Source organism: Copadichromis virginalis, linkage group LG12 (genome assembly GCF_057382275.1).
Source record: "Copadichromis virginalis isolate Kocher_CV1m ecotype Utaka linkage group LG12, C_Virginalis_male_GT1.1, whole genome shotgun sequence".
Taxonomy (NCBI): Eukaryota; Metazoa; Chordata; class Actinopteri; order Cichliformes; family Cichlidae; genus Copadichromis; species Copadichromis virginalis.
Window position 1 is genome coordinate 24,122,274 of NC_140629.1, and position 144,179 is coordinate 24,266,452.

Here is a 144,179-nt window from a genome sequence, read left to right on the forward strand (position 1 = left end):
CCATTTGCACACTGTACAAATGAATATTAAAGTACAGAACAAGAAAAAGAGGAATAAGGTGTAAATCTAGAATCCATCATGCATTCCTCTGATAACAGCACATATTATTGATTGTTAAGAAAAAAGAAGTTGCGAGCTTGGCTGACCGCTACTGCGTGTTATTTAACATGTATCCTAATTTACTTTTCACTTTTGGAAAATATAGACCAAGCAACGCCACAGAAATCCCAATCACGTAAAGTGTAACGTAAACACCGCTAACAGAGACATGGGTAAACTATTAAAGCTCCTCCTAGCGCTTAAACTTCTCTCTCTTCCATCACATTGTGGCTCAGGAACAGCTACGCAGTGAGATAAGCCTTAAAAAACGCTCCACAAAAATAAGTCGATATGACGTGAATCTGACTGTAAACACCCCGAGAGAAACGACAAAAAACGCTCTGTCAAACTTCCCAAGGTGAATACAAACTGACTGAAAAAGATCTCCGACTCGCGTCTGCTTCGAGTTTACTCACCTTAGGATGCTTTCTGGCTTTCTTTTTGTCGACTGAAAGGAAAAGTTGCAGCCCACGATACTCAGGGTAGATACGCGAGTCACTCTGTTTCCAAGTGTAGCTTTTCTTTCTCTCGCGCTTTTCCCTCGCTCTCTTTACACTTAAACACACACACACTGGTCTCACACACGACTGTGTTTCTGCAAAGGTCCCTCAGCTGCAGGAGGGTCATTAATGCCACAAGAGAAGGAGTGCATTAGCAGGAGAAAGGTGAGTGAAGACTCGCACTGAATGGGTTCCTTAAAACCACTCCAAAGGGCTAGTTGTTTAAGGAACACCTAAACACAAATGAACTCCAGTCTAATTACAAAGAAAAACACATCCAGGCTTTGTCGCACAACACAGTGTTTTTGTTGTTTTGCTTAGATTTTCCCTTAAGAACGTTTTAAATTTGGTGGACTTTAAAACGAGTCTTATGTGAAAAGACTATCAAATAGGCCTATATGCTAAGGATTATACATCATGCTACAATAACAAGTAAACATTAGCTCAGCAATGCTGAATCAAATAAGTAAGCTATGAGCTAACTCCTTAAACTATGTTACCATGTGACATCAACTATACTGGATAATTTTTCTGCCTGACTCATGCCCCATCAATTGAGACAGCGTGTAAGGGTCAGTGCTGGGTTTGTTAATGTGTCTTATATACACTCAATAAAAATCCCCCAACAGTTATCTCATTTTCGTTGTTTTCTACAATAACAGTAAAATCAGTTTGATTGTGCAAAGATTGGTTTGTATTAAAAATGCTGGTTGTATAGAGGACATGGGAATAATGTGTGGTGATGTGCCCTACATACCACCGTTTACTACCTCATTTTCACCTTTATTTCTCTGTCTGCCCATTTTAACATTTGTCAGCAGTGCAGATGTGTTAAAAATCCTCTTGACAGTGGCTATGACTTCTCTACAATTGTGTTAAAATAGTTTAATTTGGTTAGATATCATTACACTATAAAAAAAATAGCTGACATATTTGTTTGGGGCATTTAAAAGCACATAATTTATTTAAAAAACCAGATCAACTTTAAGAGTTCCAACAACAGTTTTCTACTTGAGAATTTAGAGACTGAACACTTAAATCATGCCCATTAGCCCCTTACAGTAAAAAAACAAGATTTATAATTATAAGAAGTGAGTGAAAGAGTGGGTTGTCATTTGTAATAGCATTGGGAAAAAACTAAATAGGCTGGATGTATCCTGCACCAATAAGTAAGTAAATGTCCTCATGTTAAAGGTGTGTAGACAGTCAAAAAACAAGAAACTACCCTCCATCCATCCAATCCCCGCACCAGTTTCTAAAATAACAACATTCTCTACTTAATGTCATCTCAAACATATTTTCCTCTTCTAACAAAATTTTAAAAAATGTACTTTCTAAACAGAGCTAAACATAAGGAGAAGTGTATGAAACAGATTTTAAAGCAAATATATTTTCTTTCTAAATCATGGCAGAAAATAAATAAAAATGGGAACAGGATTCATGAAACTATGTGAAATGTCAAGAAAGATATGTTGGTCCACATAGCAAGGAAGAAACAGGGACTTCTATATACATTCACCAGACACTTAAATATTCACTTAAATTTTTAACTGCTTGTTAATGCAAATGTTTCATCATACATTAAGATGCTAGAAATAGTCAAGGTAACTTGCTGAAGATCAGAATGGGGATGAAAGTTGATTTAAGTGACTTGAGAGCATCTCTGAACTTGCAACATGTCAAACCTTGAAGCAGATGGGCAACAGCCCAGTATGGATGTGCAGTCGACAAATCTGCAACTGTCGGATGTTGTCATGTCAATATGGACCGAAATCTCAGATTTATGTTTCCAGCAACTTGTTGAATCAATGCAATGAAGAATTAAGGCAGTTCTAAAGGCAAAAGGGGTCCAACCCTGTACTAGCAAACTAGCAAGAGGAAACTAATAAAAGCTGGTGAAAGTATCTATGAAAAACATTTGATCGTTTTTGGTGTTCAGGTTTGCTCAAGTGCCTTAATGTCGTAGCCAGCTTCACTCAACAAATAGAAAATGAAATCAAATTTCCTTAAATTACAACATTCAAATAACTGATTAAATCAAAGGCAGCAGCTTTAATTACAACTCAGACATTCACAGATGAACTGTATAAAGTAACTAACACAAGCATAAGCATATCCTGCAGTATTTTAATGCATATACTGGGAATTTTTTTTATAATAGTTGCTTGTGAAACTGTAATGCAAAAAACAAAATAAAACGAAGTGTAACACAGGACGTTCTACAGTTTCATCTTTAAGTCTTTATAGGTTTTAGCCAGATTAATAAAATTGATTACAACTACACAAACACTAACAAATATCATAACTAACAATAAAAACTTGCCAGCATCCTTGAATACTTAAAATTATCAAACATTTCTGGTGGTGTCTAAAGATAATGAGCACTGTGCAAGCTTAATAATAAAAACAGAAAGTGTGATGATCTCACCACTCAAGACAAAAATCAGAAGAACAAAGTAAATGATAAAGTCACAGTCCTATGTGTGAGGAATTAAAAATGGCATTATGGTACATAAAATGTATCAGTTGGCAGTAAAACCTTGCTATTTGGGGATGATTGACAACATAACATTTAGTTTACAAAGATCAGTTATATTTGGTTGAAATGTGGTCAAAACTAAGATCCTTAAGCTTTATTGCTTTTTGTGCTAAGAGATAGCACCACTACAATAATGACTACTACTGTCATCATAAAAGGTGTCCCCAACCCTCCGTGAGACAACATGTGGCCAAGTGAATAGTTTAGGCTTCATATCTTCAGTGTGTGAGCATGCTTCTTGCAAAGAGGTTTGTCCTTTTTGGAGAAGAAGGTCTGGCCTTCCAGTGTGGTACAGCACACCTGTAAAAAGCCCAGCACACATGAATAATAAGAGGTTATATAACAAAAGTTAGCCAGCCTACACTAATATTCACAATGGATGTAAGTCAGTGTTTCATCTAAAATAAGCACTGCTGTCATATTATTGTGAAAAAATGACTTACGGTGAGCTTATGAGATTGCTACAAGTAAGCTGTTCTGCAAAAACCTCCATTATAAAGGATGGATAAAAATGAACATTGTTGTAGTACATTAACAATAACAAGAAAGAATGACAGAAAGGACTAAATAGGGCCAGTAGCAGAAAGTACCACTATGACCTCAAACTGCTTCCTAATTTTTTTTGTGTCCAAGTTAAATAGATAAAAGTTTCTTGATGGCTCAAAGTTGGAAATGGGAATATGAGTAAATGTGACAGTAGGTCATATGTGTTAGTCTGCTGATGCACGCAGTTTACTGTGATTCATGCCTAAGGCCTTCACTTACAGCACATACAAAGCAGGTATCATGCCAGGTGTAACCAAGGGCTTCCAGGAATTTGTCTCCAGCCTCGATGGGAAACTCACAGCCATGACAGCCAGTCCCAAACAAGCTGTAAAAGTCTGTTTAGTGACAAAGAGAAAAGTCATGTCACTATGGTATAAACAAAGGCTTTAAAGTCATAATGGCAAGACCCAAGCAAACTTTAGTACTCAACAAAGAGAGCTTGCAACTATTTGGGGTACAACAGGTTCACCCACACTCCAAATACACACATGTTAGGTAAACTGGTGATTCTGACTTCAATTCAATTCAGTTTTATTTATATAGCGCCAAATCACAACAACAGTCACCTCAAGGCGCTTTATATTGTAAGGTAGACCATGCAATAATACATACAGAGAAAAACCCAACAATCATATGACCCCCTATGAGCAAGCACTTTGGTGACAGTGGGAAGGAAAAACTCCCTTTTAACAGGAGGAAACCTCCAGCAGAACCAGGCTCAGGGAGGGGCGGCCATCTGGTTAATGTATAGGTGTTAATGTTTGCATGAATTGTTTGTTGTGTCTCTGTGTTTGACCTGCAATAGACTGAAAACCTGTCCAGGGTGTACTCTGGCTCTCACCCCGCGACAGCTGAAACTGGATATAAAACACATTGCGAGTGAGCAGCAATTCAACTGAAGCCCACTTTTATCTTTGATCTATTTACATACTGCTGGATTTTTTTTCTCTTTTATTCTAGCACAAAAACATTGTATACCGCTACAGGGAATTCCCACAAAACCTACATTTGGAGATGTAAAGTCTTTAGTGTGCAATGACAAGCACACTGGTAACAGGCAAACATGTCCTACATCAGGAAAATGCTGATATTCAGTACATTTAACACTCACTCATCACACACTGCTTACGAGTGATCCACTGGTGAATCAGCAGGTGTTTTTGTTTCCGATCCTGTTGTTATTGGTGACAATGAACATCAACACTTGACACTAATTTTAGGGGTGAAATAATTATGATCAATCCATCCATGCTTTAGTTATAACTAGCAGCTACAGCCTGCTGGGCTGAGTGAGCATCACCCAAGGTCACCAACGGTAACCACTGTACCACCATTTTTCTTTTCTTTTTTATATTTTATATTATTTTTGTGTTGTTAGTAAAACCTGAGAAGTGTTATAAATGTAGCTTACCATTGACCATACACTACCTACATGTTTTATAAAATATAGTTTAGATTTTTTCTTATTTCTTTTATTCGTTATAACAGATGCTTTGAGCTTGATTATACCATGTACAATGAGTACAGTGGCAATTACAGGAAGTACATCTGGATATTTTATCAACCCCATTATAACTCACCCGGTTCACAGTATGGTTCTCCATCCTCCAGGTGGAAGGTGTTGTTTCTGATTGGTTGCTGACAGTAAGCACACAGAAAGCAGTAGACATGCCAAGTCTGCTTGAGGGCATTTATCACCTCCTAAGGGAAAATGTAAACAATGTGGCTAGTAAGAGGCATAATATAGTTTTAGGTGCATTAGTGTATATAATAGCAACTGGAAAGCTATATCCACTTTAACAGGAAATGGAGGTGCAGCATCTTATGAAGGGATGTTATCATATTACATTGCTGCTTATGAAATTTTATGCATAGGTCACAAATTTTTACACAAATCTTTGTACAACTTTTACCAGAGTAGGTCATTTTATTTTTTCTTGAATATCACCGTTTTTTTTCTCCCCTTGGTCTCCATGACCTACACTGATTTCTTTCCCACCCTTAAACTGTGAGAGCAAGATAAGATAAAGAATCGATGGAAAGTTGGCGAGCTGAACTAAAATGAAGGATTATGAGCGAGGGAGTGAGAAAACAGGTTAATAAGAAACCATAAGCTGTTTGAAGATGTGTGAGAAATAGAGGGTTGAAAGGGATTTAGGCCACAGGGGTTAGAACACGTGAGGGATGAATGTCATAGTAGCAAGGAGAGCAGAAATTTCAGCGTCCTGACACTCTGGGTTCAGGCTACACCTACAGCCTCAAGGCCTCTAAGCCTAATTCTCCTAACACCCAAACGTCGACTGCATTCCTGAGTGTTACTGGTGGTCACCAACGATATCCCTCTGCACATTCAGGCTTCCTGCTCTGGTCTTTTATGTATTTAAAAACTGTCTTTGATGTTGTTCCATCTGTAAGCTTTTCTGCTAGTAGGGAAATAGGGAAATAATTACATTCCTGTTTTAAATGAATACTTCTGTTAGAAATATTAATCTAAACTCTAGACAAAGTGAGTGTAGTAGCTGCGACTCGGGAGGTAGAACAGGTCATTTACTAATCAAAGGGTCAAGTGGTTTGATCTCCGGCTCCTCCATTCCGCATGCCTAAGTGTCCTTGGGAAAAATACTAGACCTATTGTCTGAGTATCAGCACAAGTGCATAGAATAAAACTTATGAATAGCCGAATGTAACTTGTAGAATAAAAAGTGCTATGGAGTAGTACTAAATATATACACCAGTGCATTTGATCATAAATAGATTTCATAATAAAGGAACCTCATGTCCCAACGAGCGGGAGGTTTACATTACACACAGTATCTACAGTAAATATCTGCATGAATATAGATTTCATGTTTTAGAGCTACTAACCATGTTTATACAGTGTTGGATGACAATTTCGTTACTGCAGACAGTAAACATTCTTTTGTCTTAGCAAAAAAATATATACATAAGAAAGTAACATAAAAACATATTTGAACAAAATGAAGATGAAATGTGTGACAAGCTTCCATGAAATGGATCAGGTGAGTGTTCTCTCCAAATATACACATCAAGACCAATGGACTCATTACTAACTTTATCTTAATGATTACAATAGTGTGCAAAAAACCCAACCCACGCATCATGTCTTTATGTTAGCTTAACAGGACCCAAACCTTGCAGTTATTTCAAATCTAAATACATAATAGTTCTCCAGGCTTTCTGAAAGTCTCTCAAAGGTTTCTGTTGAACATTGGCTGCTTTTTCACTTATTTTCAGCCCAGTCCTCAGATGTTACCATTTTCAGGGCAATGTTTCTGTCTATATTTGTGTCTTTTGTTTGTTGCTTGAACAACTTAACACCAAACAATGACTCCTTCAAACATACAAATGCCACCAAACTCTAGGAATGAGCCACAGGTATGTACATAATACATAATTTGCTTTGTAGTTGACTCTATGAAATATGATAATACAGTTTAACCGACACAAAATAAAAATTTTGTACCAACAAGGTGGTTCCTAAAATGTCTGGTTTATCTTGTATACCTTAATCTTTGACTTGACATATCTCAGTATGATGTGCAGTTTATCCTTAAAAAACAGAGGAAACTGGACAATGTGGAGAAAAAGAAAAAGTGGAGGCTCAGTCACAGTTGAGGCAGCATTTTACCCAGTAATGTTGGGCGGATTGGAAGATAATCTTATAAAAGGAGCTAACATCTAAAGCAGAGCCTTACAAGAAAAGCTGCCTAAAGAGATTTCAGACTGCGCTGAAGAATAAAGCTGGTCATACCAAATATTGATGTTCAAACCTATTGGAACTAAACTGTTGCGTCTTTACTGCTCCCTTCTTTTTTAAACTCACCCCTAGTATCTTAGACTGGCAGCGGCTGCATGTTGGAGCAAAGAAGTCTTCATAGCAGTGTTCACAGTAGACCGATCCCCGTTCTTCAACAAAGCCTATATCTGCCAGGGATGTTCGGCAGTGTGCACAGTTAAATTCTTCCTTATGCCATGATTTCCCCATTGCTACCAAAAAAGGTCCTCTGGGGAAAAAACACACACAAAAAACCCGCTGAAAAAATGTACAAAAAGTAAACCAATACTCAATTCAGCTTAATATTCTGATATACTCGTCATTTTACTTCCTTTTTTTATACTTTGATAGTTTTAGATGAATAGATGAATGTGCTATTTAATAAGAATTATTAGAATATTTGATGACTTCCAGTATAGTAATGCATTTACTAAAGTTGACTGCCTTTTTTGATCAATAATTACCCTAAAATAACTGAAAACATCTAAGCAATTAAAGGATAGTTAAAACTGACGATTGAATTTCTGTTGATCAACAAACTGATTTTCTGGTATTCAGTTCAAATCACAAAAAAATGCTGCAAAAATGAGAAACACATTAAAACATTTGAGAACTGCAGCTATTGCGCCTGCTTCCCTACTTTTGCTCCTTGGCTGTGTCCACTCTGATGATTAGTTAAAGTGGGAAGACAACAGAGGCTAATTTACTCCACACAATAGCTGGGCTTATCTGAGCTTATCGTGACAGTGGCCCTGGCTGGCAGTCATTAGCATGAGAGCAACCTTATCCTAATGATATGTTAGGTGGTACAATCTGGGAGATAACATGAGTCAGGGCAGTAAGCTACCGGACAAGAAGTGAGGTCGACAGGAGAAGAATTTCAGGAAATTATTCCTCAGTGATCTGCTCTTTTGTGCCATTCTGGCTGGACCTTAACAGCTTTTAATAACTTTTTATAGTTCAAATGCAAGTTTTCAGGCACTTTGTACAGCTGGAAAATCCAATTCATTTTCTTAATTACCTCATAAAAGCCATTCTGGCAGTTATGCTAGTTATGCTCCATTAATAAAATCTTACTCCTCTTCCAAGACATAACATCTTGATCTGATCTCTAAGTATAAGCAAAATATTTATCTAAGCACAGAAACATGTCCTAAACACACTTCTATGAGAAGTCATTGATTACATTCCCAGTTCTTAATATTAAACATAACTGAAACTGACAAACTGACACAACAGAGGGCAGATGTGGTGTAACTGCATGAGTTTTTAATGAGATTGTCTGCGTATAACATTATTCTGCTCTTTTATCAGCGGCAGGTGCAACTTAATTCTCCTATCCGTTATCCACGCCGCAATCAAATGTCGTTCTACAGTTTCATACACAGATTGTTTACTCGAGATGGTTTCAGGTTAATTATTTTAAGAGCCTAGCTGTGGTGCTGAATAATTAAGGAGCAGACATATTTCCATTCTCCTTTTTAATTTGAGTATAATTTGATGTGGGTGCAGCCAAGCTGAGATCAATTCTCTTTTGACTGTCCTTGTGCAAGAAGTATAAAGGCACGGCATGATGGAACCGAACACCTTTCTCTCACAGTTTTCATTATAAATGGCCATGACTGCCCCCTCCATACCTGATGACACTACAGACCACTACTAAGATAGTTGATATTACAAGGATTATGCGATTCAGTGTGTCAATGTGTGGCTTTTATTTAAACTGTGAAGCATTTTGTCTATTATTATTATTAGTAGTAGTAGTAGTATATTAGAGCACGACTGATATAGGCATTTTAAGACAGATACCAATACTTGTCATTGAAAATGTTGATATTTTTTTCTTTCAGAGACATGAAACATAAGCACATTTACCTAACATTTGTTATGTGTCTATTTATGAGTCCTTACTAAGATATCACAATACAGTTTAAAAATAATCTTGTTTTAGTGTCACAGCAACCCAAGGCTTACTAGTTGACAGCAAGCCCACTCAGCTGGTTGGTGTGTTTGTGCCATTATTGGCTGATTTAAAAATCTAATATTCTGAAATATTGACTGCAATATACTTTTCTTTCAAAAACACAAACCATAAATATAACATTCGTTATGTGTAGTTATTTATTTACTTCTTCACATCCTGCAAAACGCTATTCGGATCAGCAGTTTGGACACTAGTGGACGTCATAAATGCTGATACTGCTAAATCGCTAAATATCAGTCCAGCCAAGCTCAAACAGATACATTTGTTAGGTTCCATACTGTGACTGGACAAAGTGAATGCCAATATTTTCAAATACATATCAAACATAACTTTACATATCTTGTGTAACTAGAGACCTACACTTTCTTATAAAATCAATGGTTTTTAGCTGATTTGATATTTTGACACAAGTATACTATTAAAAACAGATCTGAATGCTCGATTAAAAACAAAATGTCCAAATTACACGGGATGTTATAAAGCCTTTAAGGGGCTCTCTGAGGTGCCTGGTTAAAACAGGAAGAAAAACTGATCTATAAAAATACATTTTTTAAGTCTGATTTTAAGCTGATAGTTGATATCTAATATCAGCCATGTTGTTTGCCCCTCACCTGATCACCATGTTGCAGTGGGCACACATTGGCGTACGAGTGCCAGCAGGAATATGTTCTGCCATCTGTACCAGGGTGTCCTCATCTTTAGGGTGGGGCTGAGGAACAGGTCGGGCCGGAGCAGGACCCCGTGGGACACTGGCACTGCCGTTACCCTTCATACCAAAAGATGGGGTAATCAAACCAGTCTGTGGACCTACAGAAGGTGGAAGAAAAATAAAAGGATGTACCACCATACTTATAGTTATAGAATATTCACAACATACTTCATACCGTGTACATTATAACATACCATAATAGACCCATTTCTGTAATATACTCACATATCTATATTATTGCTAATATATATTGTAATATATCTATATCACTAAAGCACTTCTGGATGGATGCAAACTGCATTTCGTTGCCCTGTACCTGTGCATGTGCAATGACAATAAAGTTGAATTCTATTCTATTCTATTCTATTCACTCACATTCTCCCAAAAGACCACTCACATTCTCACAGAGAGTGTTTGTATTTGTGTAACTATGTTTTCTTGCCACATTTGCTAGCCATTTGACCTCTACCCTCTATGACTATACACCCAGCAGGTGTCATGGTCATGCATGCAGCTGGCTGTCTGCTGTTGTCATAGCCAGGGATTTACCACATCAATCTTCAGCTGCACACTGAATTTTTCAGCTTGGAACACATTCCTATGTTGCATGTGTATTCATGCATATGACCAAACACACATAGACACATAAAGACCACCAAGACATACCCTCTACTAAAAACCCAGACACCTGACTAAACACATAGCCCATTCTTTGATCTCCACACTATGGAAAGGGTAGTGTTTTTGTGTGCTGGTGAAAGAAAGACTACATATGGCGATCGGCTTTACCATTGCATGCCATGTTTAAAGCTGTCATTAACTTTTAATAATGGTGTATGTGTAAGTTCATAGAAACAAACAAACAGTGGGCTTATGTTAAATGTGTTAACCTACAAAGCTAAAAGTTAGATATGAAAGCTTCCTCGATAGAATGCTGAGCGATCAAAAGGGCTCAAACAGTTTAGGGGAGGGTGGGCAGGTAAGCAGAGGATGCAGGCGACTGCATCATGTGTTTTCAAATTTTAACAGTGACAGCATTGTTTTACAAGGCCTGGTTTCTTTCACTGCAGCTCAGAAGTCAAAATGGGCCAGTGGCCAAATGCTGCTGGGAGTGCTGCTGGGAGTGCTATATGGCCAGCAGTATATTTTCATGATCCTGGGTTGTTGGGAAAATGACTGCATTTACAATTTTGGGGGCAGTTACATCAGATTGAGAAGCGGAGAGGACTTGTGTCAGATCAGAAGCTGCAGCCTGAAGAGTGGTTTGTGTTCAATGAGATTTGATAAGGTTTGTTTACAAACAAATAGATTAGCATATAAAAAAAAAGCTATGTGAATGTAGATAATAACCAATAATATATAAAACAGACATTCACTTTCAGAATGTATTAATGGAGTGCTGATTGATATGGACATTATGCTGCAGCTCAGTGCCTCGCTTTTAAAGCTTTCCATCACTCCCGGCAGGTCTCTTCAATAAATATTATCTTTCTGACAGAGTAGAAATGCTACACATGTGACTAAGCAAGGCACCACATGCAGCACGGGCCTTCTCTCCTTCTTAATGGTGTTCCACAGAGCAATAACAGCTGAAAAGGAAAAGAAAGTCTGCACTGACCTATTTCACAACATATGTCATGCTTTAACCATGGAAAATAAGTCTCTTTACCCTTTCTAACTGGCTGTAACAACATTTTATCCAACAGTCGTAAATCAGTTTCACACCAAGCCAGAATTGGGAACCTAACATTTTGGGGGTTTTTTGTATGTGAGGATAAATAACACCTTTTTTTTAACTGTGGGGGTGATATATGAATCAATCAAAATGCACACTTAAAAGAAGATTTAGCTTAATTCATAAATGCAAGTTTATTTTTAGAAGTCTGTGGAGGGAAGTCTACATTCTGGGTATGCTAAGAAAACAGCTTAGTTTCATTACACTTAGCTAGTTAATTCAGTGAGAAAATATAACTCGACAGAAACAACTCACACACATTCACACAATATATCCCTGTTTGAATTTGGCAGTGAGTTCATGCAGCCTTGGCAAGATGAGCAAAATTTAGCAAGATTTACGTACACAATATCATGTATATACTGTATGTGTTAATAGTTTAAGTCAGTAAACAAGAGCCTGCTGTGTCTTGGTCCAAGTGCATACATTGTATTCTTTTTAAAGGATGTAAAACTGATTTTAAGAAATTGTGACTGTGATTGTGATTGAGTGGAAAGTTAGGATTAGCTGCTATCATATGAATGCAAGCAAGAACACACACAGTGTTTACCATAGGTTGTTGCAGGTCCTTTGATCATAGTCTTAACAACTGCAGACTCATGGCTGTTGAGTTCGGGTTCCACATATTCCTCACTGTGCAGGACAACACAACAGAAACACAACATTAAAATCGCTTAATGAGATTTGTAATCAAATGTATGACTTAATGCTAGAATCCACTGTCCCCGATAAAGCTCAAACAATATATTGGCCAATTTCAGCCATTCATAACAGCTGATAGTAAAGAGGTGACAGGAGAAACACCTTTGCAAAATTTGTCCACAAGACAGCACTCTTTAACTTCTCTGTTGGCAACACGTTTGGAATACCACAAACTAAACAACCAGTTCATCCAAGCAGAGTGTGGCAGAGTGGAAATCAGTTATCCAAAGTTGTTTGCTTAGCTTTTGCAAATATGAAAGATTAAAATTCATATATGTAATTTTTTAACTAAAATGAGAAATATCGGTATCGTTATCAGTCTTAGAAATCCTTGATCAGGCTCTAGTCCCTACATATCAGATGTTCAGAAAACACATTGCCAAAATTACCTATGCCCAAATACAGATGTCAGTTTTTTAGTGAGCTCACCCCAAAAATAAAAAGCTGAATGTCATGAAATTTGTGCTATAAGTAGAGCATGGGCAAAGGATGAACTCATTAAATTTTGGTGTAGATCCAGCTAACCAGGCCTTCTACTGGTTTCTATTTTCATCCGTCTCACTCATCACTCAGGGTGATGGCTCATACGGCAGTAATGGTAGCAGATTCTGTTTACATATGTGCAGTATAGTATATATCTTAGTTATTATTTTATTATCTTTGCAAAATACCTTTCATAACTCATTTTAATCATATCCCACTAAGGAGGCAAGAAGGAAAACAGGGAAAAAAACACCAATTTTCTTAAGTTCTTCTCAAAATAGATACACTCCAGACTACCTACCTGCTGACAGATGGAGAGATGGTATGGTACCAACCAAAACACAGAATGCAACTATAGCCAAAACAGTGCAGTATGCACCTTCACTGTACACGTGCTCCTTGTGAATCCAGTACACACTAAAAGTTACCCATGTGCCACATTCATAGGAGAACACAGCCCAGGCTGCAGGAATGATGACAGAAAGGAGACAAGTAGGACTGAACAGCAGTAATATTACAGCACACCTAATCAAAGGTGATGCCAGAGGAAGAATTTCAGTGATTGAAGACACTTAACAGACTACAGCTGAGTAAAAAACATAATAATAAGATAATGTATTATAAAAAAGAGCTCATTTCACATCAACTGTGGATTGATGCCAGACTACATGAATTAAAGACCATATAGTGCCGAATGTGAACACATAAATTACACTATATTCACTGATTAATTTCTATATTATTCTAGCAAATGTACACAAAGGTGCATGTTACCACTGTTGCTTTTCTTCTATAATGGGTCAATAGTGGTTTCTTAATGGGTCTGGAAACTTCTTTGCAGTCATATAAAATCTAAGCCAACTAAAACTGCATTACTATGGATTCATTGGTCGATTCTCATGGTCTCCCAAGAAATACAACTACATTTTAAACGCAGGTCAAAGGATAAGTAACTTTACGAGATTCTGTACTAAGATTTAATGGTTATTGCGTCAAATGAAGCCCAACCACTAATTCATGTGATGAAATCATGGGTCATAGGATTTGAGGCACTTTACAGCTCATCACACAAGATGGATAAATTGACCTGAGCACATTATATGATTTCATATGGTTCTTCTTCCATATCTGATGAAGATGACTGTAGCACAGGGTGATGCATTTTATCTTTAAAGGAATCCAAATATATCTGACACTGATTTGAGTATTCAAGGTTTCAAAAGTAAAAATGTAAGGCTCCTATTTTCTGAGGGTAATAACTTCAGTTCATCTCTCATGAGTTAAATGTTTTGATGTAATGCAGACCTGTAGGCAACACCTTCTTCTGTCTTCACCCTTGAGGTAAAGGAAATTTTCTTTTCTTTTTTAAATAGTTGTCTCTAGTTGTCTGTCAACTCTTTGAAGCATTCCTTCAAATCACATGCCATTTTAATTACACAAATGACAAATAAACTATAAAAACAAGACAGGAAATCAACTTTGAAAAACCTTTAATGTTTTTACCTGATTTTGGCCAGCTATGAAATATTTTTGCCAGTTTGCATGTACCAGAGATTTGTCCAATTATCATGGTGGAAAAGCACAAAATATCTCCGTCCTTTAATTAAATGTAACCCCAAGGTCTCAAACTTTCCTCTGCAAAATGAATAACCTCTCTATAACATCAAGCGTGTGTGTGTGTGTGTGTGTGTGTGTGTGTGTGTGTGTGTGTGTGTGTGTGTGTGTGTGTGTGTGTGTGTGTGTGTTTAAGTATGCGCATACTCTTGAGCACCAACTGAGTAACCTGGGTGGGCCAACAATCTCTCCCCAGACATATTACAACCATAATGCATAGTTGCAGTTGATGCCAACAGTTGGATCACTGCTGTCTTCCCCTTGTGCCTGGCAGTTAGAGGACTCATGGGAGACACATGTTATGGCAACTGCAGTCATAGTTACGATAAGTTGTGCCTGTATGTTTTGTATGAACAAGAACTAGAGAATGAAAGAGAGGAAAGTACAGTGAGAATCAAAGAGACAGAAACTAGTGAAAGGATTGTGTAGCTTATTTAGAGCCATTCAAAGCATTACATTATATATACAGATTGGGGATTTACCATAGCACTATTCAAACTTTCTAAATGAGTGCTTAACATAACTCTGGAATACAGTAGGTGTATTCTAGAAGGGCCTCCTCTTCAATGACACTCCTCGTGAGAAAAAAATAAAACAAATAAAAGTAATAATTACAGCTTAAAAATGGTATAACTGAAACAGAAGTTAAATGGCTGTCAAAAATGACAATCGACCTGTTACGTTTACAACAAACATGCTTCATTTGCTGTTGTAAAACTGTAAAAATGTACAATATGGAAATGTGAGTATTAAATTTGTTTCTTAAATATATCTTAAATACATTGTGTCTCAACCTGAAATGGGAATAATCATAGAGGCAACTGTGAGGCTTCTCTCCAGATCTTCTAAAACATCCTACGTGACACCAATGCTCTCCTATTTACACTGGCTCCCTATAAAATTTAGGGTTTAGTTTAAGCGTTTGGTGATCACTTTTAGAGCATTTCATGGTCAGATGGCTCCCTGTATTAATGAAAATTCACATGTAAACACTGCGTGTCTGAAATCAACTGATGAATGCTTGCTTGTGGCATGTGCAGTGCTTTTGAGGTCTAGCTCCCAACTTGTGGTACTCGCTCTTAACTGATACTGTTAGGATGAAGCTTAACACACACCTGTAGAGGATTGCTTTTATTTAGATGTGTCCATTTGTAGCATTTTTATTGTTGTATTGTAAAGCACTTTGTCACTTTTGGCTTACTTAGTTACTGATTCATATATACATATATATACATACTGACAAAATCTACACACACAGTCTCCAATGTGTGATAAATACATCCAGTGGACTGTTGTGTTAGCATTGATTCCAGCCAATCAGCCTGCAGCCAGCACAGTCCTAATCTAAGTATTCTCTGTAAGAAAGAGACTGCAGGGCTACATACAATCTTTCTTCATTCTCATTATCAGCTTACCTTTTTGTATATCATATGTCTGACAGTAGGAGCCATGGCTATTCACACTAACTTCTTACATCTATAGGCAGAGACAAAACTGAAAGTATCCTGAAACTATCCATTGCAGACAAAGTGCTGACAGTGCCAACTAGCTGGATTTGTACTGCCATTTTTACTAAAGCAGGGGAACAAGTACACTAGAAAGCATCTTTGTGATCGGGTCACAGCAGCCACAATAGCAATGAGTTCTCAAACCACTCCTATCTTGGAACATATCATTTGCTGATGAACTGAATAATTATACCATACCTCATATAGGTAGTTTCCAACACCTTATTAATAAAAGAGAAATTTAGGACATCTGTAAAGTTCCTTCGAGCATCTTGTGCACATTTGTGCACTGTCTATTTTTCAGAAATAGATTTTTTTAAAACTACCAAAGTCCTAAAAACAGTTTTTGTAGTAGTTCCTTCTACAGTAGGTAGCAGTACAGTTAAAAAGCGTATTTCCCTGTGTTGCCATGATAACAATATTCACAGTCTTTCTCTCTGCATAGCAACAGAAACAAAAAGCATCAGCAGGCATCAGCTTATCAAGCAAGCAAGCAAGAAAAAAAAATTTCAGGAAAGACCTTTTCCTCATCATGCTATTAGGCTAATAAACTACGATTAAAGACCACAGTGCCATCTATTTAAATTATCTTGGCCAACAAGCTAACAACATTTATTCATATTAGCTACAGTAATTTGCTAACAACAGGTGACAAATAGAGCAGGAAATAAGATGCTCCCCAGCGTTTCATTCATTAGAAGCTCATTAATATTCTCTACCAATCAGTCCAATTACATGTAACTTTATTGTATTTTGTAAGACTGTGATTAGTTTTATGGAGAGCTCTGCTGTTTGTTTCTGATTCGGCAGTAGCCACTTAGATTGCTGACCATCTGGACATACTTGGCCACATATGAACCTTGTCAATTGTCAGGGATAATTAAAGAAGCTCGGGCTTTTCATTCTATCATCTGATCTATTTTGTATTATACTCTTTATATACATTGATAAATATGTATTTATTTATGCCTTGTCAGTGGTCCTAATCTGTTTCACCGCTGCTGCTCCTGTGGTTGTCTTATCTGAAGTTTATTTTCTACCTAATAATGACATTTCTTGTTTGATGCTATTAAGAGATAATGAAAAAAATAGAGAAGATTTTACATATGTAAGGTAACCCCTTGTGTACTGTAGTGCCAACAAGAGTTTGTATTATGTATCGCATAAATGTGTTGGTTTAATTTAAATACTGAACAAATGGTCCATTTACATAGCTGACTGCTGTCCAGGAGCACTCTCCACCACGCAACAGATGGTCTATAATTTAGCGCTGTTATATTCTTTGGATCAAATTTGATTTTCACGCACTGTTTCAACCATGCGCTTCTATTCACACTCACGCAGTGACAGAGACGTCCATCCATCGTAGGCACCCACTCAAGCTCCCTCGTGCAAATGCACACGCACCGTTCGTGCTTCACGGTTTTACTGTGTGCAGTTGTGTCCACCAACCAATGACTGATCTCTGTGAGATGCTGCCAAGCTATTTCATAGTGACCACAGAATGTCATAGTTGGTATGAACTGTCGCTGCACAGACATATGGACCATGTCCTTTGGCGCGGGCATGCTTTGAATAAACATGGCTTGTTCACTGTTGACAGCAGCTATTGAACCACATGGTCGGTGAATCCGAGGCCTTGTTTATGCTGTGAGTTGAAAATAACGAAACTATTTGTTATACTGGTGAAATGGTGTTATAATGAGCAATGCAATAACTAATAAAATGCAACCCATCCAAAAAACATCTTCCATACAGATGTACAGCTTTATATATGTATTTATTTACATGCTATTGTTGCAAAGTTGCAAGCATAATAAACATGTTGTAAGAGCATTCGCTCAAAGTTTTACTTACAGTCTGTTATGTCTACCTTTTGTTCTATACCAGGTCCAACTCACGGACACGATAGCTTTTCTTCCTCAAGCATTTTGCAGTGAAACTAACATAAGAGCTGAGCAGGACATTAAATAAAGTACTGAGATGCTGCCTTCTCACAAGATACTTTGTTCTGCCCTGGTTGAAACAGGAAAGGCAAAGGACCAAAGAAAACAGAAAGAGACAAAAAACAAAGAGTGGAGCAAAGGAACAAATGAGAAGTTTCCATCATATAAATACATTGTAGTGCCCCTGTGTTGAGATGGAAGCAAGGTCAGACTGAGTTGAAGCAGTAGAGTTAAACAGTAGCAGGAATATTACTGTGCGCTTACTGGACAGCATTTTCTGAGTCAGTGCTTCCCTCTGGTGGCAACACAGGAAAAATGTTGGTCCAGATCCCAAAAAAAGTCCAGAGCTTACAGTCGATTTTTAGTATTTTATACACACACACACACACACACACACACACACACACACACACACACACACACACACACACAGAGAGAGAGAGAGAGAGAGAGAGAGAGAAATGTAAAATTCCTTAATGTGTGCAACAAAGCAATGAGCAGGTGAAAGAGTCTTAAGTAGCAGGAGTATGAATAAAAACAGAGTTTTGAGAAAGGTGTTATTTGGCTCTTGTGCACTGGCAGATAAGAGATAGCAGAAAATAATGTGTTTGGGTTCAAGAGCTTTGGCATGCTCTAAATTACATGAAGTCAAGAGAACTGCAAAAAAAATTAACATAATGCGGTTATATGGATTTGTATTACTGTGTTTATGTGTGTGAAATTATTGTGAGGACAGAAAATTGACATGCCACCATGCTTGTGGGGACCAACATTCACTTATGGGGACAAAATACCAGGGAAGCTATGGAAAGCATTATGTCAATTAGATGTCTTCACTAAAACATGAAAACAAGTGTGTGTGTGTGTGTGTGTGTGTGTGTGTGTGTGTGTGTGTGTGTGTGTGTGTGTGTGTGTGTGTGTGTGCGCGTGCAAGTTGTTTTCACTATTAAAAGTGGAAAGTTCTACATGAGCTTCCTGCCTCCCCACCACAAACAGATTCAATAAGACAGCTAGAACAGGAAAGAGCAACAGAATTCAGAATGGTGAGAACAAACAAAAAGACACCAGAAACAGAGAAACAGGAAACAAGAAAAAAACTCAACAAATTTATTAGCCTATTAGCTACAATGTAGAATTTTTAAACAACCTTCAAGCACAGAAAATAAATAGCAGACTTCAGCATTCTTCAAAATTGTGCTTTTCTACACAGGAAAAAAACTGATTACACTCAGAACTTGCACTAAGTAAACATAGGGATGAAATATGTTAAGGCACTGGAGGAATATGTCACATACAAAGGTCTTAAAATAGTATTTATAAAGTCACTTTGTACAACCTCATTCCTGGCCTGCTTCTTACTTGCTTGTACCTTAAAGAGAACAAATTTTTAAACCAGACTGGACTGTTTATTTTATACCAGCAGCATGACATGCACGGTTAAGTCTTAATTTGTTGGACAAAGACAGTTTTTCCTCTCTAAAACAACAATTGTGATTTTTAAATCAAACAATCAAGATGAAGATTGAGGTTGAGACTTTCAGCTTTAATTTGAGGGATTTACAAAATTATTTGAATGAAACGTTTAGTTAGTAGGATTACATAAACCCCTGTTTCCACCAACCAATTTCTCTGCCTTGAGAAATTCTTTGGTTGCTTTTGCAGTATTCTTTGGGTCATTATCCATTTGCACTGTGAAGCACCATCTGATCAGTTTTGCAGCATTTGTCTGAATCTGAGCAGAGTATAGCCATGTACACTTAACAATTCATCCTGCTACTTCTATCAGCACTCACAATAAAACATAGTGGACTGGTTTTACTGGCAGCCATACCTACCCATACCATACCATTGCATCCACCAATTCAATTCTTTGAATCTAATGAATATTTTGTCATGAACTAACACAGAAACAGGTTTCATAAGTCAGTCAACTGCCCAAATTCATTAGAGTCACTGAAAATGGAGCACTGTGTATAAGAAAACGTGTATTTCAGTTAAGTCAACACTTTTGTTAACCCTCTGATTTAAAACTTAATATCTGCACTTTGATTATATCCAGACTATTTGATTTTAAAATGCATTTTGGTGATGTGCAGTGACAAAAACCACAAAAACTTGCCTCTGCCTTTGTCCAGCAAATTCTGGACCTGACTGTAAGGTATTGGTTCATACTGTACATACATGCACTACAAGTTGAAATGTATTTTTTTCTGTTTATGAAATCATTCAGCAGACACAATAGATGTAAACAAGCTACTGACTCTTAAAGAAGTGTCCTCTGTAACATACATTTATGCAAAAAGTGACATACCTAATACAGTCTACACATACTCATCCAGACCTTATCCAGATTTATCCAGAAGTGATTTTTCAGCGATTTTTTTTTTGTCTTTTATGTCTTAAAGTGAATGTAAACTAAAAGATTCATAAAGACTGTCTTTACAATTTTCAGTATGCAAACTCAGGATGCTTTCCTTGTCTCATAACCATGTGTTGCCTTTATCACAGCTAAAAGAGTATCGAGGGACAGCTGTATACACTTAATATGTTGAGATTGCTTGTATACACCTGTGTGCAGTATTTTAGTATTCATATTGGAAGTTCTGGATTTCTCAACTTTTATCTCTGCAACAATGGAAGATGACACCACACATTACCGCAAATGGGCTTAACTAAAATTGTATATACTCCTCCTCCAGGATTCTAGGTGTGCACTTACTGTAATTCATCCATCTATAACTACAGGGTTGGAATCAGTGGAGTGGGCTAAGCACATAAGCAACACGCAATAAACAGTCTAAAAGGGTCCAGCACATTGCAAACTGTAAAGGACAAGCCCACACACACACACTCAAACGCACACACTGACACACATACAGACACAATAAAACTCCCAATGTTCACGAGCATGCTCTCACTCCAGCATTATTTCCTTTACTTATTTTAATCTCACTGATCCACAATCATATATTCCTTCAGCACCTTAGCGATACATTTTGTACACAGTGAGACAGCCAATCACACACACAGGCACACAGACACATACACAAAGTCTACTGGACATTGAGGGTGCGAGCAGACACTCCGTGGTGCCAGTCTCTCAGCTCGTTGTACTTGGGGCCAATCACCAACCGAGTGGTCTTGTTCACTCTGCCATCCAGCACAAGTAAGAAGAAGAAAGAAGAAGAAGCAGAAAAGGACACCAGAAGAGACATAAAAGAATGATTTAGGAAGAATAGGAATGTTGCCCTACAATCTCCATTAAGATGTGGTAAAAGCAATTGTATAATTGATATGGGAAGTACTGATCTTTACCATGTCCACTGAATCATGGCCATTAGTATGAATTGAATGGATGAAACCACACAGCTACATTCACATTCAAAATTATCTGTATGTTAGCATGAGTGATGTCAGACACGCAGTAACTCCACAAACCACCAAGAGCAATAGACAACCAATGGACAACCAACGGCGAGAATAAGGCCACAATGCAGTCATGGTTGCAGCACATCATGCAGCACAGCAAACCCGTCACATCCACAAACGACAATGACTAATAGAAAAAAACAAACCAAAACACTCATTTACACCTTAACTGGTAAATACACAGAGCAAGACTCTTAACTGCTGACATGCTCCAAAACAGCCTTGAGTAGCATTAGAGAAGAATGTAATGAGAATGGCTTTCTGAGCTTTCGGAGCTCAGAAAGCCATTCAGAATTGTGAAGTGCAGTACTCAGAGGTCTGGCTTTTGACTTAATGAATAAAATGTGATCCTTCCTCTGCTGTCTAGACAGGAAGAACCCACACAGCATCAGTGTGATTGCCAGAACTGTGCCACAAAGATTCAGAGTGAGAATCCCTGTTTGCTCCATAAAAGTGACTTTTATGTTATCGACATCCAGCTAACTCCACACAATCAATGACAATAAAAAGTCAAATTTGAGCATTTTCATTGCCATGCACTTACTTTGTCTTCTTGGCTGTGTCAGCTTCTTCATTTTGAACTGCAAGGGCAATAACATTAGACAAAGCATCACAATTATTAAGTTTGGTCAACAGTTTATATGCACTAATATTACTAATATTACTACTATACTGTAGTCAGGAGCATACCATTCTCAGTGCCAGTGATCTGAGCCAGAATCCTGAAAGATCTGGATTGGGTGGTGCCAGTACGTGGGCGCCAGTCCTCGGTGTCCTCCATTATGCGCTTTCTGCTGGCATCAGCGTGACTGGGAACATGGTAAAAATGGATGTCTGTATCCACAACATGTTTCCTAGGTACTCTGAGATAGGATAGGAAACAAGAGGATGCATGGGATCAGTAGATATACCTCCCATATAACTAAAGTAACAGAGATGGTGATTAATAACAGTGAGCTGGACACCACAACGTGTTATGATGTAAAAGCATGTTCGATTTTTTAGATTTTTAAGAGATTACCTAGATGACTTTAAATTAATATACAACGCACATTTTGAGGTTATTATACAAAATAATGAACAATCAAACTGTTAGATAATTAGAGGTATGTGAAATGAAAGTGTGCCACACTGTAAATATGTAAATGGACGCTAATTAGGCAAGGGCGAAGAGATCACACCGCAATCTGTTAAATGAATTTGGTGGCAAAGACACCAATAAAATACCTTGGTGGCAGGGGTTTTCTTTTAAACAAACAAGACAGAATAGAAATGAAAATAAACAAAATAAACGCACTATAATATAAAATATCTGTGCTGAGAATGAATGGATTTGTGAAAAGACTTACTTCAAAATACTTTGAGGTCCACTATAGTGGAAGTAAAGAAAGAAGACAGAGACAGAAATTGATTTACTCGTGATGAAAACTTTTATGGAAATCTTAGTGACTGGAGTGGAAAATAAAAAAAAAAGAAAAAAAAAAAAGATTCATAGACCACATCTACCAGTGCACGTACAACACAAAGCCAACAGAAGGAATTAACCAAAACAGGCTGGGTCTCTTTTCAGCCACATGGTGGTGTCACTGAACCGCATACAAAACAGTAGAGCAACACTTAATTTAAAACAGTTTGAAAAGTTGTGGTTTTATTCAAATCAAAGTGAGGAACATGCATATTTGAAACATAAAACTCATGAAGACTAAATTACTTTTGATCTTTACGTGTCTGTATGAACAGTACATGCATGCACAGCCACAACACACACACACACACACGCACACAGACACACACACATGGAAACAACGATTTTTTTCAGGCTCTGCTGTCAATAAATCACCTATAAATCCACTTCCACTAACAAACTCACCTAGCACATTCAATACAGACTGATTTATGAGTCTCTCAACACACTCTTGTTAAAGCAGCAGCTATGTGGGTGTGGCAGTGTTGACAGCTATGTGTTAGCCTGGTCACACACTTCCAGTACTGGGAGCATTTCATATTATATTCCCTGTGTGTGTGAGAGAATGTGTTTTGGATGCCACTCTGTCAGAATCAATAGTAGAGATTCATACTTCAGGGAAAATATAGTGTTGCCCCAGGAAAGTGCACCATAGTAAGTCTGATTTTAATTAGCTAAAGCATGTAGACCGCAGTGCTGCAGTTCTTGATTAATGTAAACCTGAAATTAGCCAAACCGAACAATAAACCATTTTTATTAGTAATCTTGGTAAAATACTATAAAAATGTCTTACTACTTACACATGGCTTTAATAATAAATAAGGAAAACGATTTATACTGTAAGATCTTAAATAAAATGTAAACAGTGAACTATTACAACATTTTCACATTGCATTATTAAAATGTAATGATAATAATGATGATATATTGTTATAATAATAATGAATAAAAATAATAAATAAAATGTAAATTAAAAACAGAATGCAATAATTAAAAAATCCGCAGGTGAACCGCTGAATACAGAAAGAAACAATAAAAAAAGATATATCTCGTAGATATCTCGTTGATACTGATATCTTGTTGTTTTGTATATGCAGTATTTTGCAGACTTTTAAGTTTTCTATGTCATGTCTAAGCATTTTCAAGATGTAATAAGTGTAAAATGATACACAAAATGCAAAAAGCCTTTTATAATAAATACACAATGATTGAAGGAAATTTGGGGTCTGGGAAACCTGTGCACTATTAATGCATGGCAATATACAGTTACACAGGTTTTTAGGCAACATATGCTGCAATTCATTCGTCTTTTAAAGAGAAGACCTTGCTTATTTCTGCAAGACAGCGCCAAACCACACTGTTTATGTTCTAACATGGTTCAATACTAATGGAATAAGGGTGCTAAATGTCTAAGCCTGTCAATAACTCTACACTTTTGGTGCATTATGAAAAAAAAGTGAAGGCTATGACTTCTGTCCTTTTCAACTTTTGTGTTGTCATTAATAAATAAATAAAGTGCATTCTTTTCTTCATTAGGTTTGGTACATTGCCAGAATGTTTTTTGGAAATTAGATTGCAGGTAAGTAAACCCACATGGAAAAGATCTATATAAATCTAATAAAGTTTGTATCTGTCTTGTGTGAAACTTGTATGAAAAGCATACAAGTGAAAACAGATATAATATACTTACTGAAACAATATATGAAAGTGGCCACTTTCATGAGTAAATGCAACTGATTCACTATATGAAGTAGGCCACATCTGATGCAAGTCTTTTATATGTTTTTTCTATTTCTTTTCCATATGGGAATGCATGCACAGAGAAGTCTGAACAGGTAACAAAGAAAAGTGGCCAGTTAATCATGTGACATGCTTTAGAGACTAACTTTGTCACTTGACGAGATGCTGCCGTCTGGAAAGCAGAGAAAAAAGGATTGAAAGGGACTGACAGTGACACACACACATGTAAGATATATATACATATATATATATATATATATATCTTACAGTAATATACACTGAAAGATATAATTCATAAATCCCCTGTGAAACAAACCGCACAAATTATTTGCAACATGCAGCATGCAAACAAGCAAGATGCAAAGCTGTATACATGCATGTAGTGCCAGGCTGTATGCATATCGGCAACAGTAGAAAATAAATAGAATAGATACACCTGCTATTAAGCATACATGGAAATATAGATCAAATCATAGTTTGGTCTGTGTAATTATGTAGACATAACGGTGACTATGTTTTCAATGTGTATATAATTTCTACACATTTCATATACAGCTGTGAAAGTAAATCTTTTAGATGGATTGTGAATGATTAAAATGATGTAATATGTGAATCTATTAGTGAAAACAGGAGCAAAGGAGTAACTTCAGTAACTAAAGTTAAAAAGAATGTTGAGATATGTTTGCTAATGAGATTAGCTATCGATAAAAAACTACAATTCTAAAGAAATATCAATTTCAAGATTTAATAAAGTAGTTTAATTACCTGAGGTGGTATTAAATGTTAACTCTGATACATGAGATAGGCCATGTATGTGACTAAAATGCATCACTAGTCTCTAGTGTGTACGTGCGCACGTCTGCACGGTGTAAGATTATATTGTGCAGATCACTAGTGACTGCTGAGTCTTACAGAAAGAGAGACCACTGACTAGTTTCAAAAGCGCTCAGAGAGAAAATGTAATTGGAACGAACTGATAAATTATGAGTCAGAGAAGGAGCGGTCCACTTGGCACCTCCTATTTTCAAAACTATTTAATTAAAAAAATGAACAAGTTAAGGACACTAAAAATTGCCAGTGTAGGCATTTGCACATGTTTAAATTTATATGATTCCAGACTGAACACTTTACGGACTAATTCTTTCTTAAAATAAGAGCAAAGAGAATACCAAACTACTAAAGTTACCAATGGAGGATATATATTTAGACAGAATACTAACAGCATCATAGCTTAGTTATACTCACTATGGCTCTAGAAAGGTTGAAAGACGAGTTGAGACAGAAAAGGAGGAAGAGTATATGATGGCAGATACTGTATGTTGGTGAAGACAGTTCCATGCAGCTATGATGTGAAAGATGGTGATTGATTTAAAAGAGAAATAGAGTTTTAAAAAATATGACAGAGAACACGAACATGATGAGAATAGTTATTGACTCCATCTTTCTCGTCATCCTTCCAATACGCTTATAAAGGTCAACAGTGGAGAGGTTCTCCTTAGTGATTCGTGATAAAATGAAGACCTATGAGCGCGATGTGCTCACAAGCACAAAAAATAGAAGTGAGACTGCACCTGCATTTAAACAAGTTAAAATGAGGTGATATCCTCCCACAGCAAGCGTCATGGCATGTTTTATTTACTATTTTAAGAAAACTCTGGAAGCTATTTACTATGTTTAAGAAAGCACGCCTAACTGTTTGTCTTTTCTTATTTTCACTGAATTTCAGAATTGAAATGATCCTGATCAGGGGGAATTGATTTTCATGTTTCTTTGGTCTGGCACCTAGAAAATTTTCCCAGATGTTTGCAAACTTGCGCTTTCTTTTAGGAATGTTGGCAAAGGATAACTGAAATATATATTTGGATATTATGTGCTGTAAGAAGTAATGCATTGGACTTAAAGTTAACTATAACCTTGTAAACATGTCCTAGAGAAACACCACGGGTTACTACAGGTTACTGCATAAATTGGTATTTCAACTGGTGTTTGAATTTGAACCTGGTAATCATCCAGCAGGCACGGTAGTAAAAATGTGCAATAATACCCATAAGGAGAGCAAACAGACGGTCTCAGTGTATAAAACTGAGGAATGTGAAAGAGCCGAGAACGGTTAATTGTTTGAACCAGTTTACAAAGCCACCACTCACCCATTAAACTGCAGTGGTAAGGCTCCACCCTGACTCTCCAACAGGCCCCGCCTCTGCCCCATGGCCACCTCACACGCATTCTCAGTGGAGTACAGGTTGATTGGTGTGTTATACACCGAAGGCTGAGGCGGGACGAGGACAGGGGGGGAGGAGGAGGCAGAGGATGGATAAGAGACAGGAGGTGGAGAAAGAGAAGGAGGACGAGGACTAGTATGGAAGGATGCAGGTGTAAAGGCAGAGGACGGAGAGGGGATGGAAGTGGCAAAAGGGGACCGTAAAGGAGGGTGTTCACTCTCTGATTTGCAGTCCCCGTAAGGTCTGGGGGCCTTGTTGTTGGACACAGCAGAGTGGCTGAATGAATAATCATGAGGATGGGGTGGAAGAGGAGGATGGGCAATGGCTACCGGTTTTATGATGTCTGATCTGTTGCCCTACCGATACGAGAGAAAAGCATGCAAATACAAACACAGATAAATCACATCAAATCACACACTATGCTGATGTTTCCCAGGTTACATATTCATGTCTATATGTTTGTCTAGTATAAGTAGTTCAGTTAACACAGTTTAAAATAAACTTCAATCATAATTTCTTTATTTTAAAAAAACTAGGGAAACACCAGTATACCTGACTGTAATTCATGGTAACCATAAAACATAGCAAATGAATCAAGACAAAAGTGGTGGTCATGCAACAAAACAACTTCTAACCGCTAAAAAGAAGTCACTAGAGAACAAGGAACCCCAGGTGACAGCTTTTTAATTACTTTACTTTTACTTACTTTTACTTTAATGAATTCATTTGTTTATTTTACTCTTTTCTGGAAAAAGGAGTTTTGGCCACATGTTTCACTTTGCACATGACTACACAGACAAACACAAATATGCAGCTACTCTAAATCCAATTATTCACCTGGGATGCCTTGCTTTAATTAATGAGTGATTAGTATTTGCACTTTGAGCTGAGTTTCATATTTTTACAGTACCTTTGGTGCAACAGGAGGAGGTTTAGAAACACTGGGGGCCCTGAAAGGAAGAAAGAAAAAGGGAAAGGAAAACTTTATGAGTTATGATGGCACACCACTCTTTTTTTTATTTATTTTTTTATTTTATTATTTCCTTTCAAACATTGTGACTTTAAGCCAGCACCATGCGGCTAAAATTACACCAGCTCTTCCACACTGTTTGCTAATGTTTATAGAAATATTAAAAGTGCTAATACCATACTGTCATTTTTTAGGTTTTGCTGAGGTTTATTTAAAAAAACCCCCAAAAAAACAAGCGGTTACAGTGAATTACAACTAAACCCTTGAGCTTTCAGCATAGAAACCAAGACTGAGAAACGTTTCTGTCATCATTTATGAGAGCACCAAAAGAGGCCTGGTGTGTGTCTATGCATGAAACAAATAAATTCTAGTTACTGGAGCTGAAAATTGTGGCTTCTTTCAATCTGTCTAAACTAAAGGCAGCTGTTTTTAGTTCATAAAGACCTCTATTAATCTGATACAGTTGGTGTTTGATACTCTTGATGTCACTTTAAGCTCTGATCTCCCCTAAAGGTCATCTGAGGAGCATGTCTGGAACTCCCTACACTCTTAACTTTGCCCAGAAGTAATTCTGGCTTAGCACTTCATAGCAATACTAATTTTACTGAGATCCTTTTTCATCTGTTGACAATATTCTTTGCTGACTTGTGTGGTTTAAAATGACATCAATGCAACAGCACCTAATTAATGCAAATAAGTGAATCAAATCAGCAACAGTAAACACTCGAGATCAACTTTTGTGACACTACCAACAAACAGGTACACATGGAACAAATGACAAACGGTTGTGCAGTGCTACACGGCTTGATTGAGGATGTAAAAAAGGGGGGTCATATGTAAGTTAACATAAATTAAAGGTTAAGCAAACTGCACAGTAACTGCAGACATGTAAATATCAGCTGCTTTGCATTCCTTTCAGAGCAATCCTTCATGAAACTTCCTCAGGGAGGTTCATGTCCTTCATCTCTGTAAATCTGAACCGGCACCCTTGTAGTAGCTAGAATCTCATCAGTCTCCAGACACAGATACGGACTTGGCTTTTTCTCTTTTTCTCTTGTTCCACACTAGTTTTGTTTTGCCAGAACTGAGATAATCACAAATCATATTTGCAGCAGGGACAGTTTATGGGCAAATGTTGTGTTGAACAGTTACACAACAGATTTTATCGTGGCTGTAACTTTCGTAGATTTTGAACACAGGAATTTATGCAGATCCCACACTCAAACAACACATTTTTACTTTTAGGAAAAGGAAATAAGAGAAAATAACTGGCCTAAGCAAAGTATCTGTAACAGGCTTTTCGGCACTCCAGGCTGTATTTTGACCCCAGGAACCTTTACTGATAAAATTCTTTGTGCATAGACATCCTGATTGTGGTTATTGCACTTATCTATCACAATAGGTTGATTGTAGTGTCAATTACATTCCTGTTTGCAACAATTCAGCTCATCTTTCCTTTTTGTGTGTCAGTAAGTCACCTGTATCCTCTCATCTCCTGACGGTTTGGGTTCGTTTCCATGGACACACTAAACCATAAACAGTCCAGCATATCCCCACGGCTAATCTGGGGACAGCCATGATCTCATGAGCACAACCAATACCATGGAAATATGTGTGGCACATCGGGGTAGTAAGGGGAACACTGGGTTAGTCAGAAAGGTATTTCAAATCTGATACCGTCATCTCTGTGAGCCACTGCCTTGATTACACCGCACCTATAACTGGAAAACACTAGCATGGAAATGGTTACAGTCACATGTTAGGAGGAAAAGATGGCTGTTAGAAAGTGAATATAAACAGCAGTCTAATTTAACTCACAGAGGTTCAGATCTGTCCTCACAGTCAAATTGAATTTTAGGTTTCAAACAAGAAACCTACAGTTTTAATAAGATGTGTCCTCTGACTTGGCTCAACCTTGGCAGAACTCATGAGAGCATCAAGGTTAATCTTCCTGAAACTTAAGTAGCTGTTAATAACAACTCAGAACTGGAGAAAGTGTGTGTAAAAATGTCCTTGCACTTGGTAAAAGTTACACACACAATCAGCAGTCACTAAATAAACAAATAACAGTTTTATTTTTCTTTAATTTTGATAAATTGCCACAACATAACAGCGATATGATGGGTTATAAGAGAAGATGTAAAACCTTAATGTTTCTTCATAAGTGAAAAGTGAGGCTCCTAAATTGAACTGCTGCTATAGACACTGATAGTGTGACAGCGACAAACATAGCAGTTCATCTGTCCTGGACACCAAATTGGAAACACTGTGTGTGCATCCGTGTGTTCTTTGTCTTAATGTAGCGATCCATTTAGGGGTTAAGTTCACAGCAGCTGCTATAAAATCGGTTTCTGCTCCCTGCCTGATGCATTTTTTATCTGTCCATGTTTCGTGTTAACTGTCAGGCTCTACATGCCTGTCTCTGCTTTGCTCTGTTTAATGTTCATGGACATTTTATTACATAACAGTGTGATTGCTAAGGATAAAAAGAATATAATATAAACTGTGTTTTTCTTTGTATGCTGGTAATCAGTAGTTGAGCTTGTATCAAATTGTCTACATTTTCATCATTAGATTTTTCACTGTTTGCGGAGGATAATGTAAAAATTAGATTCTGTGGTTTGGGTGGGTGTTGGTGCAGCATCATGTTAATATTAAATTTAATCTTGTGTGTTATTTCACTAATTACATAGCTCCAATGTGTATCTTTTAATTTGTTTTATAGCAGACTTGATAGATTAATTGACCTCATCATGAAGAGCAGGTATCTCTTTTTCGTCTCCTCTCAAATCACCCACATCATACAATCGCGGCTGTTCCATGTTCTCAGTTGTGCATTTGTTTCTAATCTCTTTGGTCTATTCTTGCTCAAATGACATCATTGAGTGATGTTTCCAGGGCTGTGCCCTGACATGCCATCAACTTCACCGGCAAGGAACTAACACTACTGAATCAGTAGGAGATTGTTGCCCGTATGTGTGTCTGTGTGTGCGAGTTAGGAGCCGTTAGCAGGCAAAATACGTGTAGATTATACTACACAAGCACAATATACACAGAGATGCACAAATACCCACATTCACGTGTAAGAATTTTAAAATTCTTTAAGTAAGTGTTTTGCCATATGGATGACACAATCGCTAGAGGTGGCGAAACAACAAAGATCCAGTTGTTCACAAAAACGTCACATGCACACGCAGAGAGGGTGGGGTGACAGGACAGGTTGGTCCTGGAAATGTTGCTGGGAAAATGCAATAACACAGACCACAAGGGCCAGTTTATACACTCCATGGGACATGCTCCTTCAAATAAGCGTTCATGAATGCAAACACACACATGGAGGCACAAAGTGCGTCTGTCCAAGTTTATTTTTAGATTTAGTACACCCTAGCATTTCTTTCTTTCTTTCTTTTTTTTGCTCACATGTTTTTAACAACCATGAACACTGATTTGCATACAATTTGTCTTTTTTGGGCAACTCTTTTGCAGGATAGAAATATTTGGGATTACACAACTGGAATCAAAACACTTTGAACCAAGTAGATCCAAAGATAAAAATATGACAACATTCTATTGAATTATTGAAATTGATTAATTGACTCCTAGTCCATAACACAGCTAAAATAGTAGAGTGAGGAAAGAATACACATTTTATCAAGTGTCAAAATGATACTAGGAAAAACTTTGATAAATTTTTCACACTATATAGGAACTTATTCAGCTAGTCTGAGAGGACACATCCTTTTTTACTGTGAAGATTTAAGGGTTTTAGAAGCTCCTTAATTTACATACAAACATAACTGTGCCTTTTTTAGGCAGTACTTTACAAAGCAACAACAAAAAAACATTTCCTCTTAGCGCTTCCCAGTTTTTTCTTCTTCTTTATTATTTCAGCTCTCACCATTTGTATCTGTCTCTGTTCTAATCATCTTGCCTTTCTTTCTAACTTGCCTTCCTGCCTTTCATGTAGATTCTTTTTCCTCTGGACCCCTAGAGTGAGGTCACCCTTTTTAAACAAAAGAGATAATGACTTAGAGAATAAACAAAGACATCTAAAATGTATGCAGTCGTCATTCCCGAAGGTGGGACACATACTCTTAGCCTTTGTGTATTTATTTCTTGTTCTGTACCTTATTAGGAAAAAAGGGAGATGAAGAGGATGGTTTGGTTTCAATCTTTTCCCAGTTCTACCTTAAACTGGAGCAGACAGACACACGTGTGCAGGAGAAAATGCCGGGGAACCACTAAAAATAGAGCGATTGGCAGGATTATTGCCACATGTGGTTCACCATTTGGGTGTTTGATAATCAATTTCTGTGTGCAGTGATTAGAGAGGACTTGGTCAGTGTTGTTATGATGTGATCAAATCCAACAACATCTGCATTTGCTACTATTTCCATACCAATACTATTTACTAGAAATGGTCCTTAAATAGATCTGGAAGCTGACTCTGACTGTCATTATCGGCCCTCACGTTAGGCAAGGCCATATGAGAAACATCTCCTAATGTAGCATTACAAGGCTGTGCGTGTGTGTGTGTGTGTGTGTGTGTGTGTGTGTGCGCGCGCATGTGCATGTGACAGAACTCTACTCATGTCCATTTATCTTGGTATGAGTGTGTTTTCCTCCACATTTCTTATCCTCTCCATCCCACCATTATCTCTACACTGGCCTCAGCAGGCCTTTCAAATACATATGACATCACATGAGGCCCTAAAAGGAGCTTTGAAAGTGACCAGACCAAAAAAGCCACAGCAGTATCTTCAGTCAGTCAAATAAACTTAGTCTGAAACAAATAAAGACATACAAGTAGTATTCTCACAGCTGCATTTTAGGTGTTCGTCAGTTATTCTCGTATCAAGAAAGATCAACATTATGCAGCTCACGATAAATGGGAGGTGTTTTTTAAAAATCTTTTCTACATTGTTTTAGTTCTGTCCTCTTCCATAAATGCACATGCCAACACAAATACCCGGGGTACAAACTGACCATGGTTTTCATGGATGCAAGCTCTTAAGATACAACAATAATCTAGGCCTGCTTATCTGATGGGCCACAAAAGCTTGCATGTAACGCTGACACAACCTACTGCTAATGCAGCTAGATTACATTCAGTTTAATACTTCTTAGTATACAGTTGATTTTAAAATCGCTACATTTAGGTAAATACACATTGCATTTTATAGATCTTGCAGATCTTCCTCAGTAATCTTTCTGTCTGTAGTTTACTTCTAGAAACTTGGGGTTAATAGTGGGAAAGTAATAAAGAGGCAACACAAGCCTGAACATATCACAACTGTATTTACTCTGGTGACATGGCAACAAATATTTTTTTATAGTAATTCACTTTCTAACAAAAACACAGCAGTTGACTGGTACCCTAAGGAGTCTTAAAGCAAATCATGAGAGGAAACAGACCCATTAAGTTAAACCCCATCAGCGCAGGAGAAAGGAGGTAGTGTTAGAGTCTGCTGGTCAACAGTACTAAAGGCAGTACCTCTATAACCATAATGTGTATTTCTCCACAGTAAGTGGGAAAAAATTGTGTGATAAAAACTGTGAATAAAAATCCAAAACATGAGTCACAAAACCTAGAGTCTACTGCCAATACACATAGTTTATAGAGTCAGTATATTAAGTACATTAAACAGTAAATCAATGAAAAACCATTTAAAATCTCATGCTCTATTATAAACTACTGCTGAAGCACAGATGAAATAATTTAGGGTAATAAAACAGATGCAGTCGTTTACAGTATTTAATTTTTTTTTAGATGTTTTCCAATTTTATGAAACACTAAAGTCTTGTAATATATATCTTTTAGAGGCAGAGGGCAGATGGTTTGTTTTTACATGAAACTTTAATGCAACTGCTGAGTGGTTGTTTAACGGCACAGAGTTGATCTGAATGCTTGCATTGTTTCTAGACTAGCAAGGCAGTAAATAGCAGAGCTAGAATCCTGAGTTGTCTTTTTAAATCTAATTTAAACTTTTACAGCCTTCTTTCACAGGAGACTGACCGAGAAGTAAAACTTTGGATCGTGGTTTGAGGAAGGCATCCATCTCAGTCAAGTCGAGCAGCCGCCTCTACTTTTTTTGATATACTGAAAAAAAGTAAATTGGGTGGTTGTTACATTTAAAAAAAAGTCGACCGTGTAATTTGAACACAAAAATGTAATGTTGCTATCTTGAACGTAATTAAATCATGTAGGATCTGTACGAAATTTAACAACTTAATTTGTTCTTGTTGAGATGACCTGATACAATCTAGTAAGAGTGGTTAGTGTCTTTAAGACTGATCACAAGATCACACGAGATTTTAAACCACAGGAAAATCACTGGAGGCAGACAACTTCACCCACACCCTGTGCATGCTAGCACTATTTATTGTGGTTTAACCTGTCAAGGACAAAAACATAAAGAAGATTCTGCATCAAGCCTTGAAATCATAACTTTCCTACTTTTGATAAGCCAGGATTGGTGGCGTGGTGGTTAGTGCTGTAAGAAGGTTCTGGGTTCAAATCCAGAGTCTGATGCAAATGGATGTTTGTCTCTATGTGACAGACTGGTGAGCTATCCAGGGTGTACCCTGCCTTGTAACCTATCACTCCAGGGTTATAACCCTGCAACCAGGCTAAAGATAGGAGGATGGTAGTTGCTGTAGATCCATTAAATTTTTATGGTAACCAGACTCTAGACTTTGTTAAACATTATGTAATATGAAGACAACATGTAGTATTTAAGTGACGAAGTAGTACTGGGGTAAAAGTTATTGAATAGTGTTGACATAAAATGATAAAATTGTAAAGGATTGAAATATTCCAAGAGCTCAACTTACTTCATCTAAACATGTTTCAATCGCGTTTTCTGAACACAAAATGCACAGGTTTGTTGAATATGAATAAGTTGTGTTGATTTAACTCGTTTGTTTAAGTTTCTGCCAAAGCAAAACATTTGTGTGCAACCAATGTCCACTATTGAATTAAGTAAATCCAACATGGCCTTTTTTTCAGTGTAGGGGGTCATGTAATTGTTGGCGCTTTGTAAATAAAATAAAATTAAACTGAACTAAAACTTCTCATTACAGCTATCTGTGGTTGCAAGAGCATTACACCAGCCAACTTTGACCTTCTGTCTTTGTGTTACACAGACAACTGTTCGGCAGCAGAGATTAAGGGTCACCAGGATCTATTCATGTCTGTCATCAGGACCCATCAACAAGGTAACACACAGATGGCAGATGGCAGTAGTATCCAATTGTTTGAATGTTATAAATAAATTAATAAATGAACAATTAAAAAATAAATAAAGTTAGATTATAGAATTTTGAAATATTAAGCCTTTTTTTGCAAGACCGTATTAAGGCCTTAAATACTCTTGCGCTGCTGGAGTCTGATAGCTATGCAAAAGATGGGGGAAGGTTGTGCTGTTTTTTTAATATATAGTCATGTGGATGCTAACCTGCAAGGAGAGAAGACTACTGATGCTTACTTTATCTACACTTGAAATGTCTGCTTACTTTTAAGCAAGGTCATTAATCTATATTTAAATTTCTGTTTAATTCACTAGAGCATTAGTTGGAGGAACATCCATAACTGTAGCATGTATGTATATACAATAATAAGCACCCTCCCTTCCCAGAGAATAAGTTGACTGTTATTTATTTACACGGGGCGACCGTGGCTCAGGGGTTTGGGAATCGCATCTGTAACCGGAAGGTCGCCGGTTCGATCCCCGGGCTCTCTGTCCTGGTCGTTGTGTCCTTGGGCTAGACACTTTACCCTACTTGCCTACTGGTGTTGGCCAGAGGGGCCGATAGCGCGATATGGCAGCCTCACTTCTGTCAGTCTGCCCCAGGGCAGCTGTGGCTACAACTGTAGCTGCCTCCACCAGTGTATGAATGTGAGAGTGAATGAATAGTGGTATTGTAAAGCGCTTTGGGTGCCTTGAAGAGCGCTATATAAATCCAATCCATTATATATATATTTTTTTTTTTTGTGTGTCCCGTTTGGATCTTTAGCCATCAGAATTGTTGTCTTAAGGCCAAGAAAGATGCCAAGCGGATTTATTTTACCAAGTGGATCATCATGGCCTTGCCATATTGGTCCATTTGATTGACCTTTATTATAATTATGAATTTATTTTATTTTCAGTTGCTACAAACGGGACAGACATGACTGGAGGATAGGACAGGGAGAAAGAATGAAAGAAAGAGAGGGAGAGAGAGAAAACCAAAGGGGAGAAGAGACGGTGAGAAGGGGGGGAAGAAAGAAAAAAAAAGAAAAACAAACAAAACACCTGGGTCACCTGTATGGAGAAAAAAAAACAGAAGAGAAAGCAAACAACAAAGAGCAACATAATAAAAAAAACAGCACCATCACAATAAACTAGCTAGCAGTAGATAACAGTAGAAACGATATTGTGCAGCACGCAAGATAGACAGCGCACAATGTGCTTTGAGGCAGCAGCCAAGAAAGCTGTAGTCCGCGTCTGTGAATACCCGTGTGTACACCTGTGTGCATACCTGTGTGGATCAGCATGCTTGTATTCCAAAGGTTTCTCCATGTAACGATCTGCTAGGGAGTGTGGGGAGCCATAGCCCCGTCCACCAGGGTATGAAGCAGGTATGGAGGAGATCCAGGCCCCAGATATCCAGAGGCCCCAGAGTTCAAGGACACGAGGAAGACCACCAAAGGGGGGGAACCGTGCCACCCTCCTGGGAAGAGCTGAGTAGAGCCCCAAAGGAGAGGTCACCTCGCAGCTACAGAGCAGAGGCCAGAGGGGGTTGCAGTGGCGTGCCCGCGGGCTCTGCCGGCAGCCAGCGGTGCCAGAGAGGACCGAGCTTCAGGCCCAGAGGCCAGAGGCCTGAGGGCATCCCACCCCCCGGAAGGAGCCCAGCCGGGCCACAAGCACCCGGCCCCGCTAATTGGCCACCAGGAGTGAGCCGGTACATACATGATCGCCCAGCCCCAGACGACAAGGACCACCAACACACCAACGTCTGAGGGGATCAGCCACTGGCAGAGAGTGTGGTGAGGGGAGATAGGCCTCCGTACTTTAGAGGGCCTGAGATGTACCCAGAGAGGTTGAGTCTAAGACCCAACCTGACATATAGACACAGACGAACAGGCACACGCGGACACAGACGTGCATTCCCACCCCATATGCACAACCAAATACTCGGCACTCACCCAACATGTAGACAGACACAAATAGACACTGCACAGACAGTCACACTCCCCAAACATACTCTATATCCCAGGTCCAGGTACCCCCGCCATCAGAGGGGCAAGACGCACCTAGACCCAGGAGATGTAACCCTTCTCTCTGGGGTGGAGGCAAGCGGACCACCTCCTTATCTGCTGTTGACTGTTATTTCTAAAATCAGGCAATGACAACACCTGGTGACACATCGGTCAGCTGAACTTTCTTGAGGCAAATACTGCACACAGCTTCGCCTCTAGTAGCTGGATCAGTTATCATCTGAGTCCCGAAATAGTCCTGTAAAATTGTTCGCACAACTCGCAGTCACCATCTTTTCAGCACCCCCCTTTTCCATCTTCTTCTAACTATAAATGTCATCATAGTATCACTTTAATAGAAAGATGAGCACCTGTATTTATGATGGTAGAAATACTTTTCTAAATGCTGGAATTATGGTAATGTAATACTGTAATACTAACAGGTAGGGCTGGGCTATATCATACCGTTCATGATGATACCGGTGTAATGTTGGGCAACGATAGGAAAATGAAATATCGCGATAGAATATGGGTAAAACGCGCATGCGCAGAGCCTTTGTTTACATACGCACATGGCGGCGACGCAGAATGAGAAGAGTGAAAGTGGATCGTTAAATGAAACGGATGAACCAGAATTGGTTTGTATAAATGCTGCAACTTCAGTGGTGTGGAACTGGTTTAGCTTTCATCTGTCAGATACACAACAAAGCACTATTTTTGGTAGAGCATGCTAGCGGGCCGTCGTTATTACCGTGTTGTTTGGAAAATACGGCACACTTAAAATCAATCCTTTGATTTTTGATTTTTTTTTTTTAAGTGAAAATACATTGATGGTTTTTTTTTTTGCACTAATAAAGTTGTGGTGTTGTAAAGTATTTTGTCTATTTTTTTTTTTTTTTTTTTTTTTTTTAAATAAATAGGACAGGGGGAATGAATGAGAGAAAGAGGGGGAGAGAAAGAAGGAAAACCAAAGGGGAGAAGAGACGGTGAGAAGGGGGGGGAAGAGAGAGAAAAAAAAAAAAGAACTCCTGGGTCACCTGTATGGAGAAAAAAAAACAAACAAACAAAAAAAAACAAACAGAGGAGACAGCAAACAACAAAGAGCAACATAATAATAGAGAAAACAAAGCACCATCACAATAAACTAGCTAGTCATAGATATCAATATTTACTAAATAATAAACGATATTGTGCAGCACGCAAGATAGACAGCGCACAGTGTGCTTTGAGGTAGCAGCCAAGAAAGCTTTAGTCCGCGTCTGTGAATACCCATGTGTGCATACCTGTGTGGATCAGCATGCTTGCATTCCAAGGGTTTCTCCATGTAATGATCTGCTAGGGAGTGTGGGGGGGCCACAGCCCCGTCCTCCAGGGTGTGAAGCGGGTATGGAGGAGATCAAAACTCCAGACATCCAGAGGCCCCCAGAACACAAGAGACCATGGAAGACCAACAGAGGGGCAGCCGCGCCACTGTTCCAGTAAGAGCTGAGGAGAGTCCCAGATGAGAGCTCGCCCAGCAGCCGCGGAGCAGAAGTCAGGGGGAGTTGCAGTGACGCGCCCGTGAGCTCCGCCGGCCCCCAGCTGTGCCTGAGTGACCGAGCCCCAGGCCGAGAGGCCGGGGGCACCCCACCTCCAAAGGGGCCCGAGCGAGCCCCAGGCCCCAGGCCCCGACAAGCGGCCGCCAAGGAGTGAGCCGGTGTGTACCCGGACGCCCACCCCCAGACACAAAGAACCACCAACACACCGACACCTGAGGGAGTCCGCCACCGGCAGGGGAAGTGGTGGTGGGTGGAGATAGGCCTCCAAACCTTGGAGGGCCTGAGGTGTCCCCAGAGAGGTGGCGTCTGATACCCAACCTGACATATAGACACAGACATACAGGCACACACAGATACAAACATCCATTCCCACCCTCATGCTCTCATATGCACTTACTCCACACTCAACCAACGTGGAGACAGACATAAAGAGACGCTGTACACACAATCACACTCCCCAAGCGTACTCTACAAACCGGGTCTAGGTACCCTTGCCCCTGGAGGGGGGAATTGCACCCAGACCCAGGTGGTGTTACCCTTTTCCCTGCGGTGGGGAGAGGCAGACCACCCCGACTCCGCAGCAGCAGGGAGGCCCCACACCCCAGACCGCAGTCGGACGGCCAACTCCTCCTACTAGCCCTCCCGCTCCAGCAGGCCGCAGAGAATGGGGGTGGGAGAAGACTCCAAACCTCCCTCCACCCGCTCATTGTAGTGTTAATGCATATGTGTTCTAAGGTGCAATTAAAACCCAGGAGGGCATGGAGCTACCTGCCAAGGAGCAGCAGGTAAGCGCATAGTCCCTCCTGCTAGCCCTCAATGACTAAGTGTATTTAAAATTGAGAGGTGGGCAACGACGTCAGGTGTGAGGTGTACACCCTGATGGTAATTTGGACTCCGTGATTGTGCCCACCCCCAAGATCCTATATGTATGTGTAATGAGAGTGTGAATAATGTGAATGTCTAAGTTGTGGGATAAAATTGAGGCAGAGGCAGCCAGAAGGGGACGGGGGGGCACTCCCACCCTCCGCGACCCGCCAGGGAAGGGGGGCCCAGGCCCATCAGACCGGGGCCCAGTGCAGTAGCGCCCTCCGGCTCCACAGAGCCCTGGACAGTCCACCCAACCCCACCACAGAGAAAACTGCACCCACCCCACCATCCACACATCTTCCAGACTACATAAGACGGTAAACGCCCAGGCTGAGATCTTCCTCCACCTCTCCTGTATCTCCCCCTCCTGCAGAGAGTTCCTGAAGAGAAGAAAGCTCCTGCAAGATGTGACCATCCCCCCCACCAGTTGAAGAGCCCCCCAGGCGGCTCGACGCACCGGCGGCACCCTGCTCCAGGGCCGGGCCCCCATGCACCCACCCGCCCACAACCCCGGCAACACACCAACCAGGACCCAAGAACCCGAGGCCCGGCCCGGGCCCCGGCCCAGAGACGGAGCGCCCCCAGAACCTCACGCCCATCCCGGACCCACCCAGGGGCAGCCAGGTTGCCAGGTCAGTAACCCACGTCCGTCAGCACAGACCCTCCCCTAGCCCCGCTGCACGCAGCCGCGAGGAAACAGTCACCTGAGAGCCAACAGAGCCCCCAACCGGACGTGACCGCTACCCCGGTTGAGCCCCCCAAGGAAGATGCCTCCGGGGAACCCCCCGACGCCCTAAGCCTGTCCCTACCCCCTCACCAATCACAACAGTGAAGGCGGGACCAAACTATGACCCCCCACCCCCACTAGGTGATGGAGCTGATAAAAGGGGCCCAGAGCAATTGATCTAATGTGGTGGCAGAGGCTGTATCAAGACTAATGTAATCTAATAGATAATTTCTATATTGGTTAGAATTAAGATTATTTTTATTTTTCCAGTTCATGAGGACTGTTTTCTTGGCTATGCATAGGGCAGTGAAGATCATATGGGCTATATTCTTTTCTGAAGTGACATTATCTAAGCTGCCCAGTAGACACACTAAGGGGGAAGTTGGAATGTTACATTTCAGACACTTTGATAAGTCTTCACATATCTCGCGCCAAAACTTTTGCACTGGTGGACAGAACCAAAGAGCGTGGATGTAATTGTCTGGTGTATTGCCTTGACAGTGTGAGCAGTTGTTGGAAGATGTAAAGCCCATCTTGAACATCCGATGACCTGTATAGTGCACTCTATGAAGTATTTTGTATTGTATTAATTGCAGACTGGGATTTTTAATTAATTTAAAAGTTTTTAAGCAAATCTGAGACCAGAAGTTTTGGTCTAGGTTGACTGATAAATCTGCTTCCCACTTTGCAGTAGGAAGGGATATTGATTCATCTAATTTAGAAAGTGTTCTGTATATTTTAGATAATAATTTGGGGGATTTAAGAGTAAGAAAATGTGCCGCACTTAGTGGTGTTTGTAATTCAACTTGACTGAGGTTAAATTTCTTTTTTACTATGGATTTAATTTGTTGATATTCTAAAAACCTTGTCTTGTTGATCCCATATTGTTCAACTAGTCTGTCAAATGGAATAAATTCTGTTCCCTCTAATATATGTTCTAAGTATTTAATTCCTTTACAACTCCATTCTGGGAAATTAATCATATTATTGTTTTGTAATATGTCAGGGTTATTCCAGATAGGTGTACGTTTGCATGGGATTAATGAAGACTCCGTTATTTTTAGAAACTCCCACCATGCTGTTAGAGAAAAGCTGATGTTGATACTTTTAAAGCATTCATGTCTTTTGATGTTTGAGCTAATAAATGGTAGGTCTGAAATCTCTAGATCCTTGCATAGTGCCTGTTCAACATCTAGCCAGGGCTCAACTAAGAAGGTATGTTTTAACCATTCTGAGATGAACTGAAGCCTGTTGGCTAAGAAGTATTGGTGAAAATTAGGCAGATCTAATCCTCCTCTATCCTTGGTTCTTTGTAGCGTTTTTAAGCTGATACGCGGGGGTTTATCTTTCCAAAGGAATTTGGAAATATATGAATCCAGAGATCTGAACCAATCTTGTGATGGTTTGTTAGGGATCATCAAAAATAAGTAATTTATTTTTGGCAAGATCATCATTTTTATAGTGGCGACCCTTCCCATGAGTGATATGGGTAAAGATTTCCATCTAGTCAGATCGCCTTCTACTTTCTTTAGAAGTGGGATGTGGTTTAGTTTAGTTAAGTCTGAAAGCTTAGGAGAGACATTAATACCTAAATATTTAATATTTCCGGATTGCAGTGGGGCAGAGGAAGAATTATGGAAGGAGCAGTTAATGGGGAGAACTGTAGATTTTGGCCAGTTAATTGAATAATCTGAAACTCTTGAAAACCAGTTTATTAAAGTAATTACCTCAGAGAGGTTGGTTTGTGTGTTTTGCAGAAAAAGCAACACATCATCCGCATAGAGACTGATTTTATGTTCTATGTTCTTACATTTTATGCCCTTAATTGTTGTAGCCTGTCTAAATGCTGCTGCTAGAGGTTCGATAAAAATTGCAAAAAGTGAAGGGGAGAGTGGGCATCCCTGTCTGGTGCCCCTCAGGAGACAGAAGCTGGAGGATGTCTGGTCATTTGTTCTGATACGAGCCGTTGGGGAATTGTATAATATTCTTATCCAGTTTATGAAAGAGTTTCCAAAACCAAATTTGTGTAAAGTTGCGAATAAAAATTTCCAATTAACTCTGTCAAATGCTTTTTCTGCATCTAGAGATAATATTATGGCTTCGATGTTTTTATCGTATGAGTAGTCTATTAAATTAAGTAATCTACGAGTGTTTGTTGAGGAGTGCCGACCTTTTATGAAACCAGTTTGGTCAGGATGAATTAAGAGGGGGGTCATTTTCTCTAATCTCTTTGAGAGAGCTTTGCAGATTATTTTAAGGTCTACATTTAAAAGAGAAATTGGACGATAGCTTGAGGGAAATAAAGGGTCTTTGCCTGGTTTTAGCAGGAGACTAATGTTGGCAGAATTCATATTTGGTGGTAGTCTGCCCTTTTCCTCGATTTCCTGCAACATGCTGTGGAATACTGGTGCCAAAATTGTCCAGAATTCTTTGTAGAATTCTGCAGGGAAGCCGTCTGGACCTGGAGCCTTATTATTGGGCATACTTATCAGGGCTTCCTGGAGTTCACTTGGCGTCAGTGGCGAATCCAGTTCCATTGCTTGACTGTCTAATAATTTTGGAAGAGTTACGTTGTCAAGAAACAGATCAATTTCATTTTTAGATGGGTTTATTTGTGGTGAGTATAAAGTTTCATAGAAATCCCTAAAAATGTTGTTTATTCTTCCAGGATCATATATTGTGTTCCCCGATAAATCTTTAGCAGCACATATAGTTATTTTTTCTTTATTTATTTTTAGCTGGTTAGCTAGAAATCGACCTGATTTGTTACTGTGTTCAAAATTCTGCAAGCGAAGTCTTTGTATAAGGAATTGTGTTTTTTTATTAATAGTTTCATTTAATTCTAGTTTTGTTTTGCATATTTTGTTCAATGTTTCCTGATCTTGGTGGGACGCGTAGGCTTCTTCTAGTAATTTGATGTTTTTTTCTAATTCCTGAATATTTTTGTTTTCTTCTTTCTTTTTGTGTGATGAGAAAAAAAAAATGACAAAGGATGAACTGAAGCTCTGCCATCACGTAATGTCGCATACTGCTGTTTCTGATGTCATTTAAAAAAAAAAAAAAAAAAAAAAAAAAAAAAAGTATTTTGTCTAGTGTCAATTATATCATCAGTTATATCGTTATCGCAGATAACGATATAACTGATGTGATAAATATTTTTGGTCATATTGCCCTGCTCTACTAACAGGTCTATTTAACATTTATCATTGTGTCTATGTAGCTGACAGTCTTAATAAGAACCACACAAAGCAAAAAGCAGTGAGAGACTTTAGACCAGTATCCAAAGGAAACATGAGTTTATTCAAATCAAACTGTCAAATCTACTTATAGAGTAAAAGTGCACCCTGAGCTGTCTTTGCATTATACATCACACCCAGTCAAAGATTGATTTGATTGGGTGTGATGTGATTTCATAATAGACAGAAGAAGAATGTATTGTTTCAAGTAGGGGTTCTGTTCAGAAGTACTTGAGTACTTTTTTTCTTCATAAGAGAGATCAATGTTACAGGGCTCAAGCTGTATGAGGACACACGATTCTATGGGATCTAAAACAGGTTGAACTGATGCTGCATTCTTTAGCAATGTAGTCTTGCAAGACCTATCCAGTACTGAACTATAGTCTCAATGTATTTATAACATGTACTAGTCCATCAACTCCAAGTGCTTTCATCAGAAGAATAAACAGCGCAACAGTGATAGGCAGGCTGCAAAAGTGCCAACAACAAACTGTTAATGTCAGCAAGACAGGGAAAAAGTCGATGTTTTTGTCTTTTGATTTTAGTGCTTTGCAGTTCCCAGTTTCTTTTCTTCTGTTTGGCAGCTCACAAGTATTTTTAAGGCAGCAACATCAGGAATAATACATAAAATAGAAGAAAGAAAGACAGGCTAAAGAGACAGGGCTCAGGCTATGAACATTATTCAGAACTGTCTGCTCATCAAAATGATCCACAGCTGGACCAGGAAGTGTTTTCCATATTCCACATCTGGCCTTAGGTCTGTTGAAAGGGTTATGGATATCAATGTGCATCAAAATCACTTTGAAACATTAATTCACAGAGATTCAGGAATTACTAGATTGGTTCTAGTTTCCTTGAATTGTTTCCGTCTTGTTTTGGATACTCTGTATCTGTTTACCTGGCCTGGTTCTTGCTTTTTCTCTCTTTGGCTCTTTACCTAAAATACACAAACTCTTCCATTGTTCTCGGAGTGATGTAAGGTCAATGCCTCAAAATCATGCAGGGCTATAGTAGTATGCCTCATTTCTTTATATTTGCCTTCCAAGGAGCCAGACTTTCTTGTAATTTTTTAAAGTCCTAACATTGGCTATTTTTTCACTCATTTATAGTCCAGCTCTTGTACCTGACCATTATCAGACGAATGGCTTCTGGTAAGCCACTTAACACTTATCTATGACTCATTTAAACACAAAAAGGCACCTATCTCAAAGGATGAGCCGGTGTCGTGACTACTCAACATATCAGACAATTTAACGACGAAACATGTTCCAATAATATATAATTTGTTCCCATTTCTTTAGTTGAATCTAGGGAAAATGCCAGCAATGTCTTTAAGAAATAGGAAAAAATCCAGCAAAGACCTGACACAAGACCTGAAAGATACATCTGGCCCTTTGGTTGATCCCTGTACTATTTGCCGAGGATAATCAGAAATGGTCTCAGTGGAAGGGTGGCTGTCAAGGAGCCATTCCTAAGTAAGGGAAACAGGGAAAAAGGCTGGGTTCTGCCAAACAACACAAGAACTGCACTGTAAATCAGTGGCAGCAGGTCTTACAGAGTGAAGAATCGAAATTGTCATTAATCAGAAAGAGGCCAGAAAACAGTTACAACAGTGAGTGTCTGCACCAATCTATAAAACACGGTGGAGGCTGTGTCATTTAGGTCGCATTTAGGTTTAGGTCGCATTTCAGCAAGAGGTCTTGGAGATCTGGTTAAAATTGAGGGAATTATGAATACAGAAATGTATCATCAGACTTTGATGCACATCTGGAGAGCGTCTTATACGAATTGGTGTCATTTTTCAGCATGACAATGATCCCAAACACAATACACAGTGCAAATCAAGAATTTGTCTCGACAGAACCCGGAACTTAACATTATTGAGGCACTGTGGGATCATGTTCACAGAACAAAAGGCAGCTTTGAATGTCCTTCAAGAAGTCTGGAGAACTATTCCTGAAGAATACTTACAGAAATGACAAGAAAGCTCGCCTAAGAGAGCTCATGCTGTGTTGAAGAATAAATGTGGTCATACCAAATACTGACTTTGAAGCTCATTAGAACTTTTACCTTATATACTGTATTACCATATGTGTCTGTTATAAATCACTGCTGTTATTTCCCATTTTCCTAGGAAAATATGATGAAATGAAGGGTGGTTCAAGATTTTTGCACAGTACTGTCCATGACAGTGAATCTAATATGATCCTGGCTCTCACTGAACAAATACCTGAGTCTCTTTCAGCTTCTTTCCACTATAAAATCGGATCAATTTCAACACATGTGCCTAAACACTTAGTAGAATTTTTGAGCATACTTTATCTGATCATGTAATAAAATGAGCATAAACATACAGAATACATAATGAGAATTTTGCCTGAAAATGAATTTATATTGCCTAGTCTAGACTGAAAACAGTACCTAGACCTAAAGCTTAATGTGAGAACTGAAGGAAAACATAACAAATCATGTCTGGGAAAAGTGTGTATTATGTTACAAAACATGTTAATTGCAATTTATTATAGAGTCATTTGTAACTATAATTACAAGTTTATTTTATTTGGAACAAAGCTGCCGATTGTACCGTTTATGTTCTCATGGTGTCTTGCAGCCTGAGATGCACTTATAGTAATTACTCAGCACATACAATATGTAGCTTCTTATTTTTCTCTTTCTGTCAGTCCAGATGATTTTTCACACTGTTCCAGCTGCCTGCCTGGGTATTATTCAACAGTGCTGGCTCGCCTAAGGATGAGTGCTCTTGGCTTACACTAAGATATTTTTGGCAAATAGCAAAGAATAGTAAAAAAAAAAGATGAAAAAAGAGACAGAGTGAAAAAAAAGCAGAGACAGATGAGCATAACGCAGTGTTCTTGGCTTGAGAATATCTAGGGGCTAGATTCACAGACCCCTAATATTTTGGGGGGGATTTTTTTTTGGCAAAAATAAGAGGATATAAAAAAAAAGACGTACAGAGACAGGTGCATGAAGCTGGTATTAGGATATGAACAGTGAATACGACAAGCCAAGGATGACGGCCATCAGCTTTAGCTGATCTTTGGCAAATAGTACAGACCGTGAAAGACAGAGACAGGTGAGCCTAGTTTAGCACTCGTAGCTTTGGCAAATGATCAAAGGCATATAAGTGGCAATGGCAGCTGCACAGAGAGAATCTATTAGTACACAGGGTTTGTAAAGAGCTGTGAATTTCTGTAGCTACGGTGCAAGTCTTATAAGTTCTAACACACGGTAATGTGCCATATTTTCACTGTTTTCAGTAGACCTCCAATTTATTTTTTCCTATACATTTTTACTAAACTCTCCCTCTTATTTATATTTGCATTTGAGTTTAAATTGGTGCAACATATAGAATACCTAGCTCTACGTTCATGAATTAGGCTGTTAGGTGTTCATGTCTACCATCACCAGAAGCTGCTTAGCATCACCCAACAACCACCGTCCATTGGATTATTTGCACTCTCTCGCCCACATTTCTTGTTATGTCTTCACTATGTGCTTGATTTCAATTTCATTTCCATCTGACTTAAAAAGCTAGAACTTGGATTAATTGTTTCAGTCTTCTGACTTCAAACTGAGAGTTTATATATTCACATGTTTTTAATCTGTTCAATATGAAACTTCGATGATGCCTTATTTTCCTGACATTGGCACACAAACACATCATCCGTGCCCCCTTTTTTTGGCTCCAAAACATCTTAGCAATCCAAATGTCAGCATTGCTGCATTAACCGCCGTATTTTTTGTACCTCCCACCCAATGACAGCTGGGATAGGCTCCAGCACTCCTGTGACACTGAACTGGTTAAGTGGTTAAGAAAATGTATGGATGGAATTTCTAAAACCATGCAATGTTTTTGTAAACAAGGAATCTGATTTTGTCTTTGGGTTTCAAACACAGAGTCATTCAAACATGTTGTTCTTGTTACGTGGCGGTTCGTTCCAAGTAAGTATGCCATCCATACTGGGTTTCAAGTGTAAGCTAAAAACAGGCAGTGCATCATTATATTAAAGTATCAGTGTTGCCCACAAACAGGTAACTGACACGTACTCCCCCAATTATGTAACTCATGCTCTCTCATGTTTCTCATATTTCTTAGATTTAAGATTACATTGAGATATATAAGTGGTCTGTTGGGAAATGTATTTCTGTTCATTTTAAAGCAATTAAAACTAATCAATTTCACTCCTAGAAGTCACAATTAACTTCTCTTCACACATCACTGTTCTCTGTGCACATGTGCTTGCTTGTGTTTTCTGGACAGACACGTGGCCGTGCACAAGCATCGGCATATCTGGTACAACGCAGGGATTGTGTCTCTGCTTTTCGGAGAACACAACATAAACAAAATGAAAACGTATACCCCATCTCTACGTAAACTTCCCTCACACAACCCCTTCCCTGAGCACAGGCCAAACTTCCAGGCTCAAAATAAATCAGGCAGCTGCTTGAGTTTTATTTTATGTGAGCTCTGTGCATGTATGTGTGCTCGAGTGTGTGTGACTCTGTCTGCAGGGTTTCTGTGCATGGAAGGAGTAGACAATTAGGTGTGCAGACCACTGCTGTTCTCTGTCAATGGAGAATGAGTGTGAATTTATTATAGGGTGTTCAGGTGAGCTAAACATCCCCTTCTGACTTATGTGCATGCTTGTGCATTGTGGGGGAAGGGGTCAGTCCCACTGTAGTAAAACATCAACAGCACATCTGCAGCAATATCTTGAGACATACACGAAATCTCATATCTGATTTTGTTTATCTATCCCTTATTAAGGTCTTTTTGTGTGGCCTCCTACATTCATGCATAAGAGCTTTTAGAAAAGTTATGTCATGACCCCACCACTATTTAGAAACTCTGCAACAAAGAAAAGGCTTGTCAAACACTGCAATTATCCTGTTTGAGGCGCTTTCAACAGTTGGAGATCTCCATGCTGATTAAAGAAGAAAACGAAATTAACTTAGCACAACACAAAAGCTGCTTTAAATCCTGTCTTCTTTGCATGATCTAAATAATGCAATCATTTGCTGCGTGTTCCTGTGTTGGTGTAGGTACATCAGGTCAACTGTGTTTCATTTTCTCCCCCCTAACAATCTCATCGGGGCCTTGACACTGTGCCATTACTAGAGAAAAACACTCAAACACACACATGAACGTGGGTCCATTAAATAGTCAAATGGGCTTCGAAAGGACTTTACTGTGGGGAATAAACCATTTAGCCAGACACTGGCAGTCGAAGTGCATAACAGTGAAATACAAAGGTGGTTTTGTTGAGGCACGGGGTAATTGGTTGAAATGAAGAGTTTAATCCTTTGGTGTTCCTTTGCAGAAAATAATGATATCGCTAAAGAGGTGAATTTAAGTGCTGAAACGTATTACACTTCACCAGTGGGACCCCTTTAGGACAAAGCCATCACGCAAGAAGGAAATGTCCTTCTGCCTTAGTCATTTCTAAAACAACAAAGTATAACTACATTGTCTTACCTTTTCCTTCCACCCTGCATTCAAACCTCTAGTTCAGAACTACTGTTCATTCTTTAAACCTTCCTCAACTTACTCTACTTTATCCTATCCACATATCTTCCCTCTTTAATGCCTTTCTCTGGCACCTATCCCTGCTTTTAAAGAAGGACTCATGAATGAAGCTGCCACAAATTAGTCAGCTGAGAGAAAAATAAGCTACACCTATTGTAAGTGCTTAAGTCACTTTGAATGCAAAAGCTACGTTACACAACCACATATGGCTTCTATCATTTGTAATTCTAAATGTTTAGAAATATTAGTAAATGTTTCCGCTTTGGACTGATGGTCAAACACAACAAGGAGTTTAAAGATGTCAGTTAGGATTCGGCGAAGTTGTGTTGCGTCCACAACCAATAGACTCCGTGATTAATCGAGAAACTATTTTACAGATTGCAACCCTGCAAATTGAAAGGAGTGTACCAAAACCTAACCAACCATTTCTCTGAAAGTCTATTTGCATTCATGCGTGGTATGTGTGTGAGTGTGCTATGCACACATGTGCGCCACATGTCTTCCCCACAATAAAACAGCCCATTTAGCAAACAAGATATTGGGTGTTTTTATTGGTCTCATCAACTGGGATTCAGTTTGACGTTGAAGATATGAACGGAAAAAACGATTCATTGAAAAAAAAGAAAAGAAAAGACAAAACAAACTCCCAGAAACTTGGCTGCATTTTTTTCCACAGCTGTGCGTATCAAATCCTAGTATAGTTTTATAGAGATATATGAATCTAAACAAGGAGTAGTGACGTTTCAACATTCTCGCCTGGTGACATTATTGCAAGGTGAATTATGTCTTAAGTTGCAAGCAAAGATCTCAGGTAAACAGTGATGACGAATCTGTCTCCATCTCTGTTTAAGTGTTGTGTTTTCTCATTTTCAGCCTTTTCTCTTTCTTTTCAGTGTCTCTACCAAGCTTTCTCAGCAGGAGTGCAACAAAAACACTGGTTCTGTTTAACAAAAGGCCATCAAGGCCCCAAAGCTCGAGAACCAAAAGTGTGTTTTGAAAGCTATTATTCATATAACAATACAAAGTGCATTCCTAGACCAGAAAAACAAATCAGGCAAAGACTGAAGCTTTAAACAAACAAACACTAGATTTATACTCACTTTTGTCAGCATTCACTAACTCAGGGAAATTTATTTTTTCAGTCTGTCATGAAAATATAAAAGGATAAACAAAATCCTTCTTAAGGATTGGATTAAAGATTTAAGTGATGCTTAAAAGTCTGCAGAACTGATCACCCACCTTGTGATAAGGTAGCAGACCCACAGCAACGTAACTGAATTCAAACTGAGGGAGATATGCACAGCTGCAGTTGAATATAATCCGGCTCCTTGTGCAGAGATGAAAACCACAAAGTATGACTTAATTTACATTTACAATAAAACATCAAACTTCAGTACGTCAAGACTTGACAAAAGTACTAGTAGTTAATCCCTTACTTAAGAACTTAGCAGTAGTCAGTTTCTTTCTACAAAGTACAAAGTCACTACGTTATAAAATATTTAGCAAGAAAAACTGATCAAAAAGTGCCGATAATACTAATCTTTCACCTGTTGCTCATTCTAAAGATTTTGTTTTTACTTTATGCACAGGGTTATTCATTTGAACTTTTCCAGCTGGCTCAACTTTTTCTTGCTCTGATCAGTTTAAAGTGATTGATCTGAGCTGGGATAGACGGAACAGCAAGAAATTTCCACTGATGTTGTTTTGGCACCTGCTGCTTGCCATTTTGGCAATGCTTGCTTCACTGTAATGTTTTCCCCCCAAGAAATAAAGAAACTCTCACAGACAACTAAATGAATGTTCGTGTGTGATGATTTCCCTGGTAACCATGGTATTTGCATTCATGCATTTACAGTTAATAAATCCCAGTTCTGTTCCAGCTTTTTACTGGATGAAGAGGTCAGTCAGTGCCAGGATAATTTGGCTCTTTATATTTGCCATCCTTAAAAAAAAATTTGTAGCCTGGACATATTTAGCTTCATGTCAATTTAACAGCCTTGTAGAGACAACTTTACTTTTACAGCTTTTCTTTTCTTGTTCTTCACACATCTGCTGTCCATCTCTTCTCCACATCCACCTCTTTATTTGGAAAACGAATAACAACCAGTCTCCCATTCAAAATACACACATACAGACACCACATGCATTGTTGTATCGCCGCACTGCTCTCATTCCTTTTGCTCTTTGACCCAGTGACAAAGCCAATCAAAATGTGTGGTCAAACAGGAAGAAAAGGAAGGACGAATGGGCGATAACCTATAAACGCTAACAGAAACAAGGGACTAGACTGGTTCTTTCCATTATTCATGCAAACCCATTAAAGATGGACCACATGTTGACCCAGGGATGAAACATTTTGAACACAGACTACGTCAATCAAAGTGCCAGTTAATGTCAGCCATCAAACACAGAGAAACCCAGACACTCTGATTTTATTTCTCATTGTAAACGGTGTTTGGAGAAGGGACACAAATTGCTGTCAATCTCAAATAAACTGTCCCCAAAGATGTCCTCTAATCGCGCAGCTTTCATAATAAAATACGGCCACATGTTTTTTACCACTGATAAAATGAATGATACTCGATATCATCCAGCTGTGTGGTAGTTAATAGCTGAATGGTGTGTTTTAACATGCTCTCTAACAACAACAACTTGTGGTCCCATAAAAATGTCATATGCTGGAAGATCTCTTAACCTCGGGTGCAGTAACTTCTTGATTGCTTGCTGCTATGAGCGTTGGTTATACAAAACCAGTCTGACAGTATCCTGACTAATCTGTATGTAACTGTCAGGGAAATCAGTCAGTGAGAAACCTATCGTGGTGTTTTATCAGTTTGCTGAGAGATTGGAGGATATATTCTAAACAAATTTTAAGGCAAGGATAGAATGACAGCTACCACTTCCTGCAAAATGATTTTGGTTTCAGCTTCAGTGGCTTCCATATCGTTGTCAGCAAAACTTTGCGACTTGCCCCAGGCCATCCATCTTAGCCAAGTGTTATTCTAAGACCTGTTTCTCTCATCATAAAATAGAACTAGATCGTGAATATCTGTTGCTCACACTGACACACATGCACACTCACTAGCCCACACTCTGTCCTTGAGAAGCGGAAAGTCTTATAATATTAATGTGTGTGCTCTCCACCACTCAACCAAAAGTAAACATCTATGGTCTGTCGTCATTTGGACACAAATTAGAGGCTCACATAAAGTGAGGGGTGAAAAAAAGGAAAATGACCAAGAGAGGACAGAATGTAAAATCTGAATTGAGTGAGAGGGAGAGATGCAGAGGCACAAATAAACATGCAAACAAACAAACAAAAACAGATGAGCATTTCTCTCTTCATCCTTAATCCGAAAGTACAAGTGTAAAAGCCCTGAATATCTTACTGGGCTTAAATAAAAACACACATATGCCTACAAGTGCCGCCAAAAAACAGACAATTTGAACCACATGAGATCCACTATGATCTAGACGCACTGATACACACACACTACAACAGAAATTCTTGAGATAATTCAGCTCCGATGTACAGGATTCCACCAGACAGTGAGGAGTAAGCCTTGGGGGAAGAGGTGATGGGCCACATGTTGATGCTCTCCATGTGATTTTAGCTCTCCCGCTTCCCTTCAGGGGACAAGCGATCAGGCAGAACTAATGGCGTTGCTGTGTGTTAGAGGTAAGATTATCTCCTACGACAACAGTGAAAATCTGCCTGGATGCAGGATGTCTGGGGTTGAAAGGGGAAGCATGAACCTTAAATCTGATGCACAACTGGGTTGTTTGGGACTAACTGAAAGGGAGTGCACGGATCCTGTGTTGTCATGGTGATAAATGTATACCCACTCAGGTTCACGCATTAAATCATTTCAAGGTGATGTGGCTAGGGTTTGGCTTAACAACTTCAGACACACAGAGCGTGAGGTCATGGCTTACTTCTGCAGAGTGAGGCTGAGGTTGCCAGTGCAGCTCTTGATTTTGTTCTGGGCCTCCAGGTGGTTCATGCCGTCCGTGGAGATGCCATCAATGGAAAGAACCATGTCTCCAACAGCAATACCACCTTTCGCTGCCTTTCCGCCATCCGTCAGCTGCAGAAACACAAAAACCACAAACAGCATGAATTGCTGGAAATATCGGGATTACTGAGCTGGCCGGTGGGTCAAGGTGATGTCGGATGTCCACATTCAGCCTGTGTTTATCAGAGGATTTATGGATCTCTTCTATTGCATGAGTATTTAGAGAAAAATAATGAAAGACCTAGGTTCTGCACCACATGATGGAGGGTCTACTTTAGGCTCACTGATGTGTTTTTAATAGCAGGAGCCTGCAGGATTAAATTACTTTTGTGTGTTCTTTATTGTGTGCTGTCTTAATGGCCTTGCAGCTTGTTAGAGAAAAGAGTTCAAAGGTTCTCAACCACAGTGTATCTGAGAAAAAGAAAGAATGAACATGGCTGTTTATCATTTAAAGATATTTATTCTTATTCATTTTTTAATGCCTGCTCTATACATTACAGTAGCTATGCGAGTTGGGAACATGCCACGAATTGATAATGCAAGAAGGTATTTACAGCTTAGAGCAAACAGAATCAGTGTAACACAAAGGTTTGTGGTATGATATTGTGATATCTGCCTCTTTGAGCAAAAAAGAAGCTAAATTTTACACTTTCTTAAGCACTACTGTGCAATAAAGATGAAGTAAAGTGAATTTAGTGTCAGTAAAAAGCAATAACGCAATTATCCCCCATGCAAAATGTTGTTAAAAAGGTGACAAACAGATAATGGGACGCTCCGTGGTGTAGACACATACCTTTTTTATGGGCTTTGAGGAAACAGTAATTATTAGCCAGACATTTCTCACTTTACACGCATCATAAAATTTACATACACGTTTCTTGTCTCCATGTTTCAGTGTATTCCTTCATCTTCAAGCTAAACCTTAAATATGTAAACAGTCTTTAATCACTCCGCTCTGGAGGAAGTTGGTTAATTTGAAACAGATTCAAGCAAAAAAACCAAAAAACCAACGATCTGGTACTGAATACCGGTTCTGCTGTTCAAATGGGCTTCAACATACACAGGTGCATATTTTGTAAACAAGCTAAGCATTTAGCATGCGAGTAAATGAGCTTAACGCCACATGAAAATATAATCAGATCATTTGGTTGAGCGTCTAATTATACATTCTTGATTTTTCATGGACTGCGCACAGAGCTGCCTGTTCCTTTCTGATACATTTCAAATTATGTGTTATGTGCTGTTATGTAAGAGAGTGTACATACTTTACTAGGAGGGACAGATTAACTTAAATGTGCTTTTACACACTCGTGGAAAATGAACAATCTAATATTTTTATTAGCAGTGAAATATTGAAATAATTTTTTCTATCTTTTCTGACCAAAACATTTTCTAAAAACGACCTTCTGAGCATGAAGGTACTTAAAAATATTCAATTCACAATCTACATAAAAATATTGATGAAATGTTTATTTCTAAGCAACTAAATTAAGCGACTAGCTTTTTGTAAGTTCTGTTGTTAATTATATGGGACTGAATAGTGTTAGCAACGCCTTGCAGATGTAGTTCTGTCTATTCTTGGTCACACAGAGGCTCTAAGTGTGTCCAAAGTGGAGTGAGGTCATTTGTTTCTTTTGACACCACACAGACCACTTCCCTAACAGCACACACAAAAAAGCATACTTTTGTAGAAGATTCTTAAAAACAAATGCGTCTCCTGCTCCCTGACTATAGATCACTTCAAGTATAGAAAGACAGTCAAGGATGGGACAGTGTAATATGGGGTTAACTGTGTTTCCTTTGCCTTTATCTTTGTCTCTCGCTCTCTCACAGACACACAAGCACACACAAATACAGACAGACACAAGCAGGGCTAATAAAAGAGGCTCTGCACCCAGATTAGCGTTAAGGCTCTGCGGCCCCAACCTTTTATAGTCATATTAGCTCAACACACGCAACATCACTCAGCACCGCTCACTAGCACAGAGGGCAGGAAGAAGAGCATAATGAGAGATTGACATAACGTTGATTAAACTGGTATGGATGGCGAGGAAGGGAGAAAAGAGAAGGAAAAGAAGAAAATGCCACCGAGTAGATATTATGCTGCATGTTTTGACCCATTTCCAGGGGTGTATTCCAGCTAACCACTCTGGCACTGTTATGGCCCAAATGCTCACCACAAAATGTGCTATTATATGTTTTCCCCAATTAGTGCTAAGGTCCTCCCCCCCTACCCACATAAATTCCCTCTCCACATACAGACACAAAACACGGCTCTGTTTCTTTCAGAGTAAAAGTAACCTGTTTCCATACAACCGCCTTGAATTGATTTTAAAGCTACTCCATAAACAGTAAAGATTTTTGTGAAGATTATTTATTTTGCTTGTATGAATTTATCGTGTATGTCTTAAATCCACATGTCTGAAGCAATTATTCGTACTGGTAAGAAATCCTTTTGCAAAGGCAAACATTTGTTCGAAATTAATACGAAGAAAATCTTTCAGAGCTCAAAGTCGTCTCAATGTTTATATCAAAGAAAGTGAAACGCATCCAAGAAAATCAGACACAGAAATCCAAATAATCTATCTATGCAACAAGTCAAGTACTTGGAGACTGCCAGGTTATTTGATTTATGGCTCTGTTGCTTTGGTCATGACAGAAAACAGCAGCTGTAACACTTCAGATCTAACACAAATATGACACACACATGCATTACACCAATGTCAAACGCAAACGGAACAATACTTCAGTTGACAGGGAATGCTGAAAACTTGAAATGTGTTTTCTATAATCTTTTCTATGAGAAACCAGTACAAAAGCCTTATCCACCATAAAAACTGCAAAACAGCTGGCAACAGCAGTGCCAGTGACTTTTCTTTTCTGTTTGGCCCAAAGATTGAGCCACTGATGTCAGCGGCTATGGGAGAGGCTGTTACAGAACTGTAAAAGTTCTCTAACACTTACCTGTATTTTATATTATTTCTAAACATATTTGCTTTTTAACTCCATGTCTACATATTTAGGGTGGTGTGGAAACCCTCGTAGTTCAAGTGGCAAAACGAATTTGCCTTTAAGTGGGGTTTTTTTCTTCAACAAATCAACAGACACTATTGTGCAAAAGTCACCCCTCATTACTTGTTGCTTCCAAGGAGCCAGACTTTCTTGTATTTTTAAAAAAAAATTGGTCTTGAGCAATAGTTCTCCAGACTTATTTAAGGTCTTAAGGTTTTTCTTTGGACGTTGGCTAATTTTTTCACTCAATTTCAGCCCTACCTTGTTCCTGCTTTTCAGAGGGTTTTTTTTCTTTAGCTTTGTTAGATTTAACACTGACCTATGAATCATTCAAGCATTCAGGGACCAACTCAAGGAATGAACCAGTCTTGTGTCTACTCATAATAGACAACTTAGGAAACAACCACTTTTAAATGATATCTTCAGGAAATTTGTTAATCGCAGCCTGTTTTAAAAACACACAATTTGTTGGAATTTCTTTATTTGAATCTATGGAAAAATGTCAAGACAACACAGACAGATATAAAACAACTATTAGCACAAAACTTCAAACTTCCATGTGTTTCTTGGCATGGTGTGCAGTCTGTCCTTAAAAAAACTGAAGAAACTGTGGTGGTGGACAAGTGGAGAACAAAAGAATTGACAGGTCTAAAAACAGCCATCTACAAGAGATAAAGAGTACCGTATTATTCAGACTGTAAGGCGCGCCGGATTGAAAGATTTGAGAATTTGAGAAAATTAAAGGATTTTAAGTGCGCCCTATAGTCAGAGAAATACGGTGTGTGAAAAAAATATGGAAAATGCAGCAATGACCTGACAGGACCTGAGAGATGTGTCTGCATGAAACCATCATCAGTGAAAACACACAATGGAACACTGTCAGTGATGGATCAAGGTGACTGTTGTCTTGGTTTGGCACTATATAAATACAACCCAGAGCCCAACCTGAACAATAATGAAGCAGTGTGGGGTCATCTTGATAGAGAAAGTAACAAAAGGCAGCCAATAGTTATTTGAATGTCCTTCAATAACACTGGAAAACTATGAGTAAAATCAGAAGAGCCTTTAGCTTCCAGGCCACCTTCTGTGGAAGCAGCTGCCAATTCAGGACACAGACACACTCTCTACTTTCAAGATTAGGCTTAAAACTTTCCTTTTTGATAAAGCATATAGCTAGGGCTGGATCAGGTGGCCTACACTGCTGGGATCCTCTCATAATGAGTGTTTGCTTCTTCACTCATCTTTTTTCACTCATGTATTCATACATCACTTTACATTTAATTAGTTATTATTCATTTCTGGCTCCCTTCCACAGTGTACCTTTGTCCTGTCTTCTTCTCCTCACCCCCAACCAGTCACAGCAGTTAGCAGCCCCTCCTTGAGCCTGGTTCTGCCAGAGGTTTCTTCCTTTTAAAAGGGAGCTTTTCCTTCCCACTGTCGCTAAAGTGCTTATTTGTAGGGCTCATCTGACTGTTGGGTTTTCTCTGTTAAACATTGTTATTTTTGAACATGATTCAATAAGCTGCTGTTGTTATTTTCCTAGCAAAATATAAAGAAATGAGAAGCAGCTCAAGACTTTGCACTCTGTGTGTGAAATCCAGCTGCCTTACTAAATATTCATGCAAAAGTAAAGGGGTCAGTACTTGTGTCATCACTGTTCCAAAACAATGAGAAACACACATGCCGTGTCTAAAAGCCATCTCCTACGAACTTGCTCTTATGCTTCCAGCGATGTCAGGTTTCAACACATATGCTGTCTGATTTAAGTTCTTAAAAAAATCTGGTTTCAACACATAGCAATAAGAGCTTACTGGAGTGCCGCAACATTGTCTGCTTTGAGCACACACTGAACATTTTGAGTGCTTTGAACAATGCCTGCTTTCAGCACAAGTAGTGACAAAGATGACAGGCAGATGGTTCGCATCGCACTCTCTGAGAGCTTGAGACACAAATACTCTGTAACTCGAACATACACAAAGCTGCTTCCATATGGAAGCCTTCAGTACTGACCTATTTTCCTTCAATTTTGCTGTTTCAGTACTGGAACTTATGTTATCTTTTAGTAATGTCATGACAAGAAATTACCCTTCATTCTATATATTGTTTTACTGAAGGGTTTTTAAAAATTATTTATTTTATTGATGTCCACTTATTTATAATCAATATTTATTACCATATGTTGAGACAGTATGTTTGGTTTTTTTAATATATTTTTGTGCATAAAGTCCACTTAGCAGCAAGTTTGGCATATCCTCCAACAAAAGTATAAGGGCAACAAGAGTTTGATGAGTTGTATTACCACATCAACAAGATCTTTTCCTTTACACTGCCTGTTTATATCAGACTTCTGCATGAAAACAAAAAGAGTCAATGCTTAATATTCACTCGACTCACTGCTATTACTTAGCAGCACAGCTTAAAATCCCAGTTTTTCTATTATTTTACAGCCAGTTATTTTCTATTAAATGCCACTGTACCAACATTTGCAGAAATCTACTTAGGCACTACTACCAAGGTATTTCCAATTCTCCAATTTTCTCAATAAATGCTAACATTCAGCTACTGTTTGCTCTTTCTTTCGTTAATTGTTTTAATTCACTTGGAACAGGATATCCTCAGCTTATGGCACCCAGTCAAATCATAAACTTGCATGTGTTGCATTGCTAATAATGTTTCCTGCTGGATTTTTTCCTAAAATTAAATATATAAAAATTATTTGATTAATGTATTTGTTACACTGCAGTGAATGAGGACTGGAAAAATTGTACCCTTCGAAAAATATGAATCTAACAACACAGAAAACAGGAAAGATAATAATGAAAACGTTTGTTAAGCACAAGAAAAGTGAAGAGCAGTCAGAGTCAGAGTAATAGCAACAGATATCTCCATGAGAGATTCACATAAACAGAAACAGAGAGAGGTTTAAACAAAGAAAGAGGAAGATTAATAAAGTGCAAGGTCAGCCATCATGTCAGCCTACTTGTATGGCCCAATCAGTAACACGTAGTAAACTGTGAGGGAATGTTTCATTCGCAGTTTATGGCCCTGAATAAAGTAAATCATGCAGGTTTGTCAGCAGGATCTTGAAATTTTATGAAAAGGAATCTGGTATTCATCTGACAAAATCCACTGGTCTTCGTCAGCTGTTACGAGTATTAGATTCGACTTGATTTGGCTTCAGACTGGTGCTGGCAAACTCACTCACTGGGGTTAGAAGTCGAGTCACTGAAAATTGCAACGGATAAAAGAATCTAAAGCCACAACATCACTGAAGTATAGAAATATACACGTTACTACACATAAACATCAACATAACCCCCTGAAAATGAATTAAGTATGAATATTTCACACAAATATTAGACTATAAAATTGCAAGTAGAAGTAGAATAGACAAGGTTATATCAGATTGAGTTCCCACAGAACTGTAGTGCAGTCACACTGGCAAAACCCACAAAACACATTATACATAAAAAAAATATCAAGCTTTGGACATTAGGTCTGTCGTGCTTGCAATTAAGCAGCGTCCCTAGTTAGCACAAGCTGACTGATGTGGGTTCATGAGTATTATTAAAATTCAGCTGTGCTCTTTTGATTTGGTTGCGTACAGAAAAGTGGAAGCCAAGTTATTAATCTGTTATAGGTTTTTATCATAATTACAACTGTAGCATGACTTTGCTCGTAAAAGAATGCAAAAGTTGGTTTGCTTTACATTGGTGCTTTAGTGCCATCTGTAGATCCCCAAAATTTGTAATGGCCCAGTGGCTCTAAGAGTTCAGAGAGACTGGAACTGAAGAAAAGCAAATAGAAAAATGTGTGTTTGACCTCTCAGGCCCACCGTACCAATTATTCACATGAAGAAAATACCAGCTATGTTGATGCAGCATCAACATAGTTTAATAGATCAATCCAACATATGACAGATCAACAGCTTCAAATGATATATCTTTTTAAGTAAACTGGGTGAAAAAATTAGTAGAAGTAGACGAGTAAGGATAAAAAAAAAACTGTACACACCAGGAAAACCCAGACAGTGGGACACAATATTCTTCCTGGAAAGCATTAAATATGTCATATTTATCAGTTTCATTGTAAATATTAGGGGACATTTACATGGAATGAAGTGAGGATTTATAAACCCATGAAAACCATATAATATAAAGCTGCACTTTGCTAAACCAATCATGAATAAGTTAGCTTTCACATCCAGCCTCATTAGGAAGACTGTCATGGCAGAAAGGACATTGAAAGGGCAGGAACTGAGCTATATGAACCCAGGACCGGATTTATTTAGTCCCATATGATTTTAATATTTAAGTGGCCCTTCTTTAGCTATTTTGCAATTAATCTAATAACCTTGATTTGGGATAACATATATAATTTGTTTAATATGTTTGCTACAGTCAACATCTGATAAAATCTGGGAAAACATTTATTGTTGTGTGCATCAACTGGGTTCTGGGAATAGAGACTTCTTATTTGTAACCCATGAGCTTCAAGAATCACAGCCGCACATGTCATTAAGAGGGAATCAGGCATTAGGAAGAAACATGAATCACAAAGAGAGACAGAGTTGGTGCTTTGGGACATAACTCTTTTCTTAGAAAAACATCAGATCAGCTTAGTGTATAATATACTAACCTTTAGATTGTGTTTGTACACTAAGACATGCAGAACAAGTCTATAAATCTATGTAGGAAAAGACTAAGGGTCTAGGTTCCCAGTACATTGTCCAAGCAAAGCTTAACAAAAGCCAAAGAGAACAGACAGATACTGCTGTTACACCAGATGTTTTCTTGTGCTTCTGTCAATCTTTACAGTCAACCAATATTAATCTGAATAAACATGATCCAGTCAGGTGGCCAGCATCCTGAGAGGAAGGCAAAAATGGCATGACGGGTTTAGCAGCTACTGTGGAAAACACATTATAGCCACAATGGGTTATTCTAGTCTCTTCATTGTGTGAATTCACTGCAGTGTGTTATGATTTGGCTGTGCTGTTCTAAGGGCTCATAAAAGTCTTCTTTTAGTCTATTAAACAGTCTATTGTTTGCAATATTAACGTGTTTTGAAAAAAAAATTGTAATACATTACCACTTCATGGCAAAGAAATAAGTTAATCCGTTACTGGTGAAGTCAGAAATGTTATTGTAAGGTCAGCAATAGATTCAAATATCCTAACACAGAAGAACGATGAGCATATTTTCTAAACATGACATGAAACGCATATAAGCATGTGGTACAAGTGACATCATAACTGGTGACATCATAAAAAGCCACGATAAGCAAATGCCAAATATTGACAGGAAACATAAAATTTCACAGATTTTAATGAGAGTAAGATTAATTCTCACACTGCTGGGACTACAGAAAAATCAAATGTGTAACAGTTTTCAAATATAGCATTTTCCAACTCACACCCAAACACATACATACTGACAGATTGATTTATGGAGGGCAAATGATAAGTTGTTGATTCTGGCTCTGGGACTATTTAGCTAAGATACTCAGAGGGAAGCATGGGAATTGTTTTGATTAAGACAGATTTAAGCATTATTAAGTCATTTGGAGGAGCTGTCAACAGGCTCGTGAAGTTTGGTATGAAAGATTAAGATGAGAAATCTCAGCATTACAGGGTTAAGACCAGAGGCTTGCAAGGCTTGGAAAGACCGAGGTAACTTCAGCTTCAACCTTGGGTTTTTCAAAGCTTACCTCATTGTTCTATGCTGGCTCCTGGGAGTTTTTAACACTGCCAAGGCTGGAGCTACAAGGATGAAGCTAAAATTGTCTTACACTGTCTTTTACTTCTAATACCACAAAAAAAAATACTAAATAACATTTTATTTATTGATGGTTGCAGCTTGCACACAGCTGTCTTTCTAAGTAAGTAAATGAAGATTCCTTCCCAGTCTTCTTTACCAATGAGCTACAGACTATCTAATTGTGACTCTACTGCTACAAGATGCTAGTAGCACCATTATATTGACCTAGCATAAGTCAAATGTAGGCAAAAAAGTAGCCTAGGTGGTGCTTCCCTTGGAAATTTTAAGCTAACATAACATAACTGCTTATTATTATTATTAATATTAATATTAAGAAGAAGAAGAAGAAGAAGAAGAAGAAGAAGAATGATGGCTCTTCATGAGCCTGAATAATACTGTCACTTAATAAAACTGAAATTGAAAAATATTTTCCACCTGGGATGTCGTGTCTTGGGTGTTTTTTTCCCCACCAACTGATTAAATCTTTTATTTACCGTCATGTAAAGGAATCTGTAATTTCTGTCCATTGTTTTGTTTTTCCTATCATTTTAGAGTCTAACTAGCAAGTGCTCCATTGATGCTCAATTGAGTCATTTGTTTACTTTTAGGTCACATATCACAAACTGCCACCTTGCATAGCTTGGTTGTTCTCAACTGTGTGTTTTTTTTTAGACAAGTGGTCATACACAATTTTCCTGCATTTGTTGCAAATTCTCTGCTTTATTGGAAGTTGTTTAAGTAGCTCACTTTTTACTAAGTCATCACTGAGGTGTGCAAAACCATATGTGTACTTCATATAACATTGATATTGTGACATTGCACTTTTATATCACATAAAAATACTGGTTTTATTGTGATTAACTGACAGGTTTCTCGATAATGCTGTCTTAATAACTTAAGTGTTTACACAATCAGCATCTTTTTGCCAACTTTCCATCTTGGCTTCTACTCCAACATTTGTGTTGTTTAAATCTTTTTGTAGTTACCATTTATCACATTTGCTTAGAATAATAGAGAATTTTTTGGTTCAGTTTGACTTTCATGTTAATGGGTAGATAAATATGCTCATATATAGATTTGCAGCTCTGCTTTATCAGCCAGGGCAGTTTGGTTTGGTAACAAAAATACATCTTGGGTATGTTGAACTTTCTCCATAGTGCAGGCCCCTGGTGATGATGTGAGTTTAAGAACAAGTTCTGTAGGAGGAAGACATTAAATCAGGAATAGGAGGAAGGGAAGAAAGACAGAAACTATGTATAGAACTAAAACGTCTTTGAAATAGACCCATCCCTGTGGTCAGTTGTTATCATCGCCTGTTGAAAAGCATCTCTAGGGAAGCAGGAGGCGGCCATCACTGATTCAATTCCAGGAACTGCATTCTTCCATGAAAAGGTTTTATTATAGATTGGCTGTCTACTCATTTTGATGTACTCACTGTACAACTAGAATCCCGCTATTTAAGCATTATGATAGAAGGATGCACTCTGTTAGACCAAGCATATACAGTTACATATTTCTAACATACATACATATATATATTTGGCACAAATGGTGATAAATAAACCAAGTTTATTATACCTTGTAGAGTTTTGCCAGTACTATAGACTCTTCAGATTGCTATGTTTATCTAGTGCATATACACAAAGATGGCATACACACACTGCCAGTCATTTCACACCATTATTATAGTAATGTGCAGGAAAGAAGAAGACTTCTACTAAAGAAATACAATATAAAAATGAGATAATCGACACACAATACACTGCTGTATAAATTTTGTTCACAAAAAAGGAGGGAAAATCTATCCTAGCATTGCTTTTGTATTTGTTGTGTCTTTGTGATACCACAAATGCAGTAAGTACAGCTTAAAATAGGGGTACAGCTCTGTGACCAGTCTTCCTGTTAAGTGGGTGTGTTTGTGAGGGCAGACCTGTGAGATGATGTATCTATTCTTAGAGGCTTAATGCATCTCCTCCCCTGGGTTGCTTTCCCTTAAATTATTTTAGCAGTGGATTCTGTAAATGGACTACCCTCGGAAAGGTTTAAATATTTATTCACTGAGTTGTAAATTTAACTGAGAATAGGTATTTCTGTCTCTTCGCATCAATAAAAGAAGTAAATGGATTTCCCAGTAAATGGGTTTAATTGGGTTTGCTTGAGATTTTCCACAAGCTATTTTCTCCAAAATCCTTTCAGCGAGATATCTATTAGATATCTGAATCCAAATGTTTGCTATACAAAAGAGCAAGGTAGTCCAGTTCTTATATAAACAGGCATGTAACCATAATGATACAGCTTCCATTACTCTCTTTAAGCATATAAACAGACACTCGTTGGGCTCAACCATTCACTCTTACTGTAAATAAGGCTTATACTGCCCAGTTGTGCATTACAGTGTATGACAATTATTTAGAAAATAAGTAATATTGGAAAGGTGCAGCAAGCTACACATAAATGTACTTGAGGAATATGCTGCAACCCATGTTTTTCACACTTTCTGCATGTATCTAAACCTCCTTCTCGCAATCTCCAGACATGTCAAAAAGGGAAGCCATTGTAAAGTGTTTTACTGGTCTTTAGCAGAGCAGCACCATCAGTCTCAGCCCCTTATAAAACTGTTTTTAAACACTAGAAAAGAAAAAAAAGGTATAAGAAGATGTGAAGACAAGTTGCATAAACAATAGCTAATGGGCAGAAACCTCAAGACATACATGCCATGATGCAATGGTGGTACTATTGAACACTGGTACTTTTTACATCTACAGAGTGCCATAAATTAAACAAACTGTATATTCACATGCTTATAGAGCTTAGCAACAGCAGCTGCAAGAGTAACTGTGGTCTGGCAGTTGTGCAGGATTCTCTAATAACCCATACTCTGTGGTCTCCTCTCAGAACCAGCTCTATGGTTAGACTGGCAGAGAGTAGTATGTGTGTGCACTGGTATACATGTTTATGTGTCAGTAATAGGCGGTCAGAAGCACTGCCCTTATCGTCATAGACCCAGTTTAACAGAGCTGATTAGATTAAGAGTTGCATGGATTCTAAAACGAATGACTACAAACTGTACGTCCACGTCGAGTCAGATAAGTGTTACATAAGAACATCTGACAAAGTGAATTAGGAAGCGCATAGATTTAAATAACAAGAGAGAAAAACAAACAGGAAGTTATAGAGAGGTATGATACAAATCAAAGGGTCAGACAAGCACATGTAGATAGATGACCTGCTGAGTGACGTGTTTGACTGCCTGCCATCACTTCTTCAAGTTCAGCCTGTGTAAACTGTGCGCAGCATTATTTACGTGCACTGAATACCACCTCCCATACCCCACCCCCCATCTCCACCTCATCTCTGCTAATCTGCATTTATCTGCTTTTAGAGACACAAAGCTAAATAAGGAGCCCACTTGAGTCAGTTTGAGTATTCCCAAATCTTTTACAATTTATTGGTATTTGTAGGATTCAGACAATAGTTGTTTCACACCTTTTTAAGAATCTCTCAACATCAAAGCAATCTCAAGAGAAGGAAAATAACAAAACAAGCTCGCAAGGCATCTTAAATTGTTAAATCACACAACTTTCACTGTGATGTTGGAGTAACAGTCAAACGGGATCGTCAATTATTGCTTGCATATTTTCAAGTCTTCAATAATCAATGTCAGCATCAGAGTTTCTTCATCTTTTCTTTCAGTTTCTTTGGAATGCAGCATTTGCAATGCATTATGCATTATTTTTTAACTCCAACTCTACACAAAAGAACTAATTTCATACAAGATTAGTTCTTGTAGCATTTTGCAATTTAAAATGCTGCTATTTTACAAGATGTCTGTTTCTATTTGTATGTCCTATTTCTGGATTCTTTCAGTTTTTTCCTTTCAGTTACATACAGTGTCTTCCAACATTTTGTGTCCATGCCTGCACTCTCAGACACACACACACACACACACACACACACACACAAACCCGTGGTTAAAAAATTCACATGGCTTCAGTTAGTGGGAAAAGTATCACATCCAAAGTAATAACACAAACATGGCAACCCAGAATGGCCCCAAAGGGGATTGGCACAGAACCTAGTAAGCCATTCATCATCAGGCTCATGTTGCTATAAGTCTGTACCGTGCCAGTTTTGGTGACTTTTGTGTGACTTTTGTGTGCGTAAATGCATTACGTGTGTGTTTGAGGGCACTGCACAGTGCAGCAGAGCAGAACAGAAGCTTGAACAACATTAGGAAGGATTTGCATCTTTTAAGATCACAATCCAGTTACAGTAATGAGCAAAGCATACTCTGTGAATATGTGGATGTGACCATGCGGTAACGCTGATGTGTGAATGAACAGAAGAGACGGGAGGGAGGCAATAAGAGGTAATATTACGAGTAGACACTGAAAGGCAGGGAAACCAAGGGACCATCAAGTTACTTGTTCACGCAGAGGGATTGATGCCAAGACTTGTGTGCCAGAACTTTGATTGCTGCAATTTCAATACAGACACTCAAAGTGAAGTGGAATGTAAAGAAAGCGAGAAAAGGTTTCATGTGTGGTCGATACATGACAGATGGCATATGATTTAGCTGAGCTGTCTTGGGTGTGGCTGAGGGGTTCAGTCAAGAGGGGTACAGAAATGAAGAAAGGTAGTAAAGACATGTTGATAGTACAAATAGCACAAGGGTTCTGAGAAGAATGACTGTATGTGGTTGTGTTGTCACAAAATAAATATATGCTGTTTTATCACCCTGAAGACAATGCTGGTTATCCACATTTAAGTGTATGCATGTGTGTATGGGCACTTTAATCTTACCCTCGAGATGGTGAGGGGCATGTTGAAGTCTTTTCCTCCCTGCAGCCTGAAGCCCCAGGGGGCAGGACCTATGAGAGTGACATTGTAGTTGCTGGTCATGGTTTCCTTGTTCAGTGTTGATCTGGCTCACAAGTGATGCTGATGGCCGGAATATATTATGCAGATCAAGTGACAATAAAAATATCACTAGCTTTTGATGAGGGGTAAGATTTTGATCCAAGATCTAGGAAAAGACAAGACATGAAAGACAAGCAAAAAGATTTGTTATTGTGCAGCAATGATAGATAGATAGATAGATAGATAGATAGATAGATAGATAGATAGATAGATAGATAGATAGATAGATAGATAGATAGATAGATAGATAGATAGATAGATAGATAGATAGATAGATAGATAGATAGATAGATAGATAGATAGATAGATAGATGGATGCAGGTAGAGAATCATTAGGGGGTCCACTGTCCCTCGTGGGGGAAACTCCCACAGGGCTTAAATCTGGGACTCTCCACCATTTGACCCTAGAACTGAAGAAGCTTCTCGTTGAGAGGTGAAACGTCAGCAACTTATATAAGTCCAGATGCTTTTCTTTCCAAGCTCCTAAGACTATGATGACCTGGATGACTGAGAACCTTCACAGACATCATATGCAACTGTAAAATCTCTGCTTACAGGCCATTTAGGGCAGCACAACGCCCCAAATCCATGATGTTCCCTCTACCATGCCTCACAGCTATGATGTTTTATTATTGGTGCAGAAACATTTGCACATTACACATTTGCCAAACATTAAATAAATAAAGATAAAGAAAATACATAAAACTGTTTATCAAACTGTTCATACAATAGTTTCAAACAGTTCACAACTAAATTCATAACTATGTATTTGAATAAGTCCCAAAATTACCTTTTTAGACTTATTCGGTATAAAAAAAAATAAACACATTTTAAGTAAAAATAAACAAATAAGACATCAAACATTTTACAATCAAAATAGAGTTAAATGCTTCACTGAATGTTATTTTAAACCACCATACACTGGAGAATGCTGCAGTTGTTCAGTAGCTTAAAATATGTAAATTACCCTTCAGGAAACACTACCAGAAGACCTTCACACACCTAAATGTTAGTAATAGCATATTTCCTGCTGAAATTAAATGAAGGTAAATGCTGTACCTCTTTAATGGAAATTCCAGAAAGGAAAATAATTCCTTCACGGGCAGGTGGACTGTGCAATTCCTAGTTTCCCCTGAAATATTCCCTTCCCAGCAAACACACTGTGTGTGTGAGAGAGGTACAGAGGGATGTGATGCTCTTATATACTAGTTAATGACAGATGGGAGGGGAAAGGTGGAGGAGGGGAAAGAGGGAGGCGAGAGGGAGAACGGGTATAGGTTAGGATGAGAGGGAAGAGGGAGGAGAAAGAGGAGGGGAAATCACCCATGGGTGGAGTGAGACGAACACAGAAGAGGGGTGAACGAGTGGAGATAACATGAAGGGTGAGATTGGGGTATGGAAGGAGACAACAGAAGAAAAAAAATCAGGTGGCGGGGGATGTCGGGGGGGCAACAAGAGGGGAGAAGAAGGGAGCAAAGTGGAGGATTAAGGAAAAGACAGTGGGAGCATTGCGCACACAGAGAAAATGATCAGGGGAGGAAGAAGAGGCACAGGAGAGGGGACAGTTTATCTTTCATCCAGATATTTTGGGAACATGGACTCAGTCCTGCAGGCAGCTTCGTTTAAGGTGGAACCAGTGTAACCATATCATGACTAGGGAATTCATTCCAAAGGCATCAATGCAAAGGTCGCTCAGGGGTCATTTAATAATGGCGACTGTATAAGGTCAAGATTGCCTTAAGTCAGTGTGTGATGGTTGTTTAACAACTGCAACACTGTTGTTTCATTAGAAACAATCTAAGAGAAGTAGATATTCATCCATGGCTTTAAATCTGTAAATCTACTGTGTTTTCTGTGACCTGCATCAACTTCCCCCGCTCTAATAATTAGGCAAACAAGCTTTACCAAACTGAGCACTAAATTACATAATCTATACTATAATCTCAGCACATTTTGGAAAATAGTTATAAATATTTTTCTTTTATACTTAAGGGATAGAACTCCTAAGTGCAGCACACTCATTCCCACTTATTTATTTATCAGTACCTCCATTATTTATGTCCAGACAGCAGCAATTTGTCTCATTCTGAGCTGGCTTTTGTCCGTGCCCCCTTATTTTACCCCAGACAGATCAATATTGACTTTATATTTATACTGACATAGTAGTGGCTCAATTAAATACTCATCCCATTCCTTTCTTGGCCTTGACCAAATACACAGTCAGCACATCTTGCCAAGTCATAACTCTGGTTGTGGCAGTGGTAGATACAGCAACCATAGGCCACAATCAAAAAATGACTTCTCAAAAATCAACAAACATCAAAGCAGAGGAGGGAAGCTGAAGTGTGAGAAAAAGTCTTAAGTCTGTTGGATATAAAATGGGCATGGAAAAGTGTAGGCGTAAAGGGTCTAAAAGACTGAAAAAGAAAAGAGTGTAGATATCTCAGATGAAAAGACCAAAGGATGGAGTAAACAGGCTAACATTTCACATATAGTATGCCGTTAAACACATACGACGCACTCGCACATAAAAACAAGATGCTTTTCATTATCCTGCTAATAAACATTCCCACATTGACAGCGCATACCTCTACAGTACAGCTAGGAAACAAAAGAGCAGCTTTTCCTGGGAGGACCAAAGATGGAAGAGTCATTAACTTTGTTTCCACTGCTGAGCTGAAGCTTCTTGATAGGGTTAGACCTATCCTAAGTTTTACAGTAAATCTAAAGGCACTGTGTTTACTTTAGGCTTTATTGCAGATGGCTGATCAGGCATTATGTGAAAACAATAATATAATAGCATCCTTATGAGTAAGATGATCAGATAATCAGGAAGTCCTTGTTTGCCTTCTATAAAGTTTTCCCAGACCTAAAGTAGTGCAAACTGCCAAATAGCCAGTGTTATATCCTAAAACAATCAGCCACAGAAACACTAACAAACACATTTTGTTTTTTTCCTTCTATCAACATATTTAACATGAAAGTTCATTCATGAAGGAAAAGGCTAGAGATTTTTTGCCCACAGATGAAGGCATGGTGTGTTTTGGGCATTAAAGTAGGCAACAAATCAGCGCCGTGACAGATTGATTATGACTGCAAGCTAAGCATCAACCACAACAATGAGCAACAACCAGTGTCTTCATGCAAGGCTCAAAACCATTTGTGCAGGAGCTTTTTAAAATCTCTTTATGGCTTGACTGTGGACTGCTTCCTGTAAGGTAATAGTATTCAGCAGGCTTACAGCCACTATAGGAACTAATGCTTAAGAATTACTGTACTGCTCATTTTACTAGTTTTAATCTACTTTTTAAAGAAATCTGTTTTCTCATTAAAAACCCTCAGATCACATATGCACTTTACAGCATGACAACACAAAAGTGTGTTTTAGGGTAGCCATTTTAATCTCTTTACTACCAAATAAAGAAATATAAATGAAAAAATCAGTTTATCTCACTGGCTTTGTACCACTGTCCCATTCTCATGTAACAGGACGACTGGTATTGAGTCCCAGGGAGATATGCTTTCTAAAATCTAGACCCATCGGTCTAACTCACTGTTTAAAGACATAAGATCAATTGCTTATGCTGTCAAAAACTGTAACACAGAGAACAAAGGGGATTTGTGAGCTAGAGAATAATAATATTAAACACTAACAATGGTGAGTGGTCTAAAGCACGAAACCTCAGACACCCTGCCAGTCTTTTGTTCTGTCAAATGGTCTATTCCAGTCTCCATATGCTCACCTCTCCACATGCTTAATGATCACAGCTTAGCAGCCTGCAGTCAAACACACATGCTCACACCGAGACAAGCTCCACCCTTTAATGCTATCATAATCTGCCCTTCTAAATAACATTTAATGCATCATCCATGTGAATAAAAGAGGGACACCAACCCCATAGTCTGCCAGCTGCTGCCCACACCCACCCACCCACACACACATGCACACAACCCCAAGGGACACAACATACATAAAATCTCTATTGTGTGTAAACCTAATGATTCTCATCCAAACTGGGGTCAGCAGAGGTCTGAATACCATTAATTATAAATTAGTTTGAAGCTCTTTTTTGTCAAATATACAACACCCAGATTTACAGTGAACACACTATAAAAACTCTATATACTGAACTGCAATACTATTCTATAAAAATGGGTGAACTGAAAAAATACACAAATAACACTCTTGTGGCAGCTTTGTTTAGAGTAATTTTTTATTTTTTTTTTTCGTTCACTTTTATATTTCTGAGGGCACTTGTAGCTCGAAATCCAGGAAGGAACGGTTACACTGATTACTCCATATGCAGATTTTTCACTCAGAGGTGTGTGCATGATGACACTATTGACATTTTTTCTAATATGAACAGTATTTGTCTCTCAACAATCTAATCACTCTGACCCTTCCAGACTGCTATAAGCCTAACTAATCCCCTCAACCCATTTCTGTACTGTCATGCACAGTTAGGGTTAGAGTTGCATTTTGTATAAAAAAAAAAAACAAAACAAAACAGAGAAGTAGAGAGCAGCCTGAACTCTTATGAGCTTATTGTGAAAAGCCTGTATCATCGGTCTAAAGCGAGTCACTGTTTAGAACTGATTACATTCACAGTGGAAAATATTCCTCCCTTCTGACCAGACAGACAGAAATAGACAAACAAACGCACTGGGATTCAGAAAGCTCAGCCAAAATGATTGTCCACCCGAGGAAAGATAAACTGAGAGGAATCAGGCATGAACACACAGGTCCACGCACACACTTTCCCTCTCTCGCTCTCTCAGACCGCAAATGTGCACGCAGAACTCCTTAATGCCTGGGTCAAGTCTGGGTCAATAAAAGAGAGGCATTTAAAAGCCAAGTGTAATGTTGCCTCAGGGACACCAATTTCAAACAGACCACGCATCACTTAAGATTTTTGGGATCAGCTGCTCTTGATTACTCTGGCCACCTCCTGTTCTGAGGTAGAGTGGTGGACACTACGATTTGTGCCGCATCACGCTCGGGCATACCTTTCCATTTTTGCACATGAATCAAACATAATGGCCAGTTTCGTATGACGTTTAATGAGGACGTTTATGCGCCTCTGAAAATAAACCTTCAGCTTTCCTTCAAGCTGATGATACCCTCACAGCTGGTAAGACTGTCAGCTGAACCAAATCAAGTAGGGTTTTTTTTTCTTTTTCTTCAAATACTGTTCTAAATAAAAACAGCTTACCTTTACAGAAATAAGTTTCTTTAAACTGGAAAAACATATGGGAACATCTCAGAAAATAAAGAAAGAATAATACAACTTTTAAGCGACACTATTTCCACATTTGTAATTGAAATTAGCTTTAAAGTATAATTAATGTCTGCCAACACATATTTTTTTAATAATTTCCTCTTATTTAGACATATCAGATACTTCATGGCTGTTAGGTGTGGCTGTGTGCAGGCAGGAATAGGACCCAAGGTGCAGACTCCGGAGACAGACGTGAACTCAAAAAGGCTTTAATGCTGAACGCAACATGACATAACTAGAAAAACTCAAAATAAACTTACACCGGTGGACAGGCAAAACACACAGCAAAATAAACGGTAGATTGCGACACAGACACTAAGAAACACAGGGCTTAAATACACAGAGGGAGCAATCAGGAAATGAGTAACAGGAGGGAAACACAGCTGGGGCAAATCAGAACTGACGAGACCAAAGAAGCGTAAACTGAACACACTGAGAAAAGACGGAGACCTTCAAAGTAAAACAGGAAACACATAACACAGACTGAACAAAGACACAGACTCACATGCAGGCACTACAAAGGGAACAGAGACGTGGGAACAGGGCAGACACAAACACTGACTGAACACGGGGATATAGGAACTTAAGATACACATAGACGCGAACTAGACAAGGGGATGCAGGTGATAGGGGAGACAGAGCAACTAAAGACGACAGAGACATAAGCCATAAGACGGAACTCAAAGAAACCAAAAACTAGGAAGTATAAATAATATCAAAAACTCAAAAACCCTGGGTCGACGACCCAGGCATCCTAACAGTACCCCCCCCCCCCCCCCCCTTAAGGGCTGGCTTCCAGACAGCCCAAACCAAAACATCAAAACCAAAAACAACCCAACCAGGGTGGGCGGCGGGGGAAACAGGATGGAGGGCTCGAAACAAATGAAACACATTGAGCCAGAAACAAAAAAAAAAAAAAAAAAAAAAGTGCAAACACTGGAGCCCGGAAAGCAACAGAACAAAAAACAGGCTCATGACAGGCGCAGGCAGCCAGGAAAAACAGTTCACAAAAAGTTCAGGGGGCCGGCCCGGAGGCTGACAGCACAATAGTCCAAACCCGGGCAGTTCAGGGGGGCGGCCCGGAGGCTGACGGCCCAAGAGCCCAGAAAACAGTTCAGGAGGCCGGCCAGGCAGAAGGCGCCGGTGGCGACAGAGCAGATCAGGAGGCCGGCCGGGCGGGAGGCAGCGACGGCGACCGAGCAGGTCAGGAGGCCGGCCGGGCGGGAGGCACTGGTGGCGGAGTAGTTCAGGGGGCCGTCCATGACGGCGGCGTAGTTCAGAGGGCTGTCCAAGACGGCAACGACGTCCAGTCATCGGCCGGACAGGACGAGCGGGCCGTGCAGGACGAGCAGGCCGGGCGGGACGTGCAGGACGAGCAGGCCGGGCGGGACGTGCAGGAACAAACAGCATGAAGACCTCAGAAGCAGACGAAGCTGAACACTCGGAGACTGGACCAGGCGGAGCTGAACACTCGGAGGCCGGGCCCTCCAGCGGAGACACGTGGCAGAAGGCTGAACGGGCTCCTCGGGCCCTCCAGCGGAGACACGTGGCAGAAGGCTGAACGGGCTCCTCGGGCCCTCCAGCGGAGACACGTGGCTGAACGGGCTCCTCGGGCCCTCCAGCGGAGACACGTGGCTGAACGGGCTCCTCGGGCCCTCCAGCGGAGACACGTGGCTGAACGGGCTCCTCGGGCCCTCCAGCGGAGACACGTGGCTGAACGGGCTCCTCGGGCCCTCCAGCGGAGACACGTGGCTGAACGGGCTCCTCGGGCCCTCCAGCGGAGACACGTGGCTGAACGGGCTCCTCGGGCCCTCCAGCGGAGACACGTGGCTGAACGGGCTCCTCGGGCCCTCCAGCGGAGACACGTGGCTGAACGGGCTCCTCGGGCCCTCCAGCGGAGACACGTGGCTGAACGGGCTCCTCGGGCCCTCCAGCGGAGACACGTGGCTGAACGGGCTCCTCGGGCCCTCCAGCGGAGACAGGTGGCTGAACGGGCCCCTCGGAGCCTCCAGCAGAGACAGGTGGCTGAACGGGCCCCTTGGAGCCACCAGCAGGAAGAGACAGCTGAACGGGCCCCTCGGACCCTCCAGCGGAGACAGGAGGCTGAACGGGCCCCTCGGACCCTCCAGCGGAGACAGGAGGCTGAACGGGCCCCTCGGACCCTCCAGCGGAGACACGTGGCTGAACGGGCTCCTCGGGCCCTCCAGCGGAGACACGTGGCTGAACGGGCTCCTCGGGCCCTCCAGCGGAGACAGGTGGCTGAACGGGCTCCTCGGGCCCTCCAGCGGAGACAGGTGGCTGAACGGGCCCCTCGGAGCCTCCAGCAGAGACAGGTGGCTGAACGGGCCCCTCGGAGCCACCAGCAGGAAGAGACGGCTGAACGGGCCCCTCGGACCCTCCAGCGGAGACAGGAGGCTGAACGGGCCCCTCGGACCCTCCAGCGGAGACAGGAGGCTGAACGGGCCCCTCGGACCCTCCAGCGGAGACAGGAGGCTGAACGGGCCCCTCGGACCCTCCAGCGGAGACAGGAGGCTGAACGGGCCCCTCGGACCCTCCAGCGGAGACAGGAGGCTGAACGGGCCCCTCGGGCCCTCCAGCGGAGACAGGTGGCTGAACGGGCTCCTCGGGCCCTCCAGCGGAGACAGGTGGCTGAACGGGCTCCTCGGGCCCTCCAGCGGAGACAGGTGGCTGAACGGGCTCCTCGGGCCCTCCAGCGGAGACAGGTGGCTGAACGGGCCCCTCGGAGCCTCCAGCGGAGACAGGTGGCTGAACGGGCCCCTCGGACCCTCCAGCAGAACCAGTTTGCAGAACAGATGAAGTGGGTGTGATGTCAGAATGTCCAGAGTCAAAATGCTCAACAGTTCTGTTGTGGCGGCGGCCAGAACGCCGTTTCCTTCGGGATGAGGAAACAGGAACAGGTGGAGAAAAAGAGACCTCCTCCTCATCCTCTGACCACATGGCTGCCAGGAAAAAGGCAGGTGAACGAGAACCCAGCTGGTGTGGGGAGGGAGAGGAAGTCCGTGGCAGTGGTGAAACAGAAGGAAAGTGTGTGTAGTCCTGGAGTAACGGTGGGGAAGATGTAGAGAGAGAGAGAGAGCAAGCTCACCAGCCTTGACTTGCTCTCTCCAGGCAGTAATGGTGTCGTCCACTTAGTGTCCTTAGCAAACTGGCTAAGCCGGGGGTTAAACCGAATGATGGCCTCCACCGCACTCAGCCCCACTGCCATGGTCCTTAAATCAGGGGACTGGGCGATGCGGTCAAGCAGGCTCACCATCCGCTCCATCTCAGTGTTGTACTCCGAGGAAAAAGAGTCTGCGGGGTCCATGTTCTGGTCGCGATCTTCTGTTAGGTGTGGCTGTGTGCAGGCAGGAATAGGACCCAAGGTGCAGACTCCGGAGACAGACGTGAACTCAAAAAGGCTTTAATGCTGAACGCAACATGACATAACTAGAAAAACTCAAAATAAACTTACACCGGTGGACAGGCAAAACACACAGCAAAATAAACGGTAGATCGCGACACAGACACTAAGAAACACAGGGCTAAAATACACAGAGGGAACAATCAGGAAATGAGTAACAGGAGGGAAACACAGCTGGGGCAAATCAGAACTGACGAGACCAAAGAAGCGTAAACTGAACACACTGAGAAAAGACGGAGACCTTCAAAGTAAAACAGGAAACACATAACACAGACTGAACAAAGACACAGACTCACATGCAGGCACTACAAAGGGAACAGAGACGTGGGAACAGGGCAGACACAAACACTGACTGAACACGGGGATATAGGAACTTAAGATACACATAGACGCGAACTAGACAAGGGGATGCAGGTGATAGGGGAGACAGAGCAACTAAAGACGACAGAGACATAAGCCATAAGACGGAACTCAAAGAAACCAAAAACTAGGAAGTATAAATAATATCAAAAACTCAAAAACCCTGGGTCGACGACCCAGGCATCCTAACAATGGCAGTATTTACAATAAGCACAAAGAAATACGAAAGGTCATCACAGCTTGAACCATTGCAGTATCTCCTCTAATATGTGTGAATTGTAATAGAGAAATACTTGAGCATGATATTTCCATCCCACGGTGTCAAAGGTTTTGTGATTTGACAGCTCGTCAGTCGTTCATGATGGAGTTGTCTTGTTCAGACAGCCTTCGTGATATCATGACCTCAATGTCATGACACAGGTCTTGGTGGATAAAATGAATTATGGATGAGTGATGCGCTTTCTACCACATTTAGGCAGCTATGCATCCATAACTCCAGAAGCACACACAAGACCCAGAAATGCACATACACACACATACACACACACACACACACACACACACACACACGCACGCACGCATGCACTGCATATTTGGTGCACTGAGTAGACTTTCCAGTGCTTTACTTCCTTCCTCTCTAGTAGACAGCAGCTGTTCTGTGTTGACTGCAGTGAAAGAGGGAAGAAATAAACACAGGATACAAAGAAAAAGAAGCAAAGGAGGGCAGATAAGGTTACACGGAGATGGCAAAAGCTGAAGAACTTAAAGCCACACTATCGTTTAAATGAATCAAAACCCGTATTTAATATTCAGGATGTAGTTGTTTGTAACTTTGCAATGATCCCTCAGACTTTTACACTATGGAAGTGAAGACATTTGTGGAAAATGAAGACATATTTGGCTGGCCCTGACTTTAGGTAATTCCTGCCAAGGGTTAAGATTGGTTAAGGTTGGGATGTGCTTTCTGTTAGAGCAGACCTTCACAATAAGAGAAGTAAATATTAGTCTGTGCAGCTTTAGGCTTGTCATCCCTGCCCATATATCTGTGACCAGAGGCAGAGCTTTAGAAGGAGCAAGGAGCAGGGTCTCTAGGGAAGATCAAAGCATCTGCTCCATTCAGCACACACCAAAGCACCACCAAACATCAATACTGCATCCCCCCTCCCCTAGCCAGCATATACATACTACACCTTCCTCCTTATGTTTCTTGCAATCATGCCCGGGATTCACTTTCTGGCATTCTTAGGACAGCACAAATTAAACAGCTATAGTGTGCCATTTTAAAAATACATCACATAAGCAAATTACCACAACACCATGGAGACAGAAAAACAGTGCGTGGCCACCTCATCTCATGTCCTGAAACGTGACACAACTGAAAATATGTTATTTTCAGTTGTGTCATATTTTCCTCAATATGTGTCCAGCAAATAAGAACAACAAAACTTAGGATTCAATAAAACTAAATAGGCCTCATATACAAAGATAAATAAATAAATACCATCAGCACAAAAGGCATTCACAGTTTACTAAACAGGTGTTCATGGCTCACCCTGTGGCTGGAAAGTCTTTCGCCCCTGCTGGAAGTCTGTGCTCCGTCCAGTGTGCTGCTGCAGGCCAGTTTTCCGTGTGTTTGACATCTCATTGTGTGAGGTAGGTCCCAATGGAGCGACGTCATGACGCAGTCAGCCGGACAGTTGGTTCAGGAGGCGTGAAATTCATGCCTCCTAATTGCAAAGCTCGTTTTCACACGCACACATGCTTTTACTCGGTCACACTTGTTCACTTATTTAAGAAGCAACTAGCAAGACTGCGTTAAGCTCCGTTTTAATAGAAACTTTAGACACATGAAGATAAATTGATTATTGTGGTAAATTAATCATTCATTACCTTAATTATGTGAACCACAATGAGGGGTAAAAAAAAAAAAAACCTGCCAGTTCGTACTCGTTCGTACTCGCGTGCAACCACACTCTGTCAGTGACTTGGGTTTGTGGTAGAGGCTAAAGGAAGTGCGCATCCACACTCCTAAAGGTATGACATAAACCAGAGACCACTTGTGCTTGTTAACCAGTTATATTGTCGCTGTCTTCTCGCACTGTACGCGCTTACGTTTTTTTTCCATGATGATGTCATCTTTCTGTGTGTCTTTCTCTGAAATATGAACACAGTCACACACAGGCCGAGACACACCTGTCAGCAGGTATGATGATAAAACACATTTACAGTCACACAGTTTGACTGGGTCCTTCCCTACAATTAAATCTCTTGGAAACAGTATCAGTATGTAGGATGGCATGGTAACAGGCTAATCGAACTCAGGTGTCCTACCCTTTGGGATGACAGGTATACTTGAAGCAGTTAACACATTTTATTTGTGACTGAGTTAATAACAAGTCTTGCATTTGTTTTATGCTTCTTTCTAAGGATGTGGAAAAATGAAAACTCCGAACCAAAAGCCAACATAGATTATTTGTCTGCTTCCCTCCGGTGGTTGTGTGCTGTCATTACACATAATTCATGTAACAGAAACATTGTTTTTTTGTACTGATGAACACTCAGCAAAATATGAACACACTATGTACAGTACTGTTTGTTGAGTGATCCACCCTCCATTTCTTTATATTCTGCTTCCAAGGAGCCAGACTTTTCCATATTTTATGTGATCTTAAGTAATAGTCCTCTTACAATTCTGAAGGCTTTTAAAATTTCTCCTAGCTCCTTTTGCATTCATTGTCAGGAATCCATTTTTAAGGAAATAAAAGGTCAATAAAAGGCTGAAGTATGCCTAACTGTAACAGATCCATTTATTCTATTACACTCTGTCTTAAAACCTCCACAACAATCAGGATATTTTATTTAGTTTTCCACTGTACATATTCACAGGTCAGTGTGCAAGCTGTAGACTCTGTGTAATCATTACATGTTGTGTCAGTAAGAGCCCAGTATACCCTGGTTGGGTTACATACAACAGACGGTGAAGTGTTTTGTCACAAAAAAGCAGTTTAAGTAGAGGTTCAACACAGGTTTAATAACTTTATCTACGTGATTTGGTGAATCCAAACACTTTACGAACCGTAAAAGTGCCATAACACTCCCTACCACGACTCTCTTTAACTGTTCACAAATAATAAGACAATAAATACAAATTTTGCAGATGTTATTACAGTAGCACAAAATTAATAGAAAGTGGTAAATAAAATAGCTGAGTTGAGGCATGAAACACACATTATATGTTAATAGTTCAAAATACATATTCAACATTATTGTGGGTAAATAAAAAAAGAAGAAGTAATGCTAAAAAGTAAACAAACGCTACTCATTAGAGGGTGTGGTGATGATGCTTTGTTTGCATGATTTCATTTAATTTTGTGTGATTTTTGTCACCACTGGCATAAAAACTGGCACAAAAATTCAAGTGTATTTTAACACATACAATACATTTTGTGGTTCCAAACCAGGCTGAAAAAATACTTTCTTCTTAAAAGCTCAAGGGCATTAAGAGTGCGGTGGATGGGGATCGCTTTCTGTTGTTAGCTGTCAAACTAATATGATAGGAAGTGACACACAGACACATGGAAAAGAATCTCTGAAAATTCAGAGATGTTAGGAATGGTCAGCCTGAGTGTCTGTGTCAGATATAACTCTCAATGCTTAATGAATGCTTAATAACAGTGTAGTTAACAACATGTACAATACTTCCCTTCATGTCATCTGGCACTTTCATTTGTTTCAAATCATTTTTAAAGGTAGAACTGTACATATTAGCAGAGCAGAAATAAATTCTGCATTTATTATTATGGTGTAATGTAAAAAAGAAAAAAAACCCCACAATAACACAATAACACAAGTGACCTTCAGTGAGATATTGGTGCAGGTGTTTATCTGCGTTTTTCTGCTTGTCCAGATGAGAGCTGCAGCACAAACGTCAGTGTACATTCAGGCTCAACATCAGAACATTTTTTTTACCTTCCTACCGCCACACACTCCTTCTCTAATGAAATGTTAAACTCTGTGGACTTTATAGGCAAACTAAAAGAGATTAAAGTGTTTCATTGATTCAAGTGTTTCTTTCTTGTGTTTCTTTCTTCCTGTCAGACACTGGCAATCAATGATAGTTTATTTGCCATTAAACCTGCTGAAGAAGAAGAAATTTGTCCTTCAAAGGTGTCTTAAAGGGCTGTCATTGAAAGTAGTTTATGATTTGGATGATCGTCAATATTAGTTTTCTGCCTACTAATTCAGGTGTTTTGACTAACACTAAGCTTAGACCAGCTGTTACAGATAATCATCATCACCAGATGCATCAGCTTAAATATATACTCTTTTTATATTGATTCAAATATAAGTGCTTCTCCAGCATGTCCTCATTTTTTTCAAAACAGTTCTATAATTACAAAACCAAAAGATGCACAAGCATCAAATGGCAAAATATACATAAAGCAGCCGTCATATACTTACGTCACATAAATCATGTACTCTCTCTGAGAAATGACGTGTGCCTAAATACTGTATTTAAACATGTATAGAAATATTGCGCCGACAAAATGTTAAAAATGTCATTGTTGTATGAGACACATTTGACCCAGTTTCAGTATTTGAATAATAAAAATGACCTCATTTCACTCTGTTCCAGTGAAAAAGCTCAAGCGGTCCATATGACCTAACGGATTAGTGTTACAACACAAGATGTTGTGCTGTTAAATTCTTTGTGGTAATAAAAGCCAAAAAGAAAACCTACTAAAAACGACTTATTTTGGTCATGTGTGCTGCTTTTCCAAAGCGGACATATAATCAGTGCTCTTGATTTGCTGCCTTGTTGGTTTACATTTTTACACATATTGCCTCGTCCTGAGGAAAGAGGAGGAGGGAACTATTCCTAACGCTTCTCTTCAGTGGCCAGAAGAGAATCAATGATGTTGGCGTAAAGAATGAATTCTGTTTAAGTTCAAAAGTTTGCATCACAGCTGCATGGACCTTTGCTTCAATAGATAAACTTAAATTCAGCCTGTCAAGCTTTAGCCCCAAGCTCTTGAAAATATGTAGTTGCACTTGTCATTTTTGAAAAATCTAATAAAAGCTTGCTGCCCCTTAGGGGTCCTTTGTCCGTGCCAAACTCTGACGAACACTGCACACTGCATACCAGAATCAGCTTATTGTTTCATTTGCCATACAAGTTTTCCTTGTAGAGTCAATTAGTCAATAGAGGGGAGTAGAGGGGCACGCATACATGTAAGAGCTAAATAACTTCTTATGTCTATAGCCAATATGAATGTTGGCCTGTAGCAAAAAGTTTGATGTATATTTTTTTTATTAATCCGGAAACATCCAGTGGAAGTGTAATCAGTAGTCCAGTTGGTCAAGAAAGTAGTTCAAGTGCCTCAAAAACTTCTGATGAAAAGTTTAGGGTGACAAAAACATTGTTCTCCATTGACTCAATGCTGTCTTCTAAGGAGACACTGTCTTGGTTAATGAGGCTGCTTTCAGTGGTGGGACTGATGACGATGATGCGAGGAACACCCTGGGGTGATCTGGGGCCTGTGGGTGGCATTTTTCCAAAATTCAGGCAATCAAAAGAATCGCTCTTGTGGCTGTTCATCCTATCGCAGATTCTTCCTTTCTCGCCACAGGCATCTGAAATCGCACTGGTCAGACTGTGGCTGCGCCTCCTGGTAAGAACTAGGAGGGGGAGAGCGGCGATGGTCAGAGAACTGGAAACCAGCTCGTGATCACAGGCCCTTGATGGTTCACTCATGACAGACGGATGCTGGGAGTGTCAAAAAGTAAACACATACATGAGAAAATCACCTTCAGATCATGGATGTGTGATGTTTTACTACATGCGGGCAAGTAGTGTAAATCGTAGATGAATAAAAGATAACATTGTGAGTTTTCAGATTCACACTTTCACATTTTTCTGCAGTGTTTCCTCACCTTCTCTGCTGTGTGGGTTTTGGTTGTCTTCCGGTCTAACTGTTTTTTACAGGACCTCTTACAGGACTGACTGCGTGATGATATGCTTCTGAAGGAATCGCCTGACCTCCTGCCCAGAGGCTCCATCTCCACATCCCTCAATAACTGCAAGCAAAAAATAATAATAATTAAACTGAGGAAGTTTAGTAGATGCCAAACATTATTCAAAGCTAATATTAGTGTAATTTCCACCTGCATCTTGCTAAGATTATTAATACTTCAAATTTATTAGAATTCATTTTAGATAAGCAGAGAGAGAGATTCAACATAAGAGAAATCTTGTTTGTTCGGGCATTTTAAACAACAGCCAGATAAAATCTACTCTAACCTAACTTACCACGTCAGAGAGGTTGGAGGAGGCAGTAATAAAGTGGGTCCTTGATGCTGACGACTGTCTGCTGATGACTGAGTCTCTGAAAGAGGACTCGCTGATGAAGGATGAGATGCATTCTTTTCGAGGAGTGGGAGACAGAAACCACAGGCAGGGAAATTTCTCTACCAGTGCCATCCTGTACAGTGCAGAACAATGCACTCATTTAGACTCCAGCTTGCTACATGTTGGTAGCATTTCTTCCAAAATAATACATTGGCACTGCACAACACAAGGGGCTTATATGAAACTTTAAAATGAAATTACCGAATCATTATTTACCTGTATTTGTTGTGTATGATAGCATAGATGATAGGATTGTAGATAGTGGAGGCTTTTGCTATTATTGCAGGGACTGTCTTGGAGTATGGCGACAAGATGTTGGCATGGCTGGTTCAGACAAAACAGCAGCGTTTTAAAAAGATGGTTTCGTTTGTTGATGACATCACAGAATCAGAAATGACCGCTGCAAAGATCCAGTTTCTCTTTCGTGTTTTGTAACATAATTAAGGGACATATTTGGTTAGAGATTAACGAACACGTGCCAGCTGCTAAAGAGGGTCGCTTAAGTCCATCTGATCATCTTTGCTTGCGCGCGTGCATGTGTGTGTGCACAAGTGTGACTACCTTTCCACTGAATGAGCAGAATGTGATTTCAAAGTTACATAACTAATTGTATGTCCCAGGGTAGACATGTGGTTTACTGAATGTTGTGATAAGCACAGGGCATATGAGCAACTTCACTGTCTGTTGTATGTAACCCAACCAGGGAATACTGGCCTCTTATTGACACAACATTATGTAATGATAAAAATCCAACCACAGAATATAATGAGGCAAACATCATTGAATTATACTGAAGCTTTGTTTGTGATTGCTTATGTGAAGAAATGCCTGAACGTTATATATGGAGAAGATTAATAATTCAGAATAATATTTGCCCAGTTATTAAAATCTTGTGCTTAAAACTGCTCCCATATAGCACACCACCACTGCGTCTCTAGTGAAGTGTTACTTGTTCCCGTTCACCATGTTGTAGATAAGTACATCTGATAGTGAGAGCAGTGAATGTGCCCAATATCATTTTCTCACCAACCATTTTTTACATTATGATGAAGGCCATAACAAAAACAGGCAGTTGTAAACCTGACTTTTTCTGATTTTTCTGACAGGTATGCTTTCAAATGAACAATCTACAAATGCATGAATCTGTTATGTACATTACCAAGGGATAAAAGTACACAATCATCAATATTAACAGATAAAATAATCTTACCCAGACCAAGAAATTAGTGTGACGCAGGCATATGGAGACCAGGAGAGGACGTAGACCACAATTACGACAAAGGCAATTTTTGCTATTTTCCACTCGCTCCTAATAGATTTCTGCTGGATGAGAGTGGATTTTCTCACCTGAGTCCCCAAACGTTCTAGTTCCCTGTAAATAGAGCAGGATGGACAGCGTGGTAAATATATTCATACTATATAGTTCTTCTTTTTAACTTTACATGGCTACTGCTCCATGCTCAATATTATTGCAGAAGATCTTTTAGGAATATCTGCACTGAGGAAAAGACTACAGTATCACATAAATAACCTCAGTTTTCTTTGGGGATGTAACTCTCTCTTTAAGTATTACTACAGTCATCTGAAAGTGCTATTGTTACCACAAATTATAAGTAATAAGCATTTTTTTAAAACCTTCTGATTAATTTCTGAACACAAAATACCTATTTTCTACATTTGTGTTGATAGTGTCTTTAAAAAAATTGCCCACTCAATACACATGCCTTTCTCCCTGAAGCATGAAGTTCACTGCACCTGCTGCTTAGATGGAAATAGCCCTTGGTCATTCCAGGTCAATAACACAAGCAATTGTTATGTTTAAAAACACAATGGATGCCTCTTTTGAACTAAAAGGAGGTAGATAATGAGGTAAAACATGTGTTTTGAATCCAAATTAACTGTCCTCCAACACTACAGTGTGTAAGACTGAGGTTATCTTGAAGTATTTCCACATTTTATTGAAAACACGGTTGTATCTTATCATAAATTCCTTTTCTGAGTATCTTTCCAGCTTAGGTGGAGGAGCAGTGCACTATATGCTTTAGGAATAGGCTTGTGCATTTACAAACACAAGATATAATAATTAGATACAAAATACTAAGTGTATTAGGAGCACACGCAACATCAGAATTCACTAAAGAACTCATAAGAACATAATAATTAAACTAAAAGAAGTAAGTAGTTCATGCACAGTTAGTCCCTGCATTGTTTTTTCTCTGTAAGACTGGATGTTGCACAGAATCTAATATTATAAATATACAAGCACGCAGCATATTAAACACACAAGATCTGTAATACCTCCCAGTTTTCCTTATAGACAGAAACATTAGAAGATAGCAGTAAAGGATGATTCCCAGTGGGATAAAGAAGACAAAACAGCACAGCATCATTGTGTAGCTCCTACTGGCTGTCGTGTACGTAACATAATCCCACGTACAAGATGTCATGAGGCCCTCTGGGATATAGGAGCCTAGAAGTGAAAATAAAATATGTCAAAATCACAGAAAGCAGTAGTTTTCAGTAATCATAATAAAATAGTTAAACACTAGTCTGGACTTGTGTTTACTAGAAGTAAAAAGACATGCAGTTTGAGGAGACTCACTCCAGCCAACTAGAGGCGCTAGACTCCATGCCAAAGAGTAAAGCCAGACCACGAGAATGGCAAGAGTGGTTCTTCTTTTCGAGCTCCAGTGGATGGCCCTCAGAGGCTTGGTGATAACTAGATAGCGTTCAATCGAGATGGCCAGCAGGTTTATCATTGAGGAAATGCCAAACAGGGCACCACAGAATGCATACATCTTACATCCTGCAAGAAACAGCACATCGACAACCTGAATGTAAAAATTTGTAAACAAAAATATGACTTTAACACACACACACACACACACTTCACTTTGTATCAGAACACAAAGGAGACAATTACCCATCTCTCCAAATACCCATTCCTTGTAGAGGCAGTTGATGAAGAAGATGGGGGACTGCGTAAAAGCCATGAGGAAGTCGCTGACTGCCAAGTTCATGATTAAGTAGTTTGGCAAGTTACGAAGTTTCTTGCTGCTGCAAAGCACACAAACATACAGAATGTATGGAAAATCGTATGTTATACAGCACAGTGGCATTAAAAATGACAACATTAATCATTCTGAGGCTTTCTCGCAGTGATCAGAAAGCTAAAATAAAGTCCTCAAATACAGCAGTCATCTTTGAGACTGTTTAATGTGTTTTGATTAGTATAATCCCTCAGATGACTAAAATGACAATAATTTTGTAATTTCATCGTCTAATTATTATACATATATACTCATTTTTGAAAAACACTGTTTGAGTCATACTTAAAATTAAATCAATGCAGATTCTTTTGGTTCAAATGGTATTTGAATCCAATTTCTGCAACTGCAAGTCCACATTTTAACTGGTTAAATTCTCTTTCAAAGGTCAACTTAGAAGAGGTGCAGGATGAGGATCTCACCAAACCATAGGAAATTCATTATCCTGAATTATTTTTGTTTATTTATTTATATTTTTGGCAGGTCCAAAACACTGAAAACATTTGCCTACTCCACATGTATTTCCTTTGCATGTAAAGCTCAATATAATATAATTAAATAATTTTACGGTTTAATGGTCAATATTGATCAGAGACAAGCTCTTTGTTAAACTATTCGACCATGTGTGAACTGGTATACTTGTATTCAAGCTTGATTACCCAGGATATTGACCTGCTGTCTTCTTCCGTCACAGCTTTTTGTTCCTGTTTATCCTGAATTTAACTTTTTTCCTGCAGTTTTAATGAAACGTATTCCACCCAATTTGTTTGAGTCGATGCCTTTGCAAACAATACTGTATTATTGAAGAATATTGAACGTGTGCGTGAATATTATAAAGCATTTCCCCAAAAATCAGCATATTGATTGCGATTTCATTCAAGCTCTAGGTGTGTGTTTGTGTGTGTGGGTGTGCGAGTTGTGTGTTTCCTGGAACCCATAACATCATGCGCATTTCTGATTCACTAAACACAAATTATGAGAGCAACACAATGGAAAATCCATCTAATCTGTCTGTGATGATGGACAGAGGAGTATGAAAGCTTGTGACAATCCCCAGAACAGCAGCACCACTCACACACACTGACCCAGTTTTTGAGTACCATTTAACTTAATTAAATGGTACTCTGAATTACACAACACATAACACATTCTTCCATCCTTGACTTCTAAAAGAAAGTTTACAGTTGTGATGTTACGAGACTGATCCATCAGTGGCATGCAACCTTAACAGGTGTCATTTACTTTTGACTTGTTGCATTACATGGCAGTAAATGGTATTACATAGCAGTGTGGATTTCATGGTTGACTTGAACTCCATGGTACATTGGACTCTAATTTCAATGCCATGTATATTTATGCAACCATTAATCTATTTTCAGGTATTTGTGCACGCAGCATTTAATTATTGATTTTTCAAAAAACATTTTTTAATTTGATGCTACTTAGCTAAGATTACCTTCTGGACACTGTGATGCAAAGATTACTTTTACTTGTAATCACTAACTTGTTTGATGCACTGTCAAAACCCCTTAACCTTTATTGTTTTGCTTCATAAGTACAGATAAAGAAACAAAGAGTATAGTATAATAGAGTTCATACGAGAGATCATCACATCTTGCACACTGTAAAAGCTCAGATTATCTACAAAAAAAGGGATATGCACAATTATTAAAAACAAAAATCTAAATAAACAAGCCAGTTTTATACCTACCTGTAGAAGGCAAACATAACCAGAGAGTTTCCAGTGATGCCCAGTGCCCCAATGATGAAGACAAATGAAGCCACAATGTAGTGAACATGATCAGGCACGTCCACCTTGTTGAAGAAGCTTCTCTGGCTGTGTGCTTTCTCTGGCTCCATGCTCTCAGTGGACCACATGGTTCAAACACCTCATCAGAACTGTCAGTCTGGCGGGCTGGGCTACATCTACTAGTTTGTAACTAACTTGACTTTGCTCATGCTGAACATCCATAGTTGTAGCATGTGCACAAAATGAAACACCGGAGAAGTATACAGAGGTTTGATTAATTTTAACTTTGCTGCATGTTTTCAACACCTCCCATTGTATACGAAGCACTAAATCAGAGGAAGTAGGTGATCCCCACTTTGTGAAATGCTGAATCTAACTAAGTGCATATGATTCGTTTAGGAGAGAAAGCTGGAAGAGCTGCACAGTATGATACAGTTACACTACCAATCTGGAAAGATTTACAAAAAAATATCTGCAATAAAATATAAAGCACTGAAAATATAACACCTCCTCTTCTACTTCTTTGTCCAGTGGTATATGATGCAAGGTGTCCATATCCTTTCAGATGTTGTCTCCAAATGTACTTTCTGTTATTTACTGCAGGTCTGCTTCAAAATTGTGTCTTTCACCTGTTGTATCCAAGTATTTCCTGTTGTTGTAGCAAGCTGCCGATATTCTTGTTAAATCCCACAGTTGTTTTGCTTTCAGTGTTAGCCTGCAGCGTCTTCAGCCTTCGCACCAGCTGTCCACCAAGATCTGAATCAGTAGCCTGTCTCTCATTATCTTGTGAACTAGTGACTTCTAACCTCTCATCTCTCTCTAAATGTGCCTCTCCCTCACTGTCCCATGGAGCTTTGTGTTGCTCTCTCAACCTTTCCCTTGTCATACTCTCTCTCTCTCTCTCTCTCTCTCTCTCTCTCTCTCTCTGCTCTTTCTCACATGCCCTACCCGTCCTGAATGTAATATGGCCCAGCCCTGAGCGCTATCCCTTTAACCACCAGCTTCTTACATAACAAACATGTCGAATACTTGCACCAAAAGCCATTTGAACTCGGAAATGCATCGGACATTGCAAACTAGATGAGAGCACAGTGCATGTAACATTTCACAACCATTGATTCCAGCTAGTACTGCAAGTCATTAGAAACCATTACTATGCAGAATAGTCTATCCGTATTTAAATGCATGCGAGTAGTCACGCAAGCTCAATACTGACGTGCGTGTGTTTATCCAAATGATGCATGCTCTGCAGTGACCTCGTTGTGTGATTTTACAGAGTCTGGCATGCACAGGCTCTGTAGGATCACTCACAGAATTAAACTAATCTCCCTTGACCAATGAGCACAACATGAAGGCTATTGAAGACAAAATCACAGATCTTCAAATATTTATACCTCCAGTTAAGCTCTACAGGTTACTAATTTGAAGAAATGTTGGCAATTCATTCCAGTCATTAAACAAGGCACACTGCTACTGCTCAGTTATTGCGTATCACTGAGAAAGACTGCAGATTGTCAGCGAGAAAGTCTTAACTTCACATGGTGTTCAGTTCATCAGATCAGTTTGATGGAGCAAATAGGGACTGTGCATTCTTGAGTGCCAGAAGTACACAGGTATGAAGAGACCATCAGATGGTTATTGCTTTTTATGGTGCTGAACGTACTGCTAAAAGAAGAGGAAGGGCAAAGAGGGAGGTGAAGAATGTAGAGCTTAGACAGAGATGTCAACTAAGCCCTTACGGCAAGGGGTAGTCTTAATCTGCACTCTGTGCATGCATGTGGATCAGTGTTTGATCTGCATACAATAGGAACTTATATGTGTGTGTCTGTTGTTGTTGCGCATGCCCATGTGCCTGCATTCGTATCTGGCTATATAGGCATCTATATGTATTTGTGAATACATATACTGCATGCCATGACCTAAACATGGCAGAGGTTATCAGCACGTACCGTTGTCTGCCCTCTTGACTCCACTGCTATAACATAATTGTTTGCACATCAACACAATACGGACACGCAGTTTAAAATATCTCTTACTACTACTACAATTTACTATTACTTTAGATTTACATATATTTTGTATATACTGGGTTTTGGGATTTCTGACCCCAAATAATCTGTAAACAAATACAAATAGAGACAAAATACTGGATTTTAACTGTAGATGAATAAACCTGCATACCAAACCTGCAATAAAACTGCACGTTGTGCTATTTTGAAAAGCGAAAAACTTGTTAAAAAATAAAGAAATGCTGTACAAGATACTGTACAATAAAAAGAGTAAATAGATATTTAATTAGTGGAGTGGTCTGTTAAATACACATTGAGGAGAACAAGAGAGAGAGTGAGTGAGAGAGAGAGAGAGAGAGAGAGAGAGAGAGAGAGAGAGATTCAGAACAACTATTTCAGGGCAGTTTTGGAAGATGATCTTCATAATGGCTGCTGTATATGGAGAATCTCTGTTTCAAAATACCATTTGGACAAATGACCTTGTCGTGATTGAATAATGATCAGTGGTGTGGACTATTTAGAGTGTGATCTGGACAATGGAAGACTATTGAACCAGCTGGTAGCACTGGTGCTTAATTCCTAAGCTTGTATCTCCTGTTAAAGATATAGCCGGTTTTTGGCTCAGAGGGGAAGAGACTAATTATTATTGAGTTGTGCTGACGCTCTGATCACGGCTCCAACCTCAGGCACATGAGTCAGCTGGAGTTCAATACTTCACGACATAAAGGCAAATAGGTTATGGTAGAGAGTAAAAAAGAAAAAAGCATCAGGAACAGGGTAACCATCAGGTCTATTACTCTGTCCCAGTTTTCCTGCTTAAAACATGGATACTGGAACGATCTTAATCAGCTGGGAGCTTTGACCTATTACATGATTACATACTTTTTTCTTATCTATTTATTAATTTATGTTTTTGCTGCTGGTTTCTACATCTGAATATTAAGGATTTTTCTTCTCTACAAAGACAACTCATTTAAATGCTAATTATGTTCTAAACATAAACATAGTGCTAAACATTGTTTTTTAAATATGCATGTGATTAATCAACAGCAATATTAGAATTGTAAATGCTGATAGTGAGATGTGTGCTTCCATAGATATTATATTCAAACAGTAAATGTTATTTAACATTTAACATTTATTCACCCCAACACAGGACTGGTTCAAGTACACAAATAGGAATCAATGATATCATATAAGGCTTGACATGTGAGCCGTGTGTAATGCATGTCTTAAGCCCCTTTAGTGTGCTAGCTAGCTGCTGCAGTACTGGAAATCTAAGTTATAGATCAAACCATGTGAAAAAAGCAGGTCATAACAAGCTCTTCAATGAGTGGAATGAATTTCGATCAATAACAAACCACAACAGCTGAACTCTATGCCGCTCTCTCTCTCACTCTCTCTAACACTCTGTCTTTTCCTCTTTTCATCACTCTGCTTGTATTTTTTTTCTTGCAATAAAAATAACACAACACACTTTAATGTAGCATTTTATTATCTGTAATGGGTGGTTCGGTAAATATGCATACATGCAATTAGGATACACAAGATATGGGAAGAGAATCAAAGTCTAGTGACAGAAAACAAAAGCAATGACAGAGTGAGCAACAAACATATATATATATATATATATATAGACGTGTTCGTTGAGTACAATGAGGGAATAGGCGTGAATTATACTTGCTTTAAAATTCCTTATTCAATAATAAAGTATTAATAGAAGAGGGACTGACTCAGTACAGTCATATCTTGGCATATTCATACCTTAGTCTTGAAACCCTTTAATGCATTTTTGGAGGGGTGACTTTTCTTTTATAGATTTATATTAAATGTGACAGAACACACCGAATAAAAGCTGGGAACGAGATGAAACAAGGCATTTGCAATGAAGGTATATCTATCATTTATGTCTATGACAGATAAGCCCTGTAGATATAGGTCAGTTGATATATGATCAAGCGTGGGGGCTGCATTAATATATATGAGCTACATAGCTAAAGAAAAATTCACTGAGATGTGATATGTAGCTATAGGACTGCAAAATGCTTTATTATATACATATAACAAGAAGACTGCAGTACATATTTTATATTCATGCCAGTATGTTTAAAATCAGAAAACATATCACTAAGGGAAGCAGAGGTTTGCCTTCAGCCATTCCAGCGCTGGCACCTACTGCCAGATCAAGACCACCTGTTTTTCCTGAGAAGCAGAAGACCGATAAGGAACGAGTATCACAAACATTTGTCTCTTTGCATTTATTTTGATTTGTCACCAGGCTGTACCTACCTCTGGTCAGATCCATGGACCTTATGTTAACCCAGAAGACTGTGCGTTGCTGAGCTACGGTGGCCCTGCAAAACCACAGAAGTAACACTGCAGTTGGTTTATTTCAAAAGCTTCAGTTTCTAAAGACAAACCAATACTGAACAGCCTAATATATATATATATAAAACACCCAGCACGCCCCTGCGGGCGGTTTATCCTTCAAGCTCGGGTCCTCTACCAGAGGCCTGGGAGCTTGAGGGTCCTGCGCAGTATCTTAGCTGTTCCCAGGACTGCGCTCTTCTGGACAGAGATCTCCGATGTTGTTCCCGGGATCTGCTGGAGCCACTCGCCTATCTTGGGAGTCACCGCACCTAGTGCTCCGATTACCACGGGGACCACCGTTACCTTCACCCTCCACATCCTCTCGAGCTCTTCTCTGAGCCCTTGGTATTTCTCCAGCTTCTCGTGTTCCTTCTTCCTGATATTGCTGTCATTCGGAACCGCTACATCGATCACTACGGCCGTCTTCTTCTGTTTGTCTACCACCACTATGTCCGGTTGGTTAGCCACCACCATTTTGTCCGTCTGTATCTGGAAGTCCCACAGGATCTTAGCTCGGTCATTCTCCACCACCCTTGGGGGCATCTCCCATTTTGACCTCGGGACTTCCAGGTTATACTCGGCACAGATGTTCCTGTACACTATGCCGGCCACTTGGTTATGGCGTTCCATGTATGCCTTGCCTGCTAGCATCTTGCACCCTGCTGTTATGTGCTGGATTGTCTCTGGGGCATCTTTACACAGCCTGCACCTGGGGTCTTGCCTGGTGTGATAGACCCCAGCCTCTATGGATCTTGTGCTCAGAGCTTGTTCTTGTGCTGCCATGATTAGTGCCTCTGTGCTGTCTTTCAGTCCAGCTTTGTCCAGCCACTGGTAGGATTTCTGGATATCAGCCACCTCCTCTATCTGCCGGTGGTACATACCGTGCAGGGGCCTGTCCTTCCATGATGGTTCCTCGTCTCCCTCCTCTTTCTTGGGTTTCTGCTGCCTGAGGTATTCACTGAGCACTCGGTCAGTTGGGGCCATCTTCCCAATGTATTCTTGGATGTTCGTTGTCTCATCCTGGACTGTGGTGCTGACACTCACCAGTCCCCGGCCCCCTTCCTTCCGCTTAGCGTACAGCCTCAGGGTGCTGGACTTGGGGTGAAACCCTCCATGCATGGTAAGGAGCTTTCTTGTCTTTATGTCAGTGGCTTCTATCTCCTCCTTTGGCCAGCCTATTACCCCAGCAGGGTACCTGATCACGGGCAGGGCGTACGTGTTGATGGCCCGGATCTTGTTCTTACCATTCAGCTGACTCCTCAGGACTTGCCTGACCCTCTGCAGGTACTTGGTGGTTGCAGCTTTTCTAGCGGCCTCTTCATGGTTCCCATTCGCCTGCGGGATCCCCAAGTACTTGTAACTGTCCTCTATGTCTGCAATGTTGCCTTCTGGTAGTTCAATCCCCTCAGTTCTGACTACCTTCCCTCTCTTTGTTACCATCCGACTACACTTCTCCAGTCCGAACGACATTCCAATGTCATTGCTGTATAGCCTGGTAGTGTGGATCAGTGAATCGATGTCTCGTTCACTCTTGGCATACAGCTTGATGTCATCCATGTACAGGAGGTGGCTGACAACTGCTCCGTTCCGTAGTCGGTATCCGTAGCCAGTCTTGTTAATGATCTCACTGAGGGGGTTCAGGCCTATGCAGAACAGCAGTGGGGACAGAGCATCTCCTTGGTAGATCCCGCACTTGATGGTGACTTGTGCTATGGGCTTGGAGTTGGCCTCTAGTGTTGTACGCCACATCCCCATTGAGTTCCTGATGAAGGCTCTTAGGGTCCCATTGATCTTGTACAATTCTAGGCATTCCAGTATCCAGCTGTGGGGCATTGAGTCATAGGCCTTCTTGTAATCAATCCAGGCAGTGCACAGGTTGGTCAGTCTGGTCTTGCAGTCTCGGCTGATTGTTCTGTCTACCAGTAGCTGGTGTTTTGCGCCTCTGGTATTCTTGCCAATTCCTTTCTGTGTCCCGCTCATGTATTGACCCATGTGCCTGTTCATCTTAGCCGATATGATGCCTGACAGGAGCTTCCATGTAGTACTGAGGCAGGTTATTGGTCGGTAGTTGGAGGGGACCGGTCCCTTCTTGGGGTCCTTGGGGATCAGGACCGTCCGGCCTTCAGTTAGCCATTCCGGGTGTCTCTCGTTAACTAGCAGCTGGTTCATTTGTGCTGCCAGACGCTCGTGGAGTGCAGTTAGCTTCTTCAGCCAGTAGGCGTGAACCATGTCGGGCCCTGGTGCTGTCCAACTCTTCATACTGGAGACCCTTTCTTGGATATCTGCCACTGTGATGGTTACTGGACCCTGTTCAGGGAGGTCGCTGTGGTCTGCCCTCAGATCCTCTAGCCACTGAGCATTGCCGTTATGGGTTGCATCCTTCTCCCATATGCTCTTCCAGTATTGCTCCGTCCTGATCCCCAAGGACCCCAAGAAGGGACCGGTCCCCTCCAACTACCGACCAATAACCTGCCTCAGTACTACATGGAAGCTCCTGTCAGGCATCATATCGGCTAAGATGAACAGGCACATGGGTCAATACATGAGCGGGACACAGAAAGGAATTGGCAAGAATACCAGAGGCGCAAAACACCAGCTACTGGTAGACAGAACAATCAGCCGAGACTGCAAGACCAGACTGACCAACCTGTGCACTGCCTGGATTGATTACAAGAAGGCCTATGACTCAATGCCCCACAGCTGGATACTGGAATGCCTAGAATTGTACAAGATCAATGGGACCCTAAGAGCCTTCATCAGGAACTCAATGGGGATGTGGCGTACAACACTAGAGGCCAACTCCAAGCCCATAGCACAAGTCACCATCAAGTGCGGGATCTACCAAGGAGATGCTCTGTCCCCACTGCTGTTCTGCATAGGCCTGAACCCCCTCAGTGAGATCATTAACAAGACTGGCTACGGATACCGACTACAGAACGGAGCAGTTGTCAGCCACCTCCTGTACATGGATGACATCAAGCTGTATGCCAAGAGTGAACGAGACATCGATTCACTGATCCACACTACCAGGCTATACAGCAATGACATTGGAATGTCGTTCGGACTGGAGAAGTGTAGTCGGATGGTAACAAAGAGAGGGAAGGTAGTCAGAACTGAGGGGATTGAACTACCAGAAGGCAACATTGCAGACATAGAGGACAGTTACAAGTACTTGGGGATCCCACAGGCGAATGGGAACCATGAAGAGGCCGCTAGAAAAGCTGCAACCACCAAGTACCTGCAGAGGGTCAGGCAAGTCCTGAGGAGTCAGCTGAATGGTAAGAACAAGATCCGGGCCATCAACACGTACGCCCTGCCCGTGATCAGGTACCCTGCTGGGGTAATAGGCTGGCCAAAGGAGGAGATAGAAGCCACTGACATAAAGACAAGAAAGCTCCTTACCATGCATGGAGGGTTTCACCCCAAATCCAGCACCCTGAGGCTGTACGCTAAGCGGAAGGAAGGGGGCCGGGGACTGGTGAGTGTCAGCACCACAGTCCAGGATGAGACAACGAACATCCAAGAATACATTAGGAAGATGGCCCCAACTGACCGAGTGCTCAGTGAATACCTCAGGCAGCAGAAACCCAAGAAAGAGGAGGGAGACGAGGAACCATCATGGAAGGACAGGCCCCTGCACGGTATGTACCACCGGCAGATAGAGGAGGTGGCTGATATCCAGAAATCCTACCAGTGGCTGGACAAAGCTGGACTGAAAGACAGCACAGAGGCACTAATCATGGCAGCACAAGAACAAGCTCTGAGCACAAGATCCATAGAGGCTGGGGTCTATCACACCAGGCAAGACCCCAGGTGCAGGCTGTGTAAAGATGCCCCAGAGACAATCCAGCACATAACAGCAGGGTGCAAGATGCTAGCAGGCAAGGCATACATGGAACGCCATAACCAAGTGGCCGGCATAGTGTACAGGAACATCTGTGCCGAGTATAACCTAGAAGTCCCGAGGTCAAAATGGGAGATGCCCCCAAGGGTGGTGGAGAATGACCGAGCTAAGATCCTGTGGGACTTCCAGATACAGACGGACAAAATGGTGGTGGCTAACCAACCGGACATAGTGGTGGTAGACAAACAGAAGAAGACGGCCGTAGTGATCGATGTAGCGGTTCCGAATGACAGCAATATCAGGAAGAAGGAACACGAGAAGCTGGAGAAATACCAAGGGCTCAGAGAAGAGCTCGAGAGGATGTGGAGGGTGAAGGTAACGGTGGTCCCCGTGGTAATCGGAGCACTAGGTGCGGTGACTCCCAAGCTAGGCGAGTGGCTCCAGCAGATCCCGGGAACAACATCGGAGATCTCTGTCCAGAAGAGCGCAGTCCTGGGAACAGCTAAGATACTGCGCAGGACCCTCAAGCTCCCAGGCCTCTGGTAGAGGACCCGAGCTTGAAGGATAAACCGCCCGCAGGGGCGTGCTGGGTGTTTTTATATATATATATATATATATATATATATATATATATATATATATATATGTGTGTGTGTGTGTGTGTGTCAGTAATTTGCACCAGAGGTACACTTCAACTGTGAGAGACAGAATGTGAAAAAAAAATCCATGAATCCACATGGTAGGATTTGTAAAGAATTTATTCGTAAATCAGGGTGGAAAATAAGTATTTGGTCAATAACAAAAATACAACTCAATACTTTGTAACATAACCTTTGTTGGCAATAACAGAGGTCAAACGTTTACTATAGGTCTTTACCAGGTTTGCACACACAGTAGCTGGTATTTTGGCCCATTCCTCCATGCAGATCTTCTCGAGAGCAGTGATGTTTTGGGGCTGTCGCCGAGCAACACGGACTTTCAACTCCCGCCACAGATTTTCTATGGGGTTGAGGTCTGGAGACTGGCTAGGCCACTCCAGGACTTTCAAATGCTTCTTACGGAGCCACTCCTTTGTTGCCCGGGCGGTGTGTTTTGGATCATTGTCATGTTGGAAGACCCAGCCTCGTTTCATCTTCAAAGTTCTCACTGATGGAAGGAGGTTTTGGCTCAAAATCTCACGATACATGGCCCCATTCATTCTGTCCTTAACACGGATCAGTCGTCCTGTCCCCTTGGCAGAAAAACAGCCCCATAGCATGATGTTTCCACCCCCATGCTTCACAGTAGGTATGGTGTTCTTGGGATGCAACTCAGTATTCTTCTTCCTCCAAACACGACCAGTTGAGTTTATACCAAAAAGTTCTACTTTGGTTTCATCTGACCACATGACATTCTCCCAATCCTCTGCTGTATCATCCATGTGCTCTCTGGCAAACTTCAGATGGGCCTGGACATGCACTGGCTTCAGCAGCGGAACACGTCTGGCACTGCGGGATTTGATTCCCTGCCGTTGTAGTGTGTTACTGATGGTGACCTTTGTTACTTTGGTCCCAGCTCTCTGCAGGTCATTCACCAGGTCCCCCCGTGTGGTTCTGGGATCTTTGCTCACCGTTCTCATGATCATTTTGACCCCACGGGATGAGATCTTGCGTGGAGCCCCAGATCGAGGGAGATTATCAGTGGTCTTGCATGTCTTCCATTTTCTGATGATTGCTCCCACAGTTGATTTTTTCACACCAAGCTGCTTGCCTATTGTAGATTCACTCTTCCCAGTCTGGTGCAGGTCTACAATACTTTTCCTGGCGTCCTTCGAAAGCTCTTTGGTCTTGGCCATGGCGGAGTTTGGAGTCTGACTGTTTGAGGCTGTGGACAGGTGTCTTTTATACAGATGATGAGTTCAAACAGGTGCCATTCATACAGGTAACGAGTGGGGGACAGAAAAGCTTCTTACAGAAGACGTTACAGGTCTGTGAGAGCCAGAGATTTTCCTTGTTTGAGGTGACCAAATACTTATTTTCCACCCTAATTTACGAATAAATTCTTTACAAATCCTACCATGTGGATTCATGGATTTTTTTTTCACATTCTGTCTCTCACAGTTGAAGTGTACCTCTGGTGCAAATTACTGACCTCTGTCATCATTTTAAGTGGGGGAACTTGCACAATCGGTGGCTGACTAAATACTTTTTTGCCCCACTGTATATATATATATATATATATATATATAAATATATATATATATATATATATATATATATATATATATATATATATATATATATATATATATATATATATATATATATATATAGCACAATTTGGATCTACACAGAAAACCTAACAAAGTATATTTGTCTTACATGAAGTAGACAGGACCTTCACAGTTAGGCGGTATCCAGCTGTACACAGTGCTGTTGCCCTTGAGATTGGTGTTGGAGTGAGTGACAGCACCTCGAGGATTATGCGCGCACTGTGAACAATAATCGGAAATTGCTGTTAATTCTACTCTGCTGATTTATATCCATATATTCTCTTCTAATCAAATGCAGTGTTATGTCCCCAGTCACCAGTCTATCATGGGGCGAGCAGAAAAGGAGAAACAGACAACCATTCATGCTCACAATCCCATTCAATCCAATCCAGTCATCCCACAGTCCAATGTTTTTGGACTATGGGAGGACCCACACAGGCATGGGGAGAAACTCCACAGAGAAAGGCCCCAGTTGGCCAGTAGATTCAAACCTAGAACCTATCCACTGTTTCTTGGGAACAATCTTATTTATTGTACTTTTGGCATCTTTAACAACATTATGACCATTTGCAGCTCAGGTTTCAACATAGGCTTAACTGAAAAATGCACCTGAAGGAATTTAGTGTCTGGAGGAGGGCGCTTCCACGTCCCCACAGCGTTGAGGCCTCCACCTATTCGAGCTTCCAGAAGCACTCCTCTGTATTTTGGTCCAACGATGGTCACTGCAGTTAGCACAACAAAGACCTCAGTGTTTATATATATAAAATAAACAGTAGTTTATCATTTCAAATGTAATATTTAGATCAATAATGGATAATGGATAAACTCTTTATATATGTATATATAAAAAAAAAAAACATCCAGCACGCCCCTGCGGGCGGTTTATCCTTCAAGCTCGGGTCCTCTACCAGAGGCCTGGGAGCTTGAGGGTCCTGCGCAGTATCTTAGCTGTTCCCAGGACTGCACTCTTCTGGACAGAGATCTCCGATGTTATTCCCGGGATGTGCTGGAGCCACTCGCCTAGCTTGGGCGTCACCGCACCTAGTGCTCCGATTACCACGGGGACCACCGTTACCTTCACCTTCCACATCCTCTCGAGCTCTTCTCTGAGCCCTTGGTATTTCTCCAGCTTCTCGTGTTGCTTCAGACTTATACAAAAAAAAAGTATGTTCATCTGTAGAAGAAGTGAAGAGCATCTTACCTGTAATGGGCTTCCCTGGCTGAAACACCCTGGCATTGGTGAGAATAGTGTAGGGTGCTGGTGAAGGCTGAGGCAGCACCCCAGAGTGACGAGGTAACATATCCTCACAGGCACCGGAGGGAGCACCGTTGGGATAGCCGTTAATAAAACAGAACATCTGGAGTATGAGCAACCCAGGCCAAAGGAGCTCCATCAGGCTGAATGAGGAGCAATCACTGTGCAAGCAAAACTATGAAGCAAGCGGTGTGTGATTATACCCTGGAAGGAGTCAGGGGATGGAGTCAGAAATACTCCCGCTGAGTCACGCAACCGAAAAAATTACATTTTCTGCAGCTATTACTTACTTAATCATGCTCTCTCTCACAAAGCTCACATGATTTCTTGAAAAGATCTTGCGATATTTCTGCAATTAAAGGCAGAAAAAATTTTCTGCTCTCAAATACACAAAACTTTTGAGTGCTTTTTTCTCTCTTTTTATCTCTGTCATTTTTATTTTTATATATATATATATATACATATATACATAATTGAAATAATCATAAAGTTTGGTGGTTTATAAATAACAGTGGCACACTACTGCGCTGGTTAGTACTTAATACTTATGACAGTAGGAGAAGAGTGAAAGAGGCAAACAAGAGCATGTATGTTGATACTCTGCAGTTAGAAACCTCGTCCTACTTAGGAAACATGCCCCATACTTATTTATTTTTTTGAGGTGAGCGATTCAGAAGAAAACGGGCTAAAAGTCAAAAAACAAACAAACTCGCTCCCCAAACCCCTCAAAGCTTCACAAAGACAGCAACAGTCATGGATTTCCTTGCTTGAATTAAACCCCAATGAATATTTATAACATTTATGAGGGCCAATATTCTACCACTCAAACTGGGATAGTTTTTCATTTGTAATAATAAAAGTTTAATGTACTCTTCTATGTGTACATAAAAAAAGCGCTTTGGGTTTCACACTTTCCTGAGAACATCTTATTCCACTATATGTGCTCACTGACCTTCTCACCTGCTTAAATTTACATTTTACTTGGTCAAGATGAGCTTGTTTAACATTAATAATGACATTAAACATTTAAAAATGTATTAATTTAAGAAGTGTTTTAGTCTAATCTCTCTTTTTTTGGCTGACTCACTTCTTGTTTAATGATAATGTTTTTTTGTTTTTTCATTTTTCACCCGACTAATGCATTGCTGATGTGTGTGTAATAAGGTATTAATGTCAAATGCAACGTTGTGCTGCAGTAGTTTAGTTAATCTTTTAACTAAACTATATAACTATTAACTATATAAATGAAATAAAATGTAAAATAAAGTTGAGTTTAATTGAATTGAATGGGTTTATAATGCTTCTAGGGTGTGATATAACTTGTTATGGTATATTCAAGTCAGTGAAATACATTCGGGTAAGGTGACCATTGTAATTACAGCATCAATAAAAAGTGATGTGCAGTGTAATCAGATAAAACCAAATTACAGCCCATCATTTATCATTCCTGTTCTCAGAACTGAATTGAATTTGGCAGCTTTAAGCTAATCGTCCACTGGTTACCTTTGACCGCACATTGTGATAAGATGCCTGAATATGATGTGGTGTCTAATGGCTTTATCTAAATTAAAGGCCTCTCTGGATACACTACAGGGTTTTATGTAAGTTTCATAAAAGAATATTGCCCTGGAAAGATTGAAGTTACAGACCTTTGACATAAAATGAGGCCAGAAGAACGGCAGTAAAAGAAAAGCAGTAAAATGCAACCTAAAATAATTTGGTACTTATGTGTCTTCTGATTTCCACCAGCGTAAAATAAATAATAATAATAATAATGGATTGCATTTTATATAGCTCTTTTTCGGGACCCCTCAAAGCGCTTTACAATACCACTATTCATTCACTCTCACAGTCATACACTGGTGAAGCCACATGCATGAAGGAAAGTCAGCTGTTGGTAAGCTTACATCCCACAGAATTTAAGCAAGAAAATGCCCCTCAGTTAGTGAGTCGAAATAAACAATGATAAGGAGACGGTCATTACAAAATCTGGATACAGCTGAGTCTATGGTAGATGCATCTAATTCTGCCATATGGGGTGTTCTAACTTTAGGCAAACCAAAACAGACAAACATATGTTGTGTTTAGCTTGTTGTATTACAGCTTAGAAAAATGGTCCAAACTGCCGTATTTTCAAAGCACAATAGAACCACATCATGGCCACACGGACATCACATAATGGGTTGAATGTCCTGAAATGTAACGTCAAACACTGTAGTGTTGCTTGTGATTGAAAAGAACCTCCAGAAAAGGGTAATAATCACATGCTTTGAAAATACAAAAACATATTTTCTTGTGTGCACCACTCGTCTACCAAGCGTTGTGTGTATTTCTCACAGTCTTTGTTGTGGCTTCACAAGCTTTCCGCATAGATAGAGTGCGTCTAAAATTACCCATGAGTAGTTTGGTCACAGAAGTATGGTTACAACCAAGCAAGACTGTCTCTGTATGTGTATATATATATATATATATATATATATATATATATATATATATATATATATATATATAAAAATCCTAATTGTTGTTGTTTTAATGTACTTTATACTAGAAACCAAATGGCAATGAAATGTTTATCTTAGAATAAGCCTCCCTTAACGTAGCAGGTGAGGCATTCTCTCCTCTAAAAAAAACCACACAGCATGTTTAACTGAACTTTTATTTACAAGGCTAGATGACACAGATCATATGAAAAACAAAAACTGAAAAGCTGCCGATTCACCTCCGTGCTCGCTGTACACATCTGTGAGCAGACTGCAGTCTGATTTCTTTCAAGACATTAAAACGATTTATTTCCCCACGTTTGAAACAGAATTGCTTCGTTGCACAGTGTAGAAGTGCTATTTTTCCCTCTTACTTTAAAACTGGATCTTGACCTGATTAGACTTTTAAGTGGTACAGAAAAAAAAAGCAACATATCAATCCTGTTTGGATGTTACCTTTTGTTTTTAAAGGGTTAAATGGATTAGCAACTCAATATTTTAAGGATTTATTTAACTATACAGCTCTCTTCTAGGTCTCTGAGGTCATTCTTTCAGCAGCTTCTCTTTAGGACATCCCGAGTGCCTACAGTGGTGATTCAAGTGTTCATTGGGGCCCTAGTCAAAAATGAACAGAAGTCCCTCCAACCAGCATTAATCACCATTATGTTATAAAATAATTTGGTACCACCAACCACAACGATTGTTCTATAAAATGAGAGTTAAAACATTATAAAACTAGCTAATTAATGTTAAATGTCAGAGTAAACAAAATAAAAAAAATGTGATGGAATTCCTAATGGAAGATTAATTATTCAAGTGGCTCTGACTATTTCAGACCAGAGTTGCAGCATTTAGTTTTTTAAGCATTGTATATTATCTGCTCCACATTGTCTCGCTTTTTTTTTTATAATCCACTTAGTTTTATTTTCTTCTTTTCACTTCCAGAATAATAACACATTTTAATCAGGTTTGTTTAAACAGAATCTTGCACCACTTGCAAGGGGAGTGAGTGGAATTTGATGGGAGCACCTTACAGAGATCAGGTCACTCCCGCTGTCAGTGCAACCCACTGCTGCAGTCTTACCTTTGTCAGTGGCTTACTGGAAGCTCAGGATCCTCCAAGCAGTTGCCTACCTTCCCTGGTGGCAGGTCTTTTGCTCTTCCTGTGCAGTACTGTCTCTATTTGTAACACATATTATTGTTTTTTAGGTCAAATAGTAATTGAAGCTGACCTGCAGTCAGCTTCAATTACTGCAGAAAACAGTCAATTCTACAGTCATTGGTCAGCTTGTATTTTTTGTTAATGTGATAAGTTATTCATCAAGAATGTTTAAGAATGTGAAACTGAGGAGGGGGTTGTAATATACGAATTATGAATATTGAATTGTACTGAAGGAATGGTTTGAATTGCCATGGGTTTTTTTAGGTTTCTGTGTGCACAAAGTTAAATTGAAAGCTTTTTCTCACTTTTTTGTACAATAGCTTCTGGTACTGTTTCTCGGTTTCTGGACTTCTCTTGAAAATGAGTAGCACCCTAAACCATGTTTATATGAATCGGTGGTGTCTTGGAAGTCTATGTAGGCTGGGAACAACTGTGGATATGGCACACATAATAATAAATGAAAGACTTAAGTTATTCATTCATCCGTGTTTTCAATCATATAAATGCAGACTAATGAAGTACACGTACAACGCGATCAAATAACAAGCACAGTAGCCAGCACAAGATGGTTTGTACAGTGTATCATTATAAAAAGAAGTCCATTTCCCAAATAAAATGTCAAGGGCACCAACAAGTCATTATCAACCATGACAAAAAGTTAGTGGCTAGAAAGTTGTTTAATCTGTTTGACTGGACTTTATTTAGAGGGTGTCACAATATACCAAAACATATACAGGCTTACTTTACGTAATTCATCATCTTGTAATAGGACAAGTCTACAAGCCCGAATAAGCATACTTTCCAAAGCGCCAACAATCAGTTTCTAGTCACATAACAAAGGATGACCTCTTGACACACCTCTTTGATGCACTTAATTGTCTGCTTTCATTTTCAGGAGTACATAATTAGGGAGACATTAAGGCTTGAGTAGTACATTTTCTTTGTGTGCACATTCATTCGCGATGTCCGTCTTACTTCTCTCATTTTGGCTATGCACAGGTCAGGCCTAAAGACTGATTTTACATTTCCTGCCCTCACTATCTGACTAGTACGGCAGCATCAATTTAAAGTTAAAGCTTTAAATGGACATTTAGACACAGCATCCGGGATCATACACATTAATATTTTTCAACGATCTATGGTTATTTAGCTTTTAAAGTCAGCCGGTACATACTACATGTTCTGTACAGTCAAACTATTGTAATTATTCTGAGGCTGAAGTCAGCTGATGCCGCTGACATTCACAGTCACATGGTGATTTCATTAGTTTTGCTTCTTTTGTAACACTTTTCATAACGCCAGGATTAGCATCACAGACTTTCTTTGAAACAAGGGGATATCTCTCGTGGGAAAACCAGTGTTTTTTGACAACAGTGTCTTGGTTTTGTGGGAGTGACCATCACAAGAATAGATCATAAGATGCAAATGGAGTATTCCCAGAATGCCCCTTTTAAAGGATAAAGTTCAGGCATGAAGAATAAGGAGATCAATCATTTTGATAATATAATCAAGAGTTACAAGCAACAATTCAAAGGCTGATGTCCACAGCACTGTGGTTTGTGTCAGATGACAGCAACAGTATGTCACACATAATTTACTGAGGATTTGATCTGCCTCACCATATCAACGTTAGACTTTCATGTTACTAACGTCTGGGAGATCAAAATGAAAGACCAAGTGAACTAAAAGAAGAAAGTTAAAACCAACATTTTGTGTAGCTGACGTATTTACCCTCCAAAACTAGAAACGTTGTTAAAAACTGACATCCATCAGATTTTAGAAAATATCTGTCTACAGACTGATAAGACATCACGAACAAGAATACAAATGCCACAACAACAAAGACAACAGAAATCCCCTAGAACCAAAACCAAAATCCTCTAAAAGAAGTTTATCTCTGCTCGCTGTTCTAGGTCAGGTTCATGATGACTTTTGATCCCTTGGATCACTTGGTTCTTCCAGCAATCAAATAAGGATTTACAGTAGAAAAAAAGAAAAGAAATAAAGATACAAATAGAGTCATCCAATGAAAAAGTCCTTCAAAGGGTTGTTTTTTTTTAAAGATCCTCATCAAACATAACACTTTGCTTTTTTCTCCCTCTTTTCACAAAGTACTTGTGCTTTCTAAAAATCCTCTCAGGGTCATCAGATCTGAATTGGTACAAAAACAAAAACACAACCACATATTATAATTTAAGTTTTTACTGATTTGTTGCTGGTAAGTGAGCTTTAAGATGACAAATCAGATGATTCGGTTGGAAAATCTTATCTTAATCTCAATCTGCCGAAGTCATTCACTAGTTGGAACAGGTATTGATGTTCTTGCCGTCAGCAGCGTCCTCCACCAGCGCTAAGTGATAGTCCGTGGACAGTGTGAAGTGGGACACGCAGCCCACCAAGCCTCCAATGTACTGTCTGTTTGTGTGAAGCGCTATCTCCTTCATGCCACCTTAAGACGAAGAACAGAGAGAGCGCAAACATACAGATGTGAAAATGATCTCTTAATCTTTATCATTTTACGGGTTTAGAGATTTGAGGTTTCACTTACCAACATATAAGGGTCCATTGATATTAAGTTGTCTCATTTTACCAGGCGCCCTGCCTGTCTTTGCCCCGTAGTCATCTACAGTCAGCTTTCCTGACTGGCCATCCCTGAATACAGTAAATCAGTTAGTCAAACTGAGAAACTGAACTTTTAATTTGTGCATAACATTTTTGTTATATATAAAAATAAAATATTGACCTTAGATTTTATATTTAACACAGGGATTGAAAGGTGATTTGCGGTAGCAAAAGACTGTAAAGAATGACCTACAACTGCTACTTCTACCGGATCTGTTGGTTTATAAATGGTATAATAAGGCTATAATGCAATATGTTATTATAAAGACTAAGAGAGGCAATTTAAAGTAAAGAGCCACAGTGGAATGTGATCAACATACTGGATATCCACTTGACAGGATTTCATGAGCTTACCTCACAGCTTTGACTCTGTGCCACTTTCCATCGCTAAAGGTCCCGTTGATGACAATGTTGGCTACACCACTGCCCAGGTTGTAACTACAACAACATGGAAATGCATACACGTACAGCAGACTGCAGTGGAATTACATTTTTATGGTACAAGCCTGATTAATCCTGATTCTCTTAGTGATCATGGTCCTCACACAGACCTTTTTTTTGTTTTTAGCTCTACCTCTGCTGAGCACGTACAGTAGCTCACTACCCCTTGATGGCATAGGCAGTCATACTCGATTATTACTGTCCTTCTTGTGCACAATTTTTTTTTTCCATTTGTGTTTTATGACGTTTTTTGCCCAGCGCGAGAACACAGAAAGGGCAAACACATGGCATCTAGAATTTACACTTTAACTAAAAACATTTCTTTACAATCCAGTTACATTTGATTAAGAATTATAAGATATCATAACATATTTTACTGTTTTTATAGTGCCGTTCATGTTTTACAGTGATAAATACCTGAAGATGAGAGCGCCATCTTGAAGACCCATAGAGAGGAAGTCACTGTTGGGTCTCATTGGACTGTCTCCTCGCCAGAGCAACAATCCGTCTTTAGCTGTGCTCTTAAAGCGCATGAAAAGGCTGGATCTGGACCCAGATACTCTGTAGAAAGATTGTAGAATGCACTTCATGAAAAAGCTAGAAATTAAAAAAAAACACACACACACAGGAATTTCCCCACCAACCTTTTAAGGATATCTCTGTTGTCATAGGTCAGGTAACTTCTTCCGATGAACTGTGGAATCTCTATGGCTTCAGTAACAGCTGGGAAGAGAACAAGAACTCCTTTCATATCATCACAAGGTGGCAGCATCAGCACGTGTCAACTTATGTCTACAGCTAAGAGAAAAGACCAAATCTGATCCTGCGGTGGAAAATGTGTGAAGGGAAAGAAATCTTACGTGTTTTCCAAACAAGGAAAGAAAATTTAAAAAATATCTACTTTTTGAGATCAGAGAAGAAGACTTACTGTTCAAACAGTAATTCCCACACTCTGTTCCATGAAAGCATTAAAGAGAAAAAGTAAACTTAAGGGACTAAGTTTCCTTGAGAAAAAACTGTCATATTGGTGGATTTAAAACAGAAAGCATTATAAAAAATAAAACTAAGCACAAAATATTTCATGTAGCATGTAAAAACATCAGCATATTTTATTCTTAGCACCGTGTGAACAGCCTGCTGATTTCTGTGACGTGCACCAAATTGCACATCAACCGAGTTCATCTGTCGATGAGAACAATTCCACATGCAACAGACCTTTCTGGCAATGCCTGCCGTCGTACCCTAGAGGGCAGTCACACTCATATTCATCCCACTTTGGCCTGCAGGATCCTCCATTGGCACATTGACTTTTCACACATGGGTGTGCAGAATTGGCTACATTAACTCCACCAGCAGTTGCAGTTGTTATAGGGATGGTGCGATCATTGAGTATTAGCTGAGGGGGTGAAAAGAAAAGAGCACAGAGAGGAAAAGGACAAAATGAAAGAGCGCGACTGTAAAAAAAAATAAAATAAAATAAAATCAGACACCTGCCACAGTAGCTTGGAGATTGTACGCAGTATACATCATATATAATGTAATGCTGCTGTGTCACTCTTGATGGATTGGAAATGACTGAGTAACAATCTAGCAAATATAACTGTGTTGCAGATCACTGATGTTGGCATATCTAAAAAAAGCAATCACCTTCTGAATAATGCCAGTGAAGGGTTTTATTACACCTGCTGTCCGCTTGGTTTTATCGTACTCTGGCACGCCGCCAATATAGAGAGGTGAGCTGCAGTTGATCTGAGTGAAAGCTCCCTGAAACATAAATACAGCAGAGAAACAGGTGAGTCATGTCAAACCATTCATCCGCACGTCCGCTTAAATAAATACATGTTTTAAAAATCTATAACTCTGGATGTGTTTCGCTTGGTCAAAAAGAGCCTGATATTTTTCTCAGGAGTTTAAGAACCAAACCACGGCTAAAAGGTGATTAAGTGTTGCACATTCAAGAGTTGACTTTGACAGGTGATTGTTCTAATACAAATGTCACTTAAACATGCTTTAGAAACTAATAAGGTGTGTGCGTATCATGCATTGAGGTTTCTAATGTCATTAATTCCTGTTTTATTTTGAAATTCCCCAATTCTGTGTATTTCAGTCAGTTTTACTTATTGTATCTGGTTAGTTTCCCACCAGCTGTGTGCATTTTTGGCCACTTGTCACTTGCCTCTCATGTATGAAGTCTACCCTGACTATAAAGACCTCGTACTTATACTTGCTTCTAGTATCTTGTGGTTTGATTCTTTCTCCCGTTAAACTATAAAGTTGAGTTTTTTGTGAAGTATATTTTCTATAAATATATTTATTTTCTAATAATAACATAACATAGTTTTTGCAGATGGTTCTAATGGACTTTAATGTACCTCAGCAATCCCCTCCATAGGTCTTTGGCTGTCCACCTGGAGGATACCACTCTTTGCTGTACGTGATACTCTTAGCTCATGCCATGAGTCCAAACTGATCTGCTCCTCACTCCTGAAACACACAGTAACACACATTTAGTAAATCTAGTTAGATAATGTAAAACCAATGTGAAAAGAAGATTCGAAACTTGGCTCTATCCAGCACCTTATGACAGCTCCTCCAGAGCCACAGTCAAATCTGAACTCTACATATCTGTCCACCAGGTTTATAGCAAGGAAGTCCCCGCTCCCTGCGTCATCACTGTACAGCAGCACTCCATCAGGGGCTGACGGCTGAAACGTCACCTCAAACTCAGTGAAGGACAGGTAACTCTGTGAGGACTGAGGCCATGGGATGACGGCATATGAAAACACTGTTTCATTGAAGAGCGGCGAGGACAGTGAGAAACCTGAGGAAAAGGAGAAAAGACACAAGAAAATAAGTAAATGTAAAGAAGAGGAAAACAGTTGCTAACAACACAATGAGATTGTAGGAAGAGATATATCAAGGAGAGGAAAAAGTGAAAGGCTATTTTGTGTGAAAGGTGGTCTGACATGCAATCAATCCTTCTACCGCCATATGAGAAATATTTCTTACTTCAATCGATTTTCTTGGCATTTTCTTCAACTGCTGAGTAATTACCTTGAAAGGTTTATGTGACAATACGTGGAAGTCAGCAGGTAAGAAGAAACGGCAGGGATTTTATTTTTCCTTTTTTCACAGCTGTTCAAAACTCTCCTTGTAAACTGGATGCTTATGTGCGCGCTTTTGCAGGTGTGAGGGGGGGAAAAAGGGGAAATGGTTGACTCACTCTCTTCACAAAGTGCTCCTCTGAAGCCAAGTGGGCACAGACAGATGTAGCCATCAGCACGATTTGCAAAGCAGACTCCGCCATTGGCACAGCTGACCAGGTCACACACATTGTCACTGCACTCACCTGGTACATTAGGACAAAGCCAGCATATGTACTCTGCATATGTTTATACACACTTACAACATAAATACAGTTTCCATGACTGCATTGTTCCTATAAACAGTCCTGCTCCAACTACAGAAAAGTGAGCAGGAGTACAACACTCACACAACACGCACAATCAAAATATATGAGTTTTTTTTTTTTTTTTTGTTTGCTTGCTTGTTTTGTATGAATGGGGTATATTTATAAATAAAAAAAACTTTCAGTGATTTTTAATTTCTTGCAAAATTTATTTAATATTCTTACCTCATTCATAAAATCATGTTGTGAAAAAGTCCTTTGTGTTCCATAATTTGCCAAAAACAATCTGCTTCTTGCTTCAGTGACATATTGGTTAAAACCCTGTTATTAAAAAGCTATTTTTGTCTGTCGCTGTGACAGAAAATTATCTAAAATGGCAACAATTCCTTTCTTATATCACTGGATTTGTCTTTTTTGATAATGTCAGATATTTTAATGCTCTCATTATACACCACGACATGGTCTGCTTTCATTTTTTCTTTTAAGCAAAGTGAAATAACACTAACACCGGGTGGTGTGATGAATAAACACTGTCATCCATATTCAAATTATGCCCACTAATGATTATAGTTATTTACTGTATGCATGAAAACCAAACAGCCAAACTCTAGAATTACTGTTCAGCTACTCAACCGAGCACCAAAACTTCAGGAGACCTAGTGCACTGTGGGTAATATGGATAAGAGCCAGGTGCCACTGGCAGCGGCCACATTAAAATAACATTCATCACTCAAATTCTCTCACATCCTGTGTGCTTCCTTACCTATATCAGCTCCACTCAGAGCACTGCCCAGGGGCCATGGCCTGATGTCTGTAGCCTTATTGTTGATGGTCAGACTCTGCATGCAGCCAACAAAGCCACGATTTGTCCCTGTCGCTTTGACCAGCCAGTAAGCGCTTGGAGATCCACCGACATGCAATGGGGAGCGGAAGGTGATCTTACTATACTGACCCTAAGAGGACAAGATGAAGAAATTAAAACCTCTTTATTTATATTTTAAGGATAGTCTGACCCCTTGTAAGACAATATTTGACAATATGCACCAACAGTTTTGGTGCAAGTAGTTACAGGAACAAACTGGTTATCCAGATGATGAAAGTGTAGCACCTTTAAACCTCTGGGCAATCACTTTTATTCGCACGGTGACTTTACAGGTTGCCTGGTAGGAGTTTGACTCGGACATATTGCCAACATGTTGCAATCAACATTAGTCAGTCTGTGCTAATGACTGCAACTCATCTGGGGCAAGTCTCTTTGCAATGGTGGACTCAACTGTCTCCAAACTGGTTGTATTTTGGTTATATTTCTATATAAAAGCAAACCTGCAGAGCACTTGTGTCAATTTACCATCCAATTTACCAAGAATGCAAGCAGTTAATTTGAGTTTCTGTGCATCTAGATGGAAAACACAAACAGAGTGCGTGTAATAGCCGACTTGATCCCATTCGATAGCCGACTGAGCAGACTGATCGCCGTCTCTATACACCAAAATCACTTAACAACTGACTGCAAAAGGTTGCAGACCTGGTCCCTGTCTTCAAAGCAACCATTGCAAAGACAACAAGACTGCAAGTTCACTGCACACAACTGCACTAATTTTAGTAGAGTTGCAGTCTCCAGCCACTGACTGACTGTAGCATTACACCTGACTGATGAGACATCTTGTATCAGTATGCTTTAAATCACTGTTTAACTTAAAATATGTTTTTAAAAAACAAAAAAACAATTTGACATTTTTCATTTTCTTTGTATTATAACCTGTGATCGTCCGGATATGGGTGTGTCGTTGTCCATACGGAGCCAGCCACTCATGCCATCTCTGAAGACAGTTACTGTGTGCCACTGACCGAGAACAATGCGGCTCTCACTGACTATCTGAGCTGCTCCTGTACCACAGTTAAACCTGCAGAGACAAGAATCTAGCAGGTAAGCATCATAGCTACAGACAAGGAAAAATCCCATCTCTAAATCTTATGCACCCTACAGTGCACATTTATTTCTTTTGATAAACAGTACATGATAGCTAATGTTATTCTGACATGTTCCTCACCTGTAATGAAGCTTCCCCCGAACCAAAGCCAAAGAAGTAAAGTCTCCACGGCCATGTTCATTCTCTCCACAGTACAGCAGCAACCCATCCTCAGAGTCTGCCTGCACCAAAGAGAAACCGTCTGAAATCTATTTTAATCACTGATAGAAAAAAAAAGATATGAAATGTGATATCTTACCTTAAACTCCAAAGTAATCTGAAAGGTTTGATAAGAGTTTTTTAAGGGTTCAAAGGTCATGTGAGAGTGGCCATGGAATCTGGGAAACTTCACTGATAACGCTGAAGGAGGACAAATGAAAAGAAAAATCATGACAAATGAGAAGTAAGAGCACCCATGGGTTGGAAGAAGAAAAGGCCACTTCTTGCAACCTTGACAAAATAGCCACTACACTATCAGAGCACAGCTGACATAAAATGTTTTAAAAAAAAGAGATTCAGAAATCTTTCTTACCCTCAGAGCACGTGTCCCCTCTTCGTCCAAGGTTGCAGTGGCAGCGCGAACCGCCGCTTTCGTAATCAGTGAGACAGAAGCTGTCGGGCGGACACACAGTATCATCACAGCTCAGGTCGTACACACGAGGTACCTCGCCTTTCCAGGGGGACGTGGTCGTAGTAGAAGTGGTGGTCGACAAAGGGATGCTTTGGAGGATAAAAAGAGAAAGAAAGATAAGGAACTTTAGTAATCTGTTGGGGTTACAGTAACCTAAGAGGCAATGTTTTGTCGTGTATTACACCTTCATCAGGTATGGCTAAAGGTGGCATTTGATTGTAAATTGTTCCTTTTTTGCTTGAAGGAAAGGAACAAACAGCAAAAAGCCCAAAGTGCTCACCCAAAATCAACAGAACAGGGGCCAAGCCACCATATATAGCTGCAGATAATGACATACAGTACATCACAACCAGACATGTGTGACATTTCACTGCTCCATTCGCTATCTTTATCAAATAATTAAGTATAAGAGCACAAAAAGACATGTTCTAGGTAGCTAGTAAGGGGGGAAAGCAGAAAGCCAGGAGAGATGGAAATATAATAATCACAATCACAGACTAAGGAGAAAAACTGTGAGCATAAGAGCAGTAAAAGATTTCTTTTCTGTTCACGAGGAACAATCTATAAGTGGCTAATTTTGCCTTTAAAAGGTTTTGAAATCTCATCAACAACAAGAAATTGCAAAAAAATCCTTGATGGAAAACAGATATTAAATTAAATAATCATTTTAACATCAGTCTTACCTGGTAGGGGTGAGTGGGGCAGTAGTTTTGGTCTCAAGAGTGCTACTGGGCTGTGAAGTGACTGGGAAAAGCAGATCTGTAAACTCTGAAAAGATGGATGATGTGGTGGTGGAAACTGGTGCAGCTGTAACATTTGGAGGAGTCATGGTGTTCATACGGTAAACAACATTTCGACCAGATGGGGGACCAGAGTGTGAACGCAGTTGGGACTTCCTGTTGTCCTGACTTATACCCGGAAATGGCTTCAACTAGGAGAGAAAAGAGAGAAAATCAGCGAAAAAAAAGTGAAGTGAGTGATAATCCAACAGAAAATAGGGTTGCAGTTTAGCTCTGGACTGTAAAAAACACACCTCTTCAATGAAGATATCATAATCAGAGTCATCAATGTCAAAGCCATCTTCATCTTTGACCCGAGGATCTGTGATGTAACTCCCATAATCACCGCTGCCAACATCTGATGCACCTGTTACAGACACCACAGAGGAATATGACTTGATAATTATTACAAAAGAGAGCAATGAGTACAAAAGGACAACAACAGGTTATTAGGTAAAACACAAATCATGAATTCCATGCAGTGAACGCAGGTCAGAGAATCAATGAGCTGGAAAAGCTGAAGACATGAAAGCGGGATTGCAAATATACAGTAAAGCTCAACTTCAATCTTTATTTTTTGTACAACAGATAATTTGACTCTTGGAGAAAAGCTCAATATTTTCCATCAGTAATATGAGAAAGTGAAATGAAATATATTCTAGACTCAGACACGGTTTAAAGCATTTTTCTGCTTTTATTCTGATAGTTATGGACGGTAATCCATCCATTATTAGTAAAGTATAATAAATACAATGCATCTCTTGGCCTAGTTCAGTCCAACCACAATCACTGCTTGACTTTCCATTTTGTGCTCATTGACATAGATTTTCTGACTTTCATGAGCTATAAACCATGTAATAAAAATTTCAAAAAGAAATGCTTGAAATCTTTTTCTTTATATGCAATGAAAAAGAAGCATATGAAAGTGAATATTTTTCATTTCTTTTCGCTTTTTTTATTATTTGTTATAAACACGTTCTCCATTTTGCTCTTTCATTGGCTTCTTTTTGAATACGGCAAGTTGGTGTTCATAAAATCACTGAGTCTCCATTATAAAATGTGTCAGTCATTTTGCATGAACACAGAGGGCCACCAGTGGTTTCTTTCATTATATATTTGCAGGATCCAGGGGTGCCTATTTAGCTCAGTGGGTTGAGCAACAAATAGCCTTAAAGGCAACTTCAGGTGCCTGGGTTTTATTTCACTCTCTGTCCATCTTCTCCTGTTTGCTCTACTGTCCCGTCATAAAAAAAATAAAATAAAATAAAATAATAAATATGTATATTTGCAGTCTCTTTCCCATGTATGACAGTGATGGTACAGTTAGTTGGTAGCAACAGTGAATAAGATCAAAATGACAAACAATAACAGCGGTTTCACGGCAGAAGAAGCTCTGGTCTTTGGTTATGACTGTGACAAAGGGGCAAATGTGATCATACTTCTCATATTATGATGATGATAATGGTGACAATAGTAATCCAGCTGATGCTAGCCCAGTAAGTCTACCTGTTAGTCTGTACCGAGGCTGCTGCACCACATACTGAAAAGTGTCTCCTCCGTTCAGAAGTCTGCCATAAGAAGCTCACAGTGTGCAAAGACAAAGCCAGACAGTAAATACCTGGATTCCAATAAAACCTGGGAATTGTTACAAATTTATTTCACAATAGCAATAAAATACATGTAAACTTGAGGTGGAATATAAATCAGCTTTTAAGATAATCAATATGCATTTTTATATTTGTATAGAGCTTCATGATGTCTTTTGTACACACTAGAATGGAAAAGCAAACAAAAACAATATGTGCATGTTCAACATAGCACACACACACACACACCCATCCCTCTTACTCTGAGAAAGCTTAATCTTAGCTTACATAACCACTGCTCCCCCTTCTTCTTGCCCTTCTCCCCCCTCATTCCTCTTAACTGTGTAAATGTAGAAAATGCTGGAATCTGAGGGATAAAATCATAAACCTTTGTGTATTGCTGTGGAGTGATTATGCACAATTGAAAAAAAAAAAAAAAAAAATATATATATATATATATATATATATATATATATATATATAAAATTTATTGACTATATCGTTCACGAAACTAAACAGAAAGAAAACTTGACTTTTAAGTGTGAAACAGTGCCAAGATTTAAACTGTGATTAGCACAGCCTAATGACATTAAATCCACTGAATAGCAAGTGCTGGCACAGAGGCAGGGGGGATGCCCAAAAAAACCTCTCATCAAACTAATCTGCTGTTGTGTAACAGTCCCCCTCAAACCATACCACCCTGTTTCTAACCACTCTGACCACACAAACAAGAACTGCTGCAGAAAGAGCGGCAAAAAAAGTATGTCAGTCAGTCAAGCCCACGCCTTCTGCTCACTGGAGCAGTGGTGCATTGTGTGCATGTGTGTGTGCATCCATTAGGCATGTGCATGGGCAGAGAAGGGGTCTGGCATCCCATCCTTAATCCTGTCTGATGAGACTCGGACGTAACCCGCTTTTATCCCCTGCTGAGAAGCCACGCTTCTCTAGACCCGCAATTTCTGTCGGTCTGCCTCTGCAATTCACCCACAGCATGGTGTTCGTGTAACTTTCCTTCGCATCATTCTTAACAATGTCTTTTTAACTGAATCTGTCTCCCTGTCTGCCGCTCCTGCACTGTCTCTCTGAGGACTTAAGGCTCTTGTTTCAATCAGAGCAGTTTACAACAATCAGACAGCTAACACAGCGTTGGAAGCGGTGTCGCCCGCAGGTCACAGAAGAGAAACCTGGATAATGTGATTGTGTTTACATGGCTGTTTAATTTCAGTAGTTATAGATGTAAAAAGCTGAAGCCCGACATGGACTGCAGCTCACACTCACCCATACAAGCGTAACGCTATGCCCATTAATCTCTAGGTGAATTCATCCTCGATACGTTTGACATTATTATTGCACATTTTTGTGTGTCTAGCACATACACACCTGTATGAATGCGTGTGCGTTTTAATATCAATCAGCTCCTTCCATCCCCCCAACCCTATCTTGCCCCCAGCAGGAGGCTACATCAAAAATAATAATGTAAATGACTTTGTTGCGGCGTATCTCCATTATCCAAGGCTTTGGTCACAATACCCACTGACACACTGCCAGGTGCTGTCCTACATTCAACCTGCACACAGTGTTTCCATGCCAAAGCCTTACCAGAGGTAAATCATTTTTACGTCACATGAGGTTTGAGGAGGTTTTGGCCTCCAAAAAAAAAGCTACAAACAAAAAAAAGCTAAATTTTTAAGAGATTTGAAAAATATTTGCGAATATAATATATTGGCCAGTTTCATTCAGATCCGTAGACTCACGCACCGTTGGTCAGGAGATAGAGTATGTTAATAATAATGTGTTTAACAGTCATCTGTAATGTTTTGGTCCTTTGTTACATGATTTACTATTGCTGCACACCGCTGAGAGAATTTCACTGACTCCACAGGAACACTGGGGTGTTTTGTAAATCATGAGGATTAGTTTGGTAATGCAATAATATGCACAGTCTGTTTTATTTAGCGTGGGTGTATTGTTTAAACTATACTGAAAGAGCGCTTGTTTCAAAATGTGGTTTTAAAAAGAGTAATGATGGCGCTTGGCCACCACGACATAAAACTCTGGCTCAGATATCAACATTCGGCCTTACCGAGCGTGCGCACGGGATTGTTGATAGGACTGGGTGGGCTAACTCCGTGTTTGTTGACCGCCCTGACAACAAACTGGTACTCTGTTTCTGGAAGTAACCCTTTCAGAACCATGGAGTTAGTCTCAATGGGCTCACGAATGTATGTCCACTCTGTGTCCATTTCAGGCCTGAGAAAAGAAAAGACAGGCATAAAGATACAAATATAAGAAGATTAATTTGACACACATTTGATGTTTGATAGTTTCGAAGACATCAATTATCTTTTTTTTTTTACTCCTCAGTTATTTTGTCTTTTAGAAATCAATGAAAAAAATGGTGATTACACTCAAAATCTCTCCAAAGTAATTGTTTTTAGAATGACGGTATGTTTTTGTGAGGGGTCAAAACTGTGATGTAATCTTCCACTTGATTGTGTTGCCCCTAATGAAAAAAAACATCTATAAGCAGCGGCATGGAGTACAGTGTCAAGATTGAATCTGAATAACTAAAGTTGTAAAAAGAGTTTCCAAAGAATAAAAAAAGAGATTATTTAACTGATTATTTGTTTCATTGTTGTTTTTGTTCTTGTTGTACTACCACTCTGGGCATCCTTACATTACAACATTTTTGATTATCGTAAAAGTCATGAAAAAACTAAAACAATGAAGTCCTGAACTTTTCCTTAATCTCCAGCTTCCTTTCTTTGCCTGACTCAGGCAGCCTGGGGCCATAACTCTCTCTTGAACAGAGGCATCTTCAACAGCAGCTTCCACTCTCTTCAGTGAGGCCTCGTTTGATGTAAGGGGGGAGAAAGATTTGCTTCTGAGATGATCCTTCTGTGTTGAAAATCTCCCCGCATGCAAACACAGACACTTATTCTTGTCTGCTTGCTCACAGTAAGTGTTTTTCAGCCCGCCCATCTCTCCTCTCTTTGCTCATTCGCGGGGTGTTGATTCTGCACCATGAAGGGCGACACTGCTGTGTTTTTTAAAGTTTGCTTCCTTTTATAGCTTTTAAACTCTTCTTTCTTTTATGACTTGCTTTTAAACATGTCTTTTAAATACCATCTGATATTTCACAGGAAAAAAAATATCTGGCAAATCATCAGACAATTCGAGACAAATTATTTCTGACCTCAACTTTTTTGGAAGAACACTTGTCTAGACATGGGAGGTTCTTTATCTGAGTGCCTCTATGTGTGCGTGCGTGTGTGTGCGTGTGCCTGAACATTACTAAACAAAGAATGAAACTCATTCTTTCACATGTCACAACTGACCCTTATGTCAAAACACAAAAGCTTACACTGAACAGACAGGAAAAGCCTCATGAAAGTCACTGTGAAAGAGAGCTGTGTGTGCCCTGTTTAGTTATTTGAATCTGAGTAGGTGCAGATCTCTACATCCGTTAATGCAAACCAACTGAATTTTGTTTGAAATATGGTTTCTTTTAAGATAGTGCATTATTAGCACTCTGCTAGCTTTCAAAACTGTTACTGATTAACAGTGTATATTATTGATCTATTTCTAGAAGTTAATAACTTCTAATAATGAAAACATAGTCCAATTATTTACTATTTTAAAAAGTGTACAGATGTTGTCCTGTGTCCAGCGTCTGCTTGTTCCTTGTTGAGAGCCTCAAAAGACTGAGGGCTGAGGAGTTGAGCAACTTCAGGAAGCAAATCAAAAAAACTGAAAGCTGGGGAAACCACTGTCCTAAAAAAACAAGTGCAAGCAACAAAATTTGATTTTACTGAGAATCACTTCAGGTTGCTTTGCAGCACTGTAGTGGCAGTGACTCTTTCAAAATCAACTCAAGGTATCTGATTAATTAAATCTGCAATCAGAAGCTGCTGTTTTTACATTTCAGCCCATAGAAGGATAAAACACACGGGGAAAGAATGAGAGGTTGTGGTAGCTATGTTTTGAACCTTTTAAGCAGTGTTTTTTAACTTTAGGGTGGACACCCTGAGGTGTTGTAAGATAACTTCATGTAACTGGTGTGAAGTAAAAGCATACAGCTGGGTAGCAGGGAAAGTGCCTGGCTAAATGTTAGATATCAGCGCAACAGGGTTTGTCATTGCTGGTGTACCTGAAAATCAAAAACACATTTCACATTTGGTTTATAGACATGAAAGTCAAGTTGATCTTCTAACACTCCTAGCAAAATGGAAAATAAGAAGATTTTGCAGAACTGTTCTTTTAGGTCTGCTATTTTCCTCCATGACGACAACACTCAGTCTTAACTTGTTAAGTGCATATGTGAGCTGATTTTTAAGTGCTTGCATAAATTGTTTTTGCACCAATTCCACTCAAAAAAGACCTTCTAGTGCTGAAGTCGACAGCTGTACAGCACCGTAAAATTACTATTCCTAAAGTTGGAACTGCTGATGTTATGGAGGATGCAGTTTGCACAGTCCGTTTGCCACTATTTTTATTTTATGTAATGTTCAGCTCTCAAAACTGTCAGAAAAAATTGGCTGGTTTTCAAAAGCGAGCAAGCCAGAACTAGCTCCAAACCAGCTCTGGTGTTGTGTTGATGTAAAAGAGGTGACTGGTGTTTGTGCTGTTGCGTGTGTCCTATGTATTAACATCAAGTCAGCAGTGATGAAACCGGTCAGTTCTGACTGACCTGATGTAAGCCACCAGGAAGTGAAGAACAGGTGCGCTTCCATCGCTCTCGCCTTGCTGCCACGATAGCGCCAGCTCTGTGTCGGATACGGCCATGACAGTGGGCTTGGAGGGGGGTGAAGGGGGCATGCACATTTCTAATGCCAGGGGAAAAAACTGTAGTCAGCGAATGGTGTAAACGAATTACTGTAAAGCTACTGGCATCGACTGTAAAATGATCTCCGTCTACTCACATATTCTTACCCTGTGAAGCAGTGCCGATGTCTCTGGGCATGCTGGGTCTTCCCTCCCCTGCCCAGCCATATGCTCCAACACTGACTCTGTAGTTAGTGTTCACCTTCAGGTTACTGATGTCCACATCCTAGAAGGTGAATGTAGGAAACCGTTAAGAAGCAAGGCGAGGATGATTAGAAAGAGAGAGGGATGAAATAGAAGAAAAGAAAGCAGGGATGACATTATTAATTAGGGATTTTCTCAGCATCAGAGCGGAAATAATATCAGGTTCACAAATAAATGTCAGTCGTGACAATAAAGCAGGAGAAGCGTCTAATTTTATAGAGAAAATGCATAATGTGGAAAGCAGTGGCTAGCACGGTACTTACAAAGCTTGCTTGTCCATCAAATTGTCCCTTTGAAAAAGAAAAAAACAGATGTTTGCATAAAATCACGGTGTTATGACTTTAATAACAAGTTCAAACTGCAACATCCATTCAGGTTTCCTCTAAGCAAATTCCACATTGTCTACAAGTGACTGCTAAAAATGCAACGCCTATTACAGGTGAATGTATCTTTGGATACTAACAGTAGTCAGCATGTCCAAGCTGAGCGGCACCTCCATTATAGACGCGGTCCCTACTGTACGGCCATTCTTCATCTCTGTGTAGAAAACCTGGATGATACAAACATTCATAAAATGAAATGAGTTTTTGGTTTCTTTGGTTTTTGCCTTTCCGTTTTAAAGACATAGCAACAACAATGTCAAAAGAGGGATCGCTAGAAAAAATTTATGAGGAAACTGAGAAGACTGTTTGTAAACTTAAAACAATTGGCCACCCCGCATCTTTATGGGGTAGCTCTGTAGTTGACTAATCCTCTTAGTGAAGACATATGGTCAAAAGCAGAGCACACGCAGTCATACTGATCCACAAATTGCTAATGGGCGACTCAAAACAAAAACAAGGGAAGAAGGAAGGAAGCAAGGGTTTGGGTTGTCTTAGAGTATACCACATTCAAAGAGAGGAAAAACTAAAATTATGACTTGTGTTACAAAAGAATCTCTATCTGTTTATTTGTTGATGACTTTCTATCAGGAGCTGAGCAACCAAAAAGCAGCACAGGTACATCTCAGTCCCCTGAAGGTCTACATCAGATGTTACCATGTTATCATGTTGCCTAGAAACCATCTACAAATGGGCTAAAACGAAAGATTTTATATGAGTTATCTATATATATATATATATATATATATATATATATATACACCTTATAACAGCATTGTTTCATTGTAATTTTATGACATTTTACATACTCAAAATGTAAAATATTACCTTTTTTTATCTAAATCAGATATTACAATGTCGTATTCCCCAACAAGCACAGACCAATGGGCTGAGAATGACCTACTCTTAGTATTGATGCACCTGCAGTGCCTTATAAAAGTAGCGTATTGTTTTAATTTCACAACCTTAAAATCTCATTTAAATCAACACAAACTGGATATTGTGATATAAAATGATATCACTTCCTTCCTAAAATTACTTAACAATGATATAAAACAACATGTATATAATATGTATATATAATATAACAGGACATGGATACAGGCATGTACTGGTCGCTCAATAATAAATAAAATTTGCAGTCAGTCGATTTTATGTTAAAACTTCCCTGCAACTTTTTTTTGTTCATTACTGAACGGAAACTGAAAGAAGCCAGGCCGACTTTAGTGTTTAAAGTGCAGCTTGTATAGAGTGGAGCAGACAATAAATAAAGATTTGTGACCACATCTTCCACAGCTACACTGTCCCTGTAAAAAGTCATATCGTGGAAAGGGTTCCACCCCAAAACCAGAACTTTCAAATATCAATCTAGTGCTCAAGGCTCTCTTAGTGGGCAGTGAGATGACAGCACTTTAGAAGCAGAAAAAAGAAAGTGGGGGACACTCATGCCAGTGGTGTGCAGAAGGAAATGGAAAAATTTTTCAAAGGAAAAAGAGAGACAATTTGATTTGTGACATATCAGATAATTTGTTCTTTATGTTTGCCAGTTTGAAAAACCTTTCTATGCATTTTGAAAGGGCTCTTGAAAGAGTTATGTAAGTCCACTTCTCTTGGTTTTAAACAATTTTTTTTCTGGGACACTTGGACTCAAAAAATAAAAAATTGTTCAAACTAGAAAGAAGTCCTCTACAATGAAACATCCATATTCCAATCAAACATAACAGGATTTCAATTTTTATAAATAAGGTAGCTAACATCTGGCTTAAGACTTTGCTATGAAAGATATGTAAAATGTTTCATTTCACCAACATTAAATATCTAGCTACTCTAAACTTGTGATGCAACTTTGTTGTATGACTCATTTCATAAAAACATTCACCACCTTCTACTCTTAAAAATCAAAAGTTCAGCAGAACATGAGAATCATTTGCTATTGGATGCTAATGGAGCAGAGCAAACAGAGCAAAATGAAGCAGCTGAGAGTTTAATAAAACACTAAGACTATGCTGAAAGATAAAATGTGCAGATGTAGTCTATCTGATTAAAAAAGTAACAAAGTCTTTCAGCTGCTTCTCCTGCCCCATTCAGACATGTACGCCTTTCCTTTAATCTGACAGCTTCCCCCTTTATGTATGAACTTTTCCATATGTATGTCATTTTTCCAATAAAATTGTGACTCCTATCTAACACGGTTGAACCTAGTGACATTAACGGACAGGAACGCGCAAGATTGCATTTGAGTTGTTGTTATTTGGCCCAATTTATAAATAATAAAGTTTACAAATAACATGTATGTCCTAGAAATAAGACAATTTCATGTTGATTAGCTACTGATTGGATGTGATGTTAGAAAACAACAAAGTGATACAAGGGTGTGAAAGCTCCATTCACATGGTCTATAGGCTGGTTGGTGACCATCTAGATACCACTGGTAGCAAGTGACTGTTGAAGGGTGATGACTGTCGCTATCTACTTGATGTCTAAAGCTGCAGCCATGCAAGCCAGGAGAATCACTTGTTTCTACGGTGCTAAATGTGTATTCTGCAACTGATTGGCAAGTAGTTGCTGCAGGTTGTTGTCGGTTGTTAGTGTGAAATCAGTTGCAAAGAAGTGTATGGTGCTGCACCAAAACTTCCATGCTATTGCTTTACAAACACTTGCAAACTACTCTTTAAGTCGTAGTTAAACTGTGAAAAGTGCAGCGCAAATGAGAAACGCTCTTCTTCTACACTCCCTATTTTTTATTTGTTGTTGTTTTATTTAACCTTTAATTAACCAGGAAAAATAAACTTTTGAGATTAATAGCATGTCCTGGCCAAGAAGGACAGTAGTCAAACATAAGTTGGATAAATTATTAGCACATATCCATATATATATACATCCAAATCTACACACTGGTTAAGTACAGGCAAAAAATAGAAATAAAATACAGAAACAACCAAATTTTATAAACTTCAGATTCAATAAAAAAATGTATAACTTGGAAAAAGTAATTTTCTAATGCCAGAAATAAAGGTAATAATATTAAAGCAAAAGATTTATACCCTGAAATAACTGCCACCAAGTCATTTGAAATTGCTCTAAATCCATAATGTGAGACCAGTTTCTTAAGTTTTATTTGATTCGGCGGCTCATTTCTGGAGGAACGAACTTGAATACAATCTGAATGGTTTTTGCTGTTGTTTTTTTAATTCAGTGTGACTCTATGGGAAAGACAAGGAGAATCTTTCCCATTTCCTATTTGCATCACATTTTCTTCAAGTCTTCCTGCATCTCTAAAAATAAAGGGGAAATCACCATCATCTATGCAAACTACTGGCAACTGCAGCAGCAATCCGTTAGGGAGCAAACTAGTCACAAGGGGGTTCTTTACAACTGATTTCAACCAGTGACACCTCCACGTCTCAGCTGCTCAGAGAACACACATCTTTTGCCTGGGATCAGGCAGGTTACTCAGGCCTTGGTTTTTCAGTAGTTTGCCATCTTTTGGTGTAAGAATTACTAACTCTATGCAATAATATATGTTAGTATATCAATTTAGGTAAACTTCCATATTAGTACTTCAGGTTGATAACTGGTTCCAAATCTGTCCTCTCTATTGGTTTGGCACTACCACCAGTTCCTTTCATCATTGCTGATATTTTTCTGGCAGTTGTGCATTACAAAACAATTATGTGTAACCGGTGGAAGTTTAACTTTTGCCCCCTCTCCCCGCAGAGTAAAAGTACAATGCAAATGCTAAAATTGCGTAAACTGTATATTTGTAATGTGGGACTTGATAGAAGAATCCGACCTATAAGCAGGAAGAATGCTGATACAAATATTTAAAAAATAAAATAAAATAAAAAACCCTTACCAACATACCTAGTGACATAATGTAATATAAAAACTGAAATATTGCTTCAGTTGTTAAATTACATTATGTGTCTCTAATTACCTTATATCCAGTGATGGTGCTAACATGTCTCCGGGGCATCTTCCATCGTACACTGAAGGCAGTGCAGTTGATTGACTCCAGCTGGATGTCTAATGGAGGACTCAGGCGATCTGGTTAAACAGAGACGACACACTTAGTGACAGATATAATCAGTAAGGGAAAGAGGAGATATACAAGGGAGGAAAGTACAAGTTTGGTTGTATTAGAAAGCTGTGACCACCTAGTTTTGGACTTAAATAATGTTATACCAGATACATTATGGAATTATTTTGGATTTCATTACAAAGAATCTTGATGTCCTGCTATCAGCACGGTTCAGTAAGTGATGAAATGTAATTTACAACATAAACCTAAAGCTGCTGAAATAAAAATTTTCATATTAAGCATAATTCCAAAATTCACTTTTCTGTTAAATGTATAAACAAACAAATCGATGAAGAAATATCATCATCAGTGTGTACAGTACCCTCCCTGTAGGTGTGATTTGATGGGCTTAGCAGCCAATCAGGCAGATATTTTCATCAGGAATTGTTATAGACCAAAACTCAATAAACTTAAATGTAACTATTTCAGTTACAGTTACACTGTGGCCAGAAGCAACACTTCAGATGAACATGAATGCTGCTTCGTGTCTGCTAAATCATTAGCTGTTTAGCTAACATGCTCACCACAAAATATCAGTGTTGTGTTCTGAGGCTGTTTCCCAGTCTTCAAGTCTACAAAAATGTTGTAATGCGGATTTCAAATGTGATATTTTAAATCTTTACTTAGTACTTTCTACATGTTGACAATGCACACCATATTTTTAAGAATCATAATTACAATGCTTGTTATAATTTTTGATCAATAAATCATTAAGGTAAGCTTGAAGACCTTGGTAAAAAGCCAGGATTTCATGGATTGTTGTAATAAAATAATAACAATAAAGTGGTACAGAAATGTTTTTTCTGTGTTACTATTCAAGCACTTGTTTGTTGTTTTTGTTTTTTGGAAAAAAAAAATACAGAGGATTTCTTGCAAAGTGTGCACCATTGCCTAACCTCTGGATTGGTGCTTTGCTGCCAGTTTTGAACAAAATAAAGTCTCTTGCAACATATTTCCCAACATTTAGTCTGGAAAGAAATTACACTCTTTTCCACTTGAGTGCATTTGAGTGGTGAAAAAATGGACCACTTCTAGCTTATAATATCAACTGACTCTGACTTCACATGTCATTTTTTCATGGTTCTAGATACTACAAAGGCATGTAATTGCCTTCCCAGTGTTCAGCTATGGCCTTAAAACACAGTTCTTAGAAAAGAGCAAGAAAGAGCAGCTACGCAGCTGTCGATCATTAGGACTTCTACTGGCTTCTAATGTCCTGTGACGTGACGTGGAGAAGCATGAGAAGACAGCAATGTTTACAGATTCATATTCGGACACTTTTTTGTCAAAATATTTGTATATAGTGAATATTTGCCATAAAAATGCTAAATATTGCTGTACAGCACCTCAATATTTTATGATGTATTTTAGTGTGCTTGCAGATAGATTTCCCTCATTAAAAAATATGAAATGCGAGCGTTTGGTTCAAAATCTCAAATATTAAAAATATTAGCCACAATTTTTCTGTCTGACTGACAGTTTGTGCTGGCTTGTACAGCTATAAACTGGTACTGAAATCAAAGAAACATAAATATAGCAAAGCAGAGTGCTGTAAATTGAAATCCCATGTAGAAACTCTTTTCCACTGTTCCTGTATTTTCTTTCCCGTGACTACCCTTTTCTCCCTCTCAGGATGACCTTACTCCTACCCACTTCGACCCTCTTCTTCCGTCATCTCTTTTCCTTTCTCGCACCCTTGTCTCTGCTCTTTCACCTGAGTGGATAATGAAACATGTCAGGTGAATTCCCTGATCATTTATCTCTCCCCAGGGGTGTGTTCCAAGCAAACACATGGGTGCGCTGAACTCACAGATTTCAGATAGAGATAGAGAGAGGGGTCTCTGTGAATCATTAACTGTATGTCTGAAAACTTACAACAAACTACATGATGGATCGATGTGACTTTTAATACCTTTGAATGAACTGCTATGAAACTGTTATTGCACTTAATTGTGTGTCGAGAAAAGCTTGATATAGCCACCTGACACTCATGGTGTTTATAGCAGTTACTATTTGTCTTCCATGCAACACTAGCCTGATTTTTTTCCCTTTCAAACACATAGAGGTTTGGACTTTTTTTTAAAAAAAATGAAACACTATTACGGTTAATATTTAAAACCTTGCTGTGAAGCAACCTGCAGAGCCTTTCTGTAAGATGCCATTCAGAAGTGCTCTGCAGCATGTGTAAGTCTTCATCTCTGGGCACATTCACGGCTACTCAAGGTGCCTGATTCAGCGCAGAGAAGCTGTGTTAAAAACACTCAGCACCGACTCACACAAACCTTGACAGTTGATTTAGCCAAAATAACCACTCTGCAGTTCAAGTGGCCGAATCGTTACTGTGCCACTTGTGAAAGAGGATTTATGGGTGTCTGGCGTGTGGTCCTCTCTGAAACTAATGTTAACAAAACAAATATTGATCAATCATATCTATATCGGAGATCACATTCGAGTATGGCCAAACGTTAAAGACCTCAATGTCTACAAACTGCACACTCTCACTGTCTCTTGATAAAGTAACAGACTTGCTTCTTATTAACATATTTTTTAATGAATATGCATAATAGTAAAATTTCCATTTGAAAAGCCAAACTGTTGCTTTCAACCTGAAGACATGGTGAAGTTCAAAACGAGCATCAGAATGGGGAAGAAATGTGTTTTAAGTAATTTTCTGCAAAACTGTTGATATACGGGGATTCTTTCCTGCAGAACCGTCTTTAGTGTTTACAGAAAATGATACAAAAAAAGAGAAAACATTATGTGTGCAGCAGTTCCCTGGGTAGAAATCCCTTGTTGATACCAGAAGTCGAAGAAGAATGGCCTGACTGCTTTGAGCTGATAGGAAGGCAACACTAACTTAAATAACCACTCGATTCAATCAAGACTGAATGGACAACATGAACAATGAACAAGCCTGAAGTAGATGGTCTACAGAAGCAGAAGACCACACCAGGTCCCACTCGGCTTTGATTCTCACGACCTTACCAAAATGGGTCAATATAAGATTTGGAAAACTGGTTGCTTGGTGTTATGAGTTTCAATTTCTGCTTTTACATTTGGATGGCAGGGCCAGAATTTGGTGTAAACCATGGGTAGGCAACTCCAGGCCTCAAGTGTCGGTGTCCAGCAGGTTTTAGATGTTACCCTGGGTCTACACACCTGAATCAAATGATTAGTTCATTACCGTCCTCTGGAGAACTTCAACATATGTTGAGGAGGTAATTTAGCCATTTAAATCAGCTGTGTTGGATCAAGGACACATCTAAAACCTGCAGGACACTGGCACTTGAGGCCTGGAGTTGCCTACCCCTGGTGTAAACAACATGGAAACATGGATACAGCCTGCCTGGTTGGCTGGTAGCAGTGGTGAACTAGCCATCTGGTGGCAGCATCCCTTCATGACCACAGACATAATGGGATGTATTTTCTTATGGCTGCTTCCAGTGGGTTAGCACGCCAAGTCACAAAGGTCAGATCATCTCAAACTGGTTTCTCAATCATGACAGTTACTTCAGTGTGCTCAAATTACCTCCGTAGTCACCAGACCTCAGCCCAGTAGAGCACCTTTGGGATGTGGTGGATCAGGAGATTTGCATCATGGATGCAGTCGACAAATCTGCAGTAACTGCTATAACATGCCAATATGGACCAAAATCTCTGAGGAATGTTTCCAATACCATGATGCATCTATCCAGTGAAGAATTAAACCAATTCTGAAGGCAATAAGCTCCAATCAGGTACTAGCAAAGTGTAAATTGGCTGGTAAGTGTATGATATCAAAGTTTCCATCTGTCGCATACAGTTAAACCAGCATATCCAGCATAAGTTAACACTGTTTATTTTAAGTCCAAACTGTACCATGCATCACAGCAACATGTGACTTTCCTCAGTTTCAAATGTGTGAATATAAAGTCTTTTTTTCATGTGCTACAAGATCTAGTGCACTTTCAAAAAGCTGCTTTCATAATATTTACTCTCACTCAGTCAGCAATTATCAAATCTTATATTCAGATATTTTCTTTCTGAATAAGCCACCTATTCCCTCTGATTATCATCCAATTATGAAGAAATGCAGCTCTTTTCAGGTATGAGCCATTCAGAGATCATTTTTAGTAAGACACAGGCTTTTATGGTTCTCTTCAACAAATCTAAGGGATAATTACACAAATCTTTTTCCAATTACTAAAAAAATCAAATCAAATCTAATGCATGTGTAAGGTGATGGAAGATGTTGGAAAAAAAATGGGGAAAATGAAAAAACAAACATTTTCACTTGTTCTGTTACTAATGTGTATTTTAAGAGGGGGCAAAAACTGTCAAAATCCTGAAAAAGAAAGACCACCTGGATGTCATTCATTGTGGACCCTTGCTTTATTTTTAAGCTTGAATTTAAGTGTTTTCATTAAAGACAGATGTGACTCATGTGGACACCGAGTCCTGTTGACATCCCCCCCTCCCTGAGAATGAGGTCTGAAAGACCTCAGAACAAAAACAAGTACAATTGTCACTAGCAGTCATGAAGACAGAAGTAAAATCATTCTGTTTTTGGCAGTCTAAACTGTGGTGAGTTTATTGTGCTGACAGACAGATGTGAAAGTCAGCCTGCAGTGGCCTGTGGGCCCGTAAGAGTGAGGGCGGGAGAAATACAAGAGTCAGACAGAGTGACAGTGAGAGAAAAAGGAAGTGATGGAAAGAAAAAGAAAAGGAAAGAAAGGGGACCAAAGCAAGGAAAGGAAAAAGAAGGACAAAGAGTGAGGGAGTGGAGGCTGTGCGCATATCATGAAATCAACATCCAGGGATTTCTGTCCAAAGGACACATTGGCAAGTTTAATGATGGCTGCTCCAGTAAAGCTGAAGATTTCATTTTCTTTCATTCTATCCAGCTGACATATTCTGTAAAACTTGTAGCCAGCCTTTATCATCATAAAGTATGCCTTGAGAGGAGAAATTTCCATTTTATCTGGTTTTACAGTCCACACCATAAATATTTACTTATTTCTTGCTCTTCAGGCACTGTTCTTAAGCATGTGTAATTTGAAATTAAATAGCAGATAATAAATTCAAGTAACATTTATCTTTTGTAATGAAACTAGGTTTTTTATGAGTATGGAAAAATATGAAAGGGATAGGTCTCTTAGGGACATTAAAGTAATACTAAGATATTATGTGTGATGGAAAAAACTTTGCATAAAATTGTGTAAGGTTAAAGCAGACTTAACGTTACTGGTGTAGTGCAGCAAACATGATGAGCACATACAAATACTGTGATTACATCCACAAGGCTTCACTATAAAGACCAACTTAAAATAAAATCAATAATGATTAGGCTATTGTTATAACCGTAACACCTTGTCGGAGCTGGTTTTAGCTGCAGAACTTACCAGACCTTCGAGCATTTGATCTTCTTGCACAAAAGCAAACGTTGGCTATGCAAATTGCAAAGAAAAGTAGATACAAAAGACTTCTTTGTTTGCACTTAGATTCCATGTCTTGTTTTGGTCGAGATATTCAAAACCAGTGACCAATGTTCATTTTATCACACATTCAAACGCACATGTAAATGCAGCTAATCCCGTCGCTGATAAAAGTTTTCTTAAAAACAAACGTTTTTCATCCAAATTTTGGGGACGAACGCCATCCAAAGACGTGCAGGGTATGTCCGAGAGGAGAGGGCATCTACGGTTTGACACTGATAAGATTACAATCTGCAAAAGATCAGTGGGAGGGACACATTAGCGGACGGACGGGCAGCCACGGTGCTCTGACAGGCGCTCTGACAGACGATGGAGAGGGCTGTTCCGACAATTCACGCGTAATGCGCACAACTGAACGGTGGCCACGGTGATTCTTTTTTACTGGTGGAGATCCATTTCCTTTCGCTCCAGTCCAAGTAGTAGACAACAAATAAGATGGACAGCGAAGTGCAAGAACGTAGGGCCATTTAGAGCTAAGAGGATAATAAGCGTCTAATCCGCACACTGGACACAGATGGAGAGCGTGTCTTTACGCAAAAGCAGGGGAGCCGCTCAAGCAACAGACACTGAATATGAATAACGTGTGTGTGCGTTTGTAATTGAGTGGCTGTGTGTACAACAAAACCCAAAGAGAATAAATTAACTGATTAATAATGTTAGCGAGAGAGACGGTTAGTTATCCATTAATGTGTGACTAAATTACCGAGAGAATACCCATTCATTATGTTCTTCATAGGAGTCTCAGCCCGAAAGAAGTAAAATCTAATCAAGAGGAAGGGTCTCTGTATGATTTAAAGAGAGAGAGCGGTGGAGAGAGGTAGAGTGAGAGTGAGAGAGAATGAGTTAAACCCTGGTGGTGGAGGCAGGCAAGAAGGGCTAAAAAAGAAATAAGTATAGAACACATAATACAAAGCACTTTTTGGTGCTGATGAAGTGCATTACCTACAGACTTGGTGAAAATGTAGTTTCATCCATTACATGTCCTACACATATTAGTGTCAGCGCAGCAGCAGTGGGCCTATTAACCCGAACTATCCACCTGGAGGAACACATTTTGTAACTTGATTCCATTTTGGTGTCCATTTTTGTTATATTAGTTAGGCTAGATAAAAATCTAACCCACAGCTAGGAACCACTCTGATTTGTTAGGCTATTTTCATTTTCACTGCTGCTCATCTACTTCAGCTTAATTTTCTCTGCCAGCCATATTCCACCTCCAGAAAAGGTATGAAAAATTCAATGATCCCTCAAGCCATGCGAGGTAATTTGAAAATAATTTTGTCTCATTTTGATCTAGTATTTTATTCCTGACACACACACGCAAAATGTATCCTGTGGGAAATAGGAAATGCATATTTGAGGCATAAAATAAATTCCTACAGAGACATAGTTTTACCTATAAACTACACTTAGTTGTGGTCAGAAGTATACATACAATCATCATAGGTATGACTGTCATGGTAATTTTATTTTTATTTTTTGCTCTTAATGATTTCTTTGAACAGTTCTTCTACCAAGCTGGAATAACTGCACAACAAACATCTTTAATGACTTTAGAAAAACAAGACCTGGTGTGCAAGTTTGAATTTATTTGGGATTTTCTCTGATCCGCACAGGGTCAAAGCATAATATCAGGTTAAAATATACAAGTGTTGCCGAAGGTTCTACAATGCCTTTTAACTATACAAGGCCAAGACCTGTTAACTTCCCATTATCATGACTGACCACAACTGGTAGTTTATCTTTGCCAGCATAAAAATGGTTTGTTTTACTGGATTCATCAATACTCAAAATAATAGTAAAGTCCAACGAATGGAGCCTCCTGGAGCCATTTCTAAACAACTGCAAATTCCAAGATCATCAGTTCAAAGAATTAAGTACAAATTATTTTGGATATGTCACCATGTTGGCAAGGTCTGGAAGAAGCCCAAACTGTCACCCTCAAATAAGAGGAAATTAGTTAGGCTCAAGCCTCCCATGAACTGGAAACTGCTGACACACTAGCATCACCGTCTACAGTGAAGTCCGTCACCATGAACTGAAAGGGTGTTGACCAAGAAAGAAGCCCCTGAGCCAAATGACCTTCAAGGTTTAATGAAATTTGCAGTTGTCCACATGGACAAGCTAGGTGCCTTCTGGATAAAGGTTATGTGTTCAGACAAGACAAAGACTGAGTTGTTTGGCCTCAGTGACAAACGGGATGTTTGGAGTATTGAAGGAGAGGCTTTTAAACCTCAGAACATTGCACCAGCTGTCAAGCACGTCGGTGGTAGCATCGTGATGTTGGGCTGTTTTGCTGCCATTGGTACAACGCTCCCAACACACATCAAAACTGGCTTTGGAAAGGATAAAGCAGGCAAACACTAAGCTTCATCCCAAAGCTCCAACCTCAACCCTGTTGAAAATTTAGGGACTATGCTTAAAAACTGGGTCCATGTCAAGAAAGCCATAAATTTACATAAACTCTACTAATTCTGCCAAGAAGTGCCATCAAATGCCAGAATTATATTACAAAGGCAGTTGGCCAAGATGCAACTTAACGTATATTTAACCAAATATTAGTGGGGGTGTATGCATATATTTGAGCTTGCAGGTATACCGTATGTCAATTAGAGAAAATCCAACATAAATTCAAAGTTGCGTGCACCTAGTTCCTGTTTTTTAAAGTTATTAAAGATGTATGGCGTACAGTCATTCCACCCTGGAGAAACAACAGTTCAAAGAAATCATTAGAAGCCCCAAATTACCCTGACATTCATACCATGATGAGCATATATACATTTCTGACCTGATATAATTCCACACACAGTTCATCATTTTAAAAGGAGTCCCAGACACCTGGAATTGTAGAAGCAATATTACAGTAATAGCCAAGACTCATTAAGGGTTAGTAACCTGCAGACACAGGATTTTTTCGTCTACGTTGGTTGGTTGGCTGCTGACTGACTGTTGGGAGCAACCTGGGGTTCGGTGTATTGCCCAAGGGCAATTTAACATGAAAAGAAACCAAAACAAAAAATCTGAGAATATCAAGCCACAGCTGCCCACAGTTGTTTTAGTAGAAGTTCAAAAAGAGCAAGCAGACCTTACAACAAATCAGCAGTTCTTATTCACTCAGTCAGTATGGGAATATTGATTGTATGCTCTCAGCAACAAGGTAGAGCTCAGTTCAGACTTTGGTAGATGGAATTTTAACTGTTTGTCATCAAAAATGAAAATTACTGCACTGCACCCAAGTGTTAACTTTCTGACCGGTTTTATAACACAATGTACAACAGAAGTGAGGTCCCTGTGTATTAAATGTCACATAATTAAAAACTATACCACCTTGTAGTAATTTTGTTACATCTAGGTTTATTTTTGTGCTATTGCAACAATACAAATGCACCTTTATATCTTTTGTTTTTATCTAATACTTCATATAGCTATGTTTATTTGTCATGAAGGCTCAGTCTTCTTTGGGAAGGAGGATACCAGCCTTGCGCAGGTTTTAGGAAAGATGCTTTACAAATATTTTCAGCTGCCCCTTTCTGTAGGGGATATGCCACTCTACATTTATCTTCAAAATGCCAAAAATATATTCCATTAGATTCAAGTCAGGTAGTATACTTGCTCAGCTTACAGTTTTGGGTGAAATCTGGGTTTCAGTGTATTGCCAAAGGGCCTTTTTTTTTCAGTTTTTAGATTTTTTTCCCCTTTTAAAATGCTCATATATATTTGCCAAAGTGCTTTGGGTCATTATCATGCTGCAATCCTCCTCTTCTGGTGAGCTTCTGGAGACTAATCTGGTCAGCTGGTATTTTGGTAAGGCCACAGGCACTCCTGGTGCAATCTATAAATGCCATCTATTCAACACCACTACCACCTCTATACTATGACTACATTTGTTATGGCTGTGTTGATTTGTGGCACACACACTGGAACCCATTTGAGATGAATAAGTGCTCTTATTTTCCCAAAATATATCTTTTTATATTTATGTGTTCTTGCTCTTGCAAGCAAGTGTATCTGTAACTTGGATAATCTTCAGAAGTTGTCCAAAATCTCACCTAAACTCTTGTGCTAAGTGTGAATCACTTGCCCGTCTGTGTTTTTGTCAGCGGTGTCATTTTGTGGCTATGGCTTTGATGGCTTGTTCTACACCTCCTGATTACCGCTGAGACCGTCTTTCTAATGACTTTCAGCTGGTCACCAATCTTCACTCAGCTTTTTCCATTTTTGTGAGGTCTCACGATCAGATTTAACAGTTGCCCTGAAAATGGTTCTGTGTGAAGCCGTGATGTAAACGTGCAGGCAGACACAGCCTATGGGTCTAGAACTGAGGAATTTTATAACCGTGTTCATGCAAAAGGGGACCTGTAAATGATAAATGGACTGTGACTTATATGAGACATATGCTTTTCTGCTCAAAGTGCTTTTAGACTAACAGCTACCCTCTCCCATTTATGCACATCCATGCAGTTCTTTATTGCCTTAAATCCTTTCTACCTATCATGCATCAACTCACACGGTATCTTTCCCACAGACACTTCAACATGCGGACAAAACAACAAGTTGACAACCTACTTTACTGCTCAGTTTTAATTCAGTGATTGAATTTTTAATTAATTTGTTTGTGTTTTGATTGTGCATAAGAGAAAATACACCACTCTGCCAACTTAGAAAATAATGCAGTTATGGAGAGGTGACACAGTTTTAAATTATTTGACATTTACGTCGTATGTTACTTACTTCCAGCCCACACTTTATGTAACAAAGAGGGCTGTCAAAGATGGAAGAAATGACCTTTTTACATTTTACATTTCTGACAACGTCAAAGCGAGCTCACGCTGGACCAGGTATGCATGCCGACAAAAAGAAATGATGACAAAGAGGCAAATTTTGCACCGATATACCACTGCAAAGCCTATACCTCTCTCATATCTCACTCAAAGAGGACAGCTGACTAAGTCTTGCATGCAGTTAGCAGTGGCAGTCCTTTTAAAGGAATGTCTTTGTAGGGTCTCAGTCATCCAGGTGATGGTAATCTAAGGAGCTCAGAGAGAAAAGCAACTGGACTTCCTCTCATCTCAGAAGCTTCTTCAGTTCTAATGAGCGAAGTTGTGGCTCTGTAACACAATCAGAACAACATATACACTCTGACGAGTTAACAGGTCTTTATTCTGTGCATATTTCCCTTCATAATATGTAGTTTATCACTGATTATGCGTCGAGTCTGAATCACAGGCCTCCAAATAATACACACTCTAATAATCCATAATCTAAGCTGAGTTAATGCCTTTTCTTTTAAGTTGTCCACATGTGTCTTCTAAAGCAGTCTGACCGTTCCCCTGTAACCTCTGACATCAACAAGGTTTTGCCCATAGAACTGTAGATTTTCTCTGTTTTGGGCAATTCTTTGTGAACCCTATGGTTGTGTGGGAATATTATCAATGAAATCTTAATTCTCTGCACTATATTTCCATTGTGACATAATAAAAAAAATAGTTTGATTTAGATGATTCAAAAGCTTCTTTTCAAACCTAACCAGTGTCAGGGTTGGCAGTTGGGATAAGTAGAGCTTGTAAACAGCAAAAAATAAGCTGAGCTGCAATAAAGTCTGGTGTCTGCATAATGAGGCTCAAGGATCACAATTTAGTTCAGTCCTGAAAGAAGTGAAATTATAGGCAAAATCCAAAGGAGGTTTCGAGTTGTGACATTATAAATCAGTATAAAAGTTTCAAACTACTTGATAGTTATACTGTACATTGCCACTAAAGCCTAAAACGCCTATCACCAAGCTTGGGGAGGATAGTGAGGTTTCACTTTGTTTGGCCCAGTGAGGAACTCAATGGTTCCATCTCCTGGACAAATGCAAATACACAGGAAAACACCGAGTTAGAGAGACAGAAATGAGAGTAAAACAGCAGCAGCCACTAACAAAGCCATAGATTTTTCAGTACTGTCATCAATTAATGTTTTGTTAATAACCTAATGAATATATTAACTAATCAACAAGGTAAGTTTTCTCTTTCTCACCAGGCTGACTCAGACTATGACAGACAAGAGACGAGATAGCCTTAACATTAGCCTTGTTCCAAGAAATTATTTTTCGTACTCTTCATTTTAATCTGTAGAAGCAAATCAACCAGACTGGTGGTTTAGAAAATTGCGGAGCTTAATGAGAAAAACAGTAGGCTGCCCTGAAGTCAAAAGACCGTGACGTGTTTTAGAGGAACTAATTGGTTCTTTCTCACCACACCATGAAGATCATTAAAATGTCAATACAAATTAATTTCAGTTTGGTTTTGAATAGAAACAAAGTTTTAAGTTCCCCAACACCTCTGGGTGCTGTCATCATCCACCTTTACATATTTATATCAGTTACACTTGTTGAAGCATTGTTTTATTGCCATGTTTTATTAAAAATGTGTAGGAAAATTAATCAGGCATATACTTTTGATTTTTTTTTTTTTTTTTTTGGTGAACTATATTACACTACTTGTATTTTTACAACAACAGAATATGATTTTTGCTTGTTTGTTTGTGTTTCAGAAAAGGAGATCATTCAGGAGTCTGCGAGATGTTTCAGGAAATCATAATTAAAAAACAAAGAAAAGAAGAGAATACTCAAAGTGTGGGTTTTACAAATATGCTGTAAACTTGCACATTGTGTACCATATTTAATGTGGATAGCAGTGATTTACAGTGTCCACTAGTGGCAGGATCAGACTCCTGCATGCAAGTGTGTAAAGAACCAGAACATCTGGGTTCATTGTTCCACCGGTTCATATCTGTACTTGAAATTCCAACTTCCAAAATGCAGTCAGACGTTTGGGTTTTGCAGCAAACAACAATTTCACAATAACTCGCAGTCACAAAACTGGAGACAATTACAGAGTAAATGGTTTATTTGCTTAAGCATAATAACTGTTACTGACCTTACTTTAACATTTCTGAGCCAAGTCCCTGCGGTTCAGCTCAGCAGACAGCATCCACATTCACAGCTCCCGTAGTCTGATCGCTCGCAGCCTGAGGCTGCAGCAGCACCGAACTACATATGGTGTAGATTACTCTCTAAACACTGCAATGGCTCACCAAGGGGGTGCTTCTTACAACCTATTCAATGATTTACACACCACACAAATGTACAAGTAGATGTAACATCACCAGCAGGGAAAATTTTTTTGTTTGTTTGTATTTCGGATGGGGCAACAAGCTCTAATGTAGCACGTCCTTTGAAATATTAAAGTCCTCTATAATCTTCCTATAAGTGCAAGATAATTATGGGCTACATTCATTCACGGGCTATTTTGTGAAAAAATAAAGGTTTAATTCAGCAGACTGAATTAACTTTGACGTGGTTGTTGTGTCTGATGTTTGTTCATCAGTGTGCAGAAGTGTGTTCAGTGTGAAAATTGAAGTGTTTTTAGCTTTTCCTTCTCTGTGCTGACCTGAAATCTAAACATTTAACAGAACTGGTGAGCTGGTTTTGAAGAACAAAAGTGTGTAGTTTAACTTGAAATATATTTGCATAATACTCGATCAATGAAATGTCTGATGTATGGTTTTATTGATTTATTTATTCATTTTTTTATTTCTGGAAATGTCTAATGGTGATCTCCAAAATAAAGAGAACGAAAAGTGAAGTGGTCGTCTCTCATTTATTGAGTTTAAAGGATGCTCATGAATACATTAGCAATAAGAAACTACACAACCTGCCCCATCAGTGTATATCTACCTTACATATATAAAACATGAGTGTTGGCAACTATGTGAGTCTAAACTTTAACTTTAAATAGCACGTTAAACCCATAGGTAATGTAAGCATGCTAACATTGTTACACAAGCAGAGCAAGATGCTGATATTTAGCATGTAAGACATCATCTTAGTGTGCTAGCATGCTAACATTAACTACAAACACAAAATGCTGATGCTGGAGATGTTAGGGAAAAAAATGTTTTAGCTAGATGAAATATGGGGCTCACCAACAGCACAAGTCAATATTATCTGGTCCTCGTGGGTATGTTTACCAAAATTAATTAAATAGCTAATGAAATATTTCAGTCACAGTGTGTCCGATACAGCTGTTCTGTCAGATGCTGTTGGTGTCACAATGATACACACAGGGTGTCCTTTGGTTCTGATGCCACTGGCTGCACCTAGAGTGACAGCAGAGCTCCTTCAAATATCTAAAAAGTCAGTGTCAGGAGATCTTAGAGGTCCTAGTAGAGTTTGTTTGTCAGCTGTTTTGGGGGCATTGTGCTTTTTTTGCTTTTCACTTTTCACTTTTTTTAATTTGTTTTTTACGCATTGCTTGTTTAGGTCTAGGCACTAAAAACGATTTGGTTATGTTTACACATAACCAAATAGTATCTTGTATTTGTTACAAGATACAGAACTCTGCTATAGCAAAAAAACAACAACAACAACTTTTGTTTAAGTGGGAGAATAAACTACTTGTAAATGCATAAAAACAGATTGAAGGACAACTTCCTGTCCACCTCCTGTCAATCTTAGAGATAGTAATTCTCTAATTAAATAATGATTCTGCACCAGCATGTATCCTAAATCAGTAAAGTAAATTGCCTAAAAAAGAAAGTAGAGTTAGGGATCTCAGTTTCAATTCACTCACTCAATTCTTGAGAAAATGACCCAAAATTAAGAAAATAACTTGAAATTTTAAGACAACGCGAAATTTTGACTTATGCATGGCCTGTTTTCTTCTTTTGAGACAGTATCTCCAAATATCTATATTTGGAGATACGTGGACAAGGCATTCGACCGTGTCCCTCTGGGTGTCCTGACAGAGGAGTTGGGGTGTCTGGCCTGTTGCTACGGGCCATACAATCCTCATACAACCTTTGCAAGAGCTTAGTCCACAGGGCAATAACTCATTTCTGATAGGTGTTGGACTCCGCCAGGGCTGCCTTTTGTCACCAATCTCTTCATAATTTTTATCGTAGCCAATTGGCAGAAGGCTTTCACTTAGGTGGTCTCAGACACTCATCTCTGGCTTCATCTGGTGACAGCCTCCTCCTCACACTGGAGCAGTTCACAGCCGAGTGTAAAGCAGCAGGAATGACAATCAGCACCTCCAAGTCTGAGGCCGTCAGCTGGAAAAGGTGGAGTGCCCACTCCGTATCAGTGACAAGTTCCTGCCCCAAGTGGAGAAGTTTAAATAGCTCGGGGTCTTGTTCACAAACAGACAGATTGGTGCAGTAGCTGCAGTGATGTGGACGCTATAGCGGTTCATCGTGGTGAAGAGAGAGCTGAGTGTAAAAGCAAAGCTCTTAATTTACTGGTCAGTCTACATCCCCACTTTCAGCGTTGGTCAGGAACTTTGGGCAGAAGAGATTGCGGATACAAGCAGTGAAAATGAGCTTTTCCCGAAGTTTGACTGCTTTCTCCCTTAGAGATAGGGTGAGGAGTTTAGCCATCTGGGGCTCAGAGTTGAGCCGCTGCTCATCCACATCAAAAGGAGCCAGGTGAGGTGGTTCAGGCATCTGATCAGGATGCCTCCTTGGTGAGGTGTTCAGGGTATGTCCCACCCGGAGGAGGATATTTATCAGCTAACGCCTTGGTGTTCCACCGGAAAGGCTGGAGGAGGTGGCAGGGGAGAGGGAGGTCTGGGCTTCTTTGCTTACGCTGCTGCCCCTGTGACCCAGCCCTGGTTAAGCAGAAGAAGATGATGGATGGATGGATGGATGGATGGATGGATGGATGGATGGATGGATGGATGGATGGATTACATTAAATGGGATGTAAGTCAATATTGTTTTCAATTCAATTTCATTTCTATAGCAAAAAATCACAACTGTCAGCTCAGAGTGCTTTATATTGTAAGGTAAAGAGGAAACCCCCACAATCAGATGACTCCTATGAGCAAGGACTTGGCGGCAGTGGGAAAGAAAAACACCCTTTAAACAGGAAGAAACAGGAAGAAACCTCCAGCAGATTGAGGGGAGAGAGACAGAATAAAAGACCTATTGTGTTAGAAAGTCATCTGATCCGGCCCGAACTATATGCTTTATCTGTGTTTTAAGTCTAATCTTAAAAGCAGAGAGGTGTCCATCTCCCAGTTCCAAACTGGGAGCTGGTTCCACGGAAGAGGGGCCTGAAACCTGAAGGCTCTACCTCCTATTGTACTTTGAAATATCAAAGGAACCACAAGCAAGCTGCAGGCTCTCTTAGGGCGATATGATACTATTTAAGATAAGATAAGATAAGATAGAACTTTATTAATCCCTCGGGTGGGTTCCTCTGGGAAATTCGACTTCCAAAAAGCACAGCAACGACCGAAGTTACAGTTACAGAATTGTTATATATATATATATATATATATATACACACACACACACATATATAAATACAGAGACAAATATAAATAAAATATACAAAGGGGATAAATAGAATAAATAGGAATAAAAAATAAAAATACAAGTGAATTGCACATTTCAAGTATTGAGTCTATTGCACTGTTGACTATTTACAAAAAGTATTGCACAAGGTATTGTACAGTGAGGTGAAGAGGCACTACAGCTTAGTTGTTCCCCCCTCCTTTGTCCTCCTGTTTCCCCTCCCTCTCCCCTCCAGAGAGGAGTTAAACAGTCTGATGGCGTGTGGGACAAAGGAGTTTTTAAGTCTGTTAGTTCTTGTCTTGGGGAGAAGCAACCTGTCACTGAACAGACTCTTCTGATTGTTTATGGCCGTGTGCAGAGGATGCCCAGCATTGTTCATAATGTCCAGCAGTTTCTTTAATGTCCTTTTCTCTGCCACTGTCACCAGAGTGTCCAGCTTCATGCCGACCACAGAGCTAGCCCTCCTGATCAGTTTCTCCAGCCTGGATGAGTCCTTCTTTGCTGTGCTGCTCCCCCAGCACACCACAGCATAGAAAAGTACTCCAGCAACCACCGACTGGTAAAACATCCTCAGGAGCTTCCTGCAGATGTTAAAAGACCTCAGCCTCCTGAGGAAGTACAGTCGGCTTTGGGCTTTTTTATACAGGTGCTCTGTGTTGCATGACCAGTCCAGTTTATTGTCCACCCACAGCCCGAGGTACTTGTACTTGTTGACCACCTCCACCTCCTCCCCCTCTATCTGAACTGGCAGTGGACCTGGTCTGGACCTCCCGAAGTCCACAACCAGTTCCTTAGTCTTTGAGGTGTTGAGTTGCAGGTGGTTTGTGTGACTCCATGCGACAAAGTTCCTCACCAGACTTCTGTACTCCTCTTCCTGATCATCCCAGATACACCCCATGATGGCCGTGTCATCTGCAAACTTCTGAATGTGGCATAATTCATAATTTGATTTGTATGTGATTTGTATGTGAAGAGAAGGATTTTAAATTCAATTCTGGATTCAACAGGGAACCTATGAAGAGAAACTGATATAGGAGACATGAATTAGTTCAACTTATACAACTAAACTGAGCTGAAAACAATGGTCATTAAGACAGCAACACATGCCTTTATCCAGTATATTACTCAGTCTTTTCTTAAAATTTTAAATCTAAGTACATTAATATAATATCTTCTTACTTAAAACAAGTTTTGCTATCACGAGCCATTTTGGGGCCTCAGTTTCACCTCGGCCAGCAATGATGGGTGGAATAACACGGCACAATTAGCTTATTGTATGTGAGTCGAACTAAACTCTCAAAATGGCTGACAGATTTGAGTACAGAGCAGCCCCCATGCCTTTCAAGAAGGGAAATGAACATCTGTTTGATGTATTTGTTGCTTGGCACGAGCGTAATTGCTTGAGGACAGGGTATTTAAGTGAGCAAGTCAGTGGAAAGGGAAGCCTCTTCTGAGTAATTAGTAGGCTAACTTCTAAAAACACGAGTGGAAGAAGATTGTTATTGTGCATGACTTTACAGTTACTGGATACTCAGATGCTCAAATCGCTTTTGCATGTTCACTGTAGTCCAGTGATTACAATACAATGTGGCTGTCGCAGGCATACACTGACACAGACATGATTCATCATGAAACACTACAGTTCAAGGGTGCACGGACCCGTACGCATGTTTACACATCTGCATATGCTGCTTCGGATAAGTGTATTTCACGTCAGCCTTGTTCATGGGCCGCTGTAAACTATAAGGCCTACCTGGGATGGAGGAAATGGAAAGATGTTCTTTTGGAAAAACCTTGTGTGTACCAAACCAGGGGATTACAATTTATCTGCAATGATTATTTTTTTTAAAAACCTGAGAAACTGAACAATAAGGCTGCAATTTATATTCTAAGCATCATGTTCTTATGCATGATAGTGAAGAAACAAAGCAGATTTGCTTTAAAATGTAAGCCCTGACAATAAAACACACACCCTCTAAGGTTACTTGAGCCAAAGGATTGCTGTTTGAATCCAACTAAAGCATTTATTGACCCCATTATAATTTAAAAAAAAAAATTTTCAATCTGGACTTTGAATCATATAAGAAAATGCAGTTTACGTTATACATTTATCCTTACTAAAGAGCTTTTAAGCATCACAGCTGTCTGAGTGCTTCACTGAGTGTTTCACGTCACATATAAAGCTCTCAGATCAAGTCACTGGATATCATTCTGATTTTCATCAACTCCCTGTTCCTTATGCACTTAATAATAATGTTCAAAAGGATAAGCTAACAAACGAACAGATATGAAAACCGACTTTCTCTTATCCGCATTTTCACTGAAGTGTGGAGGAGGCAACTTGACCCACTTACTCCACTCACTTAGCTTATCCACATATGTCTGCATTAATTATAAACAAAATTACTAATCATACATGTTTGACAATTTGTTTTTAACTGTTCTTTTGGACTACTGGACCATTAGTTCTTAATATCTGCCTCAAACAAACCAACAAAGGAACAAATGGGAAGAGAAATCTACAGTTTTCCTCGGACATAACGTGATTAAAAATGACATATTTTAGCTCTTAATGTGGGAGAGAAAAGGGTTTACACAAGAAATTACTGGCGCAGTTATGCTTGGCCTAAGGGTTGTCACATCAACTTCTAGAAGTTAAATAGCACTGAAGTACATTAAGTGGAGAACTGTGGGATTTCAAGCACATGGTCTTCATCAGGAGCGACACAATCTATTCGATCTGTTTTGACTGGCTAATTGGAAAAATGTTTTCCGTCCAATATCAACCCAAGTCGAAAAGCAGGATGGGGATTCTGGTTCGGAAAGAATGGAACTTCTCCCGCCCATCTGAGGCACATTTCTGGATTTCCTTGGTGATATAACTCTTTAACTCTCACCAACTCCACACTTCAGCTTCTGTCTTGTCTGTGGCCTCCATCCTTCTGCATAGTTCCCATGCATGGGGTGGAGACAGGAAGAAGCAGAGGATGGACCGTCGCACGTCACCAGCACTCCCCAGCTCTCTCGCTTTTCCTCGCAGCTCAGTCAGGATTGATGGTGAGAGAGATGGCCCGAAGTCAGCAGCAGGAACTGTGTTGAATGAAAACAGTGAAGGACTGAAAAAAAAAGGTTTTCATCGTTAAAGTGTTGTTGGACCCGTTTTGGAGTCAACTTCAGAGAGGAGCCGCTGATTTGCGTTTGCGCGTCTGTGCCCTGAATGTTGCGCCACATTGCGTTTCGCTGTCCAGCTGGCATGTGAGTGATTGCGTGCAGTTTGCAGTGCGCACGGTCGATTACCACCATTTGGACTGGCAGTAGCTCTGATGAGTCTAACTATTACACGTCCGTGGAGCGCTTTTGCCAGATGATACCTGTTGATTTTGCATCGCGCCATGTCCTACTGTCGGACTGAAGTGGACAATGAAGTTATGGGATAGTCTAACCACTTGTTTGATACTGCTGAGTGCCGTTTACGCCAGCCCGCTGCTCCAGAGCCCGCAGCAGCCCACGTCCACCAAGAGGAGAGGGCGCGTCGCCGAGAGTCCCCCCGAGCTCCCGCCCGTTCAGATCGGCCTGTCTGTTTCTTCCACGAGCAAGAGCCGCGCGGATACCGCAAACAGGGACGAAACGCTGGCTGGAGGAGACAAATGTGAGGGTAGCGAAAGTGCGCAAACCCGATATGTCATTTGCAATGAGATTTGTGTGAATTGCTTAAAGACGTGATGGTGATGTGTCCACCAGAAAGAGAAAAAAAAATCAAAAATTGGCAAACCTAACAACAAATAGAAAACATGTGTAAGTGGTCACCAGTTAAGTTGCTTATACTTAAAATTTCTTTTATTTTATGCTGAACGAATATTTGATTCAGATTGATCATGGTCTTAAAACCTTTGCAGTTACACGTCTCATCATACTCAGTTTATTGGCAGATGAATGCCTCTTTTTTTCCCCTCAGAAGAATAACTTCAAGTGGTAATAATTAGGAATTCATTTTCCATCAAGTAACTTGTGCCACGAGGCTACATAATAGCTGTGTTGTCTTCATTGTTTAATCCCACTTAAACGTAAAAGCGTCTGGTGACAATGGGACTCATTCGTAAGACACCTAAATCCACCCCATCAGTATTGCCTCCACAGAAGAGACCTCTGTATCATTTAAAGATGTGCATGTGTAGTTTAGTGACACAGCACTGCATGTGTTCAATAGCCAGTGGGGTGTGTAGAAGTGAAACAGTGTGTTCTGTCCAGCCTTATGCATGTCTCTTAATTGGTTTCAGACACCACTGAGGAGCTCCTCCCAAATGAGTTTGAAGATGTGGTGAACTTCATCAAAGTAACCATCAGTAGAATGCGTCGCTCCTCCTCGCTCACTGTGTCCTCATCTACCTCCACCACCAGCACCACCGCCGCTGCCGTCCCCATCTCTTCCCCCTCCAAAGATAACTTTGACAGCAGGACCCGACATAGAAGGAGAAAGAGAAAAAGGACAAGCCAGCGAAACAGTAACAGAAGAGAAGGGGGATCTAGAGGTGCTGGCGCAGGTGGGAAGATTAGAGGCGGTGGTAGAGGACAGGGCTGCGTGCTAAAGCAGATCCACCTCAACGTGTCTGACCTCGGTCTGGGCTACCGCTCCAGTGAGGAAATGATATTCAGGTACTGCTCAGGACCGTGCAGAAAGTCAGAGACAAACTACGACAAAATCCTTTACAACCTCATTCACAACAGGAGGCTTCCCGCCAAAGACGTTCCCCCTCAGGCTTGCTGTCGGCCAATAGCGTTCGACGACGATCTCTCGTTTCTGGACGACAGCCTGGTTTACCACACCGTGAGGAAGCACTCCGCCAGAAGATGTGGCTGCGTGTAGGGAGTGCAACTTGTCAGGCTTTGTGTAATTTAAACTTTTTATACTCCCACTCTATAGTGGTATAATGTTAAGTGTTTTTTCTTTT

The 144,179-nt window shown here is 39.7% G+C and overlaps 5 protein-coding genes across 9 annotated transcripts in view; 1 reads left to right on the plus strand and 4 right to left on the minus strand.

Moving 5' to 3' along the window:
- Positions 1-2,631: 2,631 nt before the first annotated feature.
- pdlim5a (PDZ and LIM domain 5a) lies at positions 2,632-68,020 on the minus strand. Of its 4 annotated transcripts, XM_085475567.1 has the most exons (15): positions 67,908-68,020; positions 66,732-66,954; positions 53,078-53,229; positions 27,928-27,967; positions 24,942-24,967; positions 22,940-22,960; positions 22,818-22,835; positions 22,281-22,453; positions 22,135-22,171; positions 12,459-12,541; positions 10,076-10,271; positions 7,529-7,709; positions 5,265-5,385; positions 3,904-4,019; positions 2,632-3,438 (listed from the first exon to the last, which is right to left on the minus strand). In XM_085475567.1, exons 2-15 carry the CDS (start codon positions 66,828-66,830, stop codon positions 3,349-3,351), a joined length of 1,353 nt encoding a protein of 450 aa, XP_085331693.1. In that variant the 5' UTR covers positions 66,831-66,954; positions 67,908-68,020; the 3' UTR covers positions 2,632-3,348. The 4 variants fall into 4 exon arrangements, with proteins under 4 accessions (XP_085331693.1, XP_085331694.1, XP_085331695.1 ...); XM_085475568.1 differs by lacking the exon at positions 22,818-22,835; XM_085475569.1 differs by lacking the exons at positions 22,818-22,835; positions 22,940-22,960.
- A 13,247-nt stretch (positions 68,021-81,267) lies between these two features.
- opn4xb (opsin 4xb) lies at positions 81,268-87,242 on the minus strand. The gene is made up of 9 exons (XM_085474172.1): positions 87,076-87,242; positions 85,241-85,374; positions 84,920-85,123; positions 84,616-84,787; positions 83,528-83,689; positions 82,534-82,641; positions 82,219-82,390; positions 81,843-81,986; positions 81,268-81,675 (listed from the first exon to the last, which is right to left on the minus strand). Exons 1-9 carry the CDS (start codon positions 87,240-87,242, stop codon positions 81,268-81,270), a joined length of 1,671 nt encoding a protein of 556 aa, XP_085330298.1.
- Positions 87,243-91,215: 3,973 nt separating this feature from the next.
- LOC146697091 (putative defense protein Hdd11) lies at positions 91,216-98,982 on the minus strand. The gene is made up of 5 exons (XM_085474173.1): positions 98,790-98,982; positions 98,198-98,310; positions 97,698-97,807; positions 91,413-91,477; positions 91,216-91,325 (listed from the first exon to the last, which is right to left on the minus strand). Exons 1-5 carry the CDS (start codon positions 98,980-98,982, stop codon positions 91,216-91,218), a joined length of 591 nt encoding a protein of 196 aa, XP_085330299.1.
- A 4,200-nt stretch (positions 98,983-103,182) lies between these two features.
- On the minus strand, positions 103,183-128,902 carry egflam (EGF-like, fibronectin type III and laminin G domains). 2 transcript variants are annotated; one of them, XM_085474174.1, is made up of 26 exons: positions 128,797-128,902; positions 123,272-123,381; positions 119,418-119,504; positions 119,218-119,244; positions 118,859-118,976; positions 118,617-118,752; positions 116,010-116,176; positions 113,847-113,921; positions 112,595-112,707; positions 112,245-112,492; positions 111,463-111,650; positions 111,190-111,290; positions 111,012-111,112; positions 110,720-110,864; positions 109,724-109,913; positions 108,775-108,900; positions 108,129-108,372; positions 107,924-108,035; positions 107,199-107,315; positions 106,767-106,947; positions 106,480-106,503; positions 106,196-106,274; positions 105,969-106,112; positions 105,465-105,548; positions 105,037-105,140; positions 103,183-104,937 (listed from the first exon to the last, which is right to left on the minus strand). In XM_085474174.1, the coding sequence occupies exons 1-26, from the start codon at positions 128,900-128,902 to the stop codon at positions 104,786-104,788; spliced, it is 3,279 nt and encodes a 1,092-aa protein (XP_085330300.1). In that variant the 3' UTR covers positions 103,183-104,785. The 2 variants fall into 2 exon arrangements, with proteins under 2 accessions (XP_085330300.1, XP_085330301.1); XM_085474175.1 differs by lacking the exon at positions 113,847-113,921.
- A 13,589-nt stretch (positions 128,903-142,491) lies between these two features.
- Positions 142,492-144,179, plus strand: part of gdnfb (glial cell derived neurotrophic factor b) — a 2,063-nt gene continuing 375 nt past the window's right edge. Inside the window, exons 1-2 of the mRNA XM_085474176.1 lie at positions 142,492-142,879; positions 143,508-144,179. The exon at positions 143,508-144,179 is cut by the window's right edge and continues 375 nt beyond it. Of these exons, the coding sequence (XP_085330302.1) occupies positions 142,651-142,879; positions 143,508-144,094 (816 nt within the window). The 5' untranslated portion in view covers positions 142,492-142,650 and the 3' untranslated portion in view covers positions 144,095-144,179. The remainder of the gene's footprint in view (positions 142,880-143,507) is intronic.

Excerpts from the sequence above, each read along its gene's own strand:
- pdlim5a (XM_085475566.1), bottom strand. The coding sequence starts at position 66,830 with ATGACCAGCAACTACAATGTCACTCTCATAGGTCCTGCCCCCTGGGGC. Across the intron at positions 22,454-26,942 it reads TTACCACTGCAGTTTAATGG|AGTACCTAGGAAACATGTTG; the intron begins GTGAGTGGTGGC and ends ATCCTATCTCAG. Across the intron at positions 4,020-5,264 it reads AGAACCATACTGTGAACCGG|ACTTTTACAGCTTGTTTGGG; the intron begins GTGAGTTATAAT and ends GTCACTAAACAG.
- opn4xb (XM_085474172.1), bottom strand. The coding sequence starts at position 87,242 with ATGTGGTCCACTGAGAGCATGGAGCCAGAGAAAGCACACAGCCAGAGA. Across the intron at positions 81,987-82,218 it reads CCTCCAACCTCTCTGACGTG|TTATTGAGGGATGTGGAGAT; the intron begins GTAAGTTAGGTT and ends TTTTGCTTGCAG. Across the intron at positions 81,676-81,842 it reads AAACCCACACAGCAGAGAAG|CATCCGTCTGTCATGAGTGA; the intron begins GTGAGGAAACAC and ends TGACACTCCCAG.
- LOC146697091 (XM_085474173.1), bottom strand. The coding sequence starts at position 98,982 with ATGGAGCTCCTTTGGCCTGGGTTGCTCATACTCCAGATGTTCTGTTTT. Across the intron at positions 97,808-98,197 it reads CAGACACTAAATTCCTTCAG|TGCGCGCATAATCCTCGAGG; the intron begins GTGCATTTTTCA and ends TATTGTTCACAG. Across the intron at positions 91,326-91,412 it reads GTCCATGGATCTGACCAGAG|GAAAAACAGGTGGTCTTGAT; the intron begins GTAGGTACAGCC and ends TCTGCTTCTCAG.
- egflam (XM_085474174.1), bottom strand. The coding sequence starts at position 128,902 with ATGGAATCTAAGTGCAAACAAAGAAGTCTTTTGTATCTACTTTTCTTT. Across the intron at positions 106,948-107,198 it reads TCACTGGCATTATTCAGAAG|CTAATACTCAATGATCGCAC; the intron begins GTGATTGCTTTT and ends TCACCCCCTCAG. Across the intron at positions 104,938-105,036 it reads CAATGGACCCTTATATGTTG|GTGGCATGAAGGAGATAGCG; the intron begins GTAAGTGAAACC and ends CTTCGTCTTAAG.